Source organism: Taurulus bubalis (genome assembly GCF_910589615.1).
Source record: "Taurulus bubalis genome assembly, chromosome: 7".
In the NCBI taxonomy this organism is placed as follows: Eukaryota; Metazoa; Chordata; class Actinopteri; order Perciformes; family Cottidae; genus Taurulus; species Taurulus bubalis.
The window spans coordinates 1,828,392-1,971,443 of record NC_136595.1 but is presented as its reverse complement, the minus strand read 5'-3'; the positions used below and the strand labels follow the sequence as shown (position 1 = coordinate 1,971,443).

Sequence of the window (143,052 nt, the reverse complement as noted above, 5' to 3'; positions counted from 1 at the left end):
TCACGGCTTGGGGTAGCTGTCGCCATGACGGGTTTTTTCAAGTAATCCTGGGTTTGCTTCTTCGCTCCGTGGGGAATAAAGATTCACGTTTCTGCTGCGGTCGTTACGCGGGGGACGCAAAGCGGTTCGTCTCCTGTGGACAATCAATGAGTCGAGTGCTCATACAGCGTCTCAGAGAAGAGTAAAACCGCGCTGAAACACTGATTCCAAGATGGCCGACCTCTCTATCAAGACCGCGCCAAAAGCAGAGAGCGCTTCCGGTCTCGCAATGGCTGATGGGAGAATGGGAAAGAGGGAAGAACCCAGACAGCGTACACATATTTTACGAAAATTGAGGAAAGGGCATATATATATATATATATATATATATATATATATATATATATATATATATATATATATATATATATATATATATATATACATAAAGTGGGGATGTCTGACCCCTACAGGTCATAAGTGGAAACAATGATGGATTATTTGTTTTATATATATATTGCCTATGCGTACCAAATTCTATAGATTTAAGTTTACAAGTCACAGACCTATTTTAGTGTTTTTAATTAAATAGAGTTTTAGCTCTCCATATAACTATTAAACGCTGTTCTATCAAAAAACTCCCTAATTGCTCTTGGTCTATGTATGTAATTGTACAATTGTGCCTTATTATCCTCTTTTTCACTATTAGTTTCTCTTTCTGTCTATATTTGTATAAACAACAAAGAAACACAAACACACTCTTGTTAAGAATCTACTATATGCTACATGCAATTATACACCGTAAGGAATATTTTATATCCATGAATGATGGCTGCTACAGGTAGAAATCCCTTCATTCAGTTCAGTTCAAACATTTGTAGCCACTGACTGTAGTTCAGTTTGTTCACCAAGCTAAGCAGCCATATTTATGTATCTCTTTAAAGACAATGTACAAGTTACATGTATAAAAAGGGAACACATATTAAGGACAATAACAATATATATATATATATATATATATATATATATATATATATATATATATATATATATATATATATATATGAATATATATATATGAATATATACATTCAATTTGTAAAGTGTAATACAAGTGTTTTTCTGTGTGTTATTTTGCAGGAGACCAAAATACACATTCCTCCAAAGCAAGCCAAAACTATCATCAGTATTCTCAGTTATGAAAGCAGTGGCCTCACATTATAACTTGTGTTAAACAATGTTTAAATACATAATTTCTTTATTTAAAAAAATATCATCAGACCAGACGTCCACCAGAATTGTTTTTTTTTCTTCTTCTTCTACATCAGTACAGCAGTACCTGCCTCCCACCGACAGGGGCGCTGCTCTGCCGAAGCAGAAGTGACTTCCGGGTCAACCCTTTCAATACCCCGCCTCTTTCCTGCAGCAGTCCTTCCGGTTAGACCGCCATCATAGACAGCAGGTAAGACTTAAATGTAGAAAGATATCCGCTAAAAGCCACGGCTAATCTCAGCCATCCGTCCGTTTCCACCGAGTTAATTCAAACTACGGCGACATAATGCCTTCACCTAACGTCTGAGCCCAGTATTATAGCGCAGCAACGCGTTTATATACTCTAAATGTGTAGCCCCGTCAGTGACTGACCGACGTCCATGTTTCTGTTCGCCGCTAATTATTCTGTATTTAAAAAGGGTTACAGTCTCGATACGATGCACGAAGACGCATAATGACATTAAGTCTGTCCAGAAGTTTAATTTCAGTTTTTATTTAAATAAACACGTAATGTTCTCACGTCACTGTCATGCCGCCCGCTCAATGTAAGCGGGTACCTTACGCGTTGTGTTGTATGGAGCAGAGTGCTTTTTTTCTTGACAGGGTTCTTACGGTCATGGAAAACCTAGAAAAATCATGGACTTTTAAAATGGTTAACTAGTCTTGATGGACAGGTGGCACCTCACATCAGTGTGTGAATGATTGGATGATGACGAGTAGCGTTACAGAGCTTTTATGGCTGGAAGACTAGAAATATCCAGAAAAGTCAGGGTTCTTACGGTCATGGAAAACATGGAAAAGTCATGGAATTTTAAAATGGTTATTTCCAGGCCTGGAAAAGTCCCTGAAAAAAATAAAACCCGAAAGTGTTGTAAAAGTCATGTAAATGTGTTATATTCATGTGTTCATGCCGTTCATTTACACCGATTTTGAAATAATGAATATGCTTTTAAAAGAAAAACGCTCAAAATATAAGCAGGCATACATACAGGCATCTATATAAATGTTTATTCTTTTAATCAAACTATTGTCTCATTCATTTGTGTCATTTAAGGTTTACTGTATGCTTTGTGTTCTCATTGTTAGTTTAAATACTACATTTACTCACTTTTTACTGTTTACACCCAGATTTCACTAAATGTTTGTAATAGACATTTGGTTTAAAGTCATGGACAAAATGTGTATGAACCCTGTCTTGAGCAAGACACTTAACCCTTAACTGCTCCCCGTTGCTGTGTCAACGGTGTATAGAGCAAACCTGCAAGTCGCTTTGGATAAAAGCGTCCGCTAAATGAAATGTCCTGACGCTGATGGTCTCTCTCCTGCAGACATGGCTATTCGCTACCCAATGGCTGTTGGCCTGAACAAAGGCCACCCAGTCACCAAGAACGTGACTACCCCCAAACACAGCCGCCGGCGCGGGGTGAGTACCTCTGCTGTGGTCGCTGGTCACCTGGTTCAGGGTTTCCTTCCTCCCAGCAGGAAGCACAGCTTTCACATGCACACAGGACACCGTCATGTTTTCAGTTTGTGCAAACAAACACAAAGATGTGTGGTTGTGATTAGACACTGACGGTTCACATCAGATCATTAAGTTTGTATTCCACATCTTAAGCTGTTCAAACTAAACGTTCTGGTCCGGACCGTTTTTAGCCAACATTCCAATACAAATCCATGTAGTGGAAACATTTCAGTTGATTTAATGGCAATAAACTGAAGTTTATCTTTTTACCTCTAACTGAACATTGTTTTAATTGTACATTTTAGCGTTGCCTTTACCAGTTAGTAAAGGGCCGGTGAATGAGCAGTGTGCCGTCCTGGTTTGGACGCACTTCTCCTCGCTGTAAACACTGGGTGCTGCTGGTTTTATTGGGATTAAGTTGTTCCAGGATTGCAAAATTACCATCAATGCTGTCCCAGTTGTACTGTAATATACACCCGTATGCTAGCTAATATTAGCAGTACTGTGAAAAGACACAATTTGGAGTAACAGTTGTCACCCAAGCACAACTCAAGTGTTCTTCCTGCTTTCTGTCACTTTCCTATAGTAATTATGTGTAAGTGACTGTATATATTCATGAAATTTGATGCGTAGACTCTTTGATGTGTAGAACTTATTTAGTGAAGAAAATGGCAGCAAAAAGACCTGAAAGTGCCTCTTACCTGATGCGTACAATTATTTGCAGCATGAATCTGATTTTCTGTCCTGCAGCTGACCATTAACTTATGGAATGAGTATACGTTTCAAATGTAGTGCTCCATATCACCACTGCGTGTCCCTGAAGCTGTAGCTCACAGGACTGCTGTTATGTTGGGACGTTACAATGTTAGATGGGTCAAGTAAAGCCCAACACTTCATCTGTAGGAGTCCAGATGAAGTGCAGCATGTTTAACGGCCGTCTTCTTTCCTCCTCAGCGTCTGACCAAACACAGCAAGTTTGTTCGTGACATGATCCGCGAAGTGTGCGGCTTCGCTCCGTACGAGAGGAGAGCCATGGAGCTGCTGAAGGTGTCCAAGGACAAACGAGCCCTCAAGTTCATCAAGAAGAGGGTGAGTTAGGGTTCTGCTTGTTCTCAGTGATCACGCTTTATGAAGAGCAACGCTCACACTGCTTTATACTGCAGAGAGTTTACTGGTATTTCACGCTGGTGTTGAGCGTCTGAGTCGTGTGTGTGATGGAGGATACTCCAGCCAGTCTAACGTCGCTGTCTTTCCTCCTCAGATCGGCACTCACATCCGCGCCAAGAGAAAGAGGGAGGAGCTGAGCAACGTGCTGGCTGCAATGAGGAAAGCTGCCGCCAAGAAGGACTAACCTGTCTCTTAATAAAACGTTTGCTAAACTACAAAATCCAGACGTCCGTTTGTCTTGTTCGTGTCCAGCGTGTGATCCTGATGGATCATGAGTCGGTTCTATGACGAGGAAACATTCAAGCTAGCAACCTGGAGCACTGAAGAGTTTAAGAGATTCTTACGTTTGACTATTCCAATATTATGTGATTTTGTGAAGTGGCTCAGACTGAACTGAAGTAGTGCTTTATGGAGCGTCAAATGCAGATCTCACTGTTCGAATTGTGTAAAAAAGTAAAGCGTTTTTACTCAATGATGCACATGGAGTTCTTGAACCATCGTTTTACTCAAATTGTATGCGGACCCAGGGGAAAAAAGCAACATATGGACAGTATATTGAGTCATAACCCTTGTATTATGTATCATATAACAGCTGTATCATATACAGCTGTATCATATAATATACAAACTCCAATTATTTTAGTTGCCTGTTGGGAATATTTACATTTCTGCCAATAAATCCAACTTTCTGTTCCTGTAAGGAAAATGACAACCTGCTGCATTAGAAACGTTTCATATTCCACTTCACAAAATAAAAGTTTATTTGAGCTGTAATGTTAAGTTGTAGAAACGGTATTATTGTCCATCTGACGGATTGCAGCAGGTTCAGTGTTCCTTTGTGTTTACTCCATCCTCACAAGGTGCAGTGAAAGTACTTGTTTTTTATTCATTGTGGTAATGAATTTCACATTTCCACCAGTAAAATAAATAAGATAAATGTAGCTGTGATAGTCATAAATATGAGATAAAAAGTTATAAATGCGTCGTCATTCATTAGTCATGAATATGAGTGCTACGTATGAGTCATAAATATCAAAAGTATTAATTATGAGATGGAAAGTTGTAATCATGAGTACACTGAAGACTACTTTAAACGGGGCTGTACAACAGATAAAGTACTTCAGGTACTTGCTGATTCTTCTGGGATAGAAAGCAGCAGAAAGCATCTGGTGGAGAGAATAAAAGCTGCTTCATCCACTTGGAATTGCAATCAGTGACTGCATTGAAGGCTTGAAGCCTACAAAACAAACAATGATCCAAAGACCATGGCTGCTGTGATCCGTGCTGCTGGAGGCGCTGCCAGACCCACTAGACTGTTCCAGAACAGGAAATGGACGTATGAAATGCAGTGACGGTTGACCTTTGGTCCGAGCTCTGGAAACCAGTGCATGGAGCTTTGGAAACCAGTTCATGGAGCTCTAGAAACCAGTGCATGGAGCTTTGGAAACCAGTTCATGGAGCTCTAGAAACCAGTGCATGGAGCTCTAGAAACCAGTGCATGGACCTCTGGAAACCAGTGCATGGAGCTCTGGAAACCAGTGCATGGACCTCTGGAAACCAGTGCATGGAGCTCTGGAAACCAGTGCATGGAGCTCTAGAAACCAGTGCATGGAGCTTTGGAAACCAGTGCATGGAGCTCTAGAAACCAGTGCATGGAGCTTTGGAAACCAGTGCATGGAGCTCTAGAAACCAGTGCATGGAGCTTTGGAAACCAGTGCATGGAGCTCTGGAAACCAGTGCATGGAGCTCTAGAAACCAGTGCATGGAGCTCTGGAAACCAGTGCATGGAGCTCTAGAAACCAGTGCATGGAGCTCTAGAAACCAGTGCATGGAGCTTTGGAAACCAGTGCATGGAGCTCTGGAAACCAGTGCATAGAGCGATGGTGGCAGATGTTGTGAAGTGAGTGTGTCCAGTTCTGGATGGAGCTATTAGACAAACTGACAGAAGACTATCAGGTAACTTCTTGCAGGCGACTGTGGCTCAGTGGTAGAGCAGGGTTGTCCTTCAATTAAAGGACAGGTGGTTCGATCCCCGGCTCCTGTAGCCATGTTGATGTGTCCTTGGGCAAGACACTGGCCAGGCTGTTCCTGTGCTGTGTATATGACTGGTAGCTCCTCCCATCAGTGTGTGAATGATGACAAGAAGTGTTAAAGAGCCACACATGGCCAAGTGTCAGACAGCCATTGCCTATGTTCTGTGCAGAGAATGATCTAATGATGGAAAAGACTCTTTCTTTTCGGGTTCTTCCACCACATTGTGATAGCTGTGAAATATTATTACAACATATGGTGCACTGCAGAAAAGTACAGTTTGCAGGTATTACAACCACCTCACCACACAACCAGGAGACAAATGAAATAAATTACAATACCTTACGCCAAATTGAAATATGTGGTGAAACTGGCAACACCATTTCAGTTAGATTCACGCTGTGCAGCTATACGTATAACCATCTGATACTAGCGCAGAGTTAAGCATCTAGCAGACTATCCCTACGAACGCTGGTTACTGTAGTGTTCATCTTCATCGTATTCCTCATCACAGTGCGGCAGATGGTTCTCCTTAAAAGTGATCAGCAAAATCTTAAAATCAATCCTACAACGAACAGGGAGCCGTGGAGAGAGGCCGGAACTGGAGTGTTGTGATGGCGCCTGTTAAAACCAGTAAGGAGCCTAAAAAGATTAACAAAAGCAAACAAAACAAAGAGAAATAATACAGTGCAGACATCACTTTCACCAAACAATTTTCATTAAATAAAGATGCTTCTTGAAAATACACACATATTGATATTGTGAATGACTGTGGTAGCAGACAGTAGCCTTTTTACATTCATAGCTAGGTTTAAATAAACACACAGCCTCCAGATCTAGTTTTGATTTTGCACATTTACCCTAGATTAATATAAATATGTTTGGCGATCTAACAAGAGGTAAATATTCACAATGTTGTATACAAATGTTCATATCCTCTTGACTCTAAATGACCATAACTTACTAAATGAACATCATGCTGTATTGAAGAAGACTTGAAACTAGAGATTGAGACATAAACTCATGTTTACAATGTTTACTGAGGGAATAATCAAGAGAGAAGTAGAGTCATTTATATAGACTTCTATACAACCAGAGGAGTCACCCCCTGGTGGTCAGGAGAGAGAATGCAGCGTTAACACATGAAGCATATACTTCTATACAACCAGAGGAGTCGCCCCCTGGTGGTCAGGAGAGAGAATGCAGCTTTAACACATTAAGTATATACTTCTATACAACCAGAGGAGTCACCCCCTGGTGGTCAGGAGAGAGAATGCAGCTTTAGCACATCAAGCATAGACTTCTATACAACCAGAGGAGTCGCCCCCTGGTGGTCAGGAGAGAGAATGCAGCTTTAACACATGACGCATAGACTTCTATACAACCAGAGGAGTCGCCAATGATGGTCAGGAGAGAGAATGCATTCACTTTTCAGAAACTGGAGGTTGCTGCTTGGTTGGTCGACACTCCAGACAACCAAAAGTATACCAGCAGTGAACCACTAACGTGTACCAAAGAAATGTATATATTATATTATTATACACACACACCTGTATGCGTTCCCCCAAAGCAAGACAAAAGTGTCATCAATATTCTCCAGAATAAAAGCACATTAGTAAAGAGGAGATAATAATAATAATAATAATAATAATAATAATAATAATAATAATAATAATAATAATAATATATAGCTATATAAACATTCCCTTTCTAGTCCACGTACAGTAGTTATGTGAGGTAAACGTCAGAGCACGCTGTGGAGAGGAACAGGAAGTGGGAGTCGGGCATCACCTGATCGTCTCGGCGCTACACAGGAAGTCGGTTAGCTAATTCAACATGGCTGCCGTCTGCGAATAGAGGAGGAGTAGAATAAGTGACATGATATAGTCCGGCTCGCTCCCTCTCCAGGACAGTTGACTCGGTTCCGCGCGTTAGCTGGTGTCGACATGGCCCAATGCGTACAGTCCGTGCAGGAGTTCGTCCAGGACTCGTTCGTCCCGATGGTGGCCGTCCTGTGTAGCGAAGAAGCGGAGCGGGTGACTCGCAAGAACAACCTGAATTTCGCTGAGCTGCTGCGGCCTTTCTGCAGACTGACGTCCGAAGGTAAGCTCAGCTGGTCACGGGACGCCGGGCCGTCGGGAGTCTCCGGCGGCCACGCAGCGGAGCCTCGGGCGGGCAGCTAGCGTCGTTAGCATGCTAACTAGCAGACTGGCGGCTTGTGTGCGTAGAGCAGCGGGGAGAGGAAGGCTGCCTCCCGGGGTTACGGGTTAACAGGCGACCGTGTCAACTGGCGACTTTTCAGCCGAACGCGTCCGTTGTTGTCGTAGTTACGACAGCCGGATATTGAGAAAGCCGCTTTAATTTGTTTTTAACACACTGTCAAACCCTCTCACATACATACTATTATATATTATATGCGGCATTCACGAGGGCAGCTACGTGTTTGCTTCCTATTTTCAAACGGCTGTCTGTAACTACGACAACAACGGACGCGTTCGGACGAAAAGCCGCCAGTTGACACGGTCGCTTATTAAACCGTAACACCGGTAGTCCCATGTTGTCACTGTCAGGCCGATGGCCTCCCTCCACAGCTCTTGTTTGTTTAGAGGGGACGGCTTTAACATACTATAGAGGCCAGTTCACGTCTAAAGGAGACCGTTTATAACCACAAAGAGAGGAATGCATAACGCCCAAAATGATAATAGTCGCTTGTGTCAATTAGTCCTTCCTAAGCCACGCCCCTTTTCTGTGCTCCAATGAGAGTTGAGTAAACACAACCTGGTAGACTTTAGCCGCTTCCTGCTCTACTTGGATCAAAGGTAGCATGGCTATAAGTCACACTGTGGTGGGCACGGACACATGACATTGTATGGAGTCACATGTTAAGTTAGCTCAGTTGTTCTCAAACCTTTTTCTGTCACGGCCCACTCTGGAGGAAGAACAATGTTCGCGCCCCAAAACAATGGTAACAAAATGGTCCAACTTCTTGTGACTCCTCCATCCGTGCTTTTTCAAATAACAGAATAAAGAAAATTGAAATCCCTTTCAAGTAAACCAGATTGCTCCATCAGACAACAACTAACTAACTAACTCACTTTGTTAGAACAATGCAAATAAAGTTCTCTCTGTGCAAAAACTAACTAATATTTGGCACAAAAGAAAAACTATTGTGGCTGCAAATAACCTGTTTTGCACTGAATATATTTTCAAGATAATAACAACAACGTTGGTGGCTGCAGTGAGCTGTTTTCCTCTACATATATTATTAAAACGGGGTTGCAGGCTTCATACGGTCGCTTTCAATTCATGCTCAATGTTGAGCTGAGATCTGTTTTCTGTTTTGAGAGACGCAACAGCAGAAAAGACCTCAGGGAGGCTTTTAGCAAAACGCCAAGAATCGGCGAGTCGGGCATTCGTAACCTGTTAACGGCGTAATGTAAACATTCGCACCCCACAGTTTGAGAACCACTGAGTTAGCTAATGTTAGCAAAATGCTATCTAACACAACTCGTCCAAGTAAAAAAAAAACATACACATGTTACTCTGATACCAAATGGTGGAGAGCCAGTACACGAATACTGCCATCCCAAATGCTACATAAATAAACCTGTTCTACATCCTTTAGATATACTCACTCAGAGTGAAACCTAGCCTTGTATAGATGAACACAAAGCTGATATCGTAGCCAGATTCTTTGACGGCTCTCTGTCTCTTTCTTGCTTTAGTTTTTAGAGCAGTGAGGCGCTAAATGCTAAGCTCACATATGTTGTGGAAAACGGGAGCAAGGTTGAAATGCCTCCGTTTGTCAGGATTAGTGGCCATAAATAAAAGTCCCATATTGGATCAGCTGAGTTTCAACCTCAGGCTCCTTTTTAATGAGTTTCTATGGCTCCTGTAAAGTCATGTCCTTTCATAAAGATGTGAGCTAATGGGTCCATAACAGTCAAATGATTTGCTATAGCTTGAGGGGAAATTAAAGGATAACTTCTCCTCAAGAGTTTTCAAATGTTTTCCAGTTCTCTCACAACGCAGCAGTGTGGAGAGGCTCTTTCCAGACATTGTCGCCAGAGGGAGATCTTTGACCTGAATGAGCTTTTTTGTCTGTTTGTGATATGACGTGTAGTGTTGAAGCGCTTTGAGTGGTCAAAAGTACAGAACATTTACCATTCAAATGTTGATAAATGTCCACCATAGAAGTAGAACGGCTACTCTCTTCCGTGGTCTTTAGACTGTAGTTATGGTGACGACGCATTTCAGTGTTGCAGCTCAGTGGGACGAGACCTCAGTTAGTCCGGCACATGTTGAAGGCTGGTTTCGTTTAGACGGACGTTGGCATGCTTACTAGGATGGGACTCAAAAAAATGTCCATCTGTTGTTGTTGTTTTTTAGCAATATCTTGCCCAAAAGGACATTTTCTCTGACGGCATCTCCATCCACAAAATGCACACTGCCCAAGAGTTGAGCATGTTCACTTATGTTGGTAGACTCAAGTTTCTATGCAAGTTTCCATCTGGTAAGCACACATATCATCAATACCTCCGTCAGGTGTGCTATCCAAGAGGGGAACTTTAGCCATTTCTTTCACAGCGTCTGGGCCTAGAATCTTGTTCTCAATGGCCTCTTTTGGACGAGGAAATGTGTCTCTGCCACGGCGTGTGCTGGATTTTGACTTCAGCTAGACGGTGGCCAGATATGAGCGTCCCAAAAGACTTCCGCTGGCTATAGCCGTGGCACTGTTGGATGTTTCTCCCCTCATTCTAGACACAACAGAGTTGGTGCAGCAGGATCTCCGATGAAAGAAAATCCAGATGACAGATGACAAAAGTTGGCTTTTGTCTGGAATGATGTTAATCAGCAGCATGTCCAGGTTTAAAAAAAAATTCCGAAGACATACCTGACAATTTCTCGATGGGGCCTTTTGCATGTCTAACACCTTTTGTCACCTGAAGGCCACCGTAGCTTGTCTCCACACTTGGAAGGGAGGGCTGTGTGCGGAGGTTGTGCAACTGTTGATCGGGAAAAAGTTTGAACTTGCAGTTGAAGAAAGAAAGTATCCTTTATAAATCCCCTTGGGGAAATTCTTCTCTGCATTTGACCCATCCCTGGATGGGGGGCAGTGGGCAGCCCTGAGGGGCGCCCGGGGAGCAGTTAGGGGTTGGGTGTTTTGCTCAGGGACACTTCGATATGTGCGCTATGGGGTGACTGGGGATCGAGCCGGCTACTTTGTGGTTTCGGGACGACCACTCATCCCCCTGAGCTACAGCCGCCCCGCTTGCTTCTAAAACAATGATCTTTCGTTCGAGGGAAATGCACACGACAAACACATGTCTTTAAAAACAGTTTGTAGACGCCAGTAAATGCATGTCTCTCTTCTTCTCCAGGTCACATCCGGGACCCCAATAACCAGGTGCAGGTTGTGAAAAACCTGCGCATCTGTGTCAACAATGTGGTGACGAGCCCACACACGGCCTTAAGCCCCGCCCAGCGGCGCGTGCTCAATGAAGTGGTGTTGTCCTGCCAGCCACAAGAGGGCGTCGCCACCAACGTGATCACGGCAGGAGACTACGACCTCAACGTCAGTGGTAAGGATGGACCCATGCAGCACCAACAATGCACATTACAACACATTATATAGAGTCACTGGGTCAGATTAGGAGATTTATAGGGATCATTTCTCACCGTGACTCAACCGAGACGTTGGTGCCTGACCAATCACTGCTGGCCGTCTTTCACAACGAGCGTGATGTCATCAGAAAGAATTAGCAAGGAACGGACTTTCCGCTAAAGAATGTAAAAAAAAAAAGGTATCTGAAGCGATGTGTAGTCATACTGATTGGTCGAAAAAAAGCCTTAAAAGAAAGAGACAAATGACTGGACGCACAGTATGGAGGGTCAATCCTCCAGAGAGTACTTGAGGTAACTGATTATTTTAGTCGTGAAACCTCGATGTGGCTAGCTCACGCACCGCAGACGTTTACATCATCGAGCACGTGGAGGAAGGCCAAACTAATTCTAACATGCTAGACTTTGTCAGGACCCTCGACGTCCGTCGGTTCAGCGTCAAGTTTGTTTTGCAACGATCTTGCGTTTCAGAATCAGAACCATTTATTGCCATGTATGTTTTCACATGCAAGGAATTTGTCCTGGCGGGACATTTAACAATAAACATAAAACAGACTGCAATGAATGGGAGCATGAATATTTACAATTGGATCTACAGTAGAATATAAAAATGAAAGTTAAAATGAAGTGTACGGAATGTTTTTATTATCCGGCGGGGAGGAGGAGTGGCTGATGCTAGCCCTGTATTTAAAGGACAGGTTTCAGTCATTTGTCGACATTATGAGAGCATTCACACTCAGTTTTACCTCCAAATAAGAATCTGGATAGACTGTTTCCTTACCAGCTGGACATGGTGATGTCATCATGTTCACACACACACACACACACACACACACACACACACACACACACACACACACACACACACACTTTAATTTCCCTGTCATGATGTTCAAGTGTGAGAATACGGATATTCAGACAAGAACAAATAAAAAAACAAGTCTAATTGTATTCTGTTATGTATGCGATTTCAGAGAGAAGCAGACAGAATGGTCTGCGTTACACGTTTGAAGGATGTTTCCAGGATGTGAAGGTGCTCAGCAGTGAAAGCAGGTTAAAAAGATAAAGATCGTACAGATCAGTGTACAGGTGAACCAGCACATCACCTGGTGCCCCAGACAGAAGACGATGAAATGAAGGAACAGCGTTCCTTAAAAGCCGGGGACATTCAGTATACCGTCAATAGCTAGCGTAGCATAGAAGTGCTAACGCTACTTAACAATGTGCTAACGTGCTAATGTTGGTGCCACTAACATTTTAGAAACCCCTTTAAGTTGAGGAGTATCACTATCGCGCATGATTTAACCATGAAGCAGCCGCATCACGAGGACGCTCTGAAACATTGATGAGTCCACGGAGCAGAGTCACAGCCTGGGTGGCGTTGACCCGACGGCTGTAATGATAACGACAATGACCGGCCATGTGACCGTTGCCGCTACAATGCTTCTCCTCCCTGTTTTGTTTCCTTGATCACCTGTAACTTCTCATTCTGAATAAAGACACATTGAAGGAATTGGCATGTTGCTAACACTGGCCCTGGCTGTCTGCTTCCACCTATCAGATCACTCTCTTAAAGCTAGCGCCCCCTGGTACAGTGCCTGGAAAGAAACACTGTCTGAAGTCAGCGCCTCCAAGCACTACACAGGTATCCCTGCCTCCTGGCTGATGTAGATGTAGTGCTCTCAGCTTCTCTCCTTCTAGTTTCCACTAGCTGTCTCTCTGCTCTTTGTTACACTGTGGTGGCTGCTTTCTGCTATGACTTTGAAATGATAACTGGTTTTTATTGAGAAGGGGCCAGATGTATAAATGTGTATGCACAAAAGCCACGCATCCACCTTTTCCCCACACATGAAGGGGTATTTCTAAAGGAAGCATGCAAACAGACTTCAGACCAGCCGTGCACAGTTTTCTAGAGCCAGATGGAAAGATGAGGAGAATAAATACGAGGGGATCTTATAGTAGAATATAGTTGGTGTCTGTAGTGCATGTTACTCATCAGAGGCTGTGATGAGTGAGCTTCTGCTTCTAGTCGCACAGATCCCAGACCTTTTCAAAACAAAATGTTGGAATAATTTGCCCAGCAGAGTAGAAACCTGTGAATTCCAACATTCGTTCATTGACATGATCCGTGTCGTCACCTCTGTTGCCCTTCAGTGCCAGGGTCCCATGAGATGAGCGTTCTCAAGGTCACAACCCAGCAGACATTGATGCGGATGCGTCTCAGGAGAGGGAATAATGGCCGCCATCTGCCCAATGCCCAACTTGAGCTTTAGGGTGAAGGTTCTTTAGCTCTCTGTGTCCACATGTACCAGCTAAGCAGGTGCAGTCTTGGTGTCAAACGGGAACAACACCGTGACAAAGCCACTGTCACGGTGCAGTGGCTGCTTCCCTCTTTGATGCAGTGTTAGATGACCATAAACATGACCACAACGCTTGATTGATGGCTGGGCTGGAACAGTCGGTGTGTTGGAGAGCCTGAACCCGTTCAAAGATGGCCGCCACGTTCCACTTTGTATTAGTCGAGGATCAAGGTTGTCGGATCAAGAGGCTGGGCTCCGTCACTGAATGGGAGAAGTTACCAGGTAGCTGATAATTACTGATGACGCAAGCAAACACATTGCTCTCCTTCTTCACTACGGTGTTATTGATTCTGTAGTCGTGTTGCAATACTAAAATGATGACCATCAACATGTTTCGGCAGATATTGGATTCTGAAACAACCCCTTAGAAAGAAAAAAACATCAGGAAAGTAATGGAATAATAGATGATGGAACATGACATATTTTTTTCTTTTATTTCTTTGAATTAAAACAAATATTTAGACGGTCAATGCAAGGTAGAGGAGGATGAGAAGCTGTAAAACACCAGGACTGGATGACTGTACCACCGTATGCTCTTACGAGAAACTCTTCCTTTAGATCACGTTCACGTCTTTCTACCTTCACGCCACACTGCTGCTCATAACTGGTTAAGTCCTTGCAGAGATGTGTACGATCAGTACTGTGAGCTATTTAGTCGAGTAACCTCTTATCGAAATGCTCTGTTAGGCATATATATGTCTCAGGCTTTTATTGTGAAAGGTCAGAACGACAGCGTGGAGCAGCTCATGCTGTTGAGGTGTGAGCCAGACCGTTTTCCATCTTGGTTCATGCGGCGCAGCATAAGCAGAGGAACTACTCTTAACCCGTCTGCAGTCCTTTAGTGCCGTCGCTCACTTTGTGGACAAGCTGGGATTGGTTGTTTTTGCAGTGTGCAACTGAGAGAAAGCAGAAAGCGGTTGGCACACCCAGTCTGCCTGCAGCGCTGCACACTCCCTGCCCCGTCACGTCTCCTCAACGCCGACTTCCTGAAAGTCCTGCTACTAATACAATGAGCTGTAGCACCGTCTCTAAGGCAGGGTATTGTGGTGCCTCTACTAGTGGTGCAATAGACGGAGAGTGGAGAGACAGATCGTAGTGATTGCTGTTTGTTAGAGGAAATCCTCCATCTCATTCTGTCTCTGTGTTTCCAGCGACCACGCCCTGGTTTGAAGCCTACAGGGAGAACTTCCTGCAGTCGATGCCCGCCTCCGAACACGAGTTCCTCAACCACTACCTCGCCTGTATCCTTCCGCCAGCGCACACAGCGGGCCTCTGCTCGCGCTCTGGTCAGGTCTTTTCATAAGATTGCAGTCCTGGTCCAGACGGGTACTGCTCTTCCCTCTGTGAAGCTTTAGCCAAGTCTTTTGTGAATGAAATAGTTAAAAATAGTTAGACTCTTGCAGGTAAACTTGTAAAAATGTGTATCCCCTTTAAAACGTGGTTTCCAAATCTTAAATATGTCTCTGTAACATTAAATAAACACACCAACATCACATTTTCCCAACTGAGTGTCGCTCACGTCACAGAAAAACCTTGAACCATGAACCTTGAGAACACAAAATATACAGAACACATTAAAACCTTTTAAAAACCATCCCCCCCTAGGGGGCAGACTGAGCCCCTAACTGCTGTATTTGGATGTATTTAACACCATAAGTAATATACAAGTGAAATATATGGTTTGGTACATGAGAAAATTTAAACAGCATTCAAATAGCCCCATTGGGGCTATTGGGCCTCGTCTGAATGATCTCTGTTCTAAACCCTCTACCTTTTTTCTGCTTCACTTTATCAAAGTCAACCTTTACTGAGAGCTGAACCTGAAACCTTTTCATTTTCTTCTGTGTGTCATCTTCATTTACTCTTAACCAGTAACATATAGACTGATGTTTACACATCTGAACTAAATCTCACATGTGTACCTTTTTTAATAACACCCATATTATTCAGATAGTGGTTGCAGAGACACACCCTTTTTAGTTTGTATGACATTTTAGAGGAAAGGGCCTAAAAATAGGTTGGTGTTCTATTGGTTAAAGAAGGAAAGTAGATGCTCATGTTCCACCTTGATGCTTTTCAGGTGACCTTGGGTAAAAAAAAAAACAAGCAGTGCCGGGGTTCAAGATAAAATGTATATTAATATAGAACCTATTTCCAGTGCCATGTATGTGTGGTAGCTCCGCCATGGAGCCGCGTGGTTGTATGTCCTTGACGCTCTGGTCCTGCAGGCCTGCTGGTGGTGTCCTCCACTGAGACGGCCCCGGTGGAGCAGTTCCTCAAGCTCTCCCAGGAGCAGCACAGGATCCAGCACAGCGGAGACTACACCAACCCCAAGTGGTTCATCCCCAACACGCTCAAGTACTACGTCCTTCTGCACGACATGAGCGAGGGCGGCGAGCAGAGGTACTGAAGGAGCGCCACTCCGCCTCGTGTAGCGTGTTTCTCTGTTCAACGGCCATGAATGACGACATGTTGTGTCGCTCCCCTGCAGGGCAGACTCCGTGTACGAGGACATGAAGCAGAGGTACGGCCACCAGGGCTGCTACCTGTTGAAAATGAACTCGCGCACCTTATCGGCGGAAGAGGACGAACAGATCCCAGACCCCTGGAGTCAGTACCTGCACAGGAATAACCTGCAGAACCAGGTGAGCGCTGCAGCTCCACCAGAGCTCTAACAATGTAATATTATATATAATGTATGATGTGCCCTGGGTTAACGTGGTGACCTTCCTGCAGGAGGCGCTTGACGATGCAGCGGTGAGCAGTGCTGCTGAGGAGAACAACGTCGGTGCAGCTGAAGGAGACGGCCATCCCTCCACAGACAAAGGTCTGGCAATGCTACCGCTCAACATGCCACCGCACTAAACCTCTTGTGTAGACAACAGCTGTCTTCTGACTGGTCTGAGCTGGTTTTTATGCTCTATTCCAAATCATCATTTTACAACTACATGTTGTTTAACTCAGTTACTGTGAGGAATTTTGCACTGGTCTTGTTGCTGGGTCCACCAGAGTGAAGGGAGGCACACTCACAATAAATATAAATAAATATATTTTTAAATTATATATAGAATAAACATATATTTATATATTAAAACTATATAATATATATTACAAATGTATAATATATATATTTATTTATATATATATATTTAAATATTTATAATATATAAAAATATTTAATATGTTTTTCTTCTTTTATAAATATATATATTTTAATTTATTTATATACAAATAAATTAAATAAATAAAAAAAAATATATAAATAAATTTAAATAAAAAAAAAAATAGATAGAGTGAACACCAGAGGTATCCATGTCTTGAGCCTAGTTTCTCCATTTCTTCCCACCAGACGGAGCCTCCGACAGCCTGGACAGCCACCCTCTCCAGCTGGACACGGCGAGCGGCCCGGGCAGCCTGCACACCCTCAGCGCCGCCAACCCGGAGCCCAGGAAAGGGGCGAGGGATCCGGAGAGCCTGGCGGCGGGCGCAGGGAGCCACGGGGCGTGTCTGGCCCTGAACGACCACGACCACATCCGACAGTTCATCCAAGAGTTCACCTTCAGAGGCCTGCTGCCTCACATAGAGAAGAACATCCGGCAGCTCAACGACCAGGTAGCTCCACCTGTCTGTGGTGAACGTTCCCTTCCAGCTTCTCCTGTCGCCTCTGAGATGATCCACAGAGGCAGACGGTTATATCAACACCATGCAAGTCTGTCTGATCATTTTGGACAACAGCAGCTGCTTATTTACTGAAATCATACATAGTTGCAAGTTTATTTATTTCCTCCCCACTAAAAGTAATGCAAAATACAACTTTCAGGTTTTTTTGCATTCTGTTTCATTTTCTTTGTCTTTTTTGTAGGATATTTAACAAACTACTTTTAGATTTGAAAATAGATAAAATGCAAATAAAAGATTATTAGTTTTTGGTGTGGTTTGGGAGCAGTGGCGCCACCATGTGGCCACTTATATAGCCAGGGCTGTTACGGTTGTGGAAAACCTGGAAAATCATGGAATTTTAAAATGGTTATTTCCAGGCCTGGAAAAATCCCCAAAGTGTTGTAAAAGTCATGTAAATGTGTTGTATTCATGTGTTCATGTCGTTCATTTACGCTGAGTTTGAAATAATGAATATGCTTTTAAAAGAGAGACTCAGAATATAAGCAGGCATACATACAGGCATCTATATAAATGTTTATTCTTTTAATCAAACTATTGTCTCATTCATTTGTGTCATTTAAGGTTCACTGTATGCTTTGTATTCTCATTGTTAGTTTAAATACTACATTTACTCACTTTTTACTGTTTACACCCAGACTTCACTAAATGTTTGTCATGGACATTTGGTTTAAAGTCATGGAAAAGTCCTGAAACCCTTTGGTCAGAATGTGTGTGAACCCTGTATAGCACATGTTTCCCCCCAAACCGTTGCATCCAGGAATCAGAGGCTCGTGCTGAACCGTCTCACTAAAGCGTCTTCTGTCTCCACAGCTGGTCTCCAGGAAAGGTCTGAGCCGGTCTCTGTTCACCGCCACCAAGAAGTGGTTCGGTGGAGGGAAGGTTCCAGAGAAGGGCGTCAGTGAACCAAAGAGCACGTGTGGCCTTCTGTAAGCGTCTCCCTTCACATGATGGATTCATGTCCACCATGTTGTTCTGCACGCTGCTGTTTGATCTCTCTCCTCTGTGATGTCAGATATCCCCCAGAAGCCCCGGAGCTGCAGATCAGGAAGATGGCCGACCTGTGCTTCCTGGTGCAGCACTACGAGCTGGCCTACAGCTGCTACCACACGGCCAAGAAGGACTTCCTGTCGGACCAGGCCATGCTGTATGCTGCAGGGGCGCTGGTGAGAATGCAGACACACACACACACACACACACACACACACACACACACACACACACACACACACACACACACACACACACACACACACACACACACCCTACCTACGCACACGGACACCTACACACATGCACCCCCCCTACCTACACACATGCACCCCCCCTACCTACACACATGCACCCCCCCTACCTACACGCACGCACCCCTACCTACACACACACACCCCCCTACCTACACACATGCACACACACCCCCCCACCTACACACATGCACACACCCCCCCTACCTACACACATGCACCCCCCCACCTACACATATGCACTCACCCCCCCTACCTACACACACGCACCCCCCCACCTACACATATGCACTCACCCCCCCTACCTACACACATGCATGCACCCCCCCTACCTACACACATGCACGCACCCCCCCTACCTACACACACGCACCCCCCCACCTACACATATGCACTCACCCCCCCTACCTACACACACGCACGCACCCCTACCTACACACATGCACACACCCCTACCTGCACACACACACACCCTATCTACACACGCACACAACCCTACCTACACACACCGCCTACCTACAAACACACACACTCCTACACACACACACACACACACACCTACACCCCTACCTACACATACCTACCTCTCTACCTGTCCTGGTGGGGACCGTGTGTAACCCTCTGGTGTTTCCTCTGGTCCTCCTCTCCTCCTGGACCCTCTGTAGGAAATGGCTGCCGTGTCGGCCTTCCTGCAGGCTGGAGCTCCCAGACCGTACCCAGCTCACTACATGGACACCGCCATACAGACGTACAGAGACGTCTGCAAGTAGGTCCTCCTTACACCACGCTTTACCTTGTGCTAATGTGAGGTCACCTAGAGGCTCGCCAAAGTGAATCCTTCTTCCTGCACCTAAAGGTGACCTTATTATGTCTAGCTTCCTGACTTTTAGACTGTAGGGGTTTCAGCTCCAGTGATTCTCTGGGTTCATAGATACACTGAGAATAAACTCCATCTCCTGTAGTAATACATGCCTGTGCAGAGGTACCTCATACCACCTCACTTCAGAACCCAAAGTATCCCAACTAATGCGTTCTCTGCCTCCACAGGAACATGGTGCTGGCTGAGCGCTGTGCGTTACTCAGTGCTGAGATCCTCAAGAGTCAGGTCAAATACTCTGACGCTGCGACTCTCCTCATCAAGATGACCAGCGAGGTGAGCAGACCCTCATCCTTAGGATGCAGTTCCACTTCAGTGTTATTTAAAGCTAGTTTTAGGAGAACTGTCATAGATTAAAAAAACACCACCATATGCAGTTGATCTGAGTAATACTGATCTGATTTTATGCTAACGGAACAGTTGGATCTGCATTTTCATTGATCACAGTCCTTGTAACAGTAAATCCAGAGGCCGGAGTACAGTTCACCGTTCATGTCCTTTTATAAAAGTAGATTAATCATGTAAGCTTAGTGGATTCATTCTTTATTCCTCGTGTGCAGGACTCTGACCTGCGCAGTGCTCTGCTGCTGGAGCAGGCCGCCCACTGCTTCATCAACATGCGCAATCCCATGGTGCGCAAGTTCGCCTTCCACATGATCCTGGCCGGTCATCGGTTCAGCAAAGCAGGACAGGTGAGCCCTTCAACTGTGGCGGTCCAACCCAGCGCTGGTGTTCCAGCTCCATCTGAACCACTGCAAACGCTTCCCTTTCTGTTCGTGTTCAGCATCATAGAACACTGAACATGTTCTGGATGGTTGTGTGTACAGTTGATCATCGTCTGACTTGTGTCGCGGTTGCACTTGTTTGATCTGATGCACCAAATAATCAGAAAATTCTTGGGAAAAAAAAATATATTAGCAAAAAACCCACTTATTTTGACCTTAACCATGAACATAAAGCTTGAGTATGAACAAGATTCCTCCAAAAGAGTATTGTTTGGTGCCTTAACATCAACCCACAGGCTGATAGTGCCCTTTTCTTCGAAATATTAAGACCTAAAGCAACCAATAAACACAATCCAGCAAAGCATTGACATGTTATGAAGCATATTCAGTCCAAAAAAACGTGTTTTTTGGTTAAAAAATTGAAAAATGACAGAAAATAGATGAAACAGGTTGCTGTTTTCAAAGGGTTAAGAGTCATGAAGACAACATTTTGGACCAAGTTCAGCACTCCATTATGAAACCTTCGCTCCTCACCTCCTCTTCTGCTTCCTGCCGTCTCTTCCTTAGCGGAGGCACGCACTGCGCTGCTACTGCCAGGCCATGCAGGTGTACAAGGACCGGGGCTGGTCTCTGGCGGAGGACCACATCAACTTCACCATCGGCCGCCAGTCCTTCACGCTCAGCCAACCGGAGAGCGCCGTGACGGCCTTCAGGCAGATCCTCACCAACGACAGCAGGCAGACGGCCACCCAGCAGGGAGCCTTCCTCAGAGAGTACCTCTACGTGTACAAGGTAACCAGAGGGTACCTCTACGTGTACAAGGTGACCAGAGGGTACCTCTACGTGTACAAGGTAACCAGAGGGTACCTCTACGTGTACAAGGTAACCAGAGGGTACCTCTACGTGTACAAGGTAACCAGAGGGTACCTCTACGTGTACAAGGTAACCAGAGGGTACCTCTATGTGTACAAGGTAACCAGAGGGTACCTCTACGTGTACAAGGTGACCTCAGAGAGTACCTCTACGTGTACAAGGTAACCTCAGAGGGTACCTCTACGTGTACAAGGTGACCTCAGAGAGTACCTCTACGTGTACAAGGTAACCAGAGGGTACCTCTACGTGTACAAGGTGACCTCAGAGAGTACCTCTACGTGTACAAGGTAACCAGAGGGTACCTCTACGTGTACAAGGTAACCAGAGAGTACCTCTACGTGTACAAGGTAACCAGAGGGTGCCTCTACGTGTACAAGGTGACCAGAGGGTGCCTCTACGTGTACAAGGTGACCAGAGGGTGCCTCTACGTGTACAAGGTGACCAGAGGGTGCCTCTACGTGTACAAGGTAACCAGAGGGTGCCTCTACGTGTACAAGGTGACCAGAGGGTGCCTCTACGTGTACAAGGTGACCAGAGGGTGCCTCTACGTGTACAAGGTAACCAGAGGGTACCTCTACGTGTACAAGGTGACCAGAGGGTACCTCTACGTGTACAAGGTGACCAGAGGGTACCTCTACGTGTACAAGGTGACCTCAGAGAGTACGTGGCCGGAGAGGGACTACACACATGAGGGAATTCTGATTTACATCGACATGACTCCTCAGATTAGGAAAGACAGCAGAATATCTTCCAGATTTTACAGATTTACATAATAATATCAACATGTAAACGAGCCACCATTTTATCAATTAAAAGCTTTCCTATTCACTGTGTGTGTGTGTGTGTGTGTGTGTTTCAGAGTGTGGTGGAGGGAAATGAAGACGACCTCCCCCAGCTGCCTCTGCCCTGCATCCACAGCTCGGCCACAAGGGTCTACTTCGGACACGAACGCCGCTTTGCAGAAGGTAACATGAAGAGGATGTCTCCTCTCTGTCTGAGATCTCCCCTCGTCTCCTCTCTGTCTGAGATCTCTCCTTGTCTCCTCTGTCTGAGATCTCTCCTTGTCTCCTCTATCTGAGATCTCTCCTTGTCTCCTCTCTGTCTGAGATGTTTCCTCGTCTCCTCTCTGTCTGAGATCTCCCCTCGTCTCCTCTCTGTCTGAGATCTCCCCTCGTCTCCTCTCTGTCTGAGATCTCCCCTCGTCTCCTCTCTGTCTGAGATCTCCCCTCGTCTCCTCTCTGTCTGAGATCTCCCCTCGTCTCCTCTCTGTCTGAGATCTCCCCTCGTCTCCTCTCTGTCTGAGATCTCTCCTCGTCTCCTCTCTGTCTGAGATCTCTCCTCGTCTGCTCTCTGTCTGAGATCTCTCCTCTCTGTCTGAGATCTCCCCTCGTCTCCTCTCTGTCTGAGATCTCTCCTCGTCTCCTCTCTGTCTGAGATCTCTCCTCGTCTCCTCTCTGTCTGAGATCTCTCCTCGTCTGCTCTCTGTCTGAGATCTCTCCTCTCTGTCTGAGATCTCTCCTCGTCTCCTCTCTGACTGAGATCTCGTCTCCTCTCTGACTGAGATCTCGTCTTCTCTCTGACTGAGATGTCTCCTCTCTGTCTGAGATCTCTCCTTGTCTCCTCTGTCTGAGATGTCTCCTCGTCTCCTCTCTGACTGAGATCTCGTCTTCTCTCTGACTGAGATGTCTCCTCTCTGTCTGAGATCTCTCCTTGTCTCCTCTGTCTGAGATCTCTCCTTGTCTCCTCTGTCTGAGATCTCTCCTAGTCTCCTCTGTCTGAGATGTCTCCTTGTCTCCTCTCTGTCTGAGATCTCTCCTCTGTCTAAGTGTAAGAGTGACTGAGGAAATGCATATATATATTATTATATCCATTATAATGATAAATCCCTGATGTGTGCAGGCGAGAAGCAGGCAGCCACTCACGTGTCTCTGGACCAGGAGTACGACCAGGACCTGGCGCTCATGTGGTGCCACCTGGAGGAGCAGCTGGTGGCTGCAGCCAACAGGGGCGTCGTGCCAGCCGCCTTCCAGCCCACCCAGTGCTGCCTGAACAGCCAGACGGACAACCTGCGCTTCCCACTGGCGGTGGCCGAGGGTACGAGCTGCTCGACCACCTGGACCTTTACTCCCTATATGGGTGGGGATCACCAGAGGTCCCAGGACGATATCATCACGATACTGTGCTGTTATCACGACACTGTGCTGTTATCGCGATACTGTGCTGTTATCGCGACACTGTGCTGTTATCGCGATACTGTGCTGTTATCACGATACTGGGATGTTATCGCGATACTGTGCTGTTATCGCGATACTGTGCTGTTATCGCGACACTGTGCTGTTATCGCGATACTGCGATATTATCACGATTCTGCGATATATTGAGTATTGCGATTTATTTAGCTATGCAGCAGCGGCGCTACGAGTGACAGGAAGTGGGGCGACTGTGGCTCAGTGGTGAGCAGGGTCGACCTTCAACCAGAGGATCGGCAGTCCGATCCCCGGCTCCGCTAGCCCATGTCGATGTGTCCTTGAGCAAGACACTTAACCCTAAATTGCTCCGCGTATGAATGGTTGATAATCTGATGTGGTTCCTTCATGGTAGCTCCTCCCATCAGGGTGTGAATGGGTGAATGATGTCATAGTGTTAAAGCGCGTTGAGTGGTCGGAAGACTAGAAAAGCGCTGGACAAGTACAGGTCCAAGTCCAGACGTTTGATTTTAAACGTGGACGGCGCATTTCTAGTTTCTAATTTCCATTTTTGTTTTGACCAACTTCCTACCGTCACGCTGACCCGGGACCTCTGCTGACCGCACCAGAACAACACAGCACCATCTAGTGGGCTGAAAAAGCAATTCATTGTATTATTCTAGGACCAAAAAGTTTATAATTTATATAATAAAACATAGATACCTGGCTTACGTGTATCGATACAATATTGGCACGCAAAATATCGCGATGCTATGCTGCTGTGTCGATGTTTTTTTGGGTGTTCGGACGTACGGACGCTTGCCGACCGATCAGGAGTCACGATCTTCTCTTTCCCAGCGTTTCCTTGCCAGTACACCATCTTTCTGTCCCCACAGAGCCCATCATAGTGGAGCTGTCGTTCAGGAACCCTCTGAAGGTTCCTCTGGCTCTGTCCAACCTCTCGCTGCTCTGGAGGTTCACCGCCGAGGGGGCGACTCCATCCGAGGAGAAGACGGAGGAAGAGTCGGCAGGAGAGGCCGTCACCAACGAGGAGACGCTACCTGAAGGGGTGAGCTGCCACCGTCGCATGGAGGCTGTGAAAACCAGAAGCTACGGTTCCCACGGTCTCTTCAATGTCCGTTTCCTTGTTGCAGACAACGCAGAGAGACGACGTCGTCACCACAGAGATCATCCAGGAGTTTCTAATGGGACCAGAGGAGACCAAACTGGTAAGGGCTCTGAGAGATCAGTGCAGAGACAGGGGTGTGTGTGTGTGTGTGTGTGTGTGTGTGTGTGTGTGTGTGTGTGTGTGTGTGTGTGTGTGTGTGTGTGTGTGTGTGTGTGTGTGATGGAGTGGAGACAAAGAAAGCATCAGCCTGATGTATCCCAGCTCAGCAGCATCTTCATGTTCAATAAGCTCACTATTTGACTGAGAATGACTGAGAAGGTCAGAAATCTGATTTAGTTTCTACCCTGAGTTTATTTGAGAAGAATAGCGTTCTTATATAAAGTGCAGGGTCGGTGATCTTCTTCAAAAACGTTTTCTATTTGATGAAATTCTCCTTGTATCCACACAGCAATCAATGAATCAAATGCTCTGAGAACAAAATCCACTATCTGTGGATTCTCAGGACTGTAATAAGCCTAATCATTACATTTAGCCTGATTGTAATGATTAGACGCACTGTCTGTCTCCATGCCTGTCTGTCTGTCTGTCTGTCTGTCTCCCTGTCTGTGTCTCCCTGTCTGTGTCTCCATGTCTGTCTGTCTGTCTCCCTGTCTGTCTGTCTCCCTGTCTGTCTGTCTGTCTGTCTGTCTCCCTGTCTGTCTGTCTGTCTCCCTGTCTGTCTCCCTGTCTGTCTCCCTGTCTGTCTGTCTGTCTGTCTGTCTGTCTGTCTCCCTGTCTGTCTGTCTGTCTGTCTGTCTCCCTGTCTGTCTGTCTGTCTCCCTGTCTGTCTGTCTGTCTCCCTGTCTCTGTCTGTCTGTCTCCCTGTCTCTGTCTGTCTGTCTGTCTCCCTGTCTGTCTGTGTCTGCCTGTCTGTCTGTCTGTCTCCATGCCTGTCTGTCTGTCTGTCTGTCTGTCTCCCTGTCTGTCTCCCTGACTCTGTCTGTCTGCCTGCACATGCTCCATGTAATAGAGCCACATAGAAACCAGATTACATGGCCAACACATTGCTCTCTCCAGGAGAAATGCAGCAGGTCTGAGACGCCTCACCCTGAACCAGGTTTCTTCTAGACAAGACTTTTAGGGATGCGGTTCCTGCAGAAAGCTGATCCTAAAGCCGTGCATGTGCATGCAGTGACTGTGTGCTCAGGCTACCAGGCCTGTTGAAGGGATGTTTATATTTAAAATGCATAAAGACCATTCAAATGTCTGTGAAGAGTCTTTTAAATAGCCAACACGTACTACTTGGGGCTGTTCCTCATCATCATGTGATACCGGAGACTGATTAACCTCCAGTCGTTTGCCGCTATCAGTCACTGTGACCTTTGACCCCAGGCTCGACTCCGGCTGCTGCCCCACAGAACCGGCCAGCTGAACATCGTGGGTGTGGTGTACAACCTGGCGGCCGCCTCCTCTGCAGAGCCGGCGCCCAGCTCTGAAGGTACAGACTTTACCTTGTTTAGTATGGCGTCTTGTGTCGCGTCACCATGTTTGGGAGGAAACCGTTTCTCTGCTCCGGTCCACAGGCCAGCCGGCGCTGGAGCCCATGGTGGTTCGGGGCAGACAGGACCTGAAGATCCAGGGTCCCCGCCTGAACCAGACCAAAGAGGAGAAGATGCTGGTTCAACACGGTCAGGATCGGAGACTGGAGCCCATCATAACTCCACCCATGCCCCTAATGGAGGTACGCTGACACACGCATCCCGTTTTATTGCCCCTGAACCAGGATTGCTATTTATTTATTTAAACCTTTATTTAACCAGGAGAGCCCCATTGAGATTAAACATCTCTTTTTGGAGGGAGACCTGACCAAGACAGGCAGCAGCATAAGAAACACATAGTTACAGACAGAAAACACAAGTTAAAAGAGACTAAAAGCTAAGAGACAGTCAATTTAAGAAACATTTACATTTTTGGGAACCTGCCTCTTTCATTCTAGTTTTAAAAGCAGTCAGTGGTATTGGTTCTCTGATTATCGTAAACTAACATAAGCAGTGAAAAAACTGCCAGTTATTGTCACTTTGTCCCATTTTCATCCTCACAATGTAACAGGGAATAACAGGGAAGAAAGATATGTAGAGCGCAGAGTATTAATTCAGGAGATTGTGTGTGTGTGTGTGTGTGTGTGTCAGGTCTTCTTCCTGCAGTTCCCCACGGCTCTGCTGTGCGGTGAGATCAGGAAGGCCTACGTGGAGTTCTGTAACGTCAGCGGCGTCGCCCTGCGCGGCCTGCGGGTGGCGTCCACGCACCCGGACTTCTTCACGTTTGGCAGCCAGACGGCGACGCCCCTCACGCCCGTCAGCCCGACCTCGGCCGAGAACTGCTCGGCCTACAAGACCACGGCCACGGCCCGCCGGCCGGGCTCGGTGGCGTCCGAGACGCTGGTGTCGGCGGAGGACTTCAGCCAGCCGGCCGGAGCGATGGCCATCCCGATAGAGGGCAGCGCGCTGCAGCCGGGCGAGTCCACCCAGCTGCCGCTCTGGCTCAGGGGACCGGACCAGGAGGGCGTCCATGAGATCCACTTCCTGTTCTACTACGAGAGCACGGAGAAGGGCCTCAAGATCAGGTGACACGGGCTGCTTATGGTTAGCCAATTCCCTTCGTTTACTTCAATCCTACCTGAGGTCTCTTCACCATCGCTGCACTAACGTCTGTCTGTCTGTCTGCCTGCCTGTCTGTCTGTCTGTCTGTCTGTCTGTCTGTCTGTCTGTCTGTCTCTCTGCCTCTCTGTCTGTCTGTCTGTCTGTCTGTCTGTCTGTCTGTCTGTCTGCCTCTCTGTCTGTCTCTCTGCCTCTCTGTCTGTCTCTCTGCCTGTCTGAAGTCATCGGGTGTTGCGCCACACGGTGTTCATCTGTGCCAGCCGCTCTCTGAGCGTTCAGGCGTCGGCGTGCCGCAGCAGCGTCCCCCCGCATCACGGCGTGGACGACAAAGGCAGCGGCGGAACGCTGGTCTTCGTGGACGTGGAGAACATCAATACGGTGAGATTACCCAGCATGCAACCCTTCACAGTCTGCAGCTCGTTGAGCGTGGTTGTAATCCTCCTCCTCCGGCCCCAGAGTGAACCCGCCGTGCGAGAGTTCCACATCATCCAGGTGTCCAGCAGCAGTCGGCACTGGCGCCTCCACAAGTGTATCAACCCGGCCAACGACAAAGGTTTGTCCTTTTATTGTCTCTGCTGAAGCAGCGTGAGGTTTAATGCCACCTGAAGGCTCCCTCTGCCCCTTGAGCAAGGCACTTCAGCCCAGGATGTCACAGCTTCTCTGTCTCCTTTCCTCCCAGACTGTAAACTCACCAGCAGAGAAAGAGCCAAGCTGTGTTTCAGAGCCACTCGATGCAAGCCCCACCAGGGTACCATAAATACATAGAAATACATACAAAAATATCACTAGCTTCGGTTAGGAGCTGATTTGTCTGTTTTGTCTCCAGCTGCCTCGACTGCCGTAGAGAAATACACCTTTGCAGACCTGAATCTGGGAAACGAACGGGTAAACAAATACAAAGATAAACGTCGTCGTCAGTTTAATTATTTATTTGTATAGGCCTGTCACGATAACTACGTATGTTTGACCAAACATCCCACAAATAACTGTGATAAACAATATTATTGTCATTCTATGCCATTGATATAGTGAAGAACACACTTTCAAAGAGCAATGAACTTTTAATTCTTAGTGAAAACAAGTCAACTATTCTAAATAAATGAAACCTAGAGTATAACTACTCAGCCAGAGCAATAAATGCAATAGACTGAAGCTGTTTATTCTGGCACGTTTTTATGTGAACAATGAGAAATATACATTTTCTAAATAATGTGTGAACAAAGGATATACACATATAACTTGACTTGGTTTATTATAAATAAATAAGTATATTTACAAAAAGTATTGAATGCAAAAATACCTCATATCTCATTATTCTAAGTTTTTTGAGTTGAAAACATCTGTGACTACATTCAGACACATCAAGCATTTGACTCTCCTTCCAGATATGTAATGTCCTCTGAATGTTCTCAGAGCAGTTGTGGCTCTTTTGCAGATCCTCAGCGCCTCCACTCCCTGTGGAGACTTCTTCTTCCGCGGCTGCCGGCCCCCTGCGGCTCCTCGGGTGGAGCCCACGTCCTCCAGGACGCCGGCCGGCAGCCGCAGCCAGACGGCCGACCTCGGCAGCATCGTCAGGAAGTGCAACGAGCTGGACCTCAACATCATCGTCATCTGGAAGGTACGGCCGCAGAGCGCCCGGTGTGTAGCAGCAGTGTGTATTGTGTGTATTGTGTGTCCCGTGTGAGACGGAATGAATGTTCATGTTCTGTTCAGGACGTCGTCTCTTGAGACTCAAACAGGATTCCTGTCATGTTTATCATTCTGCTCATGTATACAGATGTTGCCCGTCTGTGAGGAATCCCAAGGTGTTTATATTTTGTTCTCAGCTTAAGTGTGTGTGTGTGTGTGTGTGTGTGTGTGTGTGTGTGTGTGTGTGTGTGTGTGTGTCTAGGCGTATGTGGTGGAGGACAACAAACAGCTGATCCTAGAGGGCCAGCTCCATGTGGCGCTGCAGACCATCGGCAAAGAGGCCAGTTCTCTGACTCCCAAAGAGGTACACACACACACACACACACGCACACACACACACACACACACACACACACACACACACACACAGTTCTATACAACATGTGTTATAGAATGTATGAGAGAGATGTCACTCAAAAGTTTCACAATAAAAGCTCCGTCAGGACACAAAGGATTCTGTCCAATGGGCTTTTAATCTGAAAGGGATACAGGAAGTGTTGAGCTTGTAGTAAAGAAGTTGACCGGGCAAAACGAGAGCAGATCAAACATGTGACCACATATTGTTATTAAACAGGATTATAAACACATGATGTCTCTAATGTAAGCTTCAAATAGACCTGGGTTCTGTGGGGTGTGAACCGTGTTTGGTGTCATTTATAAACTGATTGGATGAGGTGTGTGTGTGTGTGTGTGTGTGTTGCAGGAAGCCCAGGAGATGGTGCTGCTCAAGTTTAAATCAGAGCTTCCTGCTCCTGTGGCCCCGCCCTCTGCAGAGCTGTCCCAACTCATCAAGACCAACCTGCACTACCCCGAGACCTACACACACACCTTTGTCCAGGAGAGGTGAGGCTGTGTGTGTGAGCGAGAAGTGTGTGTGAGAGAAATGTGTCCTGTGCAGTACATACTTGTGACCTGCAGGGCTGTAGCTCCATGAGGTTGTTGGTGAAGCTGCTTCGCTTCTCTAGTGTGTGTGTGATGGAGGTTGTTAGCTCTTCTCTCTCCTCTAGTGTGTGTGTGTGTGATGGAGGTTGTTAGCTCTTCTCCTCTATCTAGTGTGTGTGTGATGGAGGTTGTTAGCTCTCCTCTAGTGTGTGTGTGATGGAGGTTGTTAGCTCTTCTCTAGTGTGTGTGTGATGGAGGTTGTTAGCTCTTCTCTCTCCTCTAGTGTGTGTGATGGAGGTTGTTAGCTCTCCTCTAGTGTGTGTGTGATGGAGGTTGTTAGCTCTTCTCCTCTAGTGTGTGTGTGATGGAGGTTGTTAGCTCTTCTCCTCTAGTGTGTGTGTGATGGAGGTTGTTAGCTCTTCTCCTCTAGTGTGTGTGATGGAGGTTGTTAGCTCTTCTCTCTCCTCTAGTGTGTGTGTGTGTGTGATGGAGGTTGTTAGCTCTTCTCTCTCCTCTAGTGTGTGTGTGATGGAGGTTGTTAGCTCTTCTCCTCTGTCCTCTAGTGTGTGTGTGTGTGTGTGTGTGTGTGTGTGTGTGTGTGTGTGTGTGTGTGTGTGTGTGTGTGTGTGTGTGTGTGTGTGTGTGTGATGGAGGTTGTTAGCTCTTCTCCTCTCTCCTCTTGTGTGTGTGTGTGTGTGTGATGGAGGTTGTTTTCTCTCCTCCAGTCTCTGTGTGGTTCCGGTCACGTTGACTCTGTCTAACTGCTCCTCGGCTCCAGTGGACGTCCTCATCGACTTGAGGCACAAAAGCAGCAGGTACGTGTCTTTGTAGATGAGATGAGATGAGGTGTGTGTGTGTGTGTGTGTGTGTGTGTGTGTGTGTGCAGGACATTCAGAAAGGTTACAGACCCATTCACAGGGTTCTTACGGTCATGGAATTTTAAAATGGTTATTTCCAGGCCTGGAAAAGTCCTTGAAGAAAAATAAAATAAAATCCCAAAGGTTTAGTAAAAGTCATGTAAATGTGTTATATTCATGTGTTCATGACGTTCATTTACGCTGAGTTTGAAATAATGAATATGCTTTTAAAAGAAAGACTCAAAATATAAGCAGGCATCTATATAAATGTTTATTCTTTTAATCAAACTATTGTCTCATTCATTTGTCATTTAAGGTTTACTGTATGCTTTGTAATCTCATTGTTAGTTTAAATACTACATTTACTCACTTTTTAAATACCATGTGACAGTGGTCCAGTCTCCTGATCCTCTCCTGCTTCTTGCAGCCCTGAGTCCGTGGAGCTGCACAGCTCCTTCACCTGGGTGGGTCAGACCCAGTACAAGCTGCAGCTGGCGGCCCGGGAGCTTCTGTGTGTGACCCTGAGGGCCTGCTTCCTCCAGGCCGGCGTCTACAACCTCAACACGCCGCGGGTGTTCGCCAAGCCGGCCGCGCAGGGCGCCGCCTGCGAGACGAGCCAGCAGGCGGCCAGCCCCGCCCTCATCATCATCACCGGCGCCTGAGCCGGGTCTTCTTCCTGGTGCCGCACGGCGGGGCGCGGACACGTTGCACCGCCTCACGAAACAGAGCGGTTTATTGAACGGCTCAGAGCGACGAGCTCAACTGATTCAGTTTCTTCCGCCACACGTCAAGGAGTCCTCGCATGTTGCGTTCTCTGAGCGAGGCCCTCTCGTCAACACACAGGTCCACTGTCTCCACCCGCCCGCTCCACTGTCTCCACCCGCCCGCTCCACTGTCTCCACCCGCCCGCTCCACTGTCTCCACCCGCCCGCCGCCAGCATCTCAAACGCACCCTGGAGTTTGGAAGCTAACGAAAGCTCGGCAGACACAGGCTGGGGTTGACACTGTGTGTGTCTGTGTGTGTGTGTGTCTGTGTGTGTGGGGGGACAAGAGGGCTCGCCTCACTGGATGCATCGCTGTGCGTCCGGACCGACGCAACGACTCCAACCTGCAAACATACAGAACTCTGGAGGAACCGCGTGTGTGAAGTTCCTGATGGACCGAGCTGAAGTTTTAAATTCTTTTAACGAGAGCTGTTTACACCCTGAATGTTTCCTCACCCCTCCATCTGCCCTCACCCCTCCATCTGCCCTCACCCTCTGTGATGTCCCTCCGTGTGTCGGCCCCTCCATCCTGTGTATTTAACCTGTTGTGATCGAGCTCTTGTATGCATTGACTTGACAGCTTTTCTGAAAATGATGTATTATATTTATATAACAAATTGGTTGTAAATAGAAAATAAAAATGTAACTAATGAAACTGTAAGTACTGTGAGAGTCTGGTATGTTTACTTTAAGGGGAAATAGTTTGTCACAGCAACACTATCAGGAATGCAAAATACTATGTATATACATACACAACAGTAGGGCGTATTAATTAATTCAGGAAATGAAGGAGATTCTGCATTTCATTACATTTAGCAGACTCTTTTATCCAAAGCGACCTCATGTTTGCTCTCTACACCGTAGACTCCGCTACAGGAGCAATTCGGGGTTCAGTGTCTCAAGCACACATCGACATGGACTAGCGGAGCCGGGGCTCGAACCACCGATCCTCTGATTGGAAGTCGGGCATGCCGAGTAGATGACCACAGAATATAATGCTCCCTCATTGAGATGTTACTCACTGATAGCAGTGTTTATAGATTTGGATATTTAAATGTTTAGTAAATACTTTTCGGTTAAAAATCAAATGAGTGATTCCGTGTTTCTGCAGCTCAGAGTCAGGCGGAGAGAGAAGACGATGTCGGCCCAAAGCTACAGGAGAGCTTGGTTTATACTCGACCTTGCAAACTAAAAGTTTAGAAGCACGACGTCTTAAGAATCTACTTTTACTTCCAAAGAACTTTGATGCCCAACTCCCAACGTGAAGAAGTCGAATATGCAAAGAATCAGTCGGCTGACTGACGGGTCTGAAGAGGCTGAAGAGGCTGTGGGTTCAAACCTTAAATCTTATGCAAGTAAAATACACACCTGTGAGGACGCGGGCTGCGTTTGTCACAGCAGGGAGTGTGTGACCAAAACCATCATTTAGACAAACAACCCACAGTTAGAAAAAGCAAATGAATCCCATAATCGTGATTAAATTCTATTCCCAATCGTAAAGACGCTTAATTGGATGATTCAACTTGCACTTCATTGTTATGTTTTGTTTAAGTTTTATACATCATACTGCAGTATTAGTAAATTGATCCAAAGCTCTATGCTAAAATAAAGCAGCGGGGCAAGAAAGACAACCAGAGAGAGCTGAAGTAACGCGTAGAGGAGACGTACCTCAGACTGCAGACGAGGAGTTACACCCAGGGAAGAGGAGACGACAGAGGACGATGAAGAAGACGACGAAGAAGAAGGCAACCAAAATTCATTAAAAAGAAACAGTCTTGTTTCTCGTCATTAATGGATGTAGTCAGTATAACTGCCATATTTAAGTGCCTTAACAACGTCATTGCCCCATAATTCAAACCCTTGTGCATTTCTGAGTGTTCCACCAGCTCTTTGTGTCACTCGTCTGTTTAGAGAAGGAAGGTAACTCGGATTCACTCCGATTCTCTTGTTGGTATCTTAAGCGTTGTTCTGTCGAACCCTTATGTTGCGTTTGAGGTCCTGGAGACCCCAGGTGGCCTTAACAGCTCAAACACATATCAAGATGTTTAACAGCAGTTAATAAACCTGTTGAGCCCGGAGAAAAATGTATATGTTTATTCATAAACCGTGATCACCTGCTGCTCTGCCCACATTTGCATGTGTTGCATTAGAGAACGTGGTTGCATCTTCATTCATAGATTTGACCTCCTCTCTTGCCGTAGTAAGAGATGCTGCAGCTACTGTTCACTTTTACTGTTTGGTAGCCTTTGAAGGTCTAATTAGGTCTCTAAGTATTTCTGTATGTAACATGTAAATATCTTCTACGATATATTCTCTGTGTGCTTATCGGAAAACGTTTTCATTTCTGCTATCAACCATGGAATAAATAACCATTATGTCTGCGTTATACTTGTTGAGGAAGTCCCAAACACGTGGGAACATGAAACGCCCTCGTGTCTGGGTTCATGACGTCATCCGTGGGTTCATGACGTCATCCGTAGCCCCACACAGCTCCTCCAGGGACTGCGTCTGGCTTCTCTCCGTAAAGCAGATTCCTTCATCCACCATGGAAATAACCACTAGTTCTGCTTTCTACTTGTTGTGTAACTCCACATACGGGAACATCAAACTCCATGGTGTCTGGGTTCATAATATTATCCGTAGTCCCGCAGCAGCGTCTGAATGAAGCCGCTAGCAGCGCTACTTCAGGAGCAGCAGCAGTTTGATTCAGCAGCAGGACGGCGGTGATGAGGGGCGGAGCTTCTCAACGCTGATTCTCAACTCTGATTGGCTGCCGCAACTTTGCGTCACGCAATTTTTTTCGCCAGAGTTAAAATTTCAACTTGCGTCTATCGCGCCGCTTGGCGGAAAAAAACGCTTTTTCGCAACCTATCGCGTCTGTGCATCGACTTTGCATGTCATCTGGTCGCGCGTCAAATTCACGCCGCGTTTGGTGTGAACAACATTAGATTGTGACACATTTCTCCATTACCATCTTCCTCTAAGGTTGTGACACAAGTTCTGTTTGCGTCAGTGGCGGGCCGTGGGTTTTAGACCAAGGCCTTCAATGACGTGGGTCCACATCAGGTGCGGACTGGGGAAAAGAAGAAAAGTGTCCCGGGACTTCCTGTCTGACCCTCGCGTATTGAACGCGGCGCTGCCCACTACGCGGCGCTGTCCACTACGCGGCGCTGCCCACTACACGGCGCTGCCCACTACGCGGCGCTGTCCACTACACGGCGCTGTCCACTACGCGGCGCTGTCCACTACGCGGCGCGTTCATCCAGACGGTCACGTGTGGACAGCAGAGCTCACTCTGCTACACGGACGATTTCTTTGCACTATTACGGGCATGGAGGTCACACGGTGTGGACCGACCGCGGAGCTATTTTCACCGTATAAGCGCCAAAGCCCCCCGCGCCTATTCTGGAAAAAAAAAAGTAAAAGTAAAAGTAGTGAAGAAGGAGTTTTTTTTTTTTCTTTCTTTTTTCAGCCTCACGCAGCGCCTCTGACGCGGGATTTCCCCCGCAACAAGAACCACACTTCGTTATAACATGACAAAACAATACATGATTAAAAAAACAGCACACAACGCAACGCCACCGCAGATGAAACACAAAAAGCAACTCACCGGATGCTGTTCATTAAAGACAAAGTCCATCTCCTCTCCTTATTAACAACGAGTTCAGCAACGCGGTTGTTCGTTCACGGAGCTTCAGTTCCAGCAACAGGCGCCATGGACCGGTGAGGACAGCCGAGCCTCCCGACCGCGCCCCGGAAACCTCCACGCGTTCTAGGGCAGAACATATCCGCTCGACAGCAGCAGTCGACGCCTCAAATCCACCACCAAGTCCGTTTAAGTCCACCGAGCGCCAAAACACGATAAAAAATAAACATGTCACAACTTCTCTAGCTTCAGCCTGAACCGTTGCAGCTCCCACTGAGCTCCGCCCTGTTGACACACTGGCCAATCACAGCGCATGTTGATGGTCACGCTGGGCCACTGACCAATCACACGTCCACGCCCCCTCGCGGGCCCTGCACGTCAAAGAATCCGCCCAGTTTGTCAAACTAACGATCTGATTGGTTGAAGTCCATGACAATCAACCACAACGCCCACTCCCCGTGTACTTTAATCTGCAAAGGCTTAAACTGCCTTGCTGGCCTGGAGACACAGGAGAGAAAACATCTGATTGGATGAAAGCTTCTCCTTCAAATCAGCTGCAGTCTGATGGCTGAAGACTGCAGGCTGAGCAACAGAGCTGTACAATGAGAAAATAACCTGATAGGGAAAAATAATTATAATACATGTAGTGTATTTGTGAAAAACAATTAAATTATAAAATAGCTATAACTTTGTGATTCTGTTTAGGCCAGCAGAGAAGGCTTATCAGGCCCTGACGGCCCACCACTGGTTTGCATATTCTCCAGCTGTTTGTAGGGTTTTTACGTCTGTGCTTTGACTCTGCATTAATCTACTCTCATCCATACGTCTGTGCTTTGACTCTGCATTAATCTACTCTCATCCATACGTCTGTGCTTTGACTCTGCATTAATCTACTCTCATCCATACGTCTGTGCTTTGACTCTGCATTAATCTACTCGCAGCAGTAATCTGAACGCAGCATAACTCCAGACTTTGAGACTCTTGTCAGGAGGAAACATCCCCAGTTCTCCCAGTATGACTTCCTCCAGACTCAGGTCCATGTCAGTGCTACACCTCCGGTTGAAGCGATGCTGCTTCATGTTTTTCAGTATGTAGCTACTGATAAGGTAGAAGAAAAGTTAATGTTGTATACTTGAATCTCTTTTAATTTATTCAGAGTGTGGTTAAAGCTCCTCCGGACACTGGATGTGTTCTTAGTGCAGCGTTGTCGTAGATTCAGTGAGTGAGTATTCTCAGCTGAAGTTACATCATTTGGGTCTTTTTGAAGCTGCTTCTCAGTAGTTGGACCTTTTTATGTTTGTGCATGAAAGCACTGAGTCTGTTAAAAAATAATGAATTCACTGAATTGTTATGCATGTTGTATTACCTCGTGTCCTTAAGATGGACTTTGGGGTTTTTAATCACTATAAAAGGGAATATTTCTAACTAGTTTGTTCATGCACTCTGTGATATTACAGGATCTCAGGTTCAAACTGCACCATCTTTTCATTCAATCAATTTGAGAAGTTGAACATTTTCCTCGATTTGGGTCGCGGCTCGTCATTCAGGGGTGATGGTGGGTCAGCGGCCAGACCAGTGGAACCACTGGTGTAAAGCATGCATTAATATAATATCTGGCCAACCCTTACGACCCCCTGAGTACGTTCATGCAGCAGAACAGACGACGCAGCTCAGCTGAGGGAAGACACTCACTTTGGTTCTGGAGAGGAGGAAGGAGAGGAGAGGAGGAGAGGAGGAAGGAGAGGAGGAAGGAGAGGAGAAGAGGAAGGAGAGGAGAGGAGGAGAGGAGAGGAGAGGAGGAAGGAGAGGAGGAAGGAGAGGAGAAGAGGAAGGAGAGGAGAGGAGGAGAGGGGGAAGGAGAGGAGAGGAGGAAGGAGGAAGGAGAGGAGGAGAGGAGGAAGGAGAGGAGAGGAGGAGAGGGGGAAGGAGAGGAGAGGAGGACAGGGGGAAGGAGAGGAGGAGAGGAGGAAGGAGAGGAGAGGAGGAAGGAGAGGAGGAGAGGAGGAAGGAGACTTCTTTTGACCTCATCCCACCTCTGAGCCTCCTGCTCAGCAAATAGAACCACTTCTACAACTCCAACGTGGAAGAGGAACACTAAGGAAAGCTTTCTCAAGGTTCTGATGACGGGAACATTGGACAATATGATGTCATTTTTTGTATTATGAAAACAATTATATATTTTGTATGTTATACTACACTGACATAGTATGGAGTGTTATGACGTTTGACATTTATGACATCCAATCTATGACTTTTGCAATACTATACAACAATTGTGAAATAATTTGAATGGTATACTATATACTGACATTTAAGGAGTCTCTAGGCAAACATTTATTATGACATATCCTTATTATTTTATGGAATATTATATATATATATATATATATATATATATATATATTTTGATGGCATACGTTGACATTTTGATAGCACATTTGTGACATGACAACACTGACATGTTCTGTGTGTTACTGCCTGGAGCAGAGAGACCGCTGAACCCAATATTCCACCTCTCATCCTTGGGGTCAATCTCTAAATAAACACTTGGCATAATTATTTTGCATAGTATTTAATAACTTTTCCAAATGTATTGAGGACAACAGGGTACAATTTTTTTTTTACAAATGACATATTTTCATTGTCCTGTATGCATGATTCATGCATGGGTAGATTTGACGCGAGGCGGTTTAAAACAGGAGGAAGGTGAACATCTCACACCAGGTGTTGAGGTCGTTGTGGGAACCCCTGAAAGTTATTCGACATGGGGAGGCAGGGGGGACATCTTTCCTACAAGAACTCTGCCGTGTCCATCATTGAGGGACGGGGAATATGGATCTCGAGGTCATCAAAGGTCTTATGGGACGAACATATACAGGTGGCACAGCCGCGCTCTCAACCATTTAAACTTAATTGAAAATGACCATGTAACTCACATCTTAGGTGGGCGGGACTAAGACAGGAAGAAAGAAAGGAGACGAGGAAAGGAGACGAGGTTGTACAAACTGTGACATGAGAAAAGGCCCCTTGATTTCCCTTTTGACATTTCATTTAATAAAAAGTGTTCATACAATCATTACATCTGGTTTTCTTACACCCGTCAAACATGTCCATACAGTGGTAAAAAGAAAGTGTTGATCCTCAGATATTTAAGATGCGGCACACGGAGCTCAGAGCAGCTGCTGGAGTCATCATATCGATGAACAGCACGACTTCTCTGGAGCAGATGGAATCATTCGTTGTGTGGCCGCTGGTGATTGTGCGTTTGTGCGTTTCCTGCAGTCTATCAACTGTCCTTGTCTTCTTGCTCTGCAACGGCTTCGTACTGCGGCGGCTGTCTGTAGAGGCAGTAGTGCTGAGTCATGAAGACGACGTCGAACACCACGGAGAGCAGACCCAGCCCGAACTTTGTGGGGTCGCCGAATATCAGCCCCCACTCGTCTGAGGAGAGACGCGTCACGGTTAGTAGGAACAGTGGACTGTTTGGTGTGACCAATGTCACGGAGCAGCGTTCCCTCTCCTCCAGAAGACAGCAGCACATAGTCACCGTTGTTGTGGGACTCCAGCAGCATCTGCAGGATGCTCAGGCTTCCCCCGGTGAAGTCCAGCAGCACGTTGCCGATGCTCCAGCCCTCAGTGCTCTGCTTCAAGTAGTTCATGTACGCCTGCAGGAACCAGCAGGCAGGATTATCCATCCCATAAACAACCACTGGAATACTGAACACATGGACACAGTGTGTTTACATCCCGTGTGTGTGTGTGTGTGTGCGCGCATTACCTGTGGCACGTATTTGACCAGCGTGACTGCTAGCTTGATGTAGGAGAAGTAGTAGAGGTAGTCCAGCCAGGTGATCTGTTCGGCTACAGCCAGGAACAAGCTGACCAGAGCGAAGGACCAGCCGATCAGCAGCAGGACCACGGCGGTGCGGGACACCCTCTGACCGCCCCTCTGGGAGAGAGAGGGTTAACCCGTCAGACACACACAACCATGACGGAATCACACACTTAAAGCGACTGCGAGGAACTTTCATCTTGAGTCAGTTTTGGCGGCCCCTGTGGACACAAGACACAAGTGGTAATGCCTACGGAGCGCCACAGTCCCTTAAGGAGAGCTCTGGACTAGATGACAGGCATCAAGAATTACTATATAGAAATAGATAGTCTCACTGATGTTTGCTGTTTATATTCACTTATTAATTCAAAGCATTAATCTAAAGAAATACTAGAAAAAAAGTATATTCAGGGGAAAGCGAACACATTATTTGAGAATAGAGAAACAGTAGGAGCAAGCTCAAATCGTGGCACCGGCACCTCGAATGGGCACTTCCTGTGGCACCTCTAGCTGCCACTAGTTGTGGCAAGCTGCCACAACTATGTACAATATTTTTACACTTGAATAAACAATAATCAAATACAAAGAAAACCAACTATTTGTGGCATCTGGTGAGATGCTCAGATGCATAGTTTAAGGATGTCAGTAGTCAATGTTGTGCTCCCTAGAAGTAGCATTTCCATCATGTGGTTTTTGCATTCATGTGCAAGGTTTCCTTCTGAACCCAGTAGTTCTGCACATATTGAAGATGAGTGCTTTTGACCCATTTGGCCACAAGAGGGAGTTTACCTTTGTGTGAGCAATATAATCATAATAATTGATATTCTTTTGTCAATTTTAATCAAGCCATTCATTTTTTTTAACTTCTTACTAAATCAGACCAAAACAATTAATTGACTGTGCTGTAATTAAGAAATAAGCCAGGTATGCATTTACAAGTTATGTACAAAGTCTTTATCGGTTTTTAAATAATGCATTTATTAATTTAATCTCTCTTTTTAATTTAATCTCTCTGGATCAGAAGAAATAAATGTTTTAGGTAGGTTTTTATTCATTGGTTTAAACTCAGACAAAGACTTTCAAGCTTGTTTTTATTATTATAATTAATACAATCCATAAAATCCTACTGTAACAGAACTAATAATAATAATTAGTAGTAGTAATATTAATGATATGTGCACTGCCACCTGTAAATTATATGAAACCAAACATTAGTTTATGTTCCATATTTGAATATGCTTATTTGTCATTGCCTTTTATGACTGTATGTAGAGATAATGACATTTGTTTACAACAACTTTTTTTTATATTTACTGTAAGAACAGTAAATATTTCTGATGTTATTTTTTTAAATTGGCCTTGCTTTTTAATCTTCTTAAGCATTACTACCAATGGGCTTCTGATGGGGCTCAGTGTCTCCTCCAACACTCTCAACAATACAGCGGACAGCAGGTGTGATGGAATCACAACCTTGAGTTGCCCTGGTGAAAGAAATTGCCCGTACATAATATAACATCGCCTTGTTATGAATCATCTGATAGAGTCTATGAAAGTGTATAGAGAGCTTGAATTATATGATATGTCCATGAGCTACGTTTTATGACAAACACTATTTACATAATCAATATTTAAATGGTTACAGATTTGTCGTTGAACATTGATGTGTATATCTTCTGTAGCATAGGTTTCCCTTCAAACCGGTAGAGGTAGGCGTGGGGCGCCCAGTCTCCACCCAGTCTTCAATATAAATGGTCAAGTTATATTTGACCATTCCTAGATTGCCTCTTTGGCGCCACCCTCTGTTGTCTGTCAGAGAGGGAAAGGGCTGTTCTGTGCTCTTAGTTTTCCCTTTGTTACAAACTGTATTATTTTATTTTTATTTGTTCAAGAGGGACAATGTACAATGTACGTGTATTGGATGCCTTGTTAAAAATAATGATAAAGAACCTTGCAAATGAATGCAAAACGACTGACATCCTTAAACTGTGCACTGTGCATCTCACCAGAAGCCACACATAGTGGCAGGCAGTCGCCAAAACATCTTCTGAATCTATTCTGCAGCGATGACAGCTGTGGCCACAGATACCTGCCACAGCGGCTTCTGGACTAAACATTCAACCAGAACACTGTTGCTGTGCCTCAATGACTGTCTATGTACCACAACATAGCCTAATGAATAGAGCTGTGTTTAAGATTGGACCAAGGTAGGTTGATTGACATTTTGATTACAATGGCATTCAACTAATTCTTGACTGAAACCTAACCTGTATTGTTAATACTTGTATTCTTAAGAGCACTTCATGATTTATGTTCAGCAAAAAAAAAAAAAAAATGACACAAGATTAGTTAGGGGAAAATATTTTTCATTATCAAACAAAAAAGTGCAACAAATAAATTGCTTAAACAGGAGCCTTTTAAAGCAAAACAATAGATCAACACATAAATAAAATAACAAAAAACAAGGTATTAGAAGGAGATCAAAAGCTGGGTGGAACGAACGCCTGGAACTCTCTCTCTCTAGAGAAATAGACTTTCTTTTTAAGTCGGCTGCAAAGTGGCTTTCGTTGGAGCAGACTAGTGTGAGCCTACCTTGAACAACAGTCACATTGACACACACCTCGTACACAGCCGCCTGGCTGATGTAGACCAGACACAGCAGCACAGCGTGGAGGCTGAAGAAGACGTCGTTAGCGCTGACGGGGTCGATTCCATTGGGGTTTTTCCTCAGGAACTCCTCCTGCAGAGCGGATACACACAGACACTTTACCCTGTTCCACAGAACGCATGACCAACACTGAGCCCACCTGCCAATCAAACCTAACATCATTATGATACACGCTATTGTCCCAGTAAACATCACTACATGCTTAAAAAACACTTCACCTTTCATTTAGTTAAGAAAATACTTTTGTGAAAACCGAACCATCTCAAATAGTCCTAAATGAAAGGATAAATTCAAATAAAACCAAGATGAAGTGAGTCTGTTCAGTCTACATGTAAATCACATCCTATATCTTTATTATTTACCATAATGGTCAGTCAGACACAAAGGACTGGGGCCATCTGGCAAAATGCATTTCTAGTTTCACTCATTTCCTGTTGAAGTGTCCTCTGCTGTGCTGAACTTCCTCTCAGGTCTCACAATGAAACTCCTCTCGTGCACAACGACTGGCTCTAAAGGTGTGATGTCATGCGTCTCTCAGAGCCAGCAGGACTGATCAGGACTGGGACACGTGATGCGCATCAACAGCAGTGCCTCTTTAAAAGCATGCCGGTACCTTGATATAAGGCACCCAGAACAGTCCTATGTTGAAGACACTGTAGGCGATGAAGCCCGTCAGGTTCAGAGCCAGGAAGTCAAAGTTGAGACCTACAACACTGAAAACAAACATGTGGCTTTTATTTGTCAGTTTATTGGACTTGTTGCATATTAAAGCATCTCAAGCTGTCAGCCTAATGACGGCAAAACTCTAATTAAATCCCTCTGTAATGATGTAATGTGGTACCAACTGATGTACAGCCGGGTCAAGCTGCTGAGCATGGATGGATATACTGCATTCACCCCCAAGGGGAAGTTTGTTTGTCATCATAGTAGCAGCTCAGACACAAAATAAAAACAAGGGTGAAAGACATATACATTCATTGGGAGTGTAGGATTAAAGATGCAACGTGTGAAATGTAGACGCATGCTGCAAAGCAACTGCTCACCTCTACGGCTAAGTTATCAAAAAAGCGAATTCCCAAGTAACAGTGGGGAAAGAGTAAACACACTCCACCAAACTGCTGAAACATTGAGTCTGTTTAAACACAGACCCGCTGCAGCTCTTAATGCTACTATTGGGGAAACACTTATTTCCTCTAATTATATGACGCGTCATGGCCTGTGACTCCTGGGTGATCTTTCAGTTTGAGAGTCGAGTGATCTGCTATATCTGGATGTTCCGGACTGAAGACGCAACACATCATTGTGTTCTAAGGCTTAAAACATATCTATGGGATGGCGGGAGGAAGGTTCACGATAGGTGCAAGACGTCATGAGCTTCTGTGATTGTGTGTTTTATGCATTTAAGAGGAAACTCTCTGCTCGTTCGGAGAGCAGACTTGGATATACAACAAGTAAAGTAACGTTGTATCTCTGGCTCTGCTCCTTCCTTCATTAATGATTTCACAACCGTGTCGAGCAACACTTTTTCGATCAGCTGCCCAATCCCAAGCTGCTGCATGCAAAGATGAAAGAAGATGATCTACCTCTTCCTCCTGTAGTTTTCCCAGACCTGTGGATAGAAGGACACCGACCAGGCCAGGAAGTACATCCAGCCAATCACCTGGCTGATGGTCAACAGGACGCTGCTGTGGACGACTAGGAAGTGGATCCTGGTGGACGAACTAGAGGAGAGAGAGAAGACACAAAGTCAGTGAGGTACAGCAGGACTCAGGGTACAGAGACACACTGGTTCAGGGCTTGGACTGACACCCTGCAGGTCGTGGAGGGCGGGCCTGATTCAGGGGCCCAAACACAGGAAGTGATGAAAGAAAGGGAACTGAGCTGCTTCTGTGAGACACCCACCTGTCCAGGTCTGTGTGGTTGCTCAGCAGGTACGTGGTCACCTGACCGACCTCGTGGGCCGCCACACTGAAACTGACAGAGGCTGCCTCCACTGGCAGCAACACCTAAACAACAACAACAAGAGGTTTTAGTCGACAGCGTATTGGTCCTGTGGGAGATCTTCTCACTGAAGCACAAATAAACCCAAAAGTCTGCTGATGTTTGCTTTGGCTGATCGACAGGATTCATTTCACAACATGTTCACTGATCTGGGATCAGTTCTTTATATTTCAGGCCTCTGAATAACAAGTGGATCTCTACACAGAAATAAGATCCTCCGAATGATTGGCAGGATTACATCATTATTGATTTCATTTCTCCTCAGAAGAGTTTAAAAAAAAAATACTGTTTCATTAGTATGTCTCACATTTCTGAGGCATTTCATTTGGAAATTTGCATTTGCAACATGCAACATGCCCGCATGCACACATGCCCACATGCAACATGCCCGCATGCAACATGCCCGCATGCAACATGCCCGCATGCCCACATGCAACATGCCCACATGCACACATGCAACATGCCCACATGCAACATGCCCGCATGCCCACATGCAACATGCCCACATGCACACATGCAACATGCACACATGCACACATGCACACATGCACACATGCACACATGCACACATGCACACATGCACACATGCAACATGCCCACATGCAACATGCCCACATGCCCACATGCACACATGCACACATGCACACATGCACACATGCCCACATGCAACATGCAACATGCCCACATGCAACACAGCGTCTTGTGCTCTGTGTCGTGTTACCTGCTCAGGTACGGTGATGACATAAGAGGAGTTCAACTTGGAGCTGAAGGTCACATTAAACTGGATCATGGCCGACTGGTTGAGAGGGGAACTAGATAGAGGAAGACACAAACGTGAGAACCCTGACGGCTGCTTTTAGAACCTCCTGGAGCACACTTCTGGAGCACACTTCTGGAGCACACTTCTGGAGCACACTTCTGGAGCACACTTCTGGAGCACACTTCTGGAGCACACTTCTGGAGCACACTTCTGCTCCAACACCATCACCTGGGTCTACTTCTTTCATTCACTTGCTGAGCAGATTGGCTTTCTGAGGTTTTACCTTCAGCGTGAGACAGAAGCAGCATCAGCACTGTGTGGCGGGTAACACAGCTAAAGCTCAGCAGAACCAGTGTCTGCTTCCTTATTCACTAACAGACGCTGTGCTTTCAAAGAGTCGCATCAAAAACCTGCAAACTACAGCAGATCTTGATCTCAGATTGCATTTTAGAATGCAGCCTCTGTGGATTCAGACTGTGTGGACCTGATGAAGTCATGGATTGTTTAAAGATAGCACATCATAATAATCATGTTCAGCTTCACACTTGGATGTAGGGGCTCTAGTGAAGTGCTTTAATGTTTAAATAACACATTAGAAAATTCAACCAAGCATTGAAACAGATTTACAGATTGTAAAGCCCTCCGAGGCAAACTTGTATTTGTGATGTTGGGCTGTATAAAATAAACTGAATGAAAAGGTATATTTAGAACTCTAATTGAGAGCAAAGCTCCAGACTAACCGTTTTCACCCCCGTCAGTGTAAACCGTCACACATTTAAGTGTTAAAATATTACTTTGTTACTTTCTGGAGTGGTTATTTGCATGAAAACACACAATTTAAATGATTGTATTTATTGATCAATAAGATGAATGAAGAACTTCCACAGCGACGAGATGCTGACGACAGCGTCTGACCGCTGTGTTCCATGTGGAGCACGTCCCTAAATGTGACATGAGCCTGACCACCAACTTCTCTAGGGAAGTGCTATAGGGTAAAATAAAGGAAGAGTACTTCAACTTGCCTTGAATTGTTGTATTTTAAGTTTATTTTATCAGGTACATCATTTTGGGTGAAATATACCCGACGTTAATGATGGTGTTACTGTTTTTAACGTTAGTGTTCTAGGGTTAAAAAGGAGGGCCGGACGAGCAGACAGAAACTGCTCTTACTCGTAACCTCCTACAATGTGAGAGCAGCTAACGCAGCTAACGCTACACGCATTTGCTCTTCGCTGTGCGTCTCGGTGGTTACCTGGCCGTTATGGTGACGTTGGCCTCCGAGTTCTCCTTAAGCGTGACCGACTGTGGAGCCAGCAGACACACGCTGGACTCTGGAGGACAGACGGAGAAACACAATGAACGCACAACCAATGCAAGAGGCTCACGGCGACCCTAAAGCCAGGTGTGGCGTCAGGGACATGAACCCAGAGCGGCCCTCACCAGAGGTGCAGGTCAGCATCCACAGGAGCAGCAGCAGAGCAGGGAGCCGTCTCTCTGCCATCTCTGCTGAATGATGGACGCTGCCACCTACAGGACAAGGACGCAAGGACACAAGGAGCCATCTCGGTTATTTACACATCAACACGTGACAACATCTGCATATTCAACTCTGTGGGGACACTGACTGGCTCTTTTACTTTTTGAGACCTTTAACTTGATTCCATTTTATTTTAGTTCAATGTACAACGTCAAACTGCTCTCAGTTTCATAATTCATATTTACATCACAATGATTCTATGGAGAGACCGGGAGTTAAATATGAAAGTAATAAAAGTAACATAATACAAATCCATAAATCCATTTTCTTTTAATTTTGTGCATATTAATTTTTCAAATAAACCTGCACGTTTATTTGATTTGGGGGTTGCTCTTGCTACATTTATCATAATACCAGCAGTGTCTGAGCAGCAGCTCACAGAGGCAGGACGAGCAGGTCCGACAGGACCGAGAACCCAACAGGAAGCAGTGTTGCCAACTCCTCAGCAAGAAAAAAAATCGCTATTGGCTGTCCTAAAAGTTGCGAGAAGTCGCTAAATTACGTCATCGCCTAATTTGCATAATTGTAATGGAAGCTGTAGGAGACAGGAATATAGTGATATAGCAATTGTTTTACTCATTAATGCTAGCTTGCTTTGGGTGGAACTGTTATAATGTTGCTTTGCCTTTTGAGTATGTTTTTTAGTTGGCATGTGTTTATTTATAACACAAAGTTTGACATAAATCTGCTTCACAGTACAGGCAGTATGGCCGTGTATCATCTCCAATAAACGGCTACAGCCAGCCTTTGAATTCAGGGTTTGATTCCCACTCCTTCTGTATTTTTGAGCGTACAGTTAGACGGAGACATGATGACTACTATGATGTCACAGAGAGTCACACAAAGTGGACAAGGTGACTGAGGTGATTTATTTTAGTGCAATGGTGAAGAAACATTTACATTCCGCTCTGTAAGCCGGGGCGGGATCAGCGGCGGCTTTGCGCATGCGCGATTAATTTTTAGTCTGCCGCTACTGCTGCGCGACTCGCTCGGCTCCTGTGAGTGCTTTGGGACGGCGGAGGGGGCGGGGCTCACGACGGAGGGGGCGGGGCTCACGACGGAGGGGGCGGGGCTCACGACGGAGGGGGCGGGGCTCACGGCAGCACCTGCTGCTCATGAGGACAGTAACTGCAGAACGATACGTGCGGCGCTTCTAGATTTGTCGCTAGTCGCTTTTCACAAAAAGTCTCCAAGAGGGTTTGGAAAGTCACCAGATATAGCGAGAAAGTCTCCAAATTGGCAACACTGACAGGAAGAACCACAAGTGACGTCACGTAGCGCTATATCGCTAGCAGCTGCTCGTTAGACACCTGTAGAGTCTGATTACCGCTCCTCTCTGTTGGGTCTGCGGCAACGTGGACGCTAAACACACGCGGCAGTAAAGCAGTACACGGCAGTGACGCAGCAACTAGCAGTAACGTAGCAACTACACGGCAGTAACGTAGAAACTACACGACAGTAACGTAGAAACTACACGGCAGTAACGTAGCAACTACACGGCAGTAACGTAGCAACTACACGGCAGTAACGCAGCAACTACATGGCAGTAACGTAGCAACTACACGGCAGTAACGTAGCAACTACACGGCAGTAAAGCACTACACGGCAGTAACGTAGAAACTACGTGACAGTAACGTAGCAACTACACGGCAGTAACGTAGAAACTACGTGACAGTAACGTAGCAACTACACGGCAGTAACGTAGCAACTACACGGCAGTAACGTAGAAACTACGTGACAGTAACGTAGCAACTACACGGCAGTAACGTAGCAACTACACGGCAGTAAAGCACTACACGGCAGTAACGTAGAAACTACGTGACAGTAACGTAGCAACTACACGGCAGTAACGTAGAAACTACGTGACAGTAACGTAGCAACTACACGGCAGTAACGTAGCAACTACACGGCAGTAACGTAGCAACTACACGGCAGTAAAGCACTACACGGCAGTAACGTAGAAACTACGTGACAGTAACGTAGCAACTACACGGCAGTAACGTAGAAACTACGTGACAGTAACGTAGCAACTACACGGCAGTAACGTAGCAACTACACGGCAGTAACGTAGAAACTACGTGACAGTAACGTAGCAACTACACGGCAGTAACGTAGCAACTACACGGCAGTAACGTAGCAACTACACGGCAGTAACGTAGCAACTACACGGCAGTAACGTAGCAACTACACGGCAGTAACGCAGCAACTACACGGCAGTAACGTAGTACGTGGCAGTAACGTAGTATTTACATGACTAACGTAGTAACTACGTGACAGTAACGTACATTTATCTGGACTAGAACACAAAGGAACTCACGCCAGCAGAGTCGACTGCTTCCTCGCCGGCAGGTCACGAGACACTTGTGAGTTTTTGTTTTCTTCCTCTTTTCAGTCGGGATTCTTCTTCTTCGTTGGTGGTTGGTGGCAGCCGGTATCCGTTAGGTCGCGGTGCTGCCACCTAATGGAGATGGAGCATTACTGCACCTTCGTCCTCCTAGAGCTCTCAAGGATTCCTTTCCCTCCACTCTAGATACTTCTTATTGATATTTCATCACTTCTTTCTGCCCCATAACGTATAGAACTCATGTAAAGTACACATGACAACTTCTTGAGGTGAATGTGTCCCACTTTACCTTGTGAATGAAAAGAAAGATTGACCAATGCATTGTTGAAGATCCCTCATGATAATAACCAATAAATGAATGAAAACCATCAGTAGCTGTTCATAATAGGAAAAATAAAATCTACGTTTTTGATAAATGCGTGGGTGCTTGTCAGAGGTTTATTTAAGGGGGAGAAACATGGCGCAGTTTCCCATTCATTCTAATTATTCATTTAGTTTAAGTTTTGTTGTAGAATGTTTTGTAGATTGCCATTAACTTTTTTTTTTTTTTTTACACACAAAACTGTTTACAAGCACAACACATCATATATACACACACACCTATGATACTAGTGTACATGCAAATACACTCAATGATGAAATGATGAAAAAAAGTGATGCTTTATTGTAGATTTCAAGATGCCTTCACCTCCCAGAACTACGACAACACTCAAGAGTTTATTTCACAATAACTTTATTACATGAACTCTTTTTACAACATAGTTACATTTACAGCCAGCCTCCTCTCTATAGCTTAGGTGGTGCAGCTATCTTCCATCCCTCCATCTTGCCCACTTTAGTGAAGAAGGCCAGCGTGCCCAGACCCAGACAGGCCGTCGTACCGGTCATAGCACTGTGGGCTGGACACACACACACACACACACACACACACACACACACACACACACACACACACACACACACACACACACACACACACACACACACACACACACGTCAAAGGTTTGTTTAACGACACTTATTTGTATTTATTTTTACACATACACTTCTCAGCTATAAAACAGTAATGTACATTAGACTAATCAATTAAATGTACTGATTGATGATTGCTATGGGCGTGGCATGTTTCCACAAAACGGCCACAGAATGATGTCTGCTGCTTTGGAATCTAATTCAATACTTTAACTCCAACAGAGCGCATGGCCCAAGGGCCCAAAATGTAAATATTAGATGTAATAAACGTTCAGATATTGGTTTCTGTGTCAAGAGACAGTTCCACTAAATGTAGTCGAATTCTCGTGTTTTAACAAGGATGTGACATGCACAGAGCTCAAGTAAAACAAAATCATCACAGGCCATGAAAAAACAGGCAGTTCTTTAAAAAATAAATAAATAATTGATTCTCTAATATAGACCTGTCAAAAGGAGGTGCCTAAATGAGCACCGACGGGAAGAGAACTCGTGTGTGGACGCGGCGTCACAGCGCTACTCCATCAAGCTGTCAGTAACCATGGAGCCCACACGGTCACTAACTGGAGACTTATTGTGTAATGTTTGGAAAAACTTTAAAGCCATTTCAGAGAGAAGCACACAGAAGAAGCGTCTACAATTGAATTGTATTTTGTTGTAATCGCGACATGAACATTTAGTCATGGTTTGCAAAACCCGATAACCAGGCTAAAGTGTGTAGCATCTGTTAGCAGGCTGAAGCCCCTCCCCTGCTCTGTGTACACACAACTACTCGTAACGATGGCGGACCTCCGGCAGGTCGGGAGGAAGCAGAGCTAGTGTACTTACTCCTGGCTCCCAGGAAGATGCCAGAGGCACAGCCCCCGATGAAGTAGTTCACCGGGTCATCCGGGGCTTCCCGGGCCTGAGCGCTGAGACAAGTGGCCATGCCGAAAATGGCTCCCATGGAGGCTGGAACACACAGACAGACCAACTTTATACGAGTTCACACAATATGTGCCACAATGTAATCCATGTGGAACGCTTTAGAAACATTCAGTGAGTCAGAGATATGGAATATATTATGTAGCCTTAACTCCTGACTATTTTATATTTGCTTTTTAAAGATGTTTCTCCACAGAAGGAAAACCCGTTTACCACAGAAAGATGTCCATGCCACAGTCCACATTGATACCCTTTTGTGGCTGGTGCTAATTTTGGTCTTTGTTTTAAGTTGTGAGTTATGAGAATAAAACTATTCTTTTTATTTCCTTAAAATAATGACATTGGTTTTCAAGGTTTCCAGGAGAATATGTCATTGTATCCCTGTTTTGAAGCAGAACACTGTAATGGCGCTTGGTCTTCAAATACGGATGAATATTCATATTTACCCAGGGTGACCGTCGTGTTGGTCGCCCTCTGTACCGCTGCCAGGGCAGAATCAGGCTGGAAAGCCACTATGTGATAGGCTGAACCGACCAGGCCTGAAACACACAACACATTGACAAACTCGAAATCAACAATACATCCCAGCTGTACTTGAAGCTGACCAAGGACTCTGAGTCACACTGGACTGAGTATGAAAGTGGTTTCAGATGGCCACACAAAAAGCCTGCCATCATGATGGGGAAAGACGTAATAATGGTTGAAATAAGTACATAGCTAGTAAAGCCGGCAACTCACTTGTGGTACTTGAGTGGTAAAATACTAGAAGCAGGATTTTAGTTGGGTGGCATTGGAGGATAAAGTGGAACTTCAGATGTTTGTCCAATATAAAGATTTAACATGAAAATTAACGTTTGTTGTTGTTATGTTATAACCGCTTTAATGTATCATAGAGCTAACTTAACATATCATATAGTTAACTTAATGTATCATAGTGTTAACTTAATGTATCATAGTCTTAATGTATCATAGTATTAACTTAACATATCATATAGTTAACTTAATGTATCATAGTGTTAACTTAATGTATCATAATCTTAATGTATCATAGTATTAACTTAACATATCATATAGTTAACTTAATGTATCATAGTCTTAATGTATCATAGTATTAACTTAACATATCATATAGTTAACTTAATGTATCATAGTGTTAACTTAATGTATCATAGTCTTAATGCATCATAGTATTAACTTAACATATCATATAGTTAACTTAATGTATCATAGTGTTAACTTAATGTATCATAGTCTTAATGCATCATAGTATTAACTTAACATATCATATAGTTAACTTAATGTATCATAGTGTTAACTTAATGTATCATAGTGTTAACTTAATGTATCATAGTGTTAACTTAATGTATCATAGTGTTAACTTAATGTATCATAGTGTTAACTTAATGTATCATAGTCTTAATGCATCATAGTATTAACTTAACATATCATATAGTTAACTTAATGTATCATAGTGTTAACTTAATGTATCATAGTGTTAACTTAATGTATCATAGTGTTAACTTAATGTATCATAGTCTTAATGCATCATAGTATTAACTTAACATATCATATAGTTAACTTAATGTATCATCGTGTTTACTTAACGTATCAGTATTAACTCAACGTGTCATAGTTAACTTAACATATCCGTGTTAACTTAACATATCATATTGTTAACTTAACATATCATATAGTTAACTTAATGTATCATAGAGATAACTTAATGCATGATAGTTAGTTTCACGTGTCAGAGTTAACTTAACATATCATATTGTTAACTTAACATATCATATAGTTAACTTAATGTATCATAGAGATAACTTAATGCATGATAGTTAGTTTCACGTGTCAGAGTTAACTTAACATATCAGTGTTAACTCAACCTTTTATAGTGTTTACTTATGACCTGAACGCAGCTTGTTGACAGCAGTCATGTAGCATGTAGCATTAGCTTAAACATTCACAATAGTTAACGCAGTTATCTTTCCCGCCTCCGCGCAACGAGCTGCATCTACAGCCAGAAGAAGCCTCTCTCGTTCCATCAACAATGATATTTACCCAAAGCGGTGGCTAGTTTGGTAGTGATCCATGTTTTCTCCACACAGCCGGTGCCCTCTGGTACGTCCCAGTACCCCATTTTGGACTCAGCAAGGACGCGATCCAAGCAGTGGAACTCTCGCGAGAAGAGGGTTCCTCGTATGTTTTCGGCCGCGGGCGACACAGTGTTGTGGTGTAATACCGCCCCCTGCCGGACTGGAGGGGGAAGCCAGAGCAGAAGGGAAAACAAACCCGCGCTCAACCGCTTTACCATAAAGTAGTCCATTAAATGACTGTCTTTAACTGTCCTAAAGATGCACATTACGAGAGGAGACAACTCATTGACTAAAGGAAGATTGTTAATTCAATCTTCCTTTAGTCAATGAGTTGCCTCCTCTCGTAATGTGTATTTAAAACACATTTTAACTGGTTCTGGTTGGTGCACATGGTTCTTCTGCTGTTATGTTCTAACATAAATCAGATGACGCCCCACTCTTTTACCAACATACTTTTAGTATTTGGTAAAGATGTTTCCTGTTGTCACAGCAGTGGTTACCGTGTACACAGGAGCCTAACATAGTAAATGTGATGGACTGTACTTGTTTAGCGCTTTTCTAGTCTTCCAACCACTCATCATTCACACACAGAGATACTGAGAGGGAGGAGATACTATGCAAGCAGAGTCAGCAATTATTTTGAGCTGTCGGTTCTGTGTGTGCTTGTTATAATGGACCACAGATACACATCTTTAAACCCTTTTATTAACTCAACAGGTACATATTCCATCCATAGCAGGTTATTTACATATATATAATAAGTCATGGAGGTTATTTCTTCTTCCAGAATTGGCTGTATTTGTCGACTTGGAAGTCATCTTCATACTGGACTGCGGTCTGCTTTTTCGTCTTCTTCACTTCTCTCTTTTTCTGTCTGGCTCGCCGCTCCTCCTCAGACAGCGTGGCCAGATTGACCGGCATCTGTCACAACACACGGAGGAACATGAATAAATGCACATGGAACACGAGTTTGATGATATCATGACTTCTGATGATATCACTTCATTTATCATCAGGAGCACCGCTTCATTCAGGGTTCATACACATTTTGACCAGTGGATTTCATGACTTTAAACCAAATGTCCATGACAAACATTTAGTGAAGTCTGGGTGTAAACAGTAAGAAGTGAGTAAATGTAGTATTTAAACTAACAATGAGAATACAAAGCATACAGTAAACCTTAAATGACTCAAATGAATGAGACAATAGTTTGATTAAAAGAATAAACATTTATATAGATGCCTGTATGTATGCCTGCTTATATTTTGAGTCTTTCTTTTAAAAGCAAATTAATTATTTCAAACTCAGCGTAAACGAACGTCATGAACACATGAATATAACACATTTACATGACTTTTACTAAACGTTGGGGATTTTTTTTTTTTCAAGGACTTTTCCTAAAATCCCATGACCGTAAGAACCCTGCTCATAAAGTCCTCTGTGGCTGAACTTGATCCAGGTCTGAGAGAATAACCCGATGAGGTCATAGTGATGTCATCAGGGTTACCTCGGCTGTGGGTTGAAAACTACAACTTTTATTGAAGAACCCATTCAAGAAATAACAGTGATGACATGTTGGCCTCCAGCTCTATTGGACTATTGTGTTGTTTAAAGCGCTGATGACACACACCGTGGCGTGTCAGTGGAGGCGTACTGACCGTGAGGAGGCGTCGGGGTTCTGGGTACCGGATCTGCACCGTGGACCCGTCGGGCCGGACCAGCATCACGGGGAACAGCCTCTCGTACTTCTGCCGGCCGCAGCGCACCACCGACGTCCTGTTGGAGCCCAGCTGAGGGGTGTGTGTGTGCAGCGAGGACGCGGGGACGAGCACGGGACACACACACCTGTTCACGAGGAGAGGGAGACAACACACACACACGCACGCACACGCAGAGAGCACGAACGAACACACACACACGCACACGCGTACAGTTAGCAGGTAAGAAAACAGTGCCGCCATGTAACGGGTTCTCTAGCATGTCACGGGTTCTCTAGCATGTAGCGGGTTCTCTAGCATGTCGCGGTTCTCTAGCATGTAGCGGGTTCTCTAGCATGTCGCGGGTTCTCTAGCATGTCGCGGGTTCTCTAGCATGTAGCGGGTTCTCTAGCATGTCGCGTGGTTCTCTAGCATGTCGCGGGTTCTCTAGCATGTCGCGGGTTCTCTAGCATGTCGCGGGTTCTCTAGCATGTAGCGGGTTCTCTAGCATGTCACGGGTTCTCTAGCATGTAGCGGGTTCTCTAGCATGTCGCGTGGTTCTCTAGCATGTCGCGGGTTCTCTAGCATGTCGCGGGTTCTCTAGCATGTCGCGGGTTCTCTAGCATGTAGCGGGTTCTCTAGCATGTCGCGGTTCTCTAGCATGTAGCGGGTTCTCTCCTCCTCTACGGACTAGCTGTTCTTTAGCAGACAGCCTTTCTTACCGTGACAAAACGCTCTGCGGTGAACACAGCTTCAGTAAAAACATGTTGGCGGCCATGGAACTCAGACCGGAAGCTCTTACTGCGAAGGGCAAAACTCTTCTTCTTCTTCTTCTTCTTCTTCTTCCGTTTTAAGTGTAGTTTGCGAAAAGGAAGACGCACAGCGCCACCTACTGTACTGGAGGACGAACTGTTCCTTTATCAGATAAAAACAGATCCATGAACACACAACACGGCTCATACCAGCGGTACATGTCAGAAGTCGACAGAAAAAAACTAATAAATATATATAAGAAATTAAAATCTTGTGAACAACATATATATATAATTAAGTAATATATATATATATAATATATATATATATATATATATATATATATATATATATATATATACACGTATATATATATATATATTACTTAATTGCATGTTCTCTCATATTTGTGGTCAAATCTAATAATAATAATAATAATAATAGCTAGGATTTATATAGCGCCTTTCATGAAACCCAAGGACGCTTAACAAAGACATAAATAAACATAACAAATGCAACAGTAGCTAGAGGACATAGGCTTTGGTGAAGAGGTGAGTTTTGAGGTGTTTTTTGAAGGTGTGCAGAGATGGTGTGTTGCGGAGCTCTATGGGGAGAGAGTATTATTATAATAATAATAAATGGCGGTAAACTGTGTCATAAAGGAGCGTAAAGGCCTGACCCTTACTGATATCGGATATCTGTCCGATACTCACTACGATATCAGGGTTTGCCAATTATAACTAACCAGAGACGTTTCCCTGTCTCCATAACCGACTGATTAATAATTAAGCTCCAGGTTGACTGCACTGATTCTCACGCCTGTCAGGTGAACCAGCAGGATCGACTATCAGAGGAACCCAAACAGGACGACCGTGGAGGACTGAGAGTCTGTATCGCTGTCTGGAGGATCTGAACCAACATGTCTGCCGGTCTCACTACAGGTCTGAGCTTCTTTCACTCACGTTCACGCTCTCTCCCGTGAACTATGCTGCTCATACATAGCTTCAGTTTATGGCCGGTTCTGAGCTAACTTCACAACCTGTGACACTCAGACGACACACGAGACAGATGTGTGTTCAAACAGCTGATTCAGCAACTCCTGACAGGAAAGGACATTGTCTGTCTGAGCTTTTCACTACAACACCTGCATAACCATTTCACCTTCAGCCGGGGGTAACCTTAAGCTGTCTGGGGTATAATAAGGAAGGAGGTGAGGTCATCTTAAAGCGTTCTCACTGATGTTCCACTGAGAGCTCTGCACCAAACCTTGTGGTCTTTGTGTGGATCTGCAGCTGGAATATTCCTCTCAGGTTCCCAACAGACACATGGACCAGAAGCATGTGGTTGACATATTTATGTTCTGTTTACTGTTAATGTCCTTAAGTACATTTTAGTTAAATTACTACACACGAAACATCCAGAATAGATTTAAAAAAATCAAAACATTACTCAACTAGCTTCCATGATTCAGGATACAGGAATGCAATTCATCTATAATGTTGTGCACAGTTTATTTATTTATTTATTTTTTTAACTTTTTCTTTTGCATTTTCAACACAACAGAGCAATCCTTGACATTTAAATTAATACACATAATACAATACAATAAATAGTAAATAATCAAAACAGTAGTATTAGTATACATAGTTTAGCTTACAGTATTAATGCTAACCTTTAGATGCATGAACATCTACACCAACACATGCTGTTACATATACACAACCATCCACATACACACCCATATGTACCTTCCCACATGTATGTACTTTCACACATACACTCCACAAGGAGGGTTCAGTGAGGAGGGAGGGGGGGACTGATACATTAAGTTCAATTAAATGATATATGCAGTAAATATATCAAATGAAATGAATAACGTAAAATAAAAGACACTGAAACGAAAGGGAACTGACCTTCACATCAGAGCAGGATGAAGAATAGTGGCATCCTAGTGGTATCCTAGTGGTATTCTAGTGGTGTCCTAGTGGTATTCTAGTGGCATCCTAGTGGTATCCTAGTGGTATTCTAGTGGTATCCTAGTGGTATCCTAGTGGTATTCTAGTGGTATCCTAGTGGTATTCTAGTGGCATCCTAGTGGTATCCTAGTGGTATTCTTCTAGTGGTATCCTAGTGGTATTCTAGTGGTATCCTAGTGGTATTCTAGTGGCATCCTAGTGGTATTCTAGTGGTATTCTAGTGGCATCCTAGTGGCATCCTAGTGGTATCCTAGTGGTATTCTAGTGGTATCCTAGTGGTATTCTAGTGGTATCCTAGTGGTATCCTAGTGGTATCCTAGTGGTATTCTAGTGGCATCCTAGTGGTATCCTAGTCGTATTCTAGTGGTATCCTAGTGGTATCCTAGTGGTATTCTAGTGGTATTCTAGTGGTATCCTAGTGGTATTCTAGTGGCATCCTAGTGGTATCCTAGTGGTATCCTAGTGGTATTCTAGTGGTATCCTAGTGGTATTCTAGTGGTATCCTAGTGGTATACTAGTGGCATCCTAGTGGTATTCTAGTGGTATCCTAGTGGTATCCTAGTGGTATCCTAGTGGTATTCTAGTGGTATCCTAGTGGTATTCTAGTGGCATCCTAGTGGTATTCTAGTGGTATCCTAGTGGTATTCTAGTGGTATCCTAGTGGTATCCTAGTGGTATCCTAGTGGTATTCTAGTGGCATCCTAGTGGCATCCTAGTGGTATTCTAGTGGCATCCTAGTGGTATTCTAGTGGTATCCTAGTGGCATCCTAGTGGTATCCTAGTGGTATCCTAGTGGTATTCTAGTGGCATCCTAGTGGTATTCTAGTGGTATCCTAGTGGTATTCTAGTGGTATCCTAGTGGTATCCTAGTGGTATTCTAGTGGTATCCTAGTGGTATTCTAGTGGCATCCTAGTGGTATTCTAGTGGTATCCTAGTGGTATTCTAGTGGTATCCTAGTGGTATCCTAGTGGTATTCTAGTGGTATCCTAGTGGTATCCTAGTGGTATCCTAGTGGTATTCTAGTGGTATCCTAGTGGTATTCTAGTGGCATCCTAGTGGTATTCTAGTGGTATCCTAGTGGTATTCTAGTGGTGTCCTAGTCGTATTCTAGTGGCATCCTAGTGGTATCCTAGTCGTATTCTAATGGTATCCTAGTCGTATTCTAGTGGTATCCTAGTCGTATTCTAGTGGTATCCTAGTGGTATCCTAGTGGTATTCTAGTGGTATCCTAGTGGTATCCTAGTCGTATTCTAGTGGTATCCTAGTGGTATCCTAGTGGTATCCTAGTCGTATTCTAGTGGTATCTTAGTGGTATCCTAGTGGTATCCTAGTGGTATCCTAGTTGTTTTCTAGTGGTATCCTAGTGGTATCCTAGTTGTATTCTAGTGGTATCCTAGTCATATTCTAGTGGTATCCTAGTCGTATTCTAGTGGTATCCTAGTGGTATCCTAGTGGTATCTTAGTGGTATCTTAGTGGTATCCTAGTCGTATTCTAGTGGTATTCTAGTGGTATCCTAGTGGTATCCTAGTCGTATTCTAGTGGTATCCTAGTGGTATCCTAGTCGTATTCTAGTGGTATCCTAGTGGTATCCTAGTGGTATCCTAGTCGTATTCTAGTGGTATCTTAGTGGTATCCTAGTGGTATCCTAGTGGTATCCTAGTTGTATTCTAGTGGTATCCTAGTGGTATCCTAGTTGTATTCTAGTGGTATCCTAGTGGTATTCTAGTTACCGTTTCTTTTGCACCAGAGCTCTGACTTCTGTTGATAAGTCATGGGAGTCACAGATGAATTGTTTGAAATGATTCAATCTCCATCTCCAATCTCCCGTAACTGGTTCACCCTCCTCCTCCCTGCTACTAGATCTGCTGTGAGGGAAAACCATCACTGGTTTGTTTCAGTCCCGGCTCTCCCAGCACTGAGCTGAAGGTCTGAGTCAGGCGGCACAGGTCACTCACAAGTTCCATGTCATTAATCCACCATTCAGTTGAATCTTTCCCTTTTTAGAAGTGTATTACTGATCAATCATGCAATCCAACGCCCTGTAATGAGTGTTCAGAGTTATTGTGTTGGTTGAAGTTGTGAAACGATGCAGCGTGTGTTGGTCGGCTGATCAGGTTGATACTGTTGGAGTTCATTAGCCACTGGGTGACTGACTCGGTGACTCAAGTGACTTCTTTACTGAGTGACTCGTAGAAACCTGAGTCAGTAAAAAGAGTCAAAACTCATTGACACACATTTACTGGGAATTCAGCCCCACTGCTGACATTCCTTCTTCCTGTACCGCCTTGTTGAGTTACAGTTTATACTTGTACTTTGTATACATTGTACTTATATCTCTGTGTCTGTGTGTGTGTGTGTGTGTGTGTGTGTGTGTGTGTGTGTGTGTGTGTGTGTGTGTGTGTGTGTGTGTGTAGCTGCAGGCAGCAGCTCCTCAGGCTTCACCACTGCAGCCGCTCCCAGCAGCGGTGTCAGTGTGCATGCTGCTGACATCGCCGTGGTGGCCGTCTACTTTATCTTCGTCATGGTGGTTGGGCTCTGGGTAAGACCTGGAAGTGGCTCAAATCAAGGAACACTTGCACCTACACTAGCTTCAGGTGTTCATTATAGTGTGCACGATAGTGTTAAAACCCTGAGAACTTACACTTAAAAGTGCAAAACTCAAAATTATGATCATGAATACATCATCAAACAACTATTCTATGTAACGATGTAGTAGAGATCCAGCCGTGTGGGATGTAATCAGAGCTTCTCCTTTGTTTACATAGCCGGTCCGCTTGCGGGCACGTGTATGCACGTGCATGCTCGTGCATGTGTGCCCCCCTGGCTAGCTACTAACCGCCACTCTGCACTGTGGTGACAGAGCGACAACGGCGTCCCAACCCTATGTTTGCACTGTTAGCGCTGTTGGCATTGTTAGCTGCTAACCAGCTGCTCAGCCATAACCATGTTGAGAGCCGTGTGGAGGCAACCCCTCAACCATAGCTTTGATGAGAGCTCATTTCACAAAGTGAAATATATTTAATTACTATTTTTGGATTCCACAAATGCCATTACAGCATCCTAAACATGACCAGAGGAAATGCTAAGGCCTGGAAACTACCAGGTACCCAGGAGGAGCTAGCTTACGCTCTTAAAGTGGTTCTTCTTCTCATCCTGTGAGAAATGAGAAAGCTTTACAGAACATGAGCCCGTGACATTGCTTCAAGTCCTTTTCCAGATAGCACGTTTCTGCATCTGCTGTTTCTGGACATGGATGTTGGATATGTCCTTCATCACCCGGTGCTACCTGAAATGTGATTGCTCTTTAATGAGTCAGTATGTGTTGTATTCATTCCTTTGAGTATGCAAAGAGTACATCATGTGGGAGCCCATTGTGATTGTGAGACTGCATGAGAACTGATCTCTACCTCTTCCTCCTCTACAGTCTTCAGCGCGGGCCAATCGCAGCACGGTGAGAGGCTACTTCCTGGCTGGCCGTTCAATGACCTGGTGGCCTGTGAGTAGCAGACGTCTGACTGGCCTGCATCATGCTCTGTTCTCCGTTCCATAAGAACACGTGATGTATGTCACATACGACACGTCTTTGTCAACACGTTGCTCTGTTTTGGATGAAGAATCACAGAACCGTTATTCTGACCGTAGTGCAGGAGGCAGTACGTATGAGATGCTTCAGCATGGAGGTCAATCTTGAGCTTTATTAACGGGATGAATAACAAAGTAGTGTTTTTATAGATAGGTCAAATCCAAATTGGCATTCATTTAGTCAAAGAAAAAAACGCGTCTTTATTATTCTGGGCTGTGATATATTGACTTTTCACAATGCCAACACTTGATGAACAGGGTTTCCTGAGCTCTTCAGCAGGTCCCGTGTGTTTACAGCTTGAGACTCAGACGTGCGGTGTCAGGGAGACACTCAGTCTGCTGCAGTTTCTTTGCAGATCAATTTCTCCCATTTCCCACAGTCAAAAAGTAGAGGGGAAGTCTTCAGTTATATTGACTTTTGTGCAATTTCATTTATCGGCAGAGGGAAAGACACATTTTATCCTGGACCTTCCTCCTCCTGGTAACGCTCAATTGCAATGTTTCTGCCATCGAGTCCCAGGTTTCTTGACAGCTTTGTCTTTTTATGATCGGCTAATTGGGCCTAAATGCATTACATTACATTTAGCTGACGCTTTTATCCAAAGCCACATTTTTGCTCTATACACCGTAGACACAGAGACGGGCAATTTAGGGTTAGGTGTCTCAAGGACACATCGACTAGAGGAGCCGGGGACTCGAACCACCGATCCTCTGATTGAAAGACAGGCACGCTAACCACTGAGCCACAGTCACCTCTAAATATAAAGATTACCGGTTACACATTGTTCTGGGTATAAAGCCCACTAACAATGACACCATGATACAAGGGCTGTAATCTAAAGCGCTGTATGAACTCAACATTCTGGTTCGATGGATGAAAGCTGTTGTTGTGAATGTGTTTCCAGATCGGAGCGTCTCTCATGTCCAGCAACGTCGGCAGCGGCTTGTTCATCGGTCTCGCCGGAACCGGAGCGGCAGGAGGAATCGCTGTTGGGGGATTTGAATGGAACGTAAGGAACACGTCTACCTCTTCTTTCTCCTCATCTACGACCATATGGTTCATACTGTAAACACAATATACACTCAATATTTAGTGGATGCAGCGTTGGCAGCAGTTGCAGCCTTGAGTCTGTGTGAATAGTTCTCTAAGAGTTCTCTATCCTGTATAGCTTTGGCTCTATTCTTGGGCTCAACAAATCTTCCCCAAAGCTTTTCCTTGTATCATCTTTAGAGCACGACAACGTGCCTGTTGCTCTACGATGTGTGCAGAGTTTGGCTCTCATCTGGACCTTCTTTCAGAAGGGCTCATAACTCTTTACTTTGTAAAGTGTTACTCTTTGTTAGAAAAATGTACTCGACACCTGGTGGTAAAATCATTGATCAGGACATTTATTTGAGCAGAGAAGAATTACACAACATGGTATGTGAATTGCGTATCCTGGAAAGCTCAATGAACTGAATTGTAGCCTCTTGAATACATTGATCACACGATCACTGAGGCCCTTAGGACGTCTTCGGTCTCATCCCACATGAAGACACCTTTGCATAGATTGGTCTGCAGCAATGGTCACAAGACAGGCAAGGTTCTGTGTGTTCTTTAAACAGAGACACCAACCCGTCTCATGACCCTGGAGACCAATCCAAAGGCCTTTAACGATTCATGATTAATAAGCAGAACATATGATTATTAATATAACAGTGAAACAGTAACTGATTAATAGTAAATATGTTTTTTCTTCCAACACTCTTCTGATATGTTGTGGTTTTTTATGCCTCGACAGTCTGTAGATTTTGTGGGAACCCTGAAAAGAATTTGTCATAAAGCCCTCCTGGACTGAAGGATGAACTGATTATAATTTGGTGGTCAAAGGTCAAAGTTAATGTGACCTCATGAAACATGTTAACGACAATAGCTGAAGAGTCATATGCTGATAATGAATATCTAACATGATAAGATGAACGTGACCTGTTGATTGTGTGTGTGTGTGTGTGTGTGTGTGTGTGTGTGTGTGTGTGTGTGTGTGTGTGTGTGTGTGTGTGTGTGTGTGTGTGTGTGCGTGCCTGCAGGCAGCCTGGGTCCTGGTGGCTCTGGGCTGGATCTTCATCCCCGTCTACATCTCTGCTGGCGTGGTGACGATGCCTGAGTACCTGGCCAAGCGCTTTGGAGGCCAGAGGATCCGCATATACATGTCTGTGCTGTCACTCATCCTCTACATCTTCACCAAGATATCTGTGAGGCACACACACATACACACACACACACACACACACACACACAGCACTGTTCACGGTTCTTGAACAACATCAGCGATAAACATCAGTTCTGACAGTGATACATGTTTGTTGGCTGAAGTGAAAGTTTTTGCCTTTGTGATCGATGCAGTCGAAGACACAGTGTGTGTGTGTGTGTGTGTGTGTGTGTGTGTGTGTGTGTGTGTGTGTGTGTGTGTGTGTGTGTGTGTGTGTGTGTGTGCGTTTCTGTGTGTGTTTCCCAGACAGATATATTTTCGGGGGCCATGTTCATCCAGGTGTCGTTGGGCTGGGATCTCTATCTGTCCACAGGCGTCCTGCTGCTGGTCACTGCTGCTTACACTGTGGCAGGTAAACACACACACACACACACACACACACACACACACACACACACACACACACACACACACTTCTTTGTCCTATGACATTATCGTGAGCTAAAATAAAGATTGAGTCTGCTTAGCAAGGGTTGTTTGCAAAATTACTTTTCTTGCCTACATCGCGTATTGTCTGTGTGTGTGTCTGTGTGTCTGTGTGTGTGTGTGTGTGTGTGTGTCTGTGTGTGCGTGTCTGTGTGTGCGCGTGCGTGTGCGTGTGTGTGTGTAGGTGGTTTAGCAGCAGTGATCTACACTGATGCTTTCCAGACTGTGATCATGGTTGGTGGAGCCTTTGCTCTCATGTTCATAGGTAAGTCACACACACACACACACACACACACACACACACACACACACACACACACACACACACACACACACACACACACACACACACACACACACACAGAGATAAGTACACGTGAATAGAGACAGTACCAGTCTACTGAAGTCTGTGAACTTTAGTTCAGAAAACTACAAATTGTGTCAACAATGCTGAAGCATTACGTTTTGGAATGCCTGATGATCACTGACATTTTGCTTATGATTAATATCGCCGAAGGAACATTTGCATGTCCATCATCTCACAGAATGAACACTGACTCCTCCCAGTTTCCTCTTCCTGTGAAGGTGATCAGTAACATTCCCATTCATCCTGGAAGCATTTCATGAGCAAACTCGTGATAATATCAACCACTTCTAGCGTGAAGTGCGTGTGTTTGTACATACAGCGTTCTCCAGAGTGGGCGGGTATGAGGGCCTTGTGAGCGGTTACATGTCGGCGGTTCCCTCGGTGACCGTCGCCAACACCAGCTGCCACCTCCCTCGCAGTGACGCCTTCCGCCTGTTCAGGGACCCCGTGTCCGGGGACCTGCCCTGGCCCGGCCTGGTGTTTGGGCTCACCGTACTGTCTACGTGGGTCTGGTGCACGGATCAGGTGACTTTACCGGCACGAACAGGGCATCAGTTGTCATTTTAATGTGTGTGTGCAACTCTTTTTGTATCCGTAGAACGCTTTACATTGGATTCAAACCTTTTTAAAACCCACCTATTTTTAGGCCCTTTCCTTGAAAATGTCATACCCAAACTAAAAAGGGTGTTTCTCTGCAACCACTAGGGCTATTTGAATAGTGTTGGTGTTATAGTAAAAGGTACGCATGTGAGATTATGTTCAGATGTGTAAATATCAGTCTAAATGTTACTGGTAACCCAAATCATAACACAATATGTGAACATTCTCTAACCCAAATCATAGCTCAATATGTGAACATTCTCTAACCCAAATCATAACTCAATATGTGAACATTCTCTAACCCAAATCATAGCTCAATATGTGAACATTCTCTAACCCAAATCATAACAATATGTGAACATTCTCTAACCCAAATCATAACAATATGTGAACATTCTCTAACCCAAATCATAGCTCAATATGTGAACATTCTCTAACCCAAATCATACACAATATGTGAACATTCTCTAACCCAAATCATAGCTCAATATGTGAACATTCTCTAACCCAAATCATAGCTCAATATGTGAACATTCTCTAACCCAAATCATAGCTCAATATGTGAACATTCTCTAACCCAAATCATAACACAATATGTGAACATTCTCTAACCCAAATCATAGCTCAATATGTGAACATTCTCTAACCCAAATCATAACACAATATGTGAACATTCTCTAACCCAAATCATAACACAATATGTGAACATTCTCTCACCCAAATCATAGCTCAATATGTGAACATTCTCTAACCCAAATCATAGCTCAATATGTGAACATTCTCTAACCCAAATCATAGCTCAATATGTGAACATTCTCTAACCCAAATCATAGCTCAATATGTGAACATTCTCTCACCCAAATCATAGCTCAATATGTGAACATTCTCTAACCCAAATCATAGCTCAATATGTGAACATTCTCTAACCCAAATCATAGCTCAATATGTGAACATTCTCTAACCCAAATCATAGCTCAATATGTGAACATTCTCTCTGCAAAGGTTGACTTTGATAAAGTGAAGCAGAACAAAGTTACAGAGGGTTTAGAACAGAGAACATTCAGGCGAGGACCCATTGGGGCCCAATAGCCCCAATGGGTCCAATGGGCCAATTGGACCCATTGGGGCCCAATAGCCCCAATGGGTCCAATGGGCCAATTGGGGCTATTGGCTATAGGCTATAATGGCTATTGGGGCCATTGGGAACACTGGGGCTATTTGAATGCTATTTGAATTTTCTCATGTACCAAACCACATATTTCACTTGTATATTATTTATGTTGTTCAATACATCCAAATACAGTTTTGGGCATTTTTTAATTCAATTAAAACAAGCTGATTTACAGTTTTATATAACAATCGCTCAGTCTGCCCCCCTTAGGGGCGATTGTTTTTTTCAGACTCTATACAACCAGAGGAGTTGCCAAAAAAGGAGTTGCCCCCTACTGGCCATTAGAGAGAATGCAAGTCTAACACACAACCACAATGGTTCACCTTTCAGACCCAGCGGTTCCCTCCTGGTTAGGGTTGGGTTAAAAGAGAGGTGGTCTAGGGGTATTGGGGTTAAGTATTTAGTCAACGAGGGTCCTCCCGCGTATAGAAAGACAACATGTGTGTTTGTGTGTGCAGGTTATAGTCCAGAGGTCTCTGTCAGCCAAGTCTTTGTCTCATGCCAAAGGCGGCAGTGTGTTGGGAGGCTACCTCAAGCTGCTGCCCATGTTCTTCATCGTCATGCCCGGCATGATCAGCCGATCACTGTTCCCAGGTCAGTCTGTTGGACTGTCATGTCCAATTCTTCTGTATGTTCATGCACATGCTTCATTTGGATTTGATCATTAATACTTCCTTAAGAGTTGTTGTGTTTGAGATTACAAAATCTACATCACTACAACATGTTTTAAGTAAAGTGTGTGTGTGTGTGTGTGTGTGTGTGTGTGTGTGTGTGTGTGTGTGTGTGTGTGTGTGTGTGTGTGTGTGTGTGTGTGTGTGTGTGTGTGCAGATGAGGTAGGTTGTGTGGATCCAGCAGTGTGTCAGAGTGTGTGTGGAGCTTCAGTTGGCTGCTCCAACATCGCCTACCCTAAACTAGTGGTGGAGCTAATGCCTGTGGGTGAGTCACACACACACACACACACACACACACACACACACACACACACACACACACACACACACACACACACACACACACACACACACACACACACACACACCTCATGCTCATTGTAACTTACCTGGGCTCGGTCTGTTATTCTATATTATATTTATTCTATATCCACACATAATAAGCTGTATATATTTGAATGCCTATGAAAACAAGACGAACAATAAGACGATGACATTTGCTCAAGTCATCAATAGATCTTTTAGACTATCAACGTCATAATTCTGTAACAATATGGATATTGTTGACTTGTCTCACCGCATCGTGTCCTGTTTGACAAACAGAATAGATAATAAAGACAATAAAGACAACATGAAGACAACACAGCATTGGACACTTGGAACAACGAGTCTCCAGTGTGTGATGTTGAGTGTCAGTTATTACAGTGAAATCAATAAGGACAACAATAACTGTGTGAGGGTGCGACACATATATTTCTGATGGAGTCCACAGAACGGGAATACTTGTGAAAGGTTTTAACGCCAAAAAATTCATCAGCAAATATATATATATACATACATTTTTCCGCTTTGAAAAGGCCTGACCCGTCATCATGACTCAGCAGGTACTGATACTCAGCTTGACAGGTCCACCTGGCTGATCCTTCTCTCTGTGCAGGTCTGCGCGGGCTGATGCTAGCAGTGATGCTAGCTGCTCTGATGTCCTCTCTGACCTCCATCTTTAACAGCAGCTCCACTCTGTTCACGCTGGACCTCTACCACCGAGCCCGGCCGAGGGCCTCGGAGAGGGAGCTCATGGTGGTTGGGAGGTAGGGTCCTAAAACATGCCCCTTGATGCGAAGCTCGGATTGGAACATATCACTCAGACGGACTTGATTTGGAAATGAGTAGAAAACCCAAACAAGAGAACGCTCTTCGTCTCTCCGGTTTCAAACCCCAATGTTCCCACTCTGAAGGAAACGCTGGGGCTACTTTGTTCGCATTCGCAGAAAGGGTCTGGAACTGAGTTCCAAGCTAGAACCAAATATCAAGAACCAGTAAAAAAAACAGTGGTTCTGCTTATCGGTCCCTAAACAACACATTGGCCAACTGATACCTGATTTCCTTCACTGTCTATAAACCTGTTAATGGAGTCCAAGCCACCATTGCTGGACGTTCTGTGTTCTGCAAGAACAGTGGGGACTCGCTAAAGGTTCAAAGAATGTGTACATACATTTGATAACACCGTGTCACTTTGTACATACACATTTATATCGACTAAAATGTATCACAAGACGATTCTTTTATTGGCTATTTTAGTGTGTATTCATTCACACATTTAAGAAACCTGCTTCATGCTCACATGTTGGTGGGAACAGGGAACAGTGTCCTTCAGCAGGAAATCAGGATTATTCCGATGGGGTTCTTTTCTTTGCAAAGTGTTTGCTCTACATCTATCCAGGGAGTGTCTGATTGAGGAGGATTGATCCGTTTTAATATGTATTTGAGTTGGCTGGTAATGAAGAAAACAAACTGGATCCTTGGAGAGTTTCCTGGAGAGTCTGAGGAGTGAGCTGACCTGTGATCATGGTGACATAACACAAGATAGGTCATTTTTATGTTGGCTTCTGTTCCTCATGAATGATCAACCCAGTACCACAATTCATACTTCTATCCAAACTGTATACATAAATATGTTACACTCCTATGTCTGACTGCTGCTAAACACAGAACGATAGTTTTTCTTAAAAAACATCCTATTCTTAGGCCTCTGCTGGAAAAAGTCATACAAACTAAAAAGGGTGTATCTCTGCAACCACTAGGGCTATGTGAATAATGTTGGTGTTATAATAAAAGGTACACATGTGAGATTTAGTTCAGATGTGTAAATATCAGTCTATATGTTACTGGTTAAGAGTAAATGAAGATGACACACAGAAATAAATGAAAAGGTTTCAGGTCCGCCTATAAAGAAATCACTTTCAGGATGATTATTTCTGTGAAATGATGCAGCTGGAAGGTCCAACTCTAACCCAAATCATAGCTCAATATGTGAACATTCTCTAACCCAAATCATAGCTCAATATGTGAACATTCTCTAACCCAAATCATAGCTCAATATGTGAACATTCTCTAACCCAAATCATAGCTCAATATGTGAACATTCTCTAACCCAAATCATAACTCAATATGTGAACATTCTCTAACCCAAATCATAACACAATATGTGAACATTCTCTAACCCAAATCATAACACAATATGTGAACATTCTCTAACCCAAATCATAGCTCAATATGTGAACATTCTCTAACCCAAATCATACACAATATGTGAACATTCTCTAACCCAAATCATAGCTCAATATGTGAACATTCTCTAACCCAAATCATAGCTCAATATGTGAACATTCTCTAACCCAAATCATAGCTCAATATGTGAACATTCTCTAACCCAAATCATAACTCAATATGTGAACATTCTCTAACCCAAATCATAGCTCAATATGTGAACATTCTCTAACCCAAATCATAACAATATGTGAACATTCTCTAACCCAAATCATAACAATATGTGAACATTCTCTAACCCAAATCATAGCTCAATATGTGAACATTCTCTAACCCAAATCATACACAATATGTGAACATTCTCTAACCCAAATCATAGCTCAATATGTGAACATTCTCTAACCCAAATCATAGCTCAATATGTGAACATTCTCTAACCCAAATCATAACTCAATATGTGAACATTCTCTAACCCAAATCATAACACAATATGTGAACATTCTCTAACCCAAATCATAGCTCAATATGTGAACATTCTCTAACCCAAATCATAGCTCAATATGTGAACATTCTCTAACCCAAATCATACACAATATGTGAACATTCTCTAACCCAAATCATAGCTCAATATGTGAACATTCTCTAACCCAAATCATAGCTCAATATGTGAACATTCTCTAAACCACATCATAACTCAATATGTGAACATTCTCTAACCCAAATCATACACAATATGTGAACATTCTCTAACCCAAATCATAGCTCAATATGTGAACATTCTCTAACCCAAATCATAACTCAATATGTGAACATTCTCTCTGCAAAGGTTGACTTTGATAAAGTGAAGCAGAACAAAGTTACAGAGGGTTTAGAACAGAGAACATTCAGGCGAGGACTCTAACATTTGCATTGGGACATTTCACTTGTATATTACTTATGGTGTTCAACACATCCAAATACAGCAGTTTGGAGTTTTTTTTTTCATTAAAACAAGCTATGATTTACAGTTTTATATAACAATCGCTCAGTCTGCCCCCCTAGGGGGGGATTGGTTTTTAATTGGTTTTAATATATATGTTGTCTCAATGTTTTAAAATCTATTTGCACTATATTATCTGTATTCACTTTATTTGTTGGACAAGAGAGACACGTTTTTTCCATTCCTCTGTATGTTTGGTACATAAAGCTGACTTTTGACTTTTTGACCTTTTAAATATGTGATGCCGGGCAGCAGGCGGTGCTTCAGCCTCCAGCTCCCGTGTGTCTGTACGGACCGGCAGTCTCCCAGAGCTGGGCCCTGTTTCTCGTACCTGGCTTACTGAGTTAGCGGCTAATTGTCAGGATAAGATGACGTAGGTCAGGCTTTCTCGGTTTCTGGAAGCAAGCTTAGATAAATCACCATAGCAACACATCCAAAAAGTTAAACCTGCTCCCGGGCAGGCTTACTGAACTTCACTGGATAAGCTGGACACTCCCACGGACAAAAACGGCAGCTTCTTCCTCATTGATGAAGGAGCGATATTAGTTATATTAGTTTTATAGGGAGAGAGTTCTTTCAGATCTCCAGGATCCATCCTTTACATCATCATGACTTCCTGTACGGCGATATAGATTCTGCCGGCAAGAAATAATTTATTTAGAGAGCTTCTCGAGCCGCGGACATTGATCACCACAGGCGCAGCTGATCGCCGTCTCAGACACAGACTATCAGCCGCTGCATGCCGCTGTTCTTAAGTTTATTTAGCTCTTAAGAAACTGATGGATGTGTTGAAAGCATCATAATTATATGACAGTGTTATTAGTACACCATACATATCATTATTGTAGAACATGATTAAGGTGATCGTGATGAGAATACAGAGAATCACACACAATTTCCGCCCATACACATATTCAAGCTAAATATACACATATTTAGTACATGATTCATACGTGCATCCAGTACATATATCCTCATAAGTGTATATTTATTCGTAAATATAATCTGATTGATTTGGGTGATGAAGCACTTCAAATTAGCCGATACATTTTCCCAACACTGACGCATTTAACTTGTCTGATATATTTGTGACGCTTATGTCTCGCAGAGGGGGCGGAGTTAAAGTTGCGTTCACGGCAACAATGTTGCAAAAACGTTGGAATATTCGCAACGCGTTTGCTGTGAATGATTAAGGTACTGACTTCCTCATATGCCTTCATGATCATCTCCTGCTTCTCAGCAGAGAAATAAAAAGAGGTTCCTCTGAGTTTATTGTCCATTGTACTGTTAGAACATGGTGGTGTCAGTGCTCCATTATTATCCTTCTGAAGAGGAGCGGCGCATTTATCCAGATGACTGACGTCTTCTAGAATTAACGAGACGTATTAGCGCGGATCAGCCGTGAAGAAACCCAGATAGCCTGATGTCAATCATCTCGCTAATTTAAACTGGAGATTAGGACATTTGCTTGACTTTGGTTAGCCAGGTACGAGAAACAGGGCCCTGACGTCAAACTACGTTGTGTGTTTCCAGGGTGTTCATCCTGGTCTTGGTGTGCGTTAGTCTGTTGTGGATTCCGGTCATCCAAACAGCCAACAGTGGACGTCTGTTTGATTACATCCAATCAGTGACCAGCTTTCTAGCTCCGCCCATCACCGCTGTATTCATAATGGCTGTCTTCTGGCCACGCGCCAACGAGCAGGTAGGTCACACACACACGAACACACCTATGAAGGACCAGACCTTGTGAGGAAGAGGTTGTATGTAAGACTGTATGCAAGGTTGTATGTAAGACTGTATGCAGTCATGAGAGAAAACAGACGTGTCCAAAGGGCATTGCAGAGGGAACCCTACAGGAACACTGGGAGAGCGGATGTGTTGGTTCATGCTTATTCATTGTGTGTGTGTGTGTGTGTGTGTGTGTGTGTGTGTGTGTGTGTGTGTGTGTGTGTGTGTGTGTGTGTGTGTGTGTGTTTGTGTGTGTGTCTCAGGGTGCATTCTGGGGTCTGATGGCTGGACTGGCGGTGGGCCTGAGCCGCATGGTCCTGGAGTTCTCCTATGAAGCCCCGTCCTGTGGGCAGCCTGACGGCCGGCCTGCCGTCCTGGCTGACGTCCACTACCTGTACTTTGCTCTCATCCTATTGGCTCTCACCGGCCTCATCATCGCTGCAGTCAGCTTGGCCACCGCCCCGATTCCTGAAGAACACGTAAGGACCCGTCTTACATGGAGGGCTCCTCGGAGCTGCTGCTCCTAGTGAACATCATGTGCGTGAGCTGGAGTTTGAACGTCACCGTCTTATTACACGACGTTCATATTGGACGAGTCAAAGCCGACACCCAGCTAGTTATGATCAAAATATGGTATAAAAGTGATTTTTTTTGACAATGCTGAAAGAAAATGCATATAAATTCATATAAATAAATAAAGTATTAGAACTCATTTGGGGTTCATACGACTACTTGAACACAGGGAAAAGGTGCTTAGAAGTTAAAGCGCTGCAGGAGCAAACGTACGGTGGCCCTGAGAGCTCAAATCAAGAAAACACAAGCAAATCAAGAAACCTTCTCAATTGGAAAGTCGCAGTATTGCCCTCTTTGTTTGGTTGAGATACAGTTCCTCTGGTTCCTCTGCTGCTCTCGTCAGACTGTGAGCCCTCTCTCCTCTCTCCTGTGCAGCTCTACAGGCTCACCTGGTGGTCCAGACACAGCCGGGAGCCTCGGCTCGACCTCACAGGTCCCCCGGTGACCTCTGACCCGGTGACCTCTAACACCGGCCTGGACGCCGAGCGCCCGCCCCAGTCCTGCTGGCTGCGAGCGGCCCTGAGGCTGTGCGGGCTGGCCGGCCCCGGCTCGGCCCCGGCGGCTCCGGCGGCTGCAGGCGGCGAGCTGGACTCCCTGCAGGAGACGGCGCTCTGGAGGAGAGTGTGCGACGTCAACGCCCTGCTGCTGCTGGCCGTCAACGTGTTCCTCTGGGGATATTTCGCCTAATAACTTTATCGGTATCGGTAAGGTCACGGTGATGTACGGGACGGCGGCTCAACCAATCACTGCTGTGCTGGATCTGTCTTAAAGCGACACACAGGAAACACATTCAACCTCGTCAAGGTCTGCAAGGGACTCACAAGCCGGGAGAACGTGTCTCTCTCCCTGAGGGACATCTATTCAGAGACCAACTACATGAGAATGAAATGGAATGACGCACCTTTTATAGACTTTTCATAAGTCTGTACCTGAAGTCTCATCGTCTATGTGAGCGAGTGGAGGGAAGAACATCTGGTGACATGATATACATCTTATCATAGAAGAGCTGTGTCTTATTAGTGTATGTTCTACATCTCACCATGTTGGAGTCCTTTCCATTCCATTACGTAACGTTGAGTCCTCTCTTTGTCTCTGTTGACCAACATGTTGAATAAACAAGCGGGCCGGCCGGGTCTTCTGGTGCAGTTTGCAGGTTCTCCGTGTCGTGTGGGTTCCCTCGGGTTCTCCGGCTTGCCGTAGCTGTGAGTGTGTGTCCTGGTTGTGTGTCTCTGTGTCCGTCCAGGTGAACAACATGAGCTCTGCTCCTCCTTTTGTACATAAGAGGAACTGGGAAAGCAAACGTTACTGTTCCACTTTCTATTTTTATATAATGTTCCCATTTACATTTCCAGTGATGAAGTTCTTTACAGCGTTAAGTTGAGTCTTCAAAGCCTCATCTTCAGACTGGATTAGTTGATGAAAACAGGATGAGATCATCACACTTCCTGTTACTGAACACAGACGAGGCCTTGATGGTTTTAAGTCTGTTGCTTTTATTTCAGAAACACTTATTGGGACAGTCAGCCGACAAAGTCATCAGATTATTACTTTGTAGAAGTTTGACAGGTTCTCTATAGAAACACGTTCATGGAGTCTGTTCTTAAGTCGTTTGTTACCTCCAGCCTTTCACAAGGTGAGGTCACGTGAAACACAATTAAAGAAATGAGACAAACATCAAAGTCTGTTTTCCAGAATATGGCAATGAAGTGTTTATTTTGTCTTCTGTCGACAAAGAAAAAGAACTTTACAAAGAAACAATTCAACACCAGACAAATGTTTTCATACCGCAGCAGTCTGCCGACGGAGCCGGCGGGGAGAGGGGTGCTACTGCAACAGTCGACAGGGAGCTCCCTCTTTGTGGAGCGAGACGACGAGCACAGAGGATCAGAGAAGACGTCTCGCCTCGCTCACACGGGACGCTTCAGTCTCATCCTCACTTTAGTCTCTGGCTCGTCTGGAGAAACTAATCTGATTACACGTCTACGTCCTTCCAGCCGTGGACGCGAGGGTTCAATACTGGACAATAACTATTCCTAGCACTGGAAATGTTTTGGGGGCTTTCAGCCACACCTCATGGTCTTCATCAGCGGATGGTTTTTGTTCACTTGCAATGATTATTTAGAGTCGGACTAATACTGGAATGCCAGGCATTCTGAAATGTACTGCATCCACTGATGGCTGCAGGAAAACAGACAACAACGTCGACCGGGACTCATTTCACGTCAACTCAAACTATGAATGTGTTTTTGTTGACACTTTACTGCCAACAACTCGCCAGCGCTCTCTGGTGGCCACGCAATGCAAAGGCAACCACGTGTCTAAATAATATCTCAAACGTTTTGGGACGACTCATGCTCGGGTTTCACCCAAAAAGGTCCGTTGGGAGACGTTCCGGAGCCTTTCAGCTGCGTCACATGATCTTCCTCAGCAGACGGGAATACTTCATTTAAACAAGGTGGATCGACCGCTGAGGAAGACCGGATTTAAACAGAAAGCCCCAGAACCGCTACTAGAGGACCCTGCTGAGCAACGTCTCCGCCAATCTCTTCCAACACATCTTTGGCATGTCTACTGCGTTCTCTGGTTGGTTGCCGCACACAGCGAGACCATAAGAGAGGGCTTATCGGCTCAATGCTGCTTCATGCAGATCTGCATGAAGCAGCCACAGAACCTTGTGATTAATACTTGATACAGATTCCTGCACTGTGGTTCTGGCAGAGCAGTGACCCAGACATGGAACGTTACGCAACGGCGGTTCAGAATGAGCACATGATTCAGCACATTGCTTATAATGACATATAATGTCGTAATAATAAACGTGATGTGAAACCCTGGAACCCAGCGACTGCTCTGGTCATCACGCACACGGACACTGGAGGAGTTCACATTATTTTGTCCACGTATGTGCATGTGTGGCTGCAGCTCGTCGACGACAGAAGGAGACGTGCTTGTGTTCTTTCTGTTCGGTTCCTATGACATTTATCTTTGGTGAAATGAGAAGAAAGCTGGGTTCTCGTTTCACACTGTGTCTGCCTGGATATGGTTCATATAGTGGGGACAAAACTCCTGTTCTAATCTCTTGTGAAAAAGAAAGAAAGAAAAAGAACTCAAGGCACAAACAAATACTGCAAAATGTAATAGAGGACACGGCTCTGGGGACTTCAGAGACTTCAGGTCGGTGTGTGAAGAGGAGGAGCTCCAGGGTGCTCCTGCACCACCCAACACCTCCTCATGATGGGAAACGCTCCTCACATGGACTCATTCAGAAGATGGGTTTCTTTTTCTTTTTTTGCAACTACCAAGACACAAAAGCGTGTTCTTGTAGAACAACGACTGAGAAGCGCGTCGTCTGCTTCACGGCAACTTTAAAATCTAAAAGACTTTTTTGCAAATAACTATTTACATTAGACGCATCATTCCAATCTAAAAGCCTTGCGTGTTGCTTGCTTAAAAAACTGCCATTGAAATACAACACTATCATCAATCGCCTGCACCCAGAATGCATCTGTGAAAAAAACAATTGGATCACCCAGGTTTGCTCTTTGGAGGAAGAGTTGGAGGACGTCATTGAGATGAATGTTCTGTGTTCACAGCTACAAGTGGCGAGTGGCGATGTGTTTTACAACAGTTCATATAGTCTTGAATGCAGAGTTTGATTTTGAAAGAGATGCTAGATATTTTGTGGTTTAGTTTTAGAAATTGTGTTTCAGCAATTGCAAAAAAAACTAGAAACAGAAGAAACCGAAAGCCCAACGACGAGTGAAATAAACCAATACTTCAGGACTTCTGGCCTCAACTTCTGTTGGAGGAAAACTCATCTGAATCCCAACCAGCTGATCCCCGGAGTCGGGGACATGCGATGAAGAGAGCCGCTGCGTATCAATAACCCTCCAGCTCACTGATACAGGCAGATCAGCAACAGCATATGCTAACATGTGGCGCTATGCTAACACAAGGGACCCGTCCGCTAAACCAACATCCCAGTCCCCCAGACAGGAAGTAGTCTCATTCGACCTGCTACGAAGCGCTGAAGCTCTGTGGATTGGAGCAACCTCTTAAACTCTGTCGACGCATACAGGTTGATATGACGAGAGAAGGGGTGAAGTCAGGATATATCTAGCGCGGCTTGAAGACGGCCTTTCTCCGGCTTGCACTGGCGGACATAAACTTCAAAACTGCAGAAACTAAATGAAGAAACACGACTCTGGCCACTTCACACCTGGAACCTGCATCGTCCTTCAAGTACTCGAGGAGTTAAAGGAGTTCCTTTAAACTCAGCCTGTATTCAATGAGTCTCAGATTAACTTTACGTCCATCTACTAACTGATTAATGGACCATTTGTTTCATCTCTGAGAACAAATGCTCATCACTGCTCATCTCATAAGGACCATTTAGTAGCTCCTCTGGAGCTTTCAATTATTTCACACGATCTTTAACAGCAGCCAGGTTTTGCATAGGTTGTAAATTTGCTGTCCACGATCCATCTATCGATAAGAGACCGATAGATGGGGTAAAGTCCATCCGCTGATGAAGACCATGTGATGAGATCAAAAGCCCCTGAATAGCTATTAAATGCTGGAGCTAGGAACCCGTCCGTTGGTCTGATTGGTTGGTCTGTAGACGAGGGTCCCTGCAGCAGTCACACGGAGACCCTGTAGTTCTGAGGTTCCTCTGTGTCTTTGGTCTCCAGAGGCTCACAGTGTACCGGGCCTCATAGTCCAGGCCCCATGATCCGGGCCCTATGGAGCGGGTCCCATGGTCCGGGCCCCATGGTCCGGGCCCCATGGTCCGGGCCCCATGGTCCGGGCCCCATGGAGCGGGTCCCATGGAGCGGGCCCCATGGTCCGGGCCTTATGGAGCAGGCCCCATGGTCCGGGCCCCATGGAGCGGGCCCCATGTACCGGGCCCCACGGTCCGGGCCCCATGGAGCGGGCCCCATGTACCGGGCCCCACGGTCCGGGCCCCACGGAGCGGGCCCCATGTACCGGGCCCCACGGTCCGGGCCCCATGTACCGGGCCCCACGGTCCGGGCCCCACGGTCCGGGCCCCATGGAGCGGGCCCCATGTACCGGGCCCCATGTACCGGGCCCCACGGTCCGGGCCCCACGGTCCGGGCCCCATGGAGCGGGCCTCATGGTCCGAGCCCCATGGTCCGGGCCTCATGGTCCGGGCCCCATGGTCTGGGCCCCATGGAGCGGGTCAGAAATGGCCAGAGGTGGGACTCTAACGTCTCAGGTCATCGTGCCAACACACAACTACTCATTGTCAAATTCAAAACCTAGAGGTCTCAACAGTGAACACCAGAACGTCTGGTCAAAAATAATCTGCCTACTCGTCTCTCTATCAATATAGTGCTCAAAGCTTGAAGAAAGTTAAACTTCTCACAGCGCGTGCCATTCAAGAACAGCAGTTCTCTCATTCTGGCTTCTGCCTCTAGAGAACAACAACACTACGCCCAGACAACCCCACGCTGCAGCGCACGGTACAGTACAATGAAGAGCTTTATCACATGGTCCAGCAATAAATCATCAGAATAATACAAAAAAAACAATATCTAAAAGTAAAAACACATCCGAGGCAAAAGAAATATACACTCTCACGTGAGACTTGGCCACGCCTCCTCCTGAGGAGCAGAGCTACTCTTTTCACACAGTGCACCTCAAAAGAAGAAGAAATAAAGCACAACAAAAAGGCAAAATGAATAATATACACATATCTAACTGATGAAATAACTTATGTTTAAATGTTTGATATGAAAAGAACAAAAATCTGGTAAACAAAAATAAATTAAGGCATGCAAAAGATAATGTCAAATCTTAAGATTTGGATACTTCTGGGTTGTTTTTTTTAAGCCAAACATCCTATAATGTTAGAAGATCTTCCCGTCCACGCACTCTTATTAAGTCCTTAGAACGAAGGTAGCTGCCAAAATAAAATTCAAACCCACTGGAATATCACTGTAGTGCGCCCGAGCATTTAAAGGCCCATATTTACATACTTGTGTTCTGTGTTCGAGCTTTAACGAGGCCGATATTTACATACATGTTCATGCGGATTCAGCAGCAGTGCAGCAAAAAACAAGCAGCAAACACTTTGAGTGACACGGACAGGAGTGCTCCTTCCCGAATCAAGAGGAAATAAATACCACGTATCAAAAGAATTAATCATACAAAAAAGAAAGAAAAGAAAAACGATAAATGTACATCACAAGCGCCAACCTCGCTCAGATCCCTCCGTTTAAGAACGGGAATACGGCGGCCTGACAGAAATGATGTGTAGAAAACAAACGGTAGCAGAAAGTGAGGCGCGCTCGCCCGCCGGCTCGTAAGGTGACGGTGAAACATCGGAGTGAAGCGGAGGGAGCCGTGGTTCTGCCACGTTAAGGCTGTGCAGCGAGCGCCGGAGCCGAGCCGCCGCTGCTCCCTCCAACCGCAACTGTAGTAGTGAAGCCGGCACGGACAAAAAGACATGCAGCATCTCACCCATCGCACACACACACACGCACACGCACACGCACACACACACACGCACACACGCACACACACACACACACACACACACACACACAATCAACAGTTCACGTTGAGAGACTTGCCACCGCCTCTTCGTTATTTTTTCTTCTTCCTCCGTTTGGATTTTCCTCTTTTGGATTTTTTTCTCCTCTCTAGGATTTCTTGGCAGCATTTCGTGGTGCGCCTCTTCACCCCTCCCTCTGGGCCTGTTCCCCACACACACCCCACCCTCATCTCCTTGCCTCGGGAGGCCGGGCCGGGGGCCGCTCAGTAGTCTGCGATGGGGGCGAGCTCGGGGCTCAGGTCCACCGTGATGTTCTTGTAGAGGCTGCTGAGGGACGAGTGGGGGCTGTAATGGAGGTTGTTGAGGCCGTCCAGGTGTTGCCGCTCTTTGGAGTACCTCAGCAGTTTGTACCTGCAGACAGTCACACGGCTCAGATCAGCTGTGGCCTCGGCCTTCAATAACAACCAATTAGCTCACAAACTAGTGATTACCAATCATTAGACCGAGATCTTTCATCAGGCCAGACTTAAACCTTGCTTTCCTAACTTTGTCAAACTCAAGGTAGGAGACTGAAAGCGGTCTTACCTCCCGAGGAACTGCACCTCTCCTCTGTGGTGGTGAGGAATGGACTTGTACTTGCCGATCTCTCCCTCTGGCCGCGTGACATTCAGACCAGCATAGTGGACCCTGAGGAGAAACCAGCATAGAACCAGTATGAGCGTTTGAACCAGCGCCAGCCCACTGGGCTTCAGTTCATCTGACAGTCTACCAACAATCTGCTGGTGGAAACACGATGAGGATCTAACTAGCAGGTCCTTCTTACAGTCAAGGACCACTACGGCAGTGCTGCTGTTCCTAGAGACCAGACCAGTACTCCTGTTCCTAGAGACCAGACCAGTACTCCTGTTCCTAGAGACCAGACCAGTACTCCTGTTCCTAGAGACCAGTACTCCTGTTCCTAGAGACCAGACCAGTACTCCTGTTCCTAAAGACCAGTACTCCTGTTCCTGGAGACCAGACCAGTACTCCTGTTCCTAGAGACCAGACCAGTACTCCTGTTCCTAGAGACCAGACCAGTACTCCTGTTCCTAAAGACCAGTACTCCTGTTCCTGGAGACCAGACCAGTACTCCTGTTCCTAGAGACCAGACCAGTACTCCTGTTCCTAAAGACCAGTACTCCTGTTCCTAAAGACCAGTACTCCTGTTCCTGGAGACCAGACCAGTACTCCTGTTCCTAGAGACCAGACCAGTACTCCTGTTCCTAGAGACCAGACCAGTACTCCTGTTCCTAGAGACCAGACCAGTACTCCTGTTCCTAGAGACCAGACCAGTACTCCTGTTCCTAGAGACCAGACCAGTACTCCTGTTCCTAGAGACCAGACCAGTACTCCTGTTCCTAGAGACCAGACCAGTACTCCTGTTCCTAGAGACCAGACCAGTACTCCTGTTCCTAAAGACCAGTACTCCTGTTCCTAAAGACCAGTACTCCTGTTCCTAAAGACCAGTACTCCTGTTCCTAAAGACCAGTACTCCTGTTCCTAAAGACCAGACCAGTACTCCTGTTCCTAAAGACCAGACCAGTACTCCTGTTCCTAAAGACCAGTACTCCTGTTCCTAAAGACCAGACCAGTACTCCTGTTCCTAGAGACCAGACCAGTACTCCTGTTCCTAAAGACCAGACCAGTACTCCTGTTCCTAAAGACCAGACCAGTACTCCTGTTCCTAAAGACCAGTACTCCTGTTCCTAAAGACCAGTACTCCTGTTCCTAAAGACCAGACCAGTACTCCTGTTCCTAGAGACCAGACCAGTACTCCTGTTCCTAAAGACCAGTACTCCTGTTCCTAGAGACCAGACCAGTACTCCTGTTCCTAAAGACCAGACCAGTACTCCTGTTCCTAAAGACCAGTACTCCTGTTCCTAAAGACCAGTACTCCTGTTCCTAAAGACCAGACCAGTACTCCTGTTCCTAGAGACCAGACCAGTACTCCTGTTCCTAGAGACCAGACCAGTACTCCTGTTCCTAGAGACCAGACCAGTACTCCTGTTCCTAGAGACCAGACCAGTACTCCTGTTCCTAAAGACCAGTACTCCTGTTCCTAGAGACCAGACCAGTACTCCTGTTCCTAGAGACCAGACCAGTACTCCTGTTCCTAGAGACCAGACCAGTACTCCTGTTCCTAAAGACCAGTACTCCTGTTCCTAAAGACCAGACCAGTACTCCTGTTCCTAAAGACCAGACCAGTACTCCTGTTCCTAAAGACCAGACCAGTACTCCTGTTCCTAGAGACCAGTACTCCTGTTCCTAGAGACCAGACCAGTACTCCTGTTCCTAGAGACCAGACCAGTACTCCTGTTCCTAGAGACCAGACCAGTACTCCTGTTCCTAGAGACCAGACCAGTACTCCTGTTCCTGGAGACCAGACCAGTACTCCTGTTCCTAGAGACCAGACCAGTACTCCTGTTCCTAGAGACCAGACCAGTACTCCTGTTCCTAGAGACCAGACCAGTACTCCTGTTCCTAGAGACCAGACCAGTACTCCTGTTCCTAAAGACCAGTACTCCTGTTCCTAGAGACCAGGAGGTCAGAGGAGGATTGAGAGAGGAGAGACGCTTTGGGAACACGATAAAGGTTATTAAAAGATCCTTTGACAAAAATGGAATCCTTTTTGAGGCGGACTTTGTGCAACGCAAAGCAGAACATGTGATCTCGCCTCAGAAACCACTCCACGCAGAACATTCTGGGACACTTAACTGGCACTAAACAGAGAAAAGACACCATCTGCGTTCAGATTGTTTCCCTATAAGCCTCACTCCCACAATGCAATTCTGTCTGCCACGGGGTTGCGACCTCTAGGGACATTGAAGGCTCTACCGGTTACTAGTTTCTTTATCATGACACTGAGATGTGGATTTCTAGTTCAAACTGGGATTCCCACAACGAGGCCAGCCAGAAACAAAGTCTTCTACATTAGGGTTTTGTTGAGATTCATTAGTCGCGTTTCATTTCAATTGTAAAGTGAATTTTTAAGCAAACGATTGAAAAGAGACCAGCAAGGAGGTGGCGCTCTCGGCTGCGTTGCACTGCAATCTAACAGTAAACAGGAGAAGAAGAAGAGGTCGGCTCCTGGAGAGAGGTCTTTCTAGTCGAGCTGGAACTGGTCTTTCACTCAGCTTGTGCTGTATGAAGCACGTTAAGGGAATAAGCAGGGTCTAATCTATCTGTGCAGATTCCTTCAGTAGGTTGCCATGGACGCCAACGTGAGCCTGTCGTGGCTAGGGATGGGTATCGTTTGGGTTTTTTCCGATACCGGATACTTTTAAAACGATACCGGTGCTAAACCGATACTTTTAAAACGATACCGGTGCCTGAACCGATACTTTTTTATTGCCAAGGCAATTTTTTTTCTTCAAATTGAAGAATATTATTAACTGTTTAAAGTATACTATAGATATAAATAAATAAGTATACATACAAAACACACTTCAAACTACAGCTTCAAACCTTTTAACTTCAAACTATAAAAATATATATTTAAAAAAAGAACAGACACCAGCATCAGGTGTTCTGATGGGATCGTGTGCAACAGAACTCAGACTCTGTTGGATCCTAAAACTGCTGCTTTACTGGACTACACGTCATCATTAATATCAACTGGAGAGATTTGTTCCATCAAGCCGAGGACGGGCGTTCAAAAGCTCGTGCTCGTGTCTGCAGCGATCTCTGTGTGCGCGCACTGTGTGTGTGTGTGAGCGCTGGAAGCCTCGCCCCCTCGAGCCCCGCCCCCCCGAGCCCCGCCCCCTCGAGCCCCGCCCCCTCGAGCCCCGCCCCCTCGAGCCCCGCCCCCTCGAGCCCCGCCCCCTCGAGCCCCGCTCTGCATGCAGGCAGACAGAGAGCAGAGCAGCAGTGAGCTCTGATCCGCTATTTTAATAATCGTTTTTAGCGTGCGGGCACCGCGCTACCTTTTTAGTATCTATATACTGTGCAACTTTACAGAGTAGTGTAAAAAAAAGTATTTAAATTTCTCAGGCACCGGAAGGAAGCACCGAAATCTGCGTTGCTTTTCGGTCCGGTAGGTACCGGACGTGTTGGAACCTGTTCTCGGTACCCAACCCTAGTCGTGGCCTGCTGCTGTACGACATCCAGAACATGTGATGTGTCCCTGACGCTGCGTTTAAACGGGACTTCTGGTTCTTTCTGCGTTAAAAGACGACTCCAGGGTTCAGACACATTTCCACCAGTGCATTTCATGACTTTAAACCAAATGTCCATTACAAACATTTAGTGAAGTCTGGGTGTAAACAGTAAAAAGTGAGTAAATGTAGTATTCAAACTAACAATGAGAATACAAAGCTGTATGTATGCCTGCTTATATTTTGAGTCTTTCTTTTAAAAGCATATTCATTATTTCAAACTCAGCGTAAATGAACGACATGAACACATGAATATAACACATTTACATGACTTTTACTAAACTTTGGGATTTTATTTTTTTCAAGGACTTTTCCAGGCCTGGACATAACCATTTTAAAACTCCATGACTGTTCCAGGTTTTCCATGACCGTAACAACCCTGCTCCTCTTGAGTAGACTCACCTGTTCCACAAGTCATCATCCTCTCCTCCCCAGCCCCAGAATGCATTGGGAAAGCCATTGATCTTGCGGAACTGCTGCACAGTCAGTCCGCTCACACCACCGAAGAATTCGCTGTATGGAAGACTGGAAACGACAGCAAACATGAGTCCAACACAGAGCTCCCCGCATGGCCACATGGTTCACGTCAGTCTCAACATCTGCAGGTCCTTTCGCTCTGGACCTTTACGTTCTACACGCCCTCAGCACCGGGACCACACACACTCACATGTACATGTACTTGTCCAGCTTGGCGGCAAAGTGGCGCGGCATCTGACCGCAGCCGTAGTGGTTCCGGTCGTTCTCGGGGATGTGGTCCACGTCATGGAAGATCAAGCAGTCCCAGTCCAGGTCCTTCATGGCCTCCAGGAAGCCCACGTTGAACAGCATGGCTCTGTTGAAGGGCTGACTCCCACTCTGAACACACACACACACACACACACGTGTAGGGTGTCATGTACGTGTGTTTAATGTCAGAGACACACTTCTTCCAGATGCAAACAGCATGAGACGTTAGACTTGTAGAGGAGAGGCGAGGACATCTCTTGATGAGGATGAGGACCATTCTGCATCAAGTCTTTACTGTGGTTTTCTGCCATTTACTGTCATGCCAGTTTCTCTCGTCTATGTTGGCGTTTCCCCCGTGAGGGGTGTGTGTGTGTGTGTGTGTGTGTGTGTGTGTGTGTGTGTGTGTGTGTGTGTGTGTGTGTAGAGAGAGACGGCATTCAAACACTCATCAATCTATTAACTTGTGGCTCTTGTGACTGATCTTAACTGCTCTGTTTCAACAATGTTAGACTGAAAATAAATCAGCGTGGTGTTGTTCTGGTGGGAGATGAAGGGACCTAAAGTGACACTAGACGTCTGCCATATTTGAGGTTTGTCGTCTACATTTTGAAAGCACTTTCTAAATAAATAATGCTGTGACACATTGAGAACCATTGATAGGTGAATCATCACAGAATCGTGAGGCCAGTGAAGATTCACATCTCTAGTAGGTAGCAAAAATACATACAACACACACACAGCAGTCCAAGCACACACACACACACTCTCTCTCTACCTGTTCGATGACGTAGAAGGCAAACTGCAGCCGCTGCCTCTGCAGCATGGGGATGAGGTGTTGGAAGAGGATGGGCAGATGTTCATGGCGGTTTCTAAAAGGAATCAGGACGGCGACCTACAGGACCAGAGAGGGTTAGAATCCACCAGACTGCACTAATCCTTCTGGTTTCTAGGTCTGTTGGGTTTCTAGAAGAATATATTCTTTACTGAATGTACATTACATTAGATTGTATTTTGCTGACAGGGCATATCATTACTAGCATGAACCCACCTTCCAGCGAGGGCTGCAGTCCTTTGGTTTCCAATGGCCTCCGAAGTCGATGTCATAGAACTTGGAGAACTTCAGCTCTATGTCCTCCATCGGGATCTCCGTCATGTTCACGTCCATAAGGCCCTCTGTGGAGAGCTTTTGGTCAGGGAGACTATTCCACTGATGCAGCAACATTACAGACGCATAAACACTGCACAGCAAAACAACGCTGTCACAAGAAAAGACCGCCATCGACTTCTGGACCACGTGAACCTGCGACGGGCTTTTCCTCTGCAAGTGTCTGCACGTTGCAATTGGTGCGTGTTTTCTATACAGCAGCCAAACAAGTATTCCTTCTAGTATTCTTCCCAACCAGAGCGTGACACAGGAGCTGAACGGCCTGCCGTGTGAATGCTGCTGTTCATGTCTCTACTCACTCATAGAAGGTAATCGCTCTGGGCAGGGGAGGTTCTGGGCGTAGGTGAAGTTCTCCGGGAGGTACGTGGTCGGCTGCACCAGGTATTCACTGGAGTTACTGCCGTCAGGATAGTCTGCAGCAAAAACCACAAAGTCAGGTAAAGCACTTCAAACCATGACCCCCTGAAGTCAGGTAAAGCACTCAAACCTCATCTACATCAAATGATAGAGCTCAACGAGCTCAACGTAATTTTTCTAGGGTGGAACAATCAGTGTCTTCTTTAAGTAACTGTACACTGGTACTGCAGTTTCATAGTTTTTTTTATTACTTGACGACAATGTACTTGTATGCAGCTGTTGGGAGTATTATCCATATCGTCCTGGAGCACACAATCACAGAATAGACTGGTGAAAAGTACAGATTTGCTGTAGGCCTACTTAAATATTTCCATTGATACTACTCCATACTTCTACACAGGGTGTACTTTTACTGGCTTCATGTCTCTTTTAGTTATTAGTACTGGTTCAGCTCCACGGCGTCGAGTGAATCCAACCAGTTTGTCCTTCATCTCCTTCTCTGAGGCTTCACACTGAAGACACGTTTTTTAACCGACTAAGAATTTACATATTAATGTCATTGGTGAAGTCTTGCCTATTGTCAACCTTTTTAGTTAAATATTTGATCCCCTATGTTTTATCTTGATGTGATGTATAGAAGAACTGCCAAAGGAACAGCAGTATTGGCTGAGATGCACCTCTTGTTGTTCCAGCTCTTTGTTGTGTCGGGTGTCTTTCTGCAGCGCTGAAACAGAGGAGGTCCACAGCCTGCTTGCTTTCCCCGTTTGTAAATATAACTTTCAGCCATAATTCCATTACTCCCATTTCAGTGATGCACAGACGGAGAGAGAGAGAGAAAAAGAGACGGCAAGAGCCCTGCCGACTTTGACAGATCCATAAATGATAAATATATTCAGCATTCTGATAGCGCTACGCTCTAACTGAGAAATATTGTCTTTGATTTTGAAAAAGTAGCTTTATGTCTTCATTGAGCTATAAGACGCTGCTCTGAATGGTGAGCTATTCACACACACTAAGGAGACAGTTATACCATGAAAGGCAATTTAGCATTATTTATTGGGAGAAACCAAGCTGTTCTTTGTCAAATCAGACATTCAGCACCCCCATGTAGCCAGAATGGAATCATCCGTTGTTTCATGGACACATTTCTTGGGTTGAATTGTAGAAGTGGACCTCCAGGGTCCCTCTTCTCAAGACAACCCCCTATAGAAGCAGTGGTTGTGCATGACTCACCCGTCCCGTTGAGCGTGCTGTTCTTGTTGGTGTACAATCGGATCATCTGGCCGATGGTCCTCACATTGTCCCTCAGCATGATGCCCTGAGCCTGCACCATGAAGAAGTACGTGTTGGCTGAGGGAAAGACAGGGAACACAAGGAATTAGCCGGACTTATGAATACAACACAACCTAACACGGAGATGTTACCGTTTCAGTCACAGCAACAAATCAATTAAAGCAGGGGTGCCCAATACGTCGATCGCGGAGGTAGTGCGGGTAGATCGCATGCCATTTAAAAAATAATAATAATTAAAAAAATTTAAAAAAACTTTAGCGACAAAACCCAGCTCCCAGTGTGCAAATTAATGTCAATCACTACGGACGCTGCGCCCGCAATGGTTGGCCGCTTGAATGGATGTATTGCCAAGTACAGGGAGATGTTTTCCCCGACTTCCTTAATTACCACTGCATAACACACCAACAAGCATTATGCGCTACAACGCTAAACATGAAAGAGATCATGGATGTGGCAACAAAGATCGTCTAATCGAGCGAGAGCTCTTCAAAGACGGATGTTCTGTGCGCATCTGGAGAAGGACTGCAGCCACTCTGACCTCCTGCTGCACACTGATGTGAGACGCTTATAGAGCTCTGTCCGGAGATACAGGAGTTTCTCCATGTTGTTAAACATGCAGAATACAATCAACTAAGAGCATGTCACTATGCTCACGTTTCTGAATTACAATTTAAAACGTGTGTAAATTGTGTGTTCCCCTGAAGGAGGGAGCAGCAAGACGTGGGACTGTAATGAGTCATTTTGATTTACTTTTAAACCCTTGCGCTTTAATTATCGGGTACGATGGACAATTTTTTTAAACTTTTGGACTTTGAATGGCACTTGCAGCCCAGTTATTCTTTAGTTATTTTGCACTTTCAGAGGCTTGATTGCTATGTTGAGTTACCTTTAAAGCTTTATTTGTACTTTTTCTTTACTTTTAAAGCATATTTGCACTTTAATTTGTATTACTATTTAATTTATTTGTTATGATGATGTTCTGATGTTCAGATCTTGTTACTCAAATACATTTCAAGTTCAAATTCCAACATTTTGAGTTACTATTCTTAATTTGCTATGGGAAATAGTCATTAGTCGTTTATGAAAATAATCGTTAGTTGCAGCCCTAGAGTCAGCCTTTTCCCACATGAAAAAGATTAAGTCCAAACAGCGTTCCACCATGACTGATGACCATTTGGTCTGCCTGACGCTGACTACCAGCAGCTGCTGTCCGGACTATGCAACCCTGCTGGTTCCATGCAGTGAAGTCATCAGAGCAAAATGTAATGACAAAATGTACAGAATTGTATTGTGTCATAAAAGTTCATGCAGTTATGCAAGGTTCACCAATATTGTAAATATAAAGTATACTCTGTATATATATATATATATATATATATATATATATATATATATATATATATATATATATATATATATATATATATATATATATATAAATATAAAGCATTATTAATGTAGGTAGATCTTTTTGACTTGGTCATTTTAAAAGTAGCTTGTGAGCCAAAAAAGTGTGGGCACCCCTGAATTAAAGTGACTGCTGCACTGAGTATCTTCTCTAGAAAGAGCCTCTGCAGCTGGTAATGACTCAGTAATGTCACTTTGCAGCGCCAGAGTTGAACTTCTAGTTTCTCACCCTCCACATTTACTGAAATATAAAGTACACCGAGTCAAGGAATTATGATCAACAATCCCAATTTAGGTTTCTGCAATGGACCGTTCGGTTTGCATCGTTTGCATTTAGTGAAAGGAAAGATGGGAAGAATGCAGCGGCCTGAAGGAGCTTCAACACCCAGACCTGTTAGTATGGTTCATCTGAGCAGCTGTGAAAGCTGCGGAGAACTTAACTAAAACCAACTATTCAAATGTTTATAATGACACAATGGAAACCATGGTGTGTCCATCTCAACCAATGCCCACACAGGCAGCCCATAATCCTTTGCGTTTTGGTTGACTCCCTGCAAGGGGTGAGGTTACGTTCACTACGGTTCACTTGGAAACTGTCCTGAAACCAGTCTCAGTCTCAGTCCGGTTGTGTTGTCCCACCAGAGCACCATCACTGTAATCACAACCCCAACCACCGTGTGGCGCTGTCCCCAGACAGCAGAACAACTCACTTTGGTGCAGCATTGCTTGCTTTTCGTGGTTGTAAATAGAACTTTTGGACATGAATCTATATTTTGTCTCTTTGTAGCAATCCGCAAAATTCTAACTAAGGAACGGAGGTTCCCCATGATAATAATAATAACAGTAATATTACTGCATCGGGTGAAAGGTGTACCAACACTTTTTTATATCGTTTTCATTCATGACTTAATCAATTTCATTTTGTTATTATTTAAAATGCATGTTTGCTTTGGAAAATAAAACAAACTAAATATATGACAAATACATGGTCACAGTAATGACATGCAGGCTAATAACTGGCCCTGCTCCTTGATTTGTCCCTACAGTAGTGTTAACAGCCACAGCATGTGTCTCTGGAGGTCAACACATTTACATCCATGCACAGATCTATCCTCACACGCGTCAGGCTTCCCATTGGCCGGTTTCAGAGTGAGCGAGTCAGCAGCAGAGTGCTTGGGGCCGATAAGTCTTATCACAGGGCCGCCAGGCGGTGTCTGCTGGTGAGCAGGTGACGGGGTTCAGAACAAAAACAGACAGGTCAAAACAGGCCGGGCAGCAGACAATCAGCTGCTGGTGAACACAGTGACAATGGCTGCTTCAACAAACCCCCAACCCCAACACAGCATCATCCTGGGTTCAGGAGTTAAAGAAGAAAAAAAGGCTGAATTGCGCTTTTTTAAAAAAGAGAAATATTTCCCTCCTCTCCGTGCTGCCGGACGAACACACTTATCAATACGTACTGCACACATGCTTGACTCACAATTAGTCACGGGAGGGCAGAACAAGCAAAGCATGAAATGACTGTCCCGGCTTCTCAAATTAAATCCTCGGCGGCATGTGGACTGAAGCGCGGAGCCCAGCGAGCCCAGACCGGCCGACCCACACAGAGAGCAGCCGGCATGAGGGCCGCGCTCAGGGCTCTGCAGCAGGAGGCGCCCAGAGAGGAGAGCTGGTCCTCCTTCCTGTCCGACATGCACGCATCACCCAGCTGCAGCAAGGAACTGCCTGCAATGCCAAAACCACGTGCAATGTGGAGACGCGCGGCGACAGAAACCCAATACAAGTAGTCTAGTGGTGTCATGCTCTCTGTCAGTCTCCACATTCGTTACGCAGGCTTCAGACACATTCTGACCAGTGGAGTCCAGGACTTTTAACCAAATGTCATGACAAACATTTAGTGAAATCTGGGTGTAAACAGTAAGAAGTGAGTAAATGTAGTATTTAAACTAACAATGAGAATACAAAGCATACAGTAAACCTTAATGACACAAATGAATGAGACAATAGTTTGATTAAAAAAATAAACATTTATATAGATGCCTGTATGTATGCCTGCTTATATTCTGAGTCTTTCTTTTAAAAGCATATTCATTATTTCAAACTCAGCGTAAATGAACGTCATGAACATATCAATATAACACATTTACATGACTTTTGGGATTTTCTTTTTTTCAAGGACTTTTCCAGGCCTGGAAATAACCATTTTAAACTTCCATGACCATTCCAGGTTTCCATGACATGACTATGGCCCTCCACTCTCTCTGTCTGTCTGCCTCCACATTGCACCGATCGGCAGGACGCCGTCAATAATTCATATCTGTGGAGTCATGGGTTCCCGTCACGCTAACTTCTCTAGCTGGTGTGCAGTCATAAACAGGGTGGTAATGAATAAATCCATGGATAAATATTGTCACGGAGGCGCATTCTTCTGAAAACACCTGACTTGTAAACACTGTGCTTTGTCCTGTGGCAAAAAGACATGGATAAAATGTCACAATTCTTAAAAGGCAGGTTGGTAATCTTAAAAAAAGTATATTATTAATATATTTTGGGGAATTCTCATTAAATCAGCGAAGCTCAACAGCTGTGAGTATTTGCTCAGCATCACTGCTTCCATCTTTGGTAATAAAATACCCCTGACATATGGAGAGGTCCAAACCACAATAACACTTTTATGTTTACTTGACTTACTTTGTGTAATGCAGTACAACAAAAGCAGAAAAAGCACAACACCTCAATCCCATGAACATTAGATCATCTTGGTTTTTAATCAAACATAAAGTATAGTACTACGTGCTACCAGTCCCATCTGTGGAGACACTATTTATACAGCATTGACAGTTCTATGTATTTTATTATATTTAATGTATTTTGTATTATCTGGACCTTGAGTCAGTAATAAAACAAGTTTGATTGACACTGAGGCAGAGTTCAGTGTCCCATATTAGTTATAATATTGTTCCAGAGACCAGCTAATTATCAATAGGAAGACCACCCTGGACATCCAGCACAAAAGGGACAATATTTAGACCTCCTGTGTCGCAAAGCGGCGTCCGATGCTTTGCGACACTTTGGAGCAGAATGCGTCTCCCACTGGAGGAGGTCTGGATGTTGCGGGTAGTTAGCCGGTAGCTACTTAGCCTCGGCTGTGACAGCAGCTGGAGCTCGTGGAGATAATCCCCGACATAAGCACATTACATGTCGCCCCGTTATCCGATTAGCGCAACACCTCTGGTGACTAACCTATTCCAGGAGCCACGTAGATGAAGTAGAGACAAGTGGTGGACATGGAGAAGAAGAAGATGAAGGCCAGGAACGAGCGGTTGGACATTCGCAGCAGCCGCCTCCAGTTCACCATCTTGGCTTTTAGGCCCGCGTCTCGCGCGCCGATATGAATCCCATAAAATACACACCCCAAAAAAAAAAATAGCCCCCAAATCTGCACCGCGGGGAAAAAAAGGAGAACACTAGCGGTGCTAGCCGGCCTGCTTTCCCCTTGCCAAGAAATTTCCAGATGGGGAAAAAGCAGGCCTGTAACGGGTGATATCAGGCAACGGAGAGCCTCATGGAGCACCAACGGTCGGGCATGTTGGAAACCGTTATTCTACGGGGGGGGAGGAGGGACAACGCTACTCAAGTAGACTCAAGTAGACTCATGGTAGCCTCCCATGGCTGCGAAAGCGTCTCTCGCTAGCACTGAAGGGTGCTCATCATCACCCACTCGGTCGCTCTACTCTCGGCCGGTGCGACGTCCCCAACCCGGTCGGCGCGCACTACTTCGTCAGACGGAGAACCCGGTCCGCGTCCAGTCATGCCACCGTGGGGAGTTCTTCCGCGCTGCTTCCGCACTGATTGTGGCATTCAAAAACGCACAAGTGCATGGGGGAATATATATATATAGATATATATATGCGAGAGATAAACTCAATAAAAGAGCTGGCAGGTCCGACTCGTTTTCCTTTTTTTTCTGCTGGCACTGCAGAGACCGTTTCCGGTGGGCGTAACCTCTCCGCGTCGCCATGGAAACCCGTGTGTGCTGTGCGGAGTGTTTCCCCTCTCCTCTTTTATTCAGCACCTTTTACCAACCGTACATCTGAACATTAAAGGCAGAAGAGCCAATATCAAAGTGCAAAATGTCAGCAAAACCTTACAATTGGAGAGTTCAAACTAAAATAAAATATTATTATAAGCATTAAAAACAAGTGTGACCTCACCGATGACATGGAAAAGTTCATCAGTAAAAGTGTTCAGGTGGTCCCATTAGCTCTGTTTCCAGTCCCAGATGCTCACTGCACGTATTTGTCATAGAGGTGAAAAGATGGTGCCACTGAACATTGTGGGGTGACACACCAAAACCAAACGCCATGCCTGACTTTCAGAAATGATGTATGCTGTTTTAGTACAACCTATAGGCTACAGGCTAAACTGTCTCAGTAGGAGAGGAATCACATCCTGATATACGCTATTTTTTAACTTTAGACTAATACACTTAACATGGTTAGTTCCACAACAATTGTTTTAATGTTGTGTTGTTCATTGTACATCGATTGTAAGGAACGAAACAGTTACTGGGAACTACTCAAGTAGGCGTAGACATGTTTATTCACATGGCTGTTTCTTTTGTAGGTTTACATACACACATGGAACGTTTACTTTTCCCCTCGCTGGGCCTCTCGACGGGCATTGGATTTGATTTGTCCGCAGATTGGTGAGGCGCCATGTCAGCTTCCATTGAAGCTCTGCCGCCGAACCCAGAATCAGACCCTTGCACCCACCGCCCAATCAGAAGACAGCAATCACAGGCTGTGGTAGAATAATAATAATAAAGAATCCCACTGGATTTAATGGAGGCAACTTTATTAGAACACATGTACAATGAGCAGGCTGCAATGACAAACTCAATGCTGTACAATTAAAGTAAGAATTCCTGTCCAATCAGAACCTCATAAGAAGCAGGTCCTCAATGTATTCATAGTGTACAATTAAACAGTGAAGGCGGATGTTATTGCATGTTATTGATGATGCATTATCTCCTTTCACATTGTAAAAGACGGTCCAGTGTACCCTATGCTACAGGAGGTAACACATGCATCACTGAAGCTCCTCTAGCATTTAGAGAAGGCAACCTTCAGGCTGCAACTCCAGTTGGGAACCTTGCTCAGGAAAAAGCTACTCGCCAGCACCCCCGCTGGTGATAAAGGAACATGACACTCAGTGCATCAGTGAGTCACACTGGTGGTGTTTTTAATGGAGCTCTACGGCACAGAGGAAGAAGACACGTCAGGCTGTAATTCACACACAATACTAGTTAGCAGATACATGCACTGTTGGTTATAAATCAGCTCATGAGATGTATTGACAAGAAGAAGGAAAAGAACCGGTGATGTCCCGGGGGTCAATGGTGTGGGTCGACGACCACGGCTGTGCTGGTGTAGGAGTACGGACTGAGCAGCAGGGCCAGGGTGTAGTGACGATGGCCCTCAGCGTGGGCCTCGAACACCACCTGCACACACACACACACACACACACACACACACACACACACACACACACACACACACACACACACACACGGGTCAGAACATCCAGCACGCACACGATGCCACACAACGACCCAGCGTTCAGTTTGTGAACGCGGATGAATCAGAGTGAATGAAGAGGCTGCGAGGTGATGGCAACAGAGGACTTTTGGCCCGCGGTTCTGGGAACCGTTTCCGCACACTGCAGGTAAACAGCAGAATAGCAAACATGCTTGAACATGATAATGTAAACACGTTTGCTTTTCTGACTCCAAGATAACATCAGAACACAGTAGATAAGCGCAGGTCACACGGTGCAGGGGACAGTGAGAGAAGACCTCCTCTCTTTCATCCCGTCACTATGAACTGAATGCATGTAACAGGAGAAACTTACACATGTTGTTGGAAAAATTAAATGAAACGTATGAAAAATGAAGAGTCACTTTTTTGTAAGTTATACGAACCGTTAGTGAGAATACATTGCAGCTCTGACGGCAGGAGTGCATTTTAAAACACAATACAATGTGTGAATCTCCACACTGAGAATGTTTGGGCACTTATATAATGTTAATAATAATAATAATGGCGTGGAGTTGTATTGACCGGTTTATACTCACATCAGCTACTTCATGGAATGACGCGCTGCCCTCATTCTTCCAGTACGTTTTGGTATCAAAGTCCACTCGATACACGCCTGCTGGGAACTGCTGCTCTGTGACCAGCTCACGGACCTCTCCGGTGGCGTCGGTCACTCTGCAGTGAGGAACGGGGACATCTGTCTGCATGGTCGTTCACATCAAACGGATCACGAGAAGAGACGTGAGCTGTGATTCATATTGTGCATACCCAGTAGCGATCTGCGTCCAGCCCCCATCAGCGGTCCTCTGAGACACCTTGAGTGCCACTGATCCGGCTGAGGTCCCTTTCACGGCATCCAGGACTTTCACCATCAGAGGACTCTTGGTGTCCGAGACCCCGGGTTTGACCTGCGGCACAGACACGTCTACATGTTAGTACCAGGGCTGAATGTTCAGGGTTCAATGCACCATTCACATATATTAAGAAATACACTATATTAATATATGGCTGTGATGTAGCATGTTCCATGCTTTGTGTAGATTTTGGCGGTCCCCGTGAACAGCCTTTTGCAGCACCAGAGTCCCTTTAGAAAACCTAATTTTGCTGCAGCAGGGCCTGCACCGGACCCTGTAGCACTGATGACAAGCATTAAGAATAACTATATAGAAAAAGTTTACTCATGTCAAATAAATGCATCCGTATTAAATTCATAATGTTTGATGATGATCAGGACATGTCTAATATTGCGACAGGGCCTTGAGGAGTGTGTGTGTGTTACAGCGACCCTCAAAGAGGGCCATAGACCAGAGGGTCAGAGCAGGATAGAAATGTGTCTATCTGATGAAAACTTCACAGTATTTTACATTAATTACATTCATACTGTTGGAAGATAATAACTTAGTTGTTCTTGAACCTCATACTGAAACCTAGAAACTATCAGCTTCTCTTCTGCTGGCAGAATCAGATTTACAACGGTAACAAATATTCTAAATCTCTTCAGACTGAATATGACTGACACTCTTTACGCCATTTTCTTGTTGTATTGCATCATAAAATGAACTGATGTAGTTGCATGTATATTCATTCTGCGACCCCGTTACTGGACACACACACACACACACACACACACACACACACTGACCGTGGGCAGGGCGTTGCAGAGCAGCACAGCAGAGGCCAGGAGCAGACAGCGCAGTGGTGGCAGCATGTTGGCCGGTGGTCAGATCCCCGGTGCTCACACTCGCCCTCCTTTATAACAGCAGCCGCCCCGCCCCCTCCCCGCCCCCCCCCCTCCCCCGCTCACAGTGCTGCCAGCTGGGGGCCGCGTCACGACCGGGACAGCTCTCACCAGATCGGTTTAACATGCCCGCTTTTAAAAAATAAATCAGTGTGGTATTTCTGGAAAAACATAATCTGAAAAGTAGCCTGTATTTGTAGCTGGCAATATATATATATATATATATATATATATATATATATATATATATATATATATATATATGAAACACAAAATGTTAGAGGGAAAAATTGTGTATATATAAAACAACATTTTCCCCTCTAACATTCTGTGGAGTAGAAGTATAAAGTAACAAACTGGAGATACTCAAGTAAACAAAAGTGCAGTATTGATTACTTGTGAGCTGTTTACTGTTGTATAGTTTGAAGTTGGGACACAGTTTTGGCTTCGCAATACTTTCACCAATCCACCAGCAGGTGGCGTAAGAACCCCAGGAAGTGGACGCACTGACTCCTCATATCCACCAACTCTGACTATGGGGAGCATTTGTACGAGATAGGAAAGGATTTATTTTTCATTCGTTGAAAACATGTTGTTCTGGCTCTACATGTCCCTCATTCTCATTCAACAGTTTGTACCATGGAGACTGTGGATGAGTGTGAGAGCGGGCCGTCCTTCAATGAGAGGGTCGGCGGTTAGATCCCCGTCTCTGCTGGATGGCAATGTGTCCTTGAGCAAGACACTTAACCCCAAATGGTTCCTGCAAGAAGCTATGTGCATTCCCCTGTGTGTGAATGGCTGTGAATGGGTGAATTAAAGTGCTTTGAGTGGTTGGAAGACTAGAAAAGAGATACAAGTAAAGGCTGTTTACATTTACCAGGTGTGCAGGTGTGCAGGTGTACAGGTGTCCCCTGGGACCCTGTGGCGTAAGAGTTGGGTGTGCTTACAGGTTCAACAAAGCACACTTCCTCACTATCCACATCAGTGATGCCGTCGCAGGTGAAAGTTGACCCTCCTTCAGTAATTGCGTTCCTGTGAATCTCCAGAGCCCTGGAGGCAGTGCAACGTGCACAGGTATCTTCCTGGTTCCTGGTAAAGAAAGCAAAGGCTTTCTCAACCTGGCTGTGAGCGCGTTCACATAAAAGGGGCGGGGTTTGCAGCATCTGACCAATCAGAAGCAAGTCTTTTGTCAGCAGGCTGGCCTATGTTACAAACCAAGAGAGAAGCGAACACACAGGGAACTTTAACACATAACACAAAGTTGCATCTGGCAAAATAATCATAGACTCTGTGAAAATGAATGGAATTACAATATCATCAAGAGCATGAGTTGACTATGACTATAATTGCATGTATGTATGAAGAGAATGTGTTGGTTAGATATATTCTTATATAATAGAATAAAAGATGTTGTGTATGACAATTTTAGCTTTTTTCGTTCAGCTGTAAGCAAAAATAAAATAAATATAAAAACATAATTCAAAGCGGTCAGTTTTCTTGTAATCTCCCACATAAAGGCCCGCAGAGCAAAGTAATGCAACGTAACGCATCCAGTCTGTGATGCAGCACACGACTCAAAAAGCTGACACACAAGTGAATATGTGATATGAATATATGTTGTACATATGTAATAGAATATACTGACTATGTGTTATGGTATGAATATAAATCATGGTCCACCGTGACAGTGCCTGCAGGAGACCAACGCTTTTTAAAAGTCCAAACAACAACAAATATGGATTGAAGAAAAATATTTTGTTGGATAAAACATGATGTAAATTTATGAAATGATTTCAATAAATTTAGATTTTGGGACTTTGCAACGCTGTGAGAAACGATCCTCAGCAGCCACCACTGGGATCTAATCCTAGTATAATACTAACACTGTTAGGATGTCGCTTTGAACTATTTGGCCCTATGTGAAAGCAAACTTTGAATTTTGTTTTTATATTAATTTCTTATGTTTCCCGTGAGTCTGTTTCCCACCGCCAAAGTAGCAGCTGAAAGAATAAGACTAAGATTCCGTCATATACGCCATGAGAGCAACTCATGAACTCAGAGAACAGATGTAATTACAGTCGGAGCTCTAGGTGGGCGGTGATGTTGTGAGTCTGTTAATGAACGCGTGACACAATCGGTTGTTTTGCCAGCTGTTATTTTGGATTTGGCAGTTTAAACTGTGTTCATTTTAGTCTGGATTATGACTTTAACGTCTTTGTATTTGTGTAATATCAATTACAGGATCCTCGTACCGAGCTTTACTTGGTCAGCCGGTGCTTTTAAACCAGTTGATCTCCCGCCTGCTGCCGGAGCAAGTTACCATGGTGACCTCCCCCAGTAAGAAGTAAACCGCCATCATCGTAGGACTGAAACCCCCAGACGTTAACCTCAATTTAACTCGCTAACCCCGTGCTTCGTGGGACGGTGTGTGAGTGGCTGTGACGAGCAGATGGACAGGTTGGACAGGAGCGTCGTCCTCACAGCGCTGCAGGCCGCTGCAGAGGAGTGAGTCATGGGGACAGAGACGCTGTTAACAGGTGGAGATGTTTTATGTAAGGTTATTGATATCATGCCAAAATGGTTTAATCCATCTGTGCAAATGCAGATGTTGGCACTGCTTGACACTGCGTGTCAACAGTCACATCTCGCTTTCCAAAACAACACAAAATCCCTTTTGACATGTGAACACGACGTCTGGCCTCAACTAGCCCTTCAGCAGATACCCAGCCACTTGAGACGTGAGACTAGACATTTCTAACATGTTAAGAACATCACTGCTTTCTGTCATGCCTAAAGCTGACTTCCTGTGAAGATGAAAGTATATTTTGAAAAGACACTACGCCACGTCCAAAACTGATGCTCAAGGAGAACCTAGAGCATCATAGTTAATTAATCTGTGTATCTGCGCCACAATTTAATGGGTTCTTCCTTGTCCCAACACTCAGTTCCATGAGAATCGGGCCTGTAGTTTTTCCATAATGCTTCTGACAAACAGTCAAAAAAACAAACCTGAAACTGAACTGACAACATAATCTCCTGGAAGAGGTAACTAAGAAACTGGTTTACATCCAGGATACAGTTAGCATTTAGCCCTGAGCAAACGTGTTCCAAACTAAACAAAGTAGGGCCTTGCCATTGTATCCCTCAGACCAATAAGTAAAGTTGCAGTTTACATCCATGCCAAAAACATTATCACTTCATCATTTCATCCTATTAGATATTTCTCAAATGTAAGAACAGAATGTGTTTTATGAGGTCACAGTGGCCGTTGACCTCCAACATCTCCAGTTCTTCCTTGAGTCCAACGTTTGTGCCGAATCTGAAGAAGCTCCCTCCAGGCGTTCCTGATGTTTTGTGTTCTCTAGAATGGGACGGACGACCATGAAGTAATAATGTTCATCGCGGTGCTGAAGCATAATAAAACTATCACAGTCATTGAACAAAGAGCACAGTTACTGCACACATCATGCGTCAAAGAGACTGATTTATCAAATGATGACAGGATTCAGCATTCCCAAATTGTGTTTTATTAAACATTTGGATTTTTTATGGTAATTGTTTCCCAACAAGAAGATGAAATCACCAAACCACTCTAACACATTTACCCCTACATGCAGCATAATTTCTCCAGCATATGTTTCAACCAGTTAAACAAGTTCTGTAGTAGTTATTTATTTTTCGGCTAAAAGAAAAAAAGAAGAGATGCCTCAAACACGAACATGGTTATAAGGTACGGGTGAAATTAAAGATAATGAAAGATACAAAATATGTAAGGCTCAATATGCAAGTTATTGTCAACAAAAGGGTTGACCCACCACCACAATGCTAAACACAAGTTTGGAACTTGACCCGTCGTTTATTACAGACAGCAGCTCTAATGAATTCATGAATGTTTTCTGATCCTATGGTTTCTCATCAGTGATGTTTGAAATCTGTCAGGATGGACAGAAGGACAAAACATGTGTACAGAATTATATCTAATCTAAGTATCACTTGTTATCACTTTGTCTATGTTCAATAAACTTATCTTCGTGGACTGTGTCACTTCAAAAGTCAGGAGATTCCAGCAAAGATTGTACTTTTAACTATATTGATTGAACTGTCGGCTATTACAAATATCTGATACCTCCGTGTTCTGTGTTGTGCAAACGGCACCAAGCCAGGCTGCCACAACAAAGATCATAAGCATTGACCAAGAAACCACGAGCCTGTGCACCAAACTCATCCTCCAAAAACTGGAAAATATTTTACAGGACAGCACCAATCCCCTTCATTGCAACTTTAGTCGCAAAATAAAATCTAAACACGTAGATATAAAACTGCATCTGCCTGTATGACATGCATCCTAAAGGAGCAATATATGACATTCAGAGCATTCATTTAGTATCAAACAAATATTACCCTTTTGCTCTTTTGATTTATCGGTTGTACATTGACTTTTCATTTGACTTTCTTGTTTATTTCGTCTCATTATGATCAAAGATGGCCACAACATCTAAAAACATGTCATATTATGATTATGTTGTGGTCTATGTGTATGTTATTCTAGTGTCTTTACTGTGGACTTTATTGCATCCTTATGTCTGCAGCACATGACCAAATACATTTCTGGGGCTGTTTGACATTATGGTCAACTAGTGTCAACACAAACTATTTCTGGGGATTGAAGTTTAGAGTGTTAAATATGCTTAGTCGTGACACGCTTAGTCGTGACACGCCGTGAAATAAACTGGCCGCGGATTCCAGGTAGGGAGCTGTGATGGGCCAACCCAACGAGATAATGTGGCAAAACACACATCAACATTGAGAATGACCACAGAGTAGTAACCTGGTGCATTGACTCCAATCATTACTGATTGGTGCGGTTCAATCTGTCTCGGTCACGATGCCGAGAGGCGTCTGGGCTTACATGTTTTGAGTGTGTCAAACAATGCCGTGTGCATGGTCCTTCACCAATGACTTGCTCAAATGTCTGCCCAGCACAGCCTCAACACTGCAACACAAACCAGGCCTGACTTATCGATCACTGTGATCAGCTGAGTGGTATCAGTACATCGAGCGCTTCATTTTTCTGATCGCTTTACCAGATGAAGGTCTAAAGATAACAGAAGACTCACATATTGAGTGTATTATATTTACCGGGTAAAACAGCCCTCTTTAATCTGAAGATTTCATTTCATGAAACCCAAGAAATGATGACATTGGTGCAGAAAGTTGGCAAATCAACTGGGGCATCCCAGTTCCACATTTAATGCTACGGGTTAGTGTAAGCAATCACTGTTGTTTGCACTTCCCAGAGGGGCTGTTTGGATTCTTGTTGGAGTCTTTTTTACTCTTTCTGGATTTGTTCCGAGGACCTTGGCTGATGACCGATTGAAGCTGTACAGGACTCACTTCACCACCACTTGCCCCAGCACCATGCATGTAGTCGGGAGCTTTTGACACAACCTCTGTCAAACCAGCGCCCCCCACAGTATTTGGGCTGACCCCTGCTGCGTCTCCAGTCATGTGCATGCTCTCATTCTGAACAAGGTCACCAGCCTCCTCAATAAATGCAGTCCCTGTCTCTGATGAGCCTAAGTCTTTCTCCAACACTGAAGATATGGTCTTGTCTGCCACCTTAATCTCTGAATAAGCTGTTGGTGATACCTGACCAGACGCATTAGTTGCACTATTATCTAATCCCTCTGTTATCTCTGGGTTCAAAGGGACCTCTGCTTTGTCTTTTTCCAAAGTGAGATCTCCAAGCTCAGTCTGTTCAATTAGAGTTACGTCTGTGTTGTGGTAATCAGATTGGCTAGTTTCACCCTCAACAACTCGTCCAGATACCAATATTCCACCCCTGGTCCCTTTATCTTGACCCGACATAGAAACCTGTCCTGTGGCCACTCTGGATGATGTCATCTCCTCCGAAGATGTGGCCACAACATCTAAACCCTCCATGTCCATCACTACGGCTTGAGCAGCAGTCTGTTGTCTCTCAGGAATATCCAGAGTTATGTCCCTTGTCTGAGGAGAGGCCATCCCTTGGCTTGATTGATGTGTAGTAACTTCACAAGGAGTTTCTTGAGTTTCGACCACCTTTCCCATTGCTGCTACCAGATTCATCTCTGCATGTTTACTTGCTGCATTAAGATCTTCCTCAAATAAACATTCAGTCTCTGAAGGCTGAGAGTCCTCTTCTAACAGCTGAGACTGAACGTCTTCTTCCTCTACGTGAGAACTTGTGTCTGGTGCACCTGCAATGTAAACGGTATGCTGTATGGATGGCGCCTCTTTCTCGCCATCACTCACACTGTCATCTGAGGTGAGCTTGTCATCCGCTTGAGAATCTGTGTGGGAATCTTCTTTTCCACTGTCCTCATTTTCATCTGGGATGAACTCCATTCCATGTACGGGTGACTCTTCCTCCACAATATCCTCCTCTTTTGTACCGTCTTGTATGCTGTCTTCTGAGATGAGTTGATTCTCCAATTGGTGAATCACATTTCCTGCATCTACTTCTCCAATCTCTTCATCTTTGTCATTTGAGCTGCTAAAATGTGGCTGCATGGCTGATGCCACGTCTTCAACAATATGCTCCTCCTCTCCAATATTCATATTGGCACCTGTGGTGATCTGATCCTCCAAAGGAGAACTTCCTGATACAGCTTCTCCTTCAATATCTTCATCTTGGTCGTCTGTGATGCAAACATTTTGATGTATGGATAACGTCAAATCCTTTGCAGTCTCCTCGTCCTCTTCCTTTGGAACATTTATGTTATCATCTGAGATTAATGAACCCTCCACTTCAGAGCTTGTGCATGCATCTTCCTCTGCACTCTCTTCATCTTGGCCATCCGAGAAGCTTATATTTTGCTGTAAAGGTGACGCCATTTCTTCCAAAGCATCTTCACCTTCAGTAATGTTGTTATCTGAGGTGAAATGATCCTCCATTTGAGAAGTCAAAGCACATTGTCTCTCAGTGTCTTCATCTTGATCATTGGGGGTGCTAAAACTCTGCTGTGACACTCCTTCCTCTAAAATACTCCTCTCTTTCTCTCCATCACTTATACTGTCTGCATCGACTTGATCGCTGTCTACTCCTGATTCCGACGTTATATGTTGAACATTAGAACCCTCTGCTTGTACTTGAGTGGTCATTTCTGCTGATGTTAATGTCAAATTTGAGTCCCCCGGATCTTCTTGGTTAGTTAAAGAATCAGCATTCGCTGTCTTTGTATGAACTTCGTCTATCCTATTCCCGAGTTCTGGCATTGCCTTTTGATCAGAGATGGACCTCTCTTCGGACTCATTCACAGTGTCTGCTGGCAAATTGTCAGCCACAGTATTGAGTTCCACTTCAGGATCTAACACTTGCTCCTGCTCAGCCTTAACCTCTTCATGTGAATCACTGGTGACAGTAGTCATTTCCTCCATATTCTCTTCTGCCTGGATATTATCAGAAGTGGCAATGACCTGATTTCTTTCAATGTTCTCAGTTGGTCTGACATCTTCCTCCAGGTTATTGTCCCTTAGTTCCTCTGTGACTTCACTTGATTGAGGTTCTGACCCAACTTCACCACTTCTGTCCTCTGAACCTTCAATGCTGAGCTGAACACATTTTTCTTTTTCTTCCATTTCTTCTTCTTTCAAAGGCGTTTCATCTTGTCTGTTCACATTTTCTTCTGTACTATCCTGTATTTGATCGTCCACAATGTGGATGGGGTCTGAAGTAGAGGTGGTTCCTTCTCCTTGAGGGAATGTTGATATCTCTTCATTCTCTTTGACTATGTTAACTAATTCAGTGACATCTGATGCAGACTGCAAAGCTTCTGTGGAGGACATTTCAATGACCATAGATATTCCTTCCTTGGAAAAACCTTCAGTGGGAGCATGCTTTTCCTGCAGTTCTGACTCTTCTTCTTGGTCATTGGATTCTGTTGTTTGATTCATCACATCTTTACATTTGTTCGCTGGAACTTCAGTGATTCCGTCAAGATTTACGATTGAAAATTGTTCTGATGTTTGAGTTGGATACTCTTTTATACTCTCATTGTATTCAAATGTGCTTTGGACCACCATACAAGGCTCCTCCTCATCTAGTCTTGTAATATGCTCTAATGTGTAGGCAACCACCTCTTGCTTTTCTTCAACTGCATCTTCATGCATTTTCTGACCTGGATTGCTGTTATCCTGAAACAGATTTGTCTTCATAACCTCTTTCTTTGAAGGCTGATGAATTTTAGCAGTTTTAACCGTATTAGTGGTCTTGTTTTTCTTTGAGGAAGCTACTCTTCTACTTGCTTTTACAATAGCACTAGCATCCACTGTTTGCTCCGATGGAGGAATTCCTTGGAACTGGTTTACATTGACTTGCCTCATCCCAACTGGATTCATCCCAGTGGGCCAAATTCCAGCCTGTCTCACTTCTGGCTTTACAGTCCCCACATGTCCCATTCCCATTCTTGGTTGTCCAACACCAACTCCCAAAACAGTAACCGGCCCTAAACCCATCTGCCCTGGCTCCCCAACCCATGTTTGCCCCAAATTGCTGTTTACTGCAACAATATCCCTATTTTTAGCAATGGTGTGTCCTGGCAGAAGGCCATACACACTTCCCTGGGCTGCTGGACCGAACGCCCCCTGAGGGGGAGCAGCCTCTTTTACCAGGATAGCACCTCTTGGCAAAGTGCCCTGAGGTGTGCCTGGGACTGACCACTTCACCTCTCCTGGACCACAGTTGTCTTTAACTAGCATATAACTACCATCAGAATTTGGCCCTGCCATTTTCCAGCCTTCCGCAGGGACTGAGCCCTGAGATACTCCTGGGCCACCAGGTAGCAACAGGGTGGGACTTACTGGACTGGTGAGGCTGATCGGGCTTGTGGGGCTCTCAATGCCCTGGAAAAATAGCCCAGAAGGAGAGCCTTGGGTTCCACTGAGTACGAGTCCAGAAGAAGGACTCTGGGGTCCACTGACTACATACAGGCCTGGAAAATTGGCTCCATGGGCCCCATCTGCTAGCAGAACACTATTCTGAGGCTGTGGATTAACTACATAGTGCATGGGCTGTAGAACAGGGGCGGTGGTGTAGTAAACCGGCTGCTGCTGTAGTATGACTGTCTGAGCTTGACGGGGCAGAGTAGCAGAATGATGGATGTTCGAGAAATGACTGTTAGTAACATTGGACTGAGCATGTGTCATGGATGCTGCGGCAGTGCTCACACTACTGTCAGATAATTTGGAGATGTTAGTAGATGACATGACTTTCTCTGTCTTTATATCGGTATGCTTTGTTTCAACAGGCATAACAACCGGTTCAGCAATATCAACTGTGTGTGTTTTGACAGCACCTGATACTTTATGTGTCAGAGAAGGTTTGGGTGTTGGTTTAGGAGGGGAACAGATCTCAGCCAGAGTCTTGAACTTTGGCCCGAGGTCATTGAGGAACTGCAGATCGTTGTCAGAGCCCAGGAGGCTGCAGCAGCCCACTGAGCCAGCAGAAGAGCCCTGGCCCTCAAATTCATACTCCAAGAGACCATCCTTTACTTCCACAGCACATGCCGCTTTCTGTTTAAGGAAAGGAAATAGCACAAACAGGAAATAGCACAAACACGGGTGTCAATAAACTCTGAACTCCTATTTGAATGTTACAGATCTGGGAAAAACAGTTGCATTCAAAACTAACGCTGTACCTGTGAGTAGTAATCATTGAGGAAAGCGTCAGGTAGGGCTATATCCTCATACAGATCTGTCGTGCGTTGGGCACCAAATGTTTGTCTGCTAAGTGAAGCACTGGCGTTGCCACGGTTGAAAGATCCCATCGTAACCCCATAGGCATTGTCGGTCTCCATAAAATGTTGGCTGGTATTCCAAGTCTTCTGCACAGTTTCATTGTAGCTTGTCTGAGTTTTTGTGAATTTTGAAGAATTGCCATTGAAGCTCCCTGGTAGTGCGGCTTCAAATTTCTTCTCGTTTCCCAACATAGTAGGGGCACTTAGGAGTGGAACTTCCTAAAAAAACAACAAAAGAAAGAAAATGTGATCAGTCAACACATATTTTGTATGATCTTGAAATGGCAATCTGGGCAACCAAAAAAAGTTTAAAGGTCATGAGACTCCAAACCATAAAATAATCAAATCTGAAAGTGGATGCAACACACTTTATAAGTACTTATCATGCCAACTATAAGTGGGAGCTAATTTAGTTAAACCATCAACATCATTTTGCATAATTCTTTGTAGAATAGGTCTTTGCACTGGCTTCCTGTCCAACAAATAATTGACTTTGAATCCTGCTGCTCGTTTATAAAGCACGGTTTAGGTCCTAAATACATTTGTGATCTGCTGTTGGTCTACCTTATGAACCATCAACCCTCAGGTGGTCTGGGACTGGTCTACCTTATGAACCATCAACCCTCAGGTGGTCTGGGACTGGTCTACCTTATGAACCACCCAGACCCCTCAGGTGGTCTGGGACTGGTCTACCTAATGAACCATCCAGACCCCTCAGGTGGTCTGGGACGGGTCTACCTTCAGAACTTCAAAGACCCCTCGAGACCTCAAAGACCCTCAAAGACCCTCAAAGACCCCCAGAGACCCTCTGCTCCTTTAAACCTAGATTTAATACTTTGATGTTGCCTTTAATTGAATGAGATTCAATTCATCAATTTCTGCATTTCACTACTGTATTTCTTTTCTTTAACTGCACTGCAACTTCTATTCTATTTTGTTTAGCTTTTTATTGTTTTACTGACTGTTTTTAATGTTTAAATGAATGTTATTAATTGTTTTTAAATCGTCTTTTCTTTTGCATTAAGTTTTGATGCACTTTGAATCGCCTTGTTGTTGAAATGTGCTATAGAAAATAAGGTAAGATAAAATAAGATAATCCTTTATTAGTGCCGCAGTGGGAAAATTACAGGATTACAGCAGCATTGCTCACAAGTAAATAAAAGATACAAATCAAGTAATATAAATAAACAGTAAAACAGTAATAAAAACAGTAAAGAAGAATATTAAATATACAGACTGGATAAAAATGTTTAAATAATAAGTATATATAGTATATATATATTAAACATATTGCATGTATTACATATTGCACCAGGTGAATGAATTAAAGTGTTCAGAAATGTCCAAGTTCAGAAGTGTTCAAAGTGCCTTTAAACTTGCCTTGGTATATACTGTAGGTATAGGTTCTTAAAAAAAAATATATATATTTTTTTTTAAATGGGAGTAGACAGGTTGAACCCTCCTGTTTGTCCTCATGTGGACTCAATTTAAATGATTTGCTTCATGTTTCCTTTATGTAACCTTTCTTTCTACTGAAAAGAAATAGAAATGGCAGCCAACCTTATCCTCGCCTCGGCCTTCAGTGTGGTAGGATATGAGGTGCTCTTTGGCGTCAAATGGCAGATCATTAAATTGGTCAGGAAAGATGGTGTTTGCTCCTCCACACTGACATAACAGCAGGAGCAGAGGGATGACTGCAGAGAGAAGCAATAGCATGTCAAAGTAAAGCTCAAAGGCATTTTTGATCTCAAGAGACACAAAAACAAAAAGGAAATATCAAATGCTAACAATGTAATTGTACAACATAATGAATCCAACCTTTGAGAATCTTCTAATGTTAAATTGAGAGTTGGTGACTTTACGCTGTAGACAGTTAAAGTCCCAAGTGGACCCTAGGGGATTATAATTCAGAGATATATCTGTGGTAGTCAACGGTGAGACCATTGCCATGAATTACACATATGATGTCTAATTTTGCACATCAAGAAAGTCGCATTGTGTCATAAAAGTCTTAACTTAACATTCCTGTAAAATTTGACGAAAAACGCCTATCCAGGTATACCCAAAGTAAATTGCAAGCTGTACGTGAACTATTTGGAGTAAATGCATGGTCTTGGTCTCTTTTGAAAGGCAACAATCTGAAGCTTTTTTCCCCAAATAGTCAGAATCACTTTAAGTGCTGCTGACACTGAGTTATATAAGTTTGAACACACTAAAGTATAAGGTTTTTATTTCCGCCTGACATTTCTTTGTAAATAGATGCCTGTAGATGACTATAAATGTGACTTATGGACTGGAAAACACAATAGGACCATAGCCTGAAGCCTTTTCTAATCTAAGTAAAAAGTTGATAACAATATCACAGAAAATGAATATTTTACACATGTTTTTCTAATGAAATGTCTAGACGTTTTTCCATTTTGAGATTGAAAATATTCATGATATATATTATATATACCTATTAAAAAGGCTTATAGTCTTGCAAACTTATAGAGGTACTATTCATATATACTACCAGTATTGCTGACACAGAGAAAATGAAGTATAAATGCATTTTTATGCAGATTCAATGACAGACTGAGGATCTATGAGCAGAAGTTTGTTCTGGCGAAGCTGAAGCCTGTTGGGATCATCCCCACCCCCTCTTGATTGGTCCCGTTTTTTAGGCAATTTCATTGGCTGTCCGAAACGCCTGTCATCTGAGCTGTACGGCGCGACAGGCTTGAGCCACGTAAGAAAATAGAGGCTGAGCCTAAACTTCAACGTAGCTTCTGGTTGGGTAATGTAGCTTGTCAGTCAGGACATGAAGCTCCTATTGGTTCAAGTGGGGTCTCATTGGAAACGTTAGATTTCGGTGGACATTTTGATCGCGAGTTTGTAGCTGTGCTCTCATGCAAACATGACTTTCTGCTAAAAACAAAACTGCTTTCGTTCATAACTTCCAGCTGCAATGAAACACCAGTTGGTGGATATTTATGGATGTAATCACATGTTTTGGACTAAATCTTTTATGGGATTTATTTTTATTGGACCTTTACGACGTAACAACGCTGTTTTTGTTGGAATATTATGGACAAAAGTATTGATTGTAGCTGCTGTGGTGGTCTGATCTTGAAACGGAGTGGACAGCTGGAATCACAAGAATCGTAGGTTTCCAGAAACATATGGCACTCGTACCGAACTATAAATAGATGTACAGTGTACAACGGAATGTACAGTGTATAGTTGAAATGGACGCCCGCGTGACAGCAGAACGTTAAGAGGTTAAAGTAAAAGTGTGTGAAATACAAACTTAAAAAGACTGCACGCCCAAAACTTGCCGAATTAAGTCTGGCTGAAGCCACGATACCGGTGTGTTTCATACCAGGATGGTCGCTCAATAACATCCGGGTAGGATGGCGTGATATTTGTGTGTGCAACATAGCTAAGTTAGCTAGCTAGCTAGCTAGCAAGCCACGGTAACGGCCATGTTGGTGTTTGTGACGGGACTTGTGAGAGAAGAGGGATGTAGTATACTGATTGATTTCACTCAAAAGGAATCAATACTACGACTAACCTACGGCCAACTGCGACTTTCATGACTTGGAAAATCATCTTTTAAATTGACAAATATCATATGTGCATAAATAGAACAATTCAAAAGGGATGCAAAAAAGATTTGTCTCTCAAAGTTGACTATCGTACATATTATTTCTGAAATAAAGCAATACATATTAGAGGCACTATATAATTCAGTCCAATACGACCCCACCACAGATATTCTGTCTCCTTCAGATGTGAAAATACCATTGCAACTTACTTTCACTAGTAATGAAGCATTTGTTTATATGACGTGGTGATTGAGTGATCTAGGATGTTTGTTAAAGCTCAACTCACGCAGCAGTAAGCACAAGGCCAGTAGCAGCAGCCCGATGGCCGGGCCAGAGAGCTCAGAGGAAGTCGTTCCTAGTCTGGCTGTCTTCGGCCCGCAGACCTCGGTTTCCCCACAGATGCAAACGTCCACAGTGAAGATGTCATTGGATTCACAAGACAGACCCTGAGCGTCCAAAACCTCCACCTGCAGCTGGTATGAGCCGGGCCACAGCACCTCACGTGAGTGAAGAGCGGCACTCGTATCTGGAGACAGCAAAGGAACTCACACTGAATTACCATTATCAACTTTAGTAGTAATACTTGAAGTACTGTAGAACTAAGTGCAATACGTCTAGTATTGTATGCTACCATTACAGGCAAATATGTAGTAGATCAAAAGTCTGTTGTCCTTATTTTGACTTTGTCAAATTAATTAAAGAAACTATAAAAAATGAACACATGTTCTTCCTCTGTCCTTAAAATTCTGGCCAGTGAAAAATATTTAAATTTAAACTCTGATTTAAGGGATGAGCATCCTTGTACTTTGGAAATAATACATTTTTGTTACATTTTTTAAAATAATGTGAAAATCTGAAGAATCTGACGAGAGCGCTCTGGGTTTCCCTTTGGGGACAGGTTTGTCTTTTCAAAAGAGACTTCCAACTTAGGTTTAATTACACAACAAAACCATTTTTCGGGTCGGTTTAAACAAAAAACTATTACTTGGATAGTTGTTAAGAATGCAAGTTAGGTAAAGTAACAACAAATAATCTATAAAAATCTAAAATGTGTTTAACCCAACCATCCTGACTTTCCTGCTCTTTATTCAACTCAGACACCAAACAACGGATCTGAGTATTTACGTTAAAGCTAGTTGATAGTTTGGTGCTTCTCCTACAGACACTAAAGCTTTCTGCGTTGGTCTGAGACACTAATGGTGACCAGGCCGTGGCATTTGGGACGGCTGTGGCTCAGTCGGGTTAAATTAATGCAGACGTCAAATTGCATATACCTGTATGTATTTGTAACTACGTTTTGACGAATTGGGAGTGAGAATGGGAGGAACAACGTTATGTCTTGATCATACATTACTGCAATTTTCTTTTAGCACAATGTCTTACCGTTGATGACTTCTACGTCCCAGCTGCCTCGAGTCCCTTCAGGGACGACTCTGAACATAAAGGGAGCACCGTTGGGACTAGCATCCTCATCAAAGCCAGTGACATGAACCGTCTTTGAGTTGGAGCACAGACCGCTGTGGGAGGTGGTCAGGGTGGGGCAGTGGTCGTTGTGATCAGTGACTTGAATGGCTATTGTTCCCGTGGCTGTCTTTGATGGCATGTCTGAGGAGGACAACGAGGAAGCAAGTCAAACAGCACCCTGCATAGGACCGATACGTCCCCCGTTTGATTCCAGCTGCGGGACCTTTGAGTCATAGCCCTCTCTCTTTTATCAGCTTCACACAAAGTTAACAAACATACGTCTTGACCTTTAGTCTGCCGAAACTAGCCTCTACACTCTTAAAGCAAATACATTAAAAAAGTAAAATACAAAATGAAATAATGATGAATACAAAACATTGGTACATCTGATTAATCCCCAATTGAATAGTGTTTACAAAACAATACTTTAGTTCTTTAAGAAGTGAAAATATAAATCGTTATATTCTGTAGATATTCTTCATTTCATTATTCTTATGTCTATGACAGTTCAGGTTGTGCGAGGTCAGTTTAACAAATATTGTCTGTAAGAAGTGTCTGAGAAACGTCCAATGGTCTGTTCCTCAAGGTTCCTCAAGGTTCCTCAAGGTTCCACGCTCTGCACTACAACACTCACACATGTTATCAGTATGTTGACATTAGAGAAGCAGACTGGTCGTTGCACGTTCCAGCCATGTGAGAAAAGATGAGAACACGATTCTCCTCCTTCTAGACGGGTTAGAGCCAATTAAATGTTCAATGTTCATGAAGTGGTTAACATGCATGTCTTTCAATCAGAGGGTTGGTGGTTCGCACCCCGGCCCCAGCTCTGCTAGCCCACGTCGTTGTGTCCTTGAGACACTTAACCCCTAATTGCTCCCTGTTGCTGTGTCTATGGTATATAGAGCAAACATGTAAGTTGCTTTGCATAAAAACGTCAGCTAAATGTATTGTAATGTAAAACCGTGTATTAAAGAGCTGAACTTCCGGCTGTTTTGGACGGTCTCCCTGCTATCAAGATTGCAGCGCTTGTTACTTTGTTTCTGATCAAGGAAAATAAATTGAGAGAACGAGAGAAGTTGTCGAACTGAATTCTTCCGGAGGCTATGCCAGGCATCCAATAATTAGTACGCGCTAACAGACATACTGCTGAATGTTCTCATCCTATGACTGACACACCCTGACTCACAACGTGGTCGGGCAGGTTCTGTCAAAGACCAATGCTTCGTTCCATAGGTTGCCTTGGGCATAGACGTTTAACAGCTGCTCAAACAACCCATACTTATAGAGGAGATAAATCATGTGTGAACATTTCTTCAGCAGGGAAGCCAACTTCTGTTTTTACAGTGTCGAGAACCCAGAAATGAAGCCTTCATGTTGACAACAATGCTCCAGGATTATAAAGTACAAAAGGGATTACCTTTGGTGATGGCCAGAATCTTGGCAATGTAGGTACCATTCACCAAGAACGGCGACTCTCTATCTGGTGCCTTGTTGAGTTTAATCTCAGCTGTTTCTTCATCGATGGTAAACCAGTTGTCTGGATCGTAGGCTTTGGCATAACTGGAGAAGAAAAGGAACAAAAACATTAAGAAAAGTAATAAATGCAACAGGAAACTGTTTCACCAAAAGCAGTGATTTCGATAAAGTAAAGCCTTAGTTGTACTACTGGAAGGACGCATGAGCTGACGGAATTGTGACGAAGAAACCTTGAGATTATTTGTACACTGCAGGGTTTCTTCTTGCTGCAAACTAACATTCTCAAAGCTCCTCAAAGGTCTCCATGATCTACTCTCCCCCAGGACACCATTCATATATCACTACAAAACCTTTTGGTGCCTAACCCAAATGAGAATTGACTTTTGAAAAAGAAAAAGCACCATGAGCGGTTAAAACACTGTGATGTTGATATACACATCTGTAGAAATGGTGATGTTTGGTTCAGAAATGTTGAGATTCAACATATCAGTGGTTTACAGTATGATGGCAGCATTTTGTTCTGGCGACTGGGTTGAAACATGACAAACATCAGGGCCTCAGTACAGCCTTAGAGAGCTGCAGCTGCCTCTTCTCTTGACTAACCTGACATCTTCAGCTGGCTTTCCTGTGTCTGGATCCGTAGCAGCGAACACTGTGATCACACCATCTTCAGGTGTTTGAGTTGGATCTTCCGATACAGGAACGTTCTTGATTTTGGGTATGAATTCTGGACCCTCCGGCATATTATTCACTGCTATTTTAATGGGATAGCTTGGCTTTGTTCCTGGTTTGACGCCTGGTTTAAGTCCGACACCCCCTCCAGGTCCAACTCCGGGCTTAATCCCAACTCCGGGCGTAAGTCCAGCATCTACCCCCAAGTCTAGTCCAAGGTCCACCCCGGCATCTGCACCTGCACCAGCTCCAACACCAACATCAGCACCAGCACCAGCACCAGCATCAGCACCAGCACCAGCACCAGCATCAGCTTCGGCTCCGGCACCAGCTCCGGCACCGGCTCCGGCACCGGCAGCCACAGGATGACCACCACCCGCTCCAACCTGAACGTCCGCATCCATCTCCACAGCACCGCCTTCCACAAAAGGAGCTACGTTCTCAATCATCAGGCCAAGCTCAAGATTCTGAAGTTCTTCAAAATCCACAGGCTGTTTGGTCCAGGATGGAGGGTAAATAAGGTAGAGCGAGAGAAGAATGAGAGATGTTAGGGACCCAGTCAACAGTAGATACAGCAAATATAAACCTTTGTCTGTAAAGTCACATACATACCTTGATCAGCTTCAGGATGCCATCATTGGTTGCTTTGTCTGTCTCAATGGAGAAGAGATTATCCTCATTTCCTGAGGCGATTGAATAGATCATCTGCCAGTTGTCTGTGTTCACGAGGTCTTTGTCCTTAGCTTTGATTCTCATCACAACTACATCAACGACATTTTCATCCACTGAGCCAGAGTACTGCAAACAGAACAAGTGTGCAGCCTTGAGTTTGTATTGTTTATAAGAGCTATAACTGTCAGCTCTGTTCTTTTCTGTGCGTTATGAACACTGGAAAGAGACATGAGCTGTAAATACTTGATAAAAACCACCCACAGCATCCACTCTGTATTGGCAAGAGTACGATAAGTATCATGATACAGGGGTCACGATTCCATATACTGTGATGCTGTGAAAGCCATAAATGGCCATTACCTAAAATCTTATTTCAGGGAAACTAACATCACAAAGATTGCACCACCATTAAAGTGTAAAGAATAAAAAAGTGTACTTTTGTCTGCAATAGGAACAGTGGGATCTGCTTTTGCCTTTATTACAGTCTCTGTAACATCACAAGACCAAATGAACCACTGTCTGCCACAAATCTATATATTTGAACTCGATACAGTAATAATATTGAGATACTCAAGTGTATTGATAATACGTAAGCATCCACTTTGAAGAGGCCAAACGCCCCCGACCAGGGGTCAGTTGAGAAAGTTAGGAGTCCAGGTCGTGGTTATTATCTCTCATGACCAAAGTTACGTGATTATATTCTGCATTAAGTCCTTGAAAAGCAGTGGAAAGCTCAGACCGAACATTTTGATCCCAAAGATCAGGAACCGTGGAGATATTGCTCTTATAGTTCAGTTCATGCTGACAGGTTCTTGTCCAAACCTGCTGATTCTACATTAAGTCAGGAAAAAGCTCACATTCCATGAGAGGAAGATACGTATGTATTCTTCACCGCAGTGAAAAGGCGTGTGCTGTCTTGTTGAGCAACAACGTGATTAAAATAATGTATGGCTCTTTCTTCATGGAGGTGCAACCGGTTGGTTCTTTTCCGACCTTGAAACTGTTTTTGCTCATCAGAGCACAGATTTAATTTGCGCATAATTATTATACATCATCACCACACAGTCTGATTTATACCTCGCACCTCTAGCCAGCCCTTTGTGCACCCAAGACCCACCACGATTCAAAAAGGCCCCTAAGGTTCAGTATGACTTGGGCCAAGAGTCAAACTAATAATGCTAACAAGTTGCATTATGGGAGATGTGGTATTCAGTGCTTTTGGAACTTGAACTCTACCAAAAGACTAAACGTCAGGATTTCTCGACCTCTGCTGCACAGACCTGTCTGTCTCTGGTAAATCCTCCAACCTTATGGAAGTCAATCACAACTTTAGTCCACAAAGAATACTTCATTGATAACTCTATCTAACTCTATTACTATGACCTCAACTGAAGTAAGATGAAGAGGAATCGTCAATCAACACGTTCTCACTCCCCAACTCAGATGTTGACGCTTGGTCAGTGGCACTGGTGCTTTTGTTTTGTAACACGAGATAAGGAAAGTGTGTGTGTGTGTGTGTGTGTGTGTGTGTGTGTGTGTGTGTGTGTGTGTGTGTGTGTGTGTGTGTGTGTGTGTGTGTGCCATTTTTCTCACCTCAGACTTTTCTGGAATGGGGAGGTTGTCGTTGATGTCCAGGACGTTGATCTCCACAGTTCCCGTCCCGGTTAGCCCCCCTGATGCCCCGCCCAGATCCTTCCCTTTTACCACCAGTTTGTAGAAGTCATGAGTCTGTCACAGGAAAAACAGACACGTTCTTCTGTTACTGGATGAAGTGCGTGCTGTGCAGGTTTTGCCAAAAGTCATCCAAAAGTGTCTTTATAGGGTGAGAAAGAACCTCAAGGCAAAACAATGCTGCTGTAAAACTTTCGTTGATTCCACCTTGATGCTGAATTTCAAATTGTTTTAACGTGTGATTGATGATTGCTTGTTTTATTCAGGAGGAGATTTAGGTTGCTAAATCAAGGGAACCAGTCGTCAGTTCAGCTCTTAGTGTGCATGACACTGCCCTCTCCTCACAGTGTCCGTTTTGGGCGTGTCAGGGACGGAGACTCATTGCATGCATAGTGTCTTTTCAAAATAAACTTCCAATGTAGGCTTGATTAGTTTTTAGGTTTACTTGAGGAGTTTTAAGCAAGAACATTACTTGGTTAGGTTCAGGAAAAGACTGTGGTAAAGCAACAATAGTAAGCAATAGCTACACATTTATTCAAGCCAGGACTCAGTAACTGCCGTGGTGGCCTGCCTCGCATTGAGCTGTGATCTCAGTGAGGTGAGGTCAGCATGTGAGCACAAACGGACAATTTATCAAACGTAGGTCTCCATCATCCTCCCCCACACAGGAGCTCCTCTCCAGAGGAGAACCAAGGGAAGAGAGGAGGAAAACAGTGTAACGTGTGCGTCGGTGTCAGACGCCGAGGGGCGCTCAGCAAGCGTCGCTATTTGACGAGATGAGTGTGAGACGGTAGGTCAGACAGGTCAGAGAGAGTTAGATAGTGAGTTTGCAGCAGCTCACCTCTCTGTCCAGCGTGGCCTCTTTGACGTGCACATTGCCTGTCTTTGAGTCTATAGTGAACATGGCACCTGACCCCGCCGGCTCCTGGCTGATGATGGAGTAGTAGATCTCTGAATTAATTGTTCCAGGTTGGTCATCATCTATTGCCTGGATCTGCATGACAAAGGTTCCTGCAGTGGAACACAACAGACTCCAGCTCAGGAGAATCCATCAAATGTCCCGTTCAGAGAGTCTACATGTATATTACGTTCAGATCTAATAAGACAGACTACCGGGATGCCTTTTATAAATGTAAAATGAATTTGTATTGGATCATCCATACAGTACATAAGCGTCAATGATCAACCATCATCATATCCCACTCATATCAACATGCTGCTCCTTGCTTTACTACTTGTTGATGAACTACTTCTCTTTAAGATTAAATATTCATGACTGAATCTCAAACAGCCAAAGTTAAAGTTTGACAAAAGTTGATTTCATTTTACTACGAATGTAACGCTCATAAACTCACGTTCTCACTTGTCCAATAACAATGCTTCATCAGTGGCACTACACTTAACTATGAGGCTCTAGGTTCCCCTACTCTGTTAGTTTCAGTCTCATTACAGCCGCAGTGTCTTTCCAAATAAACGTACAACGTAGGTTTACTTACACAACAAAAGTACTTGTCCAGGTTAAGGAAAAGGTTGCAGATGTTTGGGTTAAAAGTCACATAAAATACGTTTGTTGTGTATGTATACGGTGTTAGTTAAGTGCATGAGCTACGATCTACTTCATCGGCTCTATGTGGGTGTGGTTTAGATTTGATTGACAGCGCTGGCAGCATAAACAAACAATCCCCTGTTGCAGAACTCTTTCTGTAAAGGATAGATACGATCAAAGGCTCATGGAAAGAGGGATTAAACGGTGACAATACCTTCTTTGCTAGACTCGTTGATGCTTCCAGAATGCAGCTCAAAGCGAGGAGGGTTGTCGTTCTGGTCCAGGACTGTGACAGTCAGTGGGATGTCATCCTCTGCTGTGGTCCCATCCTTGTATTTAGCGATCCCAGTCAGCTGTACGAAGGACATGACCAAGTGAGACAAGCTTAGTCGGTTTACTGCTGATCTTTTCACATGTAGTACAGAAACCCAGTTACACATTTACAACAGATTTTGTCACCGCAACCTCACTTTACTTTACATCCCTGGCCCGATTTGGCGTCACAAAACTTAAAAACGTACACCGCAAGCACAGGGTTAGAAAATAAGAATTTCCGAAGAAATACAGTGAGTAGAGCTTGAATTCTACGGTCGACTATGAATTGTCTCCCCAATAAAGTTTTTCCTGAACCGATAACAGAGGATGTCGTATGTGTACAGATTGTAAAGTCTTCTGAGGCCAATTTGTGATTTTTAGGCTATACAAATTGAATTGAACCAAAGGCGGTAGAAACTGTTCGTCAGTCCAGATTTTCACCTGCACCAACTGCAGCCCACGAGCGTAAGAGCTACAGTTTCTTATAGCTGTTGTCGACAGAGATTTGATCTACATCATATTATTGTCACAAAACGTCGACAGCCAACTGAAATATTTGGGAGCGGCAACACAACTCAGTCTTCAACAGGTTTCAGTCCACACAGTACAGCACGAGACCTGTAACGTCCGAAAGAGAGACTCACATTGAAGTACGGGTGTTTCTCTCGGTCCAGAAGATCCGTTATTTGTACAAACCCCGTGTCAGGGTTCACCACAAAGAGGCCGAGGGGTGGCTTGTCAGCTCCTGGTCCGGTAAGAAAATAATGCACCTCCCTCCTTACGTCTTTATCAGAGCGAATCTGGCAACAAAACACAGATTTTTAAACACTGTGTTCAGTGTAACATTATGACACACCCACCATGTCCATCGTAAATTGATCTAAAATATAAGTGAGCTGATTTGAACTGCTACAATATATCGAACTTCCGTCCACTATTCGGTGATGGGCATCATCCCCTCAGCAAACCTGAAATTGGTTTTGTGGGCCAAGATGATAGCAAAACACTGGTTCCCTCAACAATAAGCCAATAAGAATTTTGAAGAAAAATGACATTTCCATGAAAGTTAAGGCATTTCTCCATGTATTTATTAATGACGTTTTATGTCCGTGTACTTTGTATTTTTGTGCTATGTGAAGTTCTCATGTAGCTCATGGAGAAAAAAGAAACTCGACATTTCCCCCCCCCCTCGCGCCCCACCTCTAATACCTGCGCGCCCCACAGTTTGAGAACCACTGTGTTAACTACACTGCGGTGTCCTTTCAAAAATAAACGTCCACGTTTTGAACGTACACGTTAAAAATGATCTTCCAACCTAGACTTACTTAGTTTTTAGGGTTTACTCGGGCCGGTTAGGGAAACAATACGAGTGACAACAGCTTGGGGAAAGAGACAATGGTATGGTACATACACATGTGATTATATGGTAACTGTAACATGATGAGAATGAATTTGTTCTAGTCCTAACGTGAGGTACTGTATGGGTCCAAAGGGTCCTGTGTGTTCCTCGGCAACCGTTCTGCCGGATGTTGCTTTGCATTGCTTCTCGGAAGAAGAATTATTTGTTATCAAGAAATGATTGCAAGTTTGGTTGCTGTGTGTTTATTTTATGAAACCCGGCCAGTAGTAACTGTTTAATAAAAGTAATAAGCTTCTTGCCCCGCATCATGCATAGACACGATTTGAATTGTTATAAGATCACGTGGCCTCTTGCTTAATTGTCTGGCTCTTTCCCACCATTAAAATAACACTGAATATACATCAGATTTCAGCCCAGGGGCAAATTCCTTTAGTGGTATAGCTGAGGATTAGCACTGACTGAAACAACATGTGAAACCCTGTTAATTACTGCAGGCTTATTGGCAGACAATACTGTGACAGACAGCAGCTCCTGTTAGTCCAGTTTACTTGACTCAAACTGATGCCAACATCAGTGAGTAAAAAGCCAAATAACCTTGGCAATGAAATCATGTTGGGTGTAGTCAACGTTCTCCATCAGCTTGGAAGGAGGAAGGATCCATTCTCTCTTCTTCCTCCTCAGCGTCTTCTCTCTTGCCTCAGCACTGAGCATCTGAAAGCAAACAGCAGATACACTTGTATTGTATTGGTGACAGTAGCAGCACAGTGTGAGTCTGAACGCTGCATGTTCTCAGTAGGTGTTCAGACCGGGAGAGCTTTTTCATTCTTCTCAGAACCCCCTTTATTATTGTGTAACGATCTTAGTTATCCAAACGCTGTTTTGAGGGACCTCTTAAACTTCTATTTCACAGTAGCTAATCTCCCAGCTCAAGAGGAACCCTGAGTGACTGTGACTGTGATTGGTAGAACATTTGACATACAAACAAAAGACAACACAAAACATGGTTGTAAACATGGACAAATGGGCCAACAGCAAAGTCCAGGCACACACCCTCCAAAACCAAAACCAGGTAGCATAAAGGTTATCCGAGTAGCACAAAGCCGGTCCCAGTAGCACTAACCCAGGAGCACAAATGTTAACCCAGTAGCACAAATGTTGTCCCAGTAGCACACAGGCTGACCAAGTAGCATGAACTAACCCAGTAGCACAAATGTTGTCCCAGTAGCAAAAAGGCTAAACCAGTTGCACAAAGCCTAAGACAGCAGCACAGAGGATAACCCAGTAGCACAAAAGTTATCCCAGTAGCAAAAAGGCTAACCCAGTAGCACAAAGGCTATCCCAGTAGCAAAAAGGCTAACCCAGTAGCATAAAGGCTAACCCAGTAGCATCAAGGTTCAGTAGCATGAAGGCTAACCTAATAGCATAAAGGCTAACCCAGTCGCATAAAGCACACCCAATGGGCGATAATAAGCCGATTTAAACTGAAATTGCAACATGTGCTTTCATCCAGGTATTTTTACATGTCTAAACTACATGAAAAAAACTTATATTGCTATCAGCTTATATAATTGAAGGTAAAAATCAGGACATACATAGTCCTGTTACCGTATGCAAATGAATACATGAACACATTAAATACAAGATTAGTACAAAAATTGCTACGGAAACTGATGTGTGTACATATTTTCTAAAATTAAATTCATGTGATCTTGCAGAAGAGTGTGTGTGTGTGTGTGTGTGTGTGTGTGTGTGTGTGTGTGTGTGAGAAAGGATGAATTTGAGGTGTGGTCCAGCTTCTCAGCATTACCAGTGAATTGCCAGCTTTGAATGTGAGGAATTTATGGCACGCAGTCAACCGTGTGAAGGTACAACTATTAGCAGGAGGAAATGTAGAAGAGCAGTTGGGCCCTGGGCTGTGTGGTGACCGTGTGGTGTGAGAGGCAGCAGGTCTGCCAATAGCATCACGATGTTGGTGGAGTTGCTGCCGCAGTTGTGTTCAATACTGGAGAGCGAGTGGTTTGACAGAAGTGAATCGGCGCAATAAGTGTGTTCGACCAGGCAGTACATGTTATTAGCTACAGCGTGTAGCTAGCAGCGTGGAGCTAGCAGCGTGTATCTAGCGGCGAGTATCTAGCAGCACATATCTAGCAGCGCGTAGCTAGCAGTGGGTAGCTAGCAAGAGCAACAATGCAGTACATTCTGGAAAACCCATTTAATGAAACTCTCAAGGTTTTATCCTTAAATGTTTTCTCAAATCTTACTTCATTGTAACCGTGAATTACCGTTTAGGCACATTTGTAAGTTATGGGCTGCATGAATAAAATGGACTGGACTTGAATATTATCTCAACACAAATAGATAGTAAACTCTGTCATGTAAGTTTAAAACTTCAAAGAGGTCACATCCCGAGATGTAAACGCTGTCTGAATGAGCCAGACAGACACACAGACGTTCCTCAGCTTTTACTCCATCTAACTCAGAGGTGGGCAAACTACGGCCCGCGGGCCGGATCCGGCACGATGACCACAACAGACCAGCGTTGATGTTTCTTCATGATTATTTATTGCACAGCCTCTTTTAGGCTTCTGGTGTGTTCTGCAGCAGAAAGACCGCTGTAATGCCTTCTGCTGCGCACACGGCTTTTTTATTACCGTAATATACCGCAAAACACTGAAAAGCTCCACTTCTTAGCGGTCAGAATCCTTTTTAATTATGTCGTAAAGCGTAAACTTTAGAAGCATTACGGTAATATGAATCACTTTCTGTCGCTGGAGACAGGGTTTGTACTACAACAGTTTTAGAGTTGTAAAATAATCTGACAGCTGCATGCAGAGTATTTTTCCTCAGTATAACTAACATAACTAACCACACTCCACCCTGCGCGCTCATGTCACGTGACATACAGGGTTCTGTCTGTCAGCCTCCTGCATTGATCCCTTCTGTCACAATGAGTGGACCCAAGAAGAGACAAGTCCACAGTGAGTGCAGAGTCTTTAATTTGTGGACTGCTAAGTATTTTTTCACCGAAGTACGATCAGAGGCAGTATGTCTTATTTGCCAAGAAACCATTGCAGTATTCAAAGAATACAATATTAGCCGCCACTTTTCCGCCAAGCATGCTAACTATGCTAGCCAACAGTCAACGACAGAACGGGCGGCTACTGCTAAGAGGTTGGCAGCCAATTTAAAGGGTCAGCAAAATATTTTTCTCCGCCAAACTGCTACACAAGAATCAAGCACCAAGGCAAGTTTTTTGCTAGCATTCAAATTAGCAAAAGCCAGCAAGCCTTTCTCTGAAGGAGAGTTTTTGAAAGAATGTATGGTAGAAACAGCAGGTCTCTTATGTCCAGAGAGCAAAAACTAATTTGAAAAATTGAGTTTATCATGCAGAACAGTGACTCGGCGTGTAGAACAAATTGATGAAGATTTAACCAGCGAGTTGAACAAAAAAGCTGAGTCATTTACGTTATATTCTCACACCGCCCCCTGCCGGCCTCGCCGTCCTCAAGTGTAGAGCCACGGGTCTCACACCGCCCAGCACCCCCTGTGGCGGACCACAGACTCCCCACCTTCCCTTTCTTTGGCTCCAATAATCTGTTTTACCAGATACTCTCATGTGGTCTGCATTTGGGTCAGCAACATTGTCCTCCCGTGACAGGTTCACACAAACACTCTCCATCCATCTGATACTGGCCTGGCCCGTCTGTCAAATCTTTTAATTCAATGTGGCCCCTGAGCCAAAAAGTTTGCCCACCCCTGATCTAACTCCACAGTATTGCTCACGCTCATTGCTCTCCAAATAGCAGCTCCATTTCAGATATCCAACAAGATGACATGATGTAAGGAGCAGCTTCTCCTTTATCTCTTTTTAACACTAGCTACAGTGGAGACAACAACATGCACCAACGGGTCCTGTTCATCAAAGCATTATTCAGTGACGCAGTGTTTTATTTATAGAATAGTGTTTATGTGCGGTAACTAAAAATACATTTCTGACGTGCATTATTTGCAACTCTGCAAGACTTTGAAAAACAATTAAAGTATAGCATTTCTATTTAAGTATAACTTATCATCACAAGTAAATGCATTTGAAACAAATTAGTCCACTTCAAGATTAGATTACTTCTGTAATAAAAGATTCCGCCATGGCCTGCAGCACGTTCTGGTGAGTCAAGGTTGCATTCAGGAGTAGCTTCAGGCTGAATACTCACCAACGCCAGCACTAACAGAAGCAGCGGGCCCGCTTCTGTGAAGGAAAGCCGAGTCATGAGTTCAGAGAAGCCGCAGCATGCGGCAGCCTGTTCTTTCTGTGTGCAAAACCCCACTGCAGACGTGAGGGCAACACAGAGCTAACACACTTCAACACAGCTATGTCAGCTTCAGTCCCCTCCCTCCACACCTACAGGCTTCATGCATGTGCAGACCCCTCCCTCCCTTCATGTGTGCTTCTATAACCTCAACCGTCAACACATGTGCATGTTTCTCAAAGGTGTGTCTGAAGCTGCATTACCTTTTTTACAGCAAGTGCCTGAGTAAATCCTCAGGCACTTGATGAAGCTGACAAGGATAGACAGGTAGAGCACACTGTAAAAAGCACTCGTTGTGGCGTTACGCTGTGGCGTTACGCTGTGGCGTTACGCTGTGGCGTTACGCTGTGGCGTTACGCTGCGGCGTAACGCCACAGCGTAACATTGTGGCGTTGCATTGTGGCGTTGCGTTGCGGCGTTGCGTTGCGGCGTTGCGTTGCGGCGTTGCGTTGCGGCGTTGCGTTGCGGCGTTGCGCTGCGGCGTTGCATTGTGGCGTTGCATTGTGGCGTTGCGCTGCGGCGTTGCGCTGCGGCGTTGCGCTGCGGCGTTGCGCTGCGGCGTTGCGCTGCGGCGTTGCGGCATGACGCTGCGGCGTTGCGGCATTACGCTGCGGCGTTGCGCTGCGGCGTTGGCGTTGCGCTGCGGCGTTGCATTGCGGCGTTGCATTGCGGCGTTGCATTGTGGCGTTACGTTGCGGTGTTGCGCTGCGGCGTTGCATTGTGGCGTTGCATTGCGGCGTTGCGCTGCGGCGTTGCGCTGCGGCGTTGCGCTGCGGCGTTGCATTGTGGCGTTGCATTGCGGCGTTACGTTGCTGTGTTGCATTGTGGTGTTGCATTGTGGTGTTACCTTGCGGTGTTGCATTGTGGTGTTGCATTGTGGTGTTGCATTGTGGCGTTACGTTGCGGTGTTGCATTGTGGTGTTGCATTGTGGCGTTACCTTGCGGTGTTGCATTGTGGTGTTGCATTGTGGTGTTGCATTGTGGCGTTACCTTGCGGTGTTGCATTGTGGTGTTACCTTGCGGTGTTGCATTGTGGTGTTGCATTGTGGTGTTGCATTGTGGCGTTACCTTGCGGTGTTGCATTGTGGTGTTACCTTGCGGTGTTGCATTGTGGCGTTGCATTGTGGCGTTGCATTGTGGCGTTACGTTGCGGTGTTGCATTGTGGCGTTGCGTTGCGGCGTTACGTTGCGGCGTTGCGGCGTTACGTTGTGCTGTTACACTGTGGCGTTAATTTAATTTTAATTGATTCAATATTAATATATTACATATCTAAAATAATATTAAAGGTGTTCTTTTCTTCAAAATATGACAATTGAAGAAAATAGTTTAAAACAAGTCCTCTTTTATGTTATCATAGCTGCAATATTTAAAATATTCTTTTCTGTTTACATGTAAACTGACCTCGTACCTGTTTACTCTGTACTATTGAGACTGAGATGCACATACAGAGTGCAGGTTTTCAGATAGAACACTTTATTTAATCATACACAGTCAAATTGTGTGCATTCACCATTAATAGATAGTTACTTAATGTTTAAAATACAGCATTGATACTTGAACACACACTATGTTTTGTTGTTGTCTTGCCTTCATTTTCTATAGCAACATTTCAGTTGGAATTCCATTTTAATCATCTTGGTCTCACACGTACATCAAGCTACGCTGCTGAGATTTATTTGTTCCTGGAAATTCTCAAGAATTATACAAATCATTATGACAGGCAGCTTCACTGGAAACTACCTGGCACTAACTACTGGTTATACCTGTCGACTGCTGTGTACATGTTGCTCCTCGTTCAGTCCATGCAGGCAAACTTTTAGCAAGCTATTCAAAATAAATGAGTCCCTTCCCTGCCAGGTCCCAGCCCCTTCTCACAGATAAACATGGCCTGGTCACGACCTGAGAACAACACAGTGCATGTTGGTGGGCCCGAAATGTGCTCGAATTACGCATCGACAGCACAAAAACAATGCCAGAGGAAAGTCAATGAGGATCCTTTTTCATGGTGGACACACACATTTAGGTTTTTTCTAAACCTAATCATTATAATTTTTTACCGAAACCTCCGTTTATGTACTCCTTTTCATCCTAACCATGATGTTTTTTTCAAAATGTAAGTGTTTTTGTTCCTGAACCTTTAGTTTTGCTTGAAAGTCGTGTTGAGCGACAGGAACAAATTTAAAATGTGTGTCCGTGTAACGCAAAATTGTTGTGATATCGCGCCCTATAACGTTTTATATATAGTCATATTATATATACAAAAACTATAGTTTGTTGTATTTATGAAATGATAGAACAAGAATAAAGACCATTCCTGACATTGTATTGCTATTTCACCTGTTATAACAATATCAAACTCTTATGAGGAACAGAAAAGAAAATACACTGTAATGTGTCGGCTACATTGAAGTCAATTAAACACACGACTATGCAGGTCTGACCCCTTCCCATATTTGTGGAAAATAAATAAAATAACTCTGAAATAAATAGGCGTGTCCACACTACGATTCCATTTTAAAACGCATATCTGTTACTACGTTTAGGAGTTTGAAAACTAAAGACGCGATCCACTTCCTGAAGTATGTTTACTTTGCTCAGTTTGCTGCAGCAGTTGAGGATCACATCAAGCAGACCGGTCAGACAGCATCGTTGGCAGTGAAAGAAAATGAAGACGTCCACGCAGAATTAAACTCTCTGCATGTCATGAGTAGCTACCTGCAGGGAAAGACAGCGACGTAACAGGATGTGATGCACATTTTAGTTTATTTTCAGTGACACAGTCACATCATCTCAAAAGAGTGTCCATTGTGCAATAAATAAATAAAAAATAACCGTATATAACCAATATTTCCATGTCATTTTTTGTCAAAGCCTCATACGCTGCAACAGAGGGGCTGAAGTGCCGCGTTCGGGTTGCCCACCCCGGGTACAGATGCAGCAAGAGGCTCAACAGCCATGTCTCTTCATCCCCATCCTCCCAATGAACCAGCACCACTTCCAACTGAGGGGGAGGAGAGCAGCAGTGTGTTTAATGACATGTCAGTTAGTAGTCACTCAAGTTTTGGTCTTCAAGTGATATGCATGAAGCTGATGAACATTTTGGTTCCCAGCATGCCCAAATCAGCCCATGTTTTGCCATTTTTTAACCGAACAACAGTTTTTTGACTGAAACTCCTTCATAACACCCCAATTCTTTGTTTTATTGTGATTATTGTTGCACATTCAGATTATTGAGGTCCTAATCTTTCAAAAAAGGTGCCCCTTATGAGTATGCAGGCTGTTGTTAAGGCCCTGAACCATACAGTTTAAAAAACTCGGGACCACTCAAGAAGGCATTTTTGAGGAGTCTTGCTCATATCATGCTGGATGTTCATAGTTATGTTCAAAATATGGTATAAAAGTGATTTCTTTTGAAAATATACATTTTATTCCCAAGAAAATACAGAAAAAAATCCTATAAAATAACACAAGTATTGTAATACTTTGGGGTAAAAAAGCTTTGCTTTGTGTCCGAGTCTCTGGAGCTCTGATTGTTTCAGTGCTTCAGTTGACAGGATTTCCCATCATTCACACTGTGCTGTCGGTGCTGCATCACATCCTCAATTATAAATCCAAATCTGATCTATTCAGGTTCATATTTGCTCACCAAGCGTTTTGAAGCTTTCACTGCAGGGTTGTCTCCCACTACTTTTTTATTTCAAAAAACAATACCATTTTCTCTGCACTATGAAAATAAGTAGCTTGGTATATCACCCCAAAAACGCATAGCACACCGGAGCTCTGGTCTCATCACGACCCACTGCATGAGCAGGAGTCAGGCTGACACATTAACTGAGCCCTGGCATTCATTCATGTTCATTGAATCATGTGGCAGAAGAGTTTTGAAAAGATTTCTAAAGGAAAGGGAGGATGCTCTTTATTATTCAGTCATCTGTGATGCTACAGGCATTTCCCACCCCAAGCAGAATGTTGAGCTCAGAAAATATGAGTTGGAACAAGGGCAGATCACTGAATCACAGAAATACACAACGACTTGTGGGAGGGTGAACATGTGATCCATAACTGAAGGATGGGAGATACCAGAAGGTTATGACAATGGGGCAAACAGAAAAATCCTCTGGCTACATGTTCAACTTGAGCCTCCATCTTGAGCATAGTTTCCGTGGCACCAGCACAATGTTCCCTTCACAGGCCGCGGGCATTTCACACATTTCAGTAAGATCTGTTTTAGAGATATCTGCACAGCTTTAGAAATCAATAAATCCTTTAACCCTTTTAAGCGTACCTCTCTTTTCTACGCAAAACATATTTTAAAGGGAAAGTTCTGCACCTTTTATGTGGACGTCCCATCAGTTTTGATGGCAGATGTAGACAGTTGAAGCGATCACTTCTTCAGTGCGTGCTATATTGACCCAGAAAGCTGATAAAAAAAAAGAGTAAAATCTGTTGTTCTTGCATCAGCAGCATGGCTTGGATTTCTGGGGAACGGTGAGCTCCCTCAACACATTAAACACCTTGCTCTTCTTTGTATTACAAACTGCCAAACGGCATTCCTGATCAGTGCAGAGGACGTGATGGAAGGGATGCTTCCACACGGGGTGCGTGTGTTTTGGATGACTGGCACAATTTAGTCTAAAACAAGCTCATGCACCGGTCTTGATGCGTTACTTCCAGTGTTTACCCTCCACCGGAGCCAGTGAGCTCTGACTGGAAACCTTCAGAGAGCAATATGTTTCCATATCATGGAATACATGAACACAAAACATGTCAGTGATTTTATTATTTCAACATGTTCTCAACACTTCAGAACAAGTATTGTGCGTCAGAGTTAACCAGGAGAAAAGCTTCATTCTGTTTATTACCATGTATTACTGCTCTCATGATGAACAGCTCTGTGCTGCCACCCAGTGGTAGGATAATGAAGCGGCACCAGCTGGTCTGACCGCTGAGGGAAGCTCTTTCCTCTCTCACCACCAGCGAGCACCTCGGGTTGAGAGGGCAGAGCTCCTGGATCAGGGCTAACTGACAATAACAGAGACCTTTACACAGAAGATGCTCTGTTATACATTTACACATTGCATCTGATCACACTGACAACATACAATTACAAAAGAGTAGATGCAACACAAAGAAAATGCATTTTTTATTTTTGTGCATAACATAATGTAAAACAGTGTAAAATGTCACAACAATCCATCCTATGAGATATGTTAGTGGTGGACTGATGGCATCACTAAAGCCACATGCAAACCAAACTGCATTATATTCCTTTGTATTTGGAATTGTCACCTGGCACCTGAATTTTGTTTTTTCCTTGACATAAATAAAGACATGTCCACCATAAATAGTGCATAATGCAAAATGCATAAAAATGTTTAATGCTACTTTGGAGGAAGAACAATGTTCGCGCCCCACCGCCACAAAACAATGGTACCAAAATGGTCCAACTTTTTGTGACTCCTCCATCTGTGCTTTTTCAAATAATAGAATAAAGAAAATTTAAATCGTTTTCAAGAAAACCAGATCGCTCCATCAGACAAACACTAACAATATTAACAATATTAGTTAAAAAAAACTAATATTTGGCAAAAATAATTGCCTATTGTGGCTACAAAAAACCTGTTTTGCACTGAATATATTTTCAAGATAATAACAATAACGTTCAACCAGTGAAAACAAAATGAGTGCAGATGTGTGAGCATCAGGTTGTATCAGTATTAGTGGAGCAGTGAGCTGCTTTCCTCTACACATCTTTATAAACAGGGTTGTAGATTCAATATGGCTCTCAATTAATGCTCAATGTTGAGCTGAGGTCTGTTTTCTGTTTTGAGAGACGCAGCAGCAGAAAAGCCAATCTTAACGTAAACATTTCCATGAAAGTACAGCATTTCGCCATGTATTTATTTATGATGATAGTTTCTTGTTGAAGTGTCCTTGAGCAAGACACTGAAGCCTCGGAGCTTCACAGCAGCTCAATGCTCCTTCATTACTAAGGATGGTAACATCCATCCATCCATTATCAGCCGCTTATCCGGGGTTGGGTCGCGGTAGCAGCAGGTTCGGCAGGCCGACCCAGGCCCCCCTCTCACCCGCAACACTTTCCAGCTCATTCTGGGGGATCCCGAGGCGTTCCAAGGCCAGCCGGGAGACATAATCCCTCCAGCGTGTCCTCGGTCTTCCCCGGGGTCTCCTACCAGTTGGACGTGCCTGGAAAACCTCTAATGGGAGGCGTCCAGGAGGCATCCTGACTAGATGCCCGAACCACCTCAGCTGACTCCTTTCGACACGAAGGAGCAGCGACTCGACTCCAAGCTCCACCCTGATGTCCGAGCTCCTTACCCTATCTCTAAGGCTGAGCCCGGCCACCCTACGGAGGAAGCTCATTTCGGCCGCTTGTATCCGAGACTTCGTTCTTTCGGTCACGACCCAGAGTTCGTGACCATAGGTGAGGGTTGGAACGTAGACCGACCAGTAAATGGAGAGCTTTGCCTTCCGGCTCAGCTCCCTCTTCACCAAGACGGACCGGTACAGCGCCTGTTTTACTGCTGCAGCCGCACCGATCCGCCTGTTGATCTCCCGCTCCACCTTACCCTCACTCGTGAACAAGACCCCGAGATACTTGAACTCCTTCGCTTGGGGTAGGCAGTTTGTCCCCACCTGGAGGGAGCAATCCACCGGTTTCCGGCAGAGCACCATGTCCTCAGATTTGGAGGTGCTAACTCTCATCCCTGCCGCTTTACACTCGGCTGCAAAACGCCCCAGTGAATGCTGGAGGTCACGGTCCGAGGAGGCAAACAGGACCACATCATCCGCGAACAGCAGAGAGGCGATCCCGAGACTCCCGAACCGGATCCTCTCCGCCCCCTGGCTGCGCCTAGATATCCTGTCCATGAAAGTCACGAACAGGACCGGTGATAAAGGGCAGCCCTGGCGGAGGCCAACACCCACCGGGAACGTGTCTGACTTATTACCAAGGATACGAACACAGCTCCTACTGCAGGCGTACAGAGACCGGATAGCCCGTGCCAACGGGTCCGGCACCCCATACTCCCGCAGCACCCCCTACAAAAACCCCCGAGGGACCCGGTCGAAAGCCTTCTCCAGGTCTACAAAGCACATGTAGACTGGTTGGGCGAACTCCCAGGACCCCTCCAGTAGTCTTGCAAGGGTAAAGAGCTGGTCCACTGTTCCACGACCGGGACGGAATCCGCACTGCTCGTCTTGAATCTGAGGTTCGACAATCGGTCGGAGCCTCCTTTCCAGCACCCTGGCATAAGCTTTTCCCGGGAGGCTGAGCAGTGTGATGCCACGATAGTTTGAGCACACTCTCCGGTCCCCCTTCTTGAAGATGGGAACCACCACCCCGGTCTGCCAGTCCATGGGCACTGTTCCCGACCCCCATGCGACACTGAAAAGGCGTGTCAGCCAAGACAGCCCAACAGTGTCCAGCGCTTTCAGCATCTCAGGGCGGATCTCATCCACCCCTGGCGCCTTGCCACCAAGGAGCTTTTTGACTACCTTAGTGATGTCTGCCAGGGATATAGGTGCATCCACCCCAAAGACTTCAGGCGCTACCCCCTCTCCAGGGGACATGTTGGCCGGGTTTAGGAGTTCTTCAAAGTGCTCTTTCCACCGCCCGACGATGTCCCCAGTCCGGGTCAGCAGTTCACCCCCCCCCGCTGAGAACAGCCAGGGGTAGCCCCTGCTTTCCCTTCCTGAGCCGCCGGATGGTTTGCCAGAACCTCCTTGCGGCCAACCGATAGTCCTTGGCCATGGCCTCCCCGAACTCCTCCCATGCCCGGGTTTTAGCATCCGCGACCATCGCTGCAGCCCTTCTGGCCTGCCGGTACCTGTCAGCTGCTTCAGGAGACCCCTGGGCCAACAATGCCCGAAAGGCCTCCTTCTTCAGCTTGACGGCTTCCCTCACCCCGGTGTCCACCACCGGGTTCTTGGGTTGCCGTCACGACAGGCACCAATGACCTTCTGGCCACAGCTCCTAGCGGCCGTGTCCACAATAGAGGCTTTGAATATGGTCCACTCGGATTCTATGTCCCCAGCCTCCCTCGGGATGTGTGAGAGGCTCTTCCGGAGGTGGGAGTTGAGGACCTCCCGGACAGGATCCTCTGCCAGACGTTCCCAGTTCACCCTCACTACACGTTTGGGCTTGCCAGGTCTTTCTAGCCGACTCCCACGCCATCTGACCCAGCTCACCACCAGGTGGTGATCAGTTGACAGCTCTGCTCCTCTCTTCACCCGAGTGTCCAAGACATACGGCCGCAGATCAGATGATACGACTACAAAGTCGATCATTGATCTCCGGCCTAAGGTGTTCTGGTACCAGGTACACTTATGAGTCACTTTATGCTCGAACATGGTGTTTGTTATGGACAAACCGTGGCTAGCACAGAAGTCCAACAACAAAACACCATTCGGGTTCAGATCGGGCAAGCCGTTCCTCCCAATCACACCCCGCCAGGTTTCTCTGTCATTGCCCACGTGAGCATTCAAGTCTCCCAGGAGAACTATGGAGTCGGCAGGAGGCGCCCTTTCCAGGACCCCTCCCACCGACTCCAAGAAGGCCGGATACTCTGAACTGCTGTTCGGTGCATAAGCACAAACAGTCAGAGCCTCTCGTTCTCCGGGGAAAACTCCAACACAGCTGTACTCTTCGCTGACTCTTTAAAGCAGTGGTTCTCAAACTGTGGGGCGCGACCCTCTAGTGGAGCGCGGGGGCGGGGAGATGCAGATTCTTAAAAAAAAGATTATTTTTAATAATCCTTTATTAATCCCACAGTGGGGGAATTATTCTCTGCATGTTACATCCTTAGTGGTGATGGAGCAGTGAGCTGCTGTGAAGCTCTGGGGCTTCAGTGTCTTATCAAGGACACTTCAACATGAAACTATGAGACCAGGATGAACCGCTACCTTGTGGTTTCAGGACGACCTCTCCATGAACATGAGAACTTCACATAGTACCACAGTACATGGACATAAAACGTCATTAATAAATACATGGCGAAATGCATGAGTTCTTTTCTGCTGTTGTCTCTCAAAACAGATCTTAGCTCAACATTGAGCATTAATTGAGAGCCGTATCAAATCTACAATCCGGTTTTAAAAGTATGTGTCGAGGAAAGCAGCTCACTGCAGCCACTAATACTGATACAACCTGATGCTCACACATCTGCACTCATTTTGTTATACAAAAAATATGCATACAATTGTGTTGGGGCAGTGGGGCGCGAACATGTTTCTTCCTCCAAAGTGGGGCGTGACAGAAAAGGTTTGAGAACCACTGCTGTAAAGCCATGTGAAGGTGGAAGTACAGGTGTGTGAGGGTTTGTTTCAACATTCAAGGGGATACACACTGTGGAGGTCTGGGGGTCTTGCCTCAGGACATTTTTAGCATTAAACACCGCATTTTATGCATTATGCAATATTTATGGTGGACATGTCTTTATTTATGTCAAGGAAAAAACTAAATTCAGGCGCCAGGTGACAATTCCATATACAAAGGAATATAATGCAGTTAGGCTCTCAGGCTTTCTGTACTGCAATAGTTACTCTCCTGTGGATGAAGTTCTCTCATCTAGAGTACCGTGCAAAGGTTCCACCTCCTTGGCGTTTTCCTACTTTATTGCGTTACAACCTGTGGGTACAATGTATTGTTCTTTGGATTCTATGTAATGGACCTACACAAAATAGTCGTAGTTGGTGAAGTTAAATGAAAAATAAAGTGTGTTGGGACATTCTATAAAATAAAAAAATGAAAAGTGGTGCATGCATATGTATATACTTTTGCTTTCAAGCCCCTAAATAAGATGTGGTGCTTTTACCTTTAGAAATCACATAATTAGTTAAATAAAGTCCACCTGTGTGCAATCTAAGAATCACATGATCTAACGGACCATCTTTACATTCATAATTACAAAAGGAATATGGCACCACAACACACCGGCCAAGAGGGAACTAATACTCAAGGACTTCAAGGAGGGGATTCATCTGAGGTCAACAAAGAGACCGAAGCTGGTCTGAAGGAGCTGGAAAGAGACTGGAGTGTCTCCATTGGATACTTTGAGCTGTAAAGGATTCATAATCTGTACACTTCTGGAGATCTTCCGGCTTAAAAGAACGAAAGTGTTTATTAAATTGTGAGATAATTGCGCCGTCTGGTTCAACACAAACCTTCAACTTCTGTCCTTATTTGCTTCAGGAAGTCCCTCTGCTCCGCTCCAGTCCAGAAGACGCTGCTGCATGTCTGCTGTGGGCCAGTGAAGTGTCTTCAACAGCGCAGTGAACACAGCAGCTGCCTCTGTGGCTCTCAAGATGGCCACTGCCAACCAAACCTACAAGTCCAGGTTTGGAGCCGACAGCGGGACCCGGGAGAGGATCCAGAGAGAGAGGAGCACTCGATGGAGGAGCACATGCTGCAGTGTGACGCATGGAGGGCATTGCCCTCTCATGTACTTCTGCATCAGGACTGCTCAGGTTGGGACTGATGCTTCATTATCCTACATTAATTAGTTTGTTCATCGTATTAATATTGTACTTAGCAAAGTCACTGTACATCAAAGTCTGACAGGTTGGAAACAAACCAAAGTCTAAAGCACTTTATTTGGAGGTCAGAGTGAAAGTGAGCCTTCCTGAGATGTCGCTAATAACCCTTTATTGTACAAGAAAATATACGTGTATAAAACTAAAGCAATAGAGCTAAAACAAGAAGCATGTCTGAAAACTGTTTAGGTTTTACTGTTGACCGTCATTTTCCCGTGACTTTATCTAAAGAGACTTACAATAAGTGACTTCAACCATGAGGACAAACTCAGAACAACAAGAATCAAGAAAGTACAATTTCTTCAAGGAAGTTAAACTACAGAGTGCTATCAGTAAGAAACATGTAAGTGCTACTAAAGTGCTAATTATTAATTTATGTTATTCCTTGTGTTAATGTTGTGCAGAAGGCAGTACATCCACAAGTATGCACTGCAAACATCCACCAGGGTCCTGGGCTGATGGAGCTCCTTGCAGCAGCGGCTCAGTCCCCTCATAGCAGTCCTGTTCCCACAGCCATGCTGCCCTCTCCTGGTCAGCTGCTTCTGCTGCAGCCGCCCGTCTCCTCGCCTGTCTACCACCCCGTAATGCAGCCGGCCAAGCTCCTGTTGGCAACCTGCAGGGCACGATCCTGCTGGGACTCTACCTCATTGTGGACCACGAGGCGGAGTGGAGGGGAGCAGGGAGTGGGACACAGCCGATTCACACGGAGCGGAGACAAGTGAGGAACTAGGTCAACAGCATCAGCAAAGTCATGTATTAGAATGCATTCTGAAATCACAGCATCAGCAGACCTTGTTCACGTAACAAACAAAAGGTTTGCATGTGGCTTTAGTGATGCCATCAGTCCACCACTAACATATCTCATAGGATGGATTGTTGTGACATTTTACACTGTTTTACGTTATGCTATGCACAAAAATAAAAAATGCATTTTCTTTGTGTTGCATCTACTCTTTTGTAATTGTATGTTGTCAGTGTGATCAGATGCAATGTGTAAATGTATAACAGAGCATCTTCTGTGTAAAGGTCTCTGTTATTGTCAGTTAGCCCTGATCCAGGAGCTCTGCCCTCTCAACCCGAGGTGCTCGCTGGTGGTGAGAGAGGAAAGAGCTTCCCTCAGCGGTCAGACCAGCTGGTGCCGCTTCATTATCCTACCACTGGGTGGCAGCACAGAGCTGTTCATCATGAGAGCAGTAATACATGGTAATAAACAGAATGAAGCTTTTCTCCTGGTTAACTCTGACGCACAATACTTGTTCTGAAATGTTGAGAACATGTTGAAATATGTCTACTTTTGCCATCAAAACTGATGCGACCAAAGTTGCCTAAAGACGGTATAAAATACCCCACCCATCCTTAATAATTTATATGAGGCCAATTATAGTAAAATAATTTGGTGCATTGATAGTGACCTGGACTACGCTCCCTTTGTCCCTGCTCGGCCGTGTTGAAAGTATTCGCATGAATGCTCTGCCTAGACTTCTCTACTTATTCCAGATGCCATCTATAGAAATTCCAAAATCTAGTTTTGATAACTTGGATAAAATAATTTCTAAATTTATCTGGCAAAAAAAGCGTCCTAGAATTAGACTTAAAACCGTACAGCTATCTAAACTAAATGGAGGCCTTAAACTCCCAAACTTAAAATATTACTTCTGGGCTGCACAAATGAAACCTGATAGTGAGGATTCAGAATGGCACAGACACTCGCTGGCTTAACATTGAGAAACACGTACAGTATGCCCAGAACCCTTACAAATATTGCCTTTTTTAGATAAACCCATAAAAGAAGTGACATGGACTAAGATTACTCGTAAAATCTGGAACAAAATACAGACAGCTTTTGAGCTTCCGAAGTTAATTTCATTCTTAACAAGCATAGGATCTATGAAGACCTTCACACCTAACAATCTAGACACAGAAAGTGGTCAGACATGGGACTGGTTCAGCTGCACCAGTTATTCAATGAGGACAACCTCAAGACATTCGAACAGCTGAAAAAAGATTCTGATCTCCCCAAAACTGATTTTTTCAGATACCTACAACTGAGAACTTTTCTAACACGCATAAAGAGTGGGGAAAGCTTGTGAAACGTACGACTCTATGGTGGGGAACGAAAATAAGAAAACAATAAGTAAACTATATAACATATTTCTATTCATGATTTTACATAATTCCCAACAGATAAAGCAGAGATGGGAAGCGGAAATGAACAAGACCATACCACAGAATACCTGGGAGGAAATAGGCACAGAGGCACACCGAGTTACAAACTCAAACACCTGGAGGGAATTTAAATGGAAAATAAATCACCAGATTCTTCAGAACTCCAGAAACAGTAACCAAGATGGGACCAACACATTCCAATCTATGTTGGCGGAATTGTGGAAGCGCTGCCAATCACACACACACATATTCTGGCTCTGCCCCAAGTTAATGTATACTGGAGGGAAGGCTTTGATGCCCTCAAAGAGATATTCCAACAAGACCCCACAGTAGCAATACTGGGAGTGATACCTGAAGGCCTGGACGGGAGGGCCAAAAAATACCTCCTCAACATACTACTAACAGCAGCACTGAAGGGTTAACCATCAGATGGTTAAAACCGGATCCCCCGACATACGACATATGGATCCAAAAAGTATGGGACATCTATCAAATGGAGCGAATCACATATTCATTAAGGCTCCAGAAGCATATATTTAGTAAACGATGGAGTCCTGTCGCAGCATTGTTATTCTATGAGGTGATTATTATATGTTACTGGGCCCCCTGGTAGAACTGCTCTCGCTAACTCTCTCTACATCAACCTCAAACAGAAGTAAATGTACATTAAAAGTGTATCGGTACATCTGTGGCAGACTTCCTGTAGAATGTTTCCACCAGTTCTCTGACCTCTCGGTCCAAAGCGTCTTCTTTGACGTGGATGGATCCGGTTTCTCAGTCTAAGTAGAAGAGGCCTGTGCCATCAAATGGATGCTGCTCCCCACTGCTGTAGGCGATCTTTGAAAGGGAACAGTCTCAGTGGCTGTAATCACGGCAACCAAAACCAAAACAGAGAAACCTTTAGCAGCGTTTTCATTATCAGATAATACTGCTGTAATCCTCTGGGGAGGATTCAACTGGCTGCGTAGGCGAGGGACTAATCACAGAGTTTATGCTGTTATGGGAAACTTATTCTTTAAAGTGAAGCGAAGACTCTCAGAAGCATAGAAACAGACGAATGGAAGATTACTAAAATCAGTAATGAGGGAAAGTGAGCTGATACCTCTGAGCCACTCACACCAACACCATGCAGACCGATGATGAACACTGCAGAGAGGAAAGATACCGGTGCTTTTTATTTGGGGGGATTGTGTTACTACTAAGAGCTACTTTGATCAATACTCATTCATGCCTAAACAATTCTTTTACAAACAGTGTGATAATAAATGACCCCAAAACATTAAAGTACTAATAAGAAGCAGTGACGTTGAGGCTCATCAATACTAAGATATTTAACTATTTTGGAACGCAATCCTGTCTTCAAAAATTGCGAAAGGCTCTCACTACAGCCAGTGTCCTCTAGTGTTTGTATAAGTATCAGGGAAACACTACGGTTCTTATTTACAGGTGATTATACACTGATTAAAACGTAGTTATGGATACTTTACTCCATCGCTGCCAATGCATCCCCCTAAATGTTACACACTTTGTCCCTTCATGACGACTACCTGCCGCTGAACACAGAGAGAAAGCAGTCCAGGTCCACAGCTTCAAACATCCCACACTCATGACAGACAATGGACTCAGCTTTGACCAACAAGTCGCTGACATCTTTTAACGAGAAAAGACTTGAGGTGGTAAACGAACTCAGAGCCCTGTCTGTCCAGAGAGCGGCTCAGAACAGGGAGAAAGCACGACGTGTCCGAATTAGAAAAAGGTTTCATTGCAGTCGCTTTTAAACATGCACACCAGTTGCTATATGATCTGACCAACCGAGGACTTCCTTTAACCTTGTGGTCCATGTCAGCACCAAGGCCCCGCGCCTATTCTCAGACAACAGGTTTTTTTAACGTTTCCTTAATTATTTCCGCGACCACAGGGTTGTTTAACTTCTTTTAAATTGCTACAATACCGTAACCCTAGTGAGAAGAGACCTGTGGTTTAAAGAAAATGTAAGTAACCATTAAGTTTAAGTACTTACGTAAACTTGCCGTGGTGACGTAACGTTTCACTAAACCCTTACAGCGTTGGCTTTCACTAACAGACACATCCCGTAACCCTACGATCCCGTGGGAGTCCAACAGAGCAACACATCTTTATAAACCCTATTACTACCTGTAGTCACAAACACACTGCGTTTTCTTTGGCATAAAATACGTAATTTTTCAAACCGAAATGTTCTAATCTTAATGTTCTAATGAAATGAATGTCTAATGTTCTAATCTTTCCCAAAATGTGTCTTGTTAGTATGTGTTGATGTTAAGGCCCTGAAGCATACAGTTTGAAAAACTTGGGGGCCGCTCAAGGAGCCATTTTTGGGGAATCTTGCTCATATCATGCTGGATGTTCATAGTGATTTTTTTGAAAATATACATTTTATTCCCAAGAAAATTCTGAAAAAAATCCATCGGTAAGTTTGTTACTTGACTAGCGTTGGCTAACTACCACCGTTATGTCACCAGATGATTGTAAAAAGAGTCAACGTTGACTTCTGTTCTGTTCCTCCTGGGTGAAAGTCCTGTTCGACTCATCCGGCCTCCACTACCTTAGTGGACCTTCTTGCTCTTTGTGAGCTGCTCAGACGTCTCATAATGACACAGATAGACCTACACGGGAGTCAGTTGAAAGCATGATGTGTCACTCACAGACATAAAGGCAGTGAGACTGGGTTGGGGATGTTAATTATTTCATTTTTGTTTCATTTTGGCTTTAAATCTGTTCATCTTCCTCTGCCGTTTGCAGCCAATCAAAGCCGCTACGTGTGGGACTAGAACATGTCTTCAAAAAGATAATGTGGAGGACATCAGTTCAGCTTTGAACAAGTGAGTAGATGTCATGAGCTGAGTGTGGAGTTGTGTCCTCACAATCTAAGTTTCCCTCTCGGTCCAGTGCTCCTCAGACATGCAGTCCAGTCATCCACAATGAGCAGGTTCACTGGTTTGTCACTGGGACCCAGCAGAGCGTAGTACAGGCTCCGCTCCACATCCCAGTCTGTCCTGAACGATCATAACAACCATAACCTCGGTGAACCGTTTTAATCAACGTCGTCCGTCACACACCGTCAATGCATGATTCCATCCAAACTATCCATCTAAACTAGTGTTTAACTATAACGCCAACCAAAAATAACAGGACACCAATAAAATACACACTTTCTGATTTCTGTCGACTAAAGTCTGGACGTTGGCATTGAATGAATGAAATATACTTTATTAATCCCCAAGGGGAGATTTGGTGTCGAAGTAGCAGCAATTTACAGACAAAAATAAGATATAAAAACAACAGGGATGAAAAATACACACACACACACACACACACACACACACACACACACACACACACACACACACACACACACACACACACACACACACACACATAATAATAAATAGCTGGGATGAAAAGAAAAAAAAACAGAGTATTAATTTAGGAATTAAATTAAACTTAAACAGTAGAAGTGCAAAAATGCAAAGTATGTATGGTGTAAAACAAATTAAAAACAAACAATAAACATCAATAGGGGAGTGCAAAAATGCAAATTACGTATGTAAGTATGTGAAGTGTAGATAAACATAAACTTGTGTAGAGTTATTAATCAGTCAGAGGATCTGGAAAGCGGTGACTTATTATAATGATATTATTATAAAGCCGCTGCAGGAATGTTCTCTTGTCGCGGTCCTCGGTGCAGCGGAGCGTGAGGAGTCTCCTGGAGAAAGTGCTGACCCTGCAGTATGTAGTGGAGAGACACCACAACCACTATGTGCTCCATGTCTACATCCACTGAACTAAAAGTACATTTTTTATATTTCGAGCACCATTTTGAACATCATCGCTGCTTTAAAACTGGAGAGTGTGCGACGGCCTCTTCACCAGCCGAGCGCTCTGGACGCTGGAGGGCAGCTTATCGTGTCAGTCAAGCCTGAACAGGAGCATTACAGCTTCATCTCTCCTGCAAGCTCTTTCTATATCGGCAGAGCTGTTTCCCCATGTCTCGAGGCCGTGTGTTTATTCAGGAGTTAATTTGACGAAAAAGAGTTGGATGATTTACACAGTAATCATAAAATAATGTCTTCAATAAATCTTGCGTCTCGTGCTGAATTATAACAAAGTAGACCTGCCATGCAGCTGGTATTGTCCTAGTGAGTCAGAACACTTGAGACAAATGCTTAAATACTCAAGCTATGTTTAATGTTTTTAACCTGTAAATATATTCACATTGTTTTCCCTGTAATTTAGAACCATAAACATAGCCAACAGGAAGTTGCAAGGTGATTTTCCTTCAGTCAACCCATCACCTCCTTTAGTTTTGTGTCGTGAAATGAGGAGGGGTTAGAAGACAAATCCTAATTGTAACTTCCAATCGGCCGTTCCTCATTCAGTCATTCAAGCGATTTCAAGTCAAACAACGAGAATGAGTAGAAACATGGTCTCCAATAATGTGTTACCCGCCCTAAAGCGTCCCCTGCTTTATGGTCTGTTTGACTCTAAATGGCCATAATGTACTAAATGAACATCATGCTGTATTGAAGGAGACTTGAAACTAGAGATTGAGACATAAACTCATGTTTACAATGTTTACTGAGGGAATACATCAAGAGAAGTAACACAATAGATAGAGCTTGTCCAACACCTGCATCAGTAGTTGATATGAGTGGTGAAGTTCTGATTAGTACTTAGTTTATTACAAACAATCTAAAATCTCAGCATATTTCTGTTCTCTTTTCTCAACGTCCCACCATAAACCGACACAGCCTCAGGTTTAATTTCAGCAAATTGCAATTCTCATTTCACGTCATATCTCGACTGACACTAAAGGCAAAGAAAAATGCAGAATCATTTGAATTTGGCCAAATTGGCTATCAATGTTAAGTCCAGTGAGAAGATGCTGCAGGATGAAATTGTCCACTAATCATTTTTATGACGCAAACCACTTCTAAGTAAGAACTGGGATGAAAAAATGACGCTTTGCTGTTATTCAGAAACAGATTTCTGAGGTGGACCTACTCACTCTGGCAACATGGCCGCCTGTACTGGACTCAAAGTTCTCTTTAAGAATCTTTGTGGGGACAATCCAGTTCCTCTTGTGGTGTTTGGGCTGTGGGACGTTGGCTGGACCTCCACCCAAACAGAGAAGAGGACATTCATCTCAATTCACTGGAGAGGTGTGGCTTCTACAAATATAACGGATAAGATATCTTTGGGGACATTTTGGACATGGAGCACCTAAAATGGAACTTCTCCATCCTGTGGGGAGGACCATCAACCACACCAGGTTTCCTGGCCATGTTGCCATGTCCTGCTGTAGATCAAGTCATTACCCTCATCTTAACCCTAGCTGCTCGCTCCATCCTTTTTTCTATAACATTCACTGAGTCTAGTTTAATAACATTAGACAGACGAGGCGTGAGGTCTTGGTCCTGATGGACCTCAGCCTCCTGCCAGAGGGAAGGGACTCAACAGGTTATCTCCAGGGTCAGAGGGGTCGGCGAAAATCTTCCTTCTACATCGAGGAGAGACACAAACACAGATTGACCCCAGCTGAGGCTGATTGCACCTCATCCCCGCACCTGTTCCCTGAACCACTCCCTCGAATCAGAACAAGATATCAGGCAGGAAAAACGCTGGTAAGTTGACTCACAGGTGAAGAAAAACGAACTGGCAACGAGACAAGTGAAGCACAGAGTATATATACACACTGGGAGGGGAGTTAACGAGACACAGGTGAGACACATCAGGGCAGGGAGAGGTAATCACACATGAGGAAGTAAAGACAGCAGACATGACACAGGAGGATGATTTCAAAGTAAAACAGGAAGTGACAAGACAACAAAATAAAAGCACTACCGTCTAGTGACGGTTGTGACACTGTGTATGAAAGGCAACACTTCCGTTTGTGGGGCAGTTGTTCTTGACCCAACCTGCGTGTTGCTGTTCCACTCACTGCTTTTGCAACTGCAGCGCCTATTACTTTACTTTTCAGATTAATGTAGTTTTAATTTGATTTAGAGTTTCTCCTAGAACATGTGTTCATGCTTTCCTATAAACCAGGTCCTGTTTCTGAGCACATCTGTGTGTGTGTGTGTGGCACCACAATGCTGACCCCTAAACCAGAGGCTTCACAACTGCATGTACAAGAAATGATCAGCAGTCCAGGGTTCATCCTGACGTATGTCGCCTTGTCTCATTATGTTAGATTATATGCATACATATATACACACACACACACACACACACACACACACACACACACGCGCGCACACGCACACACACACACACACACACTGGGGACACATTTATAATATATCATCTTTAAAGTGTGATTATACATTGTTTGCATGAATGAGAACATTGTATGGACTGTTTAAAGCAAGACAACTGAGGGTTAAAGTCATAAAATGAGCCATTCAGTGAACAATGTAACGAGTCGATTCCCAGCAAGACATCCTTCACTCCATTTCATCAAATGTAAGGCAGCATAAACTAGACAGAAGAGATCGACTAGTCTATTTGAACCTGCAGAAATGTGTTTTAATCACACTGATCTTGTGAACTACAGTGAGATGAAACGTACATCAGTAACGTGCTCTCTTCCAGAACAGACATGGTTAGCGGATGTTTGATCATGATGATATTCCACTTCCTCGGGAGAAGATTGACTTTCATGATTTAAGTTTGTGGGTTAATGAAACACCTTTGTGCACATTACAAAGTTTGACCACAGCAGATGCCAAACATAAAACTGAGATGGGAAAAGCACGCCTATACTTGATATACTCCGCTATAATCGGCTATTAGCAATTCAAATGCAGGAGGCAGTGAAGCGTGTGTGTGTGTGTATTGCTCCAGCTTATCCGTCTCTGTCTGCACACACTGTCTTAATAGAAGCATCCCGCCACACTGTCGCCGTGGCTTCACACAGGTTACCAACAGAGAGACGCTCTGATGCTCTGCAGCCGTTCACTACGGTCTCATCTCATGTGGATCTACCAGCACGGCTGATGTCAAGTAATGAGGTTCAAACACTTGAGGCCGGGAGCAGCCTGACTGCAAGTGGATACAAACCATCAAGAAGAGGAAAATGTACTTTAAAGTCAGTGAGAGAAGACATTGTCCTGTGGATTTACAACTGCTCATATTCAGTCTACGTCTGCCTCAGGTCGGCTGTCTTTCCTGAAGACTTGCCTCATTAAAACAGCCAACTAGCGCTACGCGTCGGGCTAACGCCCCTGAACTGTACATTATTATACGGTACTGCCTCTCGTACCTCATTGCTTAGATATAGATGTGCAGGGTGGCGCTGTCGCTGATCGAGGACATCCCTTGTGTAAATAGGCGCTACAGCCATGTCCCTATATGAGCTGACACTGTCTGCACGGGGTTCAGTCTGCAGGGCCAAGGAGCCGACAGTCAATGAATGCAGGTTCAAGTTCAGTTGTTTTTGAGATGGAGAAACTGTGCCTCTCTTATTTTGTTGACCCGGTATGTGTGTGAGGAGGGTGTGTGTGTGTGTGGCAGCGTGGACCTCCACGCCACTCACACACACACACACACTGCTGGACCTCCACGCCACTCACACACACACACTGCTGGACCTCCACGCCACACACACACACACACACTGCTGGACCTCCACGCCGCCTCACACACACTCACACACACACACACACACACACACACACACACACACACACAGCTGGACCTCCACGCCGCCTCTCAGCACGCCGCCTCCCAGCGATGATCAAAGGGGAACCACTGAGTCTCTGCTGAACATGACAGCGCTGCATGCAGTCCGCTCTCACAGATGTCATTTTCATTTCCTTTGAACAGATCCATACAAACATCGTCATACATGGAGCACAAACAAAGGAACAGACCTATGTTCCTTTGTTTGTGCTCCATGTATGTAACGCATCTGCAGTCCGTCATGGAGCCCCACGCCACAGGGACCATGTGCACATCCTGGTTTGGCCATTTTGAAACCTACATTGAATCTAGAAAATAAAACATGTGGATTGGCGTCAAAGGGCAGGGAAAAGAAAAGGTTTCCCTTCATTAAGTGAGTTCCACCCTCCTGTTTTAAGCACAGTCTCAATTTGTGGATAAAAAAAACCGTTGAAGTAGAAAACGATTTGCTAGAAATGTTGTCACATGAAGCCCTCACCCTAACCCCTAATCCTATTCATTGTTTGAGTTGTGTTTAGAGGTTGTACATGGGGATTATATATTATTGTAGCCCTGAGTTTTATGTTTAATTTGATACCTAACGTGTTTTTTGGATTTATACCATGTTTTTTTTCTTGATTTGTACCTTTTGACCTGATATAAATGGGCTAACGTATCCACGGCTTGTTTCTGCTGCCCCCAGTGGCCAAGTAGGTTTAAAGTGCCAACATGTAAAGCAATCCTCAGAGAGCAAAGTGCTCCCTGTGAGTATATATTCTCATGAATGTTATTGAATTATCATTAGTGAGGCATTGACATGTGTTTAGCTTCTTTATGTAGTCGCTGTTTTAAGTGGAGCTAAATCCAATTTAGTTAATGGACTGCAATCTACAACAGGGCATCATATGTTATATCGTAATTGTAAATTTTCTTTAAAAATGTTTTAAAATATTCAATTTGATAACATTAGTTTTTCTCCTCAGGGCCACCATAGCGGAGAAGTTTACTTTTCTTCACCTTTTATTTTTACGACTACATCTCATAAAACCCCTTGGTAATATAATATAAAAAGACATTTACTCTCAATACACCACGAACACCCCAGTTCTGATGGAGCTACTTACATCATAACAGCTTTCTGAGCCATACTTATTGTGTTGCAGATTGGATAAATAACCTGTGCCACTCGGATCTTTATTAGCTGTCAACAGGAAAAAGGACAGCGAGAAAATGATAGTATGAGCCTTTTATTAGAGGAGTT

The 143,052-nt window shown here is 44.5% G+C and overlaps 10 protein-coding genes across 11 annotated transcripts in view; 3 read left to right on the top strand and 7 right to left on the bottom strand.

Annotated features, from left to right (window-relative positions):
• lmnb2 (lamin B2) overlaps window positions 1-96 on the bottom strand; it is an 8,099-nt gene extending 8,003 nt beyond the window's left edge. The window contains exon 1 of the mRNA XM_079220664.1: window positions 1-96. This exon is cut by the window's left edge and continues 187 nt beyond it. Within this exon, the coding sequence (XP_079076790.1) occupies window positions 1-26 (26 nt within the window). The 5' untranslated portion in view covers window positions 27-96.
• A 1,281-nt stretch (window positions 97-1,377) lies between these two features.
• rpl36 (ribosomal protein L36) lies at window positions 1,378-4,346 on the top strand. The gene is made up of 4 exons (XM_079220671.1): window positions 1,378-1,441; window positions 2,580-2,674; window positions 3,668-3,802; window positions 3,975-4,346. The coding sequence occupies exons 2-4, from the start codon at window positions 2,582-2,584 to the stop codon at window positions 4,062-4,064; spliced, it is 318 nt and encodes a 105-aa protein (XP_079076797.1). The 5' UTR covers window positions 1,378-1,441; window positions 2,580-2,581; the 3' UTR covers window positions 4,065-4,346.
• Window positions 4,347-7,775: 3,429 nt separating this feature from the next.
• Window positions 7,776-32,040, top strand: trappc8 (trafficking protein particle complex subunit 8). The gene is made up of 30 exons (XM_079220662.1): window positions 7,776-8,014; window positions 11,293-11,493; window positions 13,095-13,178; window positions 15,045-15,134; window positions 16,122-16,296; window positions 16,385-16,538; window positions 16,630-16,720; window positions 17,243-17,505; window positions 18,385-18,500; window positions 18,587-18,737; window positions 19,481-19,581; window positions 19,863-19,968; window positions 20,253-20,384; window positions 20,985-21,209; window positions 22,150-22,255; window positions 23,190-23,384; window positions 24,373-24,545; window positions 24,631-24,705; window positions 25,977-26,082; window positions 26,168-26,325; window positions 26,774-27,207; window positions 27,463-27,619; window positions 27,698-27,794; window positions 27,921-27,989; window positions 28,068-28,126; window positions 28,677-28,859; window positions 29,133-29,234; window positions 29,634-29,773; window positions 30,538-30,627; window positions 31,097-32,040. The coding sequence occupies exons 1-30, from the start codon at window positions 7,858-7,860 to the stop codon at window positions 31,329-31,331; spliced, it is 4,425 nt and encodes a 1,474-aa protein (XP_079076788.1). The 5' UTR covers window positions 7,776-7,857; the 3' UTR covers window positions 31,332-32,040.
• A 5,711-nt stretch (window positions 32,041-37,751) lies between these two features.
• On the bottom strand, window positions 37,752-48,223 carry ctns (cystinosin, lysosomal cystine transporter). 2 transcript variants are annotated; one of them, XM_079220665.1, is made up of 11 exons: window positions 48,192-48,223; window positions 45,778-45,864; window positions 45,590-45,668; window positions 44,299-44,389; window positions 43,479-43,582; window positions 43,160-43,297; window positions 42,190-42,289; window positions 41,529-41,648; window positions 38,858-39,028; window positions 38,627-38,744; window positions 37,752-38,520 (listed from the first exon to the last, which is right to left on the bottom strand). In XM_079220665.1, the coding sequence occupies exons 2-11, from the start codon at window positions 45,836-45,838 to the stop codon at window positions 38,366-38,368; spliced, it is 1,137 nt and encodes a 378-aa protein (XP_079076791.1). In that variant the 5' UTR covers window positions 45,839-45,864; window positions 48,192-48,223; the 3' UTR covers window positions 37,752-38,365. The 2 variants fall into 2 exon arrangements, 1 of the variants encoding a protein (XP_079076791.1); XR_013771025.1 differs by having other exon boundaries at window positions 38,388-38,520; window positions 41,501-41,648.
• A 717-nt stretch (window positions 48,224-48,940) lies between these two features.
• On the bottom strand, window positions 48,941-52,260 carry ndufa11 (NADH:ubiquinone oxidoreductase subunit A11). The gene is made up of 4 exons (XM_079220672.1): window positions 52,170-52,260; window positions 50,558-50,650; window positions 50,016-50,138; window positions 48,941-49,117 (listed from the first exon to the last, which is right to left on the bottom strand). Exons 1-4 carry the CDS (start codon window positions 52,246-52,248, stop codon window positions 49,005-49,007), a joined length of 408 nt encoding a protein of 135 aa, XP_079076798.1. The 5' UTR covers window positions 52,249-52,260; the 3' UTR covers window positions 48,941-49,004.
• Window positions 52,261-52,907: 647 nt separating this feature from the next.
• On the bottom strand, window positions 52,908-54,695 carry mrpl55 (mitochondrial ribosomal protein L55). The gene is made up of 3 exons (XM_079220669.1): window positions 54,625-54,695; window positions 53,864-54,050; window positions 52,908-53,125 (listed from the first exon to the last, which is right to left on the bottom strand). The coding sequence occupies exons 1-3, from the start codon at window positions 54,678-54,680 to the stop codon at window positions 52,976-52,978; spliced, it is 393 nt and encodes a 130-aa protein (XP_079076795.1). The 5' UTR covers window positions 54,681-54,695; the 3' UTR covers window positions 52,908-52,975.
• Window positions 54,696-59,058: 4,363 nt separating this feature from the next.
• On the top strand, window positions 59,059-72,214 carry slc5a9 (solute carrier family 5 member 9; the record flags this gene model as incomplete). The annotated part of the gene is made up of 13 exons (XM_079220666.1): window positions 59,059-59,172; window positions 60,058-60,129; window positions 61,121-61,225; window positions 62,283-62,447; window positions 62,711-62,816; window positions 63,075-63,155; window positions 63,577-63,782; window positions 65,487-65,622; window positions 65,858-65,965; window positions 66,638-66,788; window positions 70,760-70,928; window positions 71,218-71,433; window positions 71,903-72,214. The coding sequence occupies exons 1-13, from the start codon at window positions 59,155-59,157 to the stop codon at window positions 72,212-72,214; spliced, it is 1,845 nt and encodes a 614-aa protein (XP_079076792.1). The 5' UTR covers window positions 59,059-59,154.
• A 6,093-nt stretch (window positions 72,215-78,307) lies between these two features.
• On the bottom strand, window positions 78,308-90,543 carry b4galt6 (UDP-Gal:betaGlcNAc beta 1,4- galactosyltransferase, polypeptide 6; the record flags this gene model as incomplete). The annotated part of the gene is made up of 9 exons (XM_079220667.1): window positions 78,308-78,455; window positions 78,630-78,731; window positions 82,640-82,762; window positions 82,905-83,092; window positions 83,739-83,855; window positions 84,012-84,136; window positions 84,428-84,541; window positions 85,719-85,835; window positions 90,429-90,543. The coding sequence occupies 9 exons, from the start codon at window positions 90,541-90,543 to the stop codon at window positions 78,308-78,310; spliced, it is 1,149 nt and encodes a 382-aa protein (XP_079076793.1).
• A 2,037-nt stretch (window positions 90,544-92,580) lies between these two features.
• On the bottom strand, window positions 92,581-94,490 carry ttr (transthyretin (prealbumin, amyloidosis type I); the record flags this gene model as incomplete). Its single annotated transcript, XM_079221474.1, has 4 exons — window positions 92,581-92,688; window positions 93,322-93,457; window positions 93,551-93,690; window positions 94,425-94,490. 4 exons carry the CDS (start codon window positions 94,488-94,490, stop codon window positions 92,581-92,583), a joined length of 450 nt encoding a protein of 149 aa, XP_079077600.1.
• A 488-nt stretch (window positions 94,491-94,978) lies between these two features.
• Window positions 94,979-121,330, bottom strand: LOC306739454 (desmoglein-2.1-like; the record flags this gene model as incomplete). Its single annotated transcript, XM_079221473.1, has 17 exons — window positions 94,979-95,053; window positions 95,423-95,722; window positions 100,815-101,264; window positions 102,930-104,072; window positions 104,198-104,515; window positions 105,857-105,990; window positions 108,173-108,412; window positions 109,270-109,491; window positions 110,768-110,910; window positions 111,430-111,989; window positions 112,111-112,296; window positions 113,764-113,898; window positions 114,683-114,852; window positions 115,602-115,740; window positions 116,347-116,502; window positions 117,657-117,773; window positions 121,274-121,330. 17 exons carry the CDS (start codon window positions 121,328-121,330, stop codon window positions 94,979-94,981), a joined length of 4,545 nt encoding a protein of 1,514 aa, XP_079077599.1.
• Window positions 121,331-143,052: the final 21,722 nt, after the last annotated feature.

What these genes read in the sequence shown, in the direction of transcription:
- rpl36 (XM_079220671.1), top strand. Translation starts at nt 2,582, where the DNA reads ATGGCTATTCGCTACCCAATGGCTGTTGGCCTGAACAAAGGCCACCCA. An exon ending in AACACAGCCGCCGGCGCGGG is followed by an intron (nt 2,675 to 3,667) that starts GTGAGTACCTCT and finishes TTTCCTCCTCAG; the next exon opens with CGTCTGACCAAACACAGCAA. An exon ending in TCAAGTTCATCAAGAAGAGG is followed by an intron (nt 3,803 to 3,974) that starts GTGAGTTAGGGT and finishes TTTCCTCCTCAG; the next exon opens with ATCGGCACTCACATCCGCGC.
- trappc8 (XM_079220662.1), top strand. Translation starts at nt 7,858, where the DNA reads ATGGCCCAATGCGTACAGTCCGTGCAGGAGTTCGTCCAGGACTCGTTC. An exon ending in TGTATGCTGCAGGGGCGCTG is followed by an intron (nt 18,738 to 19,480) that starts GTGAGAATGCAG and finishes GACCCTCTGTAG; the next exon opens with GAAATGGCTGCCGTGTCGGC. An exon ending in ACATCATCGTCATCTGGAAG is followed by an intron (nt 28,860 to 29,132) that starts GTACGGCCGCAG and finishes GTGTGTGTCTAG; the next exon opens with GCGTATGTGGTGGAGGACAA.
- ctns (XM_079220665.1), bottom strand. Translation starts at nt 45,838, where the DNA reads ATGGCAGAGAGACGGCTCCCTGCTCTGCTGCTGCTCCTGTGGATGCTG. An exon ending in AACCACACAGACCTGGACAG is followed by an intron (nt 43,298 to 43,478) that starts GTGGGTGTCTCA and finishes TCTCTCCTCTAG; the next exon opens with TTCGTCCACCAGGATCCACT. An exon ending in GCCAGGCGGCTGTGTACGAG is followed by an intron (nt 39,029 to 41,528) that starts GTGTGTGTCAAT and finishes TCTCTCTCCCAG; the next exon opens with AGGGGCGGTCAGAGGGTGTC.
- ndufa11 (XM_079220672.1), bottom strand. Translation starts at nt 52,248, where the DNA reads ATGGGGTACTGGGACGTACCAGAGGGCACCGGCTGTGTGGAGAAAACA. An exon ending in CAAACTAGCCACCGCTTTGG is followed by an intron (nt 50,651 to 52,169) that starts GTAAATATCATT and finishes TGTGTGTTTCAG; the next exon opens with GCCTGGTCGGTTCAGCCTAT. An exon ending in CAACACGACGGTCACCCTGG is followed by an intron (nt 50,139 to 50,557) that starts GTAAATATGAAT and finishes TGTGTGTTCCAG; the next exon opens with CCTCCATGGGAGCCATTTTC.
- mrpl55 (XM_079220669.1), bottom strand. Translation starts at nt 54,680, where the DNA reads ATGGCCGCCAACATGTTTTTACTGAAGCTGTGTTCACCGCAGAGCGTT. An exon ending in CCGCAGAGCGTTTTGTCACG is followed by an intron (nt 54,051 to 54,624) that starts GTAAGAAAGGCT and finishes CCTCGTGAACAG; the next exon opens with GTGTGTGTGTCCCGTGCTCG. An exon ending in AACCCCGACGCCTCCTCACG is followed by an intron (nt 53,126 to 53,863) that starts GTCAGTACGCCT and finishes GTGTTGTGACAG; the next exon opens with ATGCCGGTCAATCTGGCCAC.